The sequence below is a fragment of the Schistocerca cancellata genome, chromosome 8, assembly GCF_023864275.1.
Source record: "Schistocerca cancellata isolate TAMUIC-IGC-003103 chromosome 8, iqSchCanc2.1, whole genome shotgun sequence".
Taxonomy (NCBI): domain Eukaryota; kingdom Metazoa; phylum Arthropoda; class Insecta; order Orthoptera; family Acrididae; genus Schistocerca; species Schistocerca cancellata.
This window is the reverse complement of record NC_064633.1, coordinates 343,734,726-343,849,278: the sequence shown is the minus strand read 5'-3', so window position 1 is coordinate 343,849,278 and position 114,553 is coordinate 343,734,726. Positions and strand designations below refer to the sequence as shown.

At 41.4% G+C, this 114,553-nt stretch overlaps 1 protein-coding gene across 1 annotated transcript; it reads right to left on the bottom strand.

The window, feature by feature from the left end:
* Nucleotides 1-18,655: 18,655 nt before the first annotated feature.
* LOC126094668 (lipase 3-like) lies at nucleotides 18,656-100,670 on the bottom strand. The gene is made up of 8 exons (XM_049909178.1): nucleotides 100,533-100,670; nucleotides 66,843-67,038; nucleotides 59,177-59,291; nucleotides 48,760-49,006; nucleotides 35,065-35,223; nucleotides 29,054-29,138; nucleotides 26,283-26,425; nucleotides 18,656-18,872 (listed from the first exon to the last, which is right to left on the bottom strand). The coding sequence occupies exons 1-8, from the start codon at nucleotides 100,653-100,655 to the stop codon at nucleotides 18,720-18,722; spliced, it is 1,221 nt and encodes a 406-aa protein (XP_049765135.1). The 5' UTR covers nucleotides 100,656-100,670; the 3' UTR covers nucleotides 18,656-18,719.
* Between the last annotated feature and the right edge of the window lie 13,883 nt (nucleotides 100,671-114,553).

Sequence of the window (114,553 nt, the reverse complement as noted above, 5' to 3'; positions counted from 1 at the left end):
CCAGTCAACATTGTCAAAAGCTTTCTCTAAGTCTACAAATGCTAGAAACGTAGGTTTGCCTTTCCTTAATCTATTCTTTGTGCTTAGTGAATGGATAGTGAAGTGGTTTGTGATATACAGTTTATGTGTATATACGTACAGTAGCTGCTGACACACACAGTCAGTACACAGAATATCTCTTGCAAAATCTGCAGAACTGGCATTCTTGGGAAAAGAACTAATCCGTTTCCAACCTGTCATCTCGATCAGAAAATCTAGTCCAACAAATTCGTGAGAGCTTGTACAGAATGTGTATCAGTAGGTCAGAGGCACAAACCTTCAAATTATCTGAAACAAGCAATAAGCACGCTTTGTAAGGTTCTGTCTGGTTGATTGGCGAGACGACCAACTATATTTATCAACAGTACTGAAGTAGAAAAGACAACGGCCTTGCAGCAGTGGATACACTGGTTCCTGTCAGATCACTGAAGTTATGCACTGTCGGGTCGTGGCTGGCACTTGGATGGGTGACCATCCGGGCTGCCATGAACTGTTGCCAATATTTGGGGTGCATTCAGCCTTGTGATGCCAACTGAGGAGCTACTCGACCGAATAGTAGCGGCTCCGGTCAAAGAAAACCATCATAACGACTGGGAGAGCGGTGTGCTGACCACACGCCCCTCCTATCTGCATCCTCAGCTGAGGATGACAAGGCGGTCGGATGGTCCAGATGGACCACTTGTGGCCTGAAGACGGACTGCTCAGTGCAGAAGTAGAAACATTGTTTTCGTAACGTATGTGCAGGCGCAAGAATGACACCTCAACTCTAACACTTTTTGTCTTATGTTTGTTTTTACAAGGATCACTGTAAAATGGTCGAATGGACAAACATAATCTAGGAGTAAAATTATAATAAACTAGCGACGCGACCCGATTTCACAGATGTAGCCCTAAGTATTTAAAGCTTTAGTATCAAAATCCCTATAGCAGTTCCTCAGATTAGCCTTTGCTTCTTCTAATTCCTGCTTTTTCCCGGCCTTATCCCATATCTTCACGTGGTCGACATGTTATCTACTGGATTTAGTAATGTTGGTTGTAGAGGGTGGCCAGATGCCCCTTCTGCAACCATCTCTTATCCACAGAGACTTAATTAGTGCACCCCAGCTGTCTTCAAGCGATGTGACATCTGGTGACCAGTCCAGATGCGGGAAGCTGGCTAAAAACAACATCCATGCTATCCAGCACATCAGTCCTCGTCGTTAATCCACTGGACGAATTCGATCAGAGGCTATTATACCTCCCCAGATCCCGGAAGAGGGGTAGCCAACGAGTGCAGAAATATGGGCGAGTTGAGATTTGCCTTCATTTGTAGTTAGAACAACATGATGAGAGACTTTAATTCACCATAGTTTAACCAATTTACACGAAATATTTATAAATAAGTTATATACACAAACCTTTCTCATGAATCAGTAAACCGTATAAGAGTACCTACAGCTCTTCCTGAGATTGACCTTCCCATGCAGACGGAAATCCCGAAGGGGGACTTCGAACCGTTTACACAGGCTGACAAATAACACAGACTACAAGGTACTATTCACTACGGAAACAGAAATGTAAGAAACAATGCACTACCTCGATCTTGACCTCAAAATTAGAATCTAGTGTCAGACACAGCTTCAGCTACAGGCACACTAAGCACAAGGAATCAACACAGCATAAAACAATGGATGCTCAGCGAGACAGTACACAATCTACACAACACAGTTAAAATGAACACAGAAACAGAAGAGGTCGTGTTGTGCATTCATACAGCGTGGTCACTGCACATAAGACGCTGCCACCGCCTTCTCAAGCACCGTGTGCCAATGATCAAGTACCAGCAGCGCAACATACTTCAAAGTGGTTCCAGTGGGGGTGCCACAAGAGATGCAGCAGTCAAACTGATGGAGTCAACGTAGCCAATCAGGATGCAGCCTCACATGATTAAGTTGCGTCGTCGCAGCCCAGAAGGGATCTGCACCCTATATATTGCCCGCCGACTCGATCCCCCCCACCCCCCTGGTGTCCATCTTCCTCTCCATCCCTAGCCCGTTGCCGTGCCTTTACCACTGTGTCCCACCCTCTCTCCATCCCCACACCCTCCACCTCCTTACCCAATGCAACTTCAAGCACCTACCCCTCCTGGATGATGAACTTCGCCCTGATGTCTACCCCTCCTACCACCTCTAACCCCACCTTCCTCCTGCCTCCTCCTCAGGGCTCTCTCACCTCCCCCTTCCTTCTCCTGAGCGACTTTCACCCTCCTAGACCCCCTCCCTCTCCCATACTCCCCTTAAGTGTGTCTGCACTCTTTCCTGCCTTTTCTTCCCTCTTCATCTCCCACCCTGCCTGTCTCCTGCCTCTTGGGGCGACCCCTGTTCCCCTTTCTCCTCTTCCTCCCACCTCCCCATCCCCCCCCCCCTCTTTTTACCTCCTCTCCAACCTCCAGTCCTTCGGCAGGTCCCTACCAGTGTTTTTTTTAAATTCTTTGTGAGTGTTTCGTCGTTTCCAGTGGTTTTGTTTTTTAAATGTTACGCTCTGATTGAATTTTATACTGTGGCCGACTTTTACCTTGTGCTTGACCACAGTGATTTTAAGAGTGCAACGAATTGCCAGCTGTGTTCTTTTAACTTTATGTTGACTTTTGAATTGTCCCCCAACGTTTCCATATTAGTGTATATTTTAACTCCCATCATCTCCATTTACTGTATTTTTATGTCCCCCTTTTTATCCCCGTTTTTTATGTAAGAGTTCCCCTTGTATTTTTGGTGAACAGTGCTGCTGCCAGCCCTCTCCTGCCCATATGGGGCAGGGGAATGAAATTTCAATTAAGAAAAAAAAACCGCCCAGAAGGGGAATCATCTGGGGGGCCTCCTAGAGTACGGAGCAGGTCTCTCAGTCACAACACTGTTACTATGACAGTGTTTGTGGGAGATGGACTTTGGCTATGGACCTGGACATGAGTGATTACGCTGAGTTATGTTTCACCTTGTTTACAGAATAAATCTTCTAAGTTGTAATTAATTCCCAATTTCCATTTGGTTGTTTGCTCCTGGGACATAACAGAAGACAACAAAATTAACACAGTTCAGATGTACAAACACATAATGGCTAACATACAATGCACACACATACCAGAAAACTCAACACAAAATGGCACACAATATAATACCCCAACCAACTGACAGCCAATATTTGTAACATCGCCACAAAAACATAATATTAATATATCCTTCACGGTATACAGCAAAATGTGAATGAAATGAATAACTGTGACAGTAGTTCAAAATGGTTCAAATGGCTCAGAGCACTATGGGACTTAACATCTATGGTCATCAGTCCCCTAGAACTTAGAACTACTTAAACCTAACTAACCTAAGGACAGCACACAACACCCAGCCATCACGAGGTAGAGAAAATCCCTGACCCCGCCGGGAATCGAACCCGGGAACCCGGGCGTGGGAAGCGAGAACGCTACCGCACGACCACTAGTGAAAGTTAACTACAACAGATCAGGTGCATATGGATTAACATGTAATGGCTACAACCCTAAATTTAGAAGGGTGATGAAGAAGTTTTAATGAACTCGAAAGAACGTATGGTGGCACTAAAGAGTGAATTGGTCCACTCCACATACACAGAACATCTAATAAAAGAATAGCACCCCAGACTGGAATAAATAGAGAAATAGCACTCTTGTACCTTAACAGTAAAGGAAAAAAGTATGCTCACTCTACAAGAAGACTTGAAGACATGTGCGGAAAAAAGGGCTAACTCTCAAATATAGAAGCCTAGAGAGATAAGTGATGCCATCTATTGCTGGGAATGTGAACTGTCAAAATTGGTATTGGTGTCACCCCTAAGTAACATTTAAGGGTGAGACCAACGTAAATTTTGATAGTTCTGTTTCCCAACAATAGATGGCAACACTTATCTCTAAATATTTACATTTGAGGATTTGCCCATTTTTCTGCACATGTTTTCAATTTTTCATACAGAAGGCATTAAATAAAAATAAAAGTATGTTAAATCATAAAAAAACAATAACTAAAGACAATAACCTCAGTAATTGACAATCTATCTATACATACATAAATTAAAGCGCCCCTTTGCGGTTTCTATCTGTTCGTTAGGGCTTATCTCAGACACTATTCTGGGGTTTAGATACTATTTTCATTGACAAATATGGTGATCCACGAGGAAGGTTTCTGCATAAAAGTTACTAACGCTACACCAGCCAAGCAGTCTAGCATTTGATACTCAGTGTTATCTGTGCGAAGCTGGGTAGGACCATATCAATGAAGAGTACTTGTCAGAAAGGAAATGCAAAGACAGTCTGACAAACAGCGATTGGAATCGATTTGCAGTAAAAATAAAGATTTCTACTTGAGTTGCCAATGCTGACCCTCCTTTTGTTATTAATATTAGTGTGGTGGTCATGTTGCACGCAACTCCTGGTGGAGTCCCCATTCAGATTCAGTAAGTATTTCGTTTGTTCCTCGGTGATTCTAACTTATTTACAGGCTTTGTTATCTCTGCACAACTCTGTAACTCTCCAACAAATTAATAAATCTGGAAAGATATGATAGCTTGTTGTACATTCGCAAAATAAAGCGATAGTAAACCCCCTTTAGCGTCTGTATCATTCGCCATTATGTCTAATTTAAAGCAATAAGCTTATGATTGAAATTCATCCATTCAATTATTATGTATTCGGTAGATATTTTTCAGTTTTCTGCAGAAAATTTCATGTGGTCTTGAAAGGAGTATACTGGGCCGCACTTGTATGTGGCACCTATAAAAATACCTCCACTAACAGTTAATTAGTTCAAAAATTATCACATTGTGCACTCAGAGTATGATCTTTTTATTGTGCAACTAAAAGGTCTTTAATGTGGTAGGTATTGCTACATCAGTTGATTACAGGCACTGAAGAAAATTAACAATAATATCACTTATCTTGTATTTGGAATCCAATGACGATATCGCTCTCGCTTTGGCTCGTAATTAAAATTGTTGTCTAGGTAGCATGACTATTGCTGTTGGTGCGAAAGGCACTCGGATGCTAATTACACCGACTTGAAGAACTAACAAAGACAATCTTTCAGGATTAATTTAATGATTTATGTTTTTCATTGCAATGTGCTTCATACTATTTTAAACAATGGTCACTTGAAAATAATTCTTGATACTCACTTTTCACAAAAATTCACATTTATTAAACTTTTTATACTTTTGCATGTTCAAAACATTACTTCATCATACATTTTCACAGCCGTTACTGCTCTTAATAAAACTCACAACATTTTTCATTGTCCATAACTCAGACTCATCTTTTCATTTCCAACACAAAGCCAAGACTGTTCATATTCAGCACAAAAACTTGACTACTCTGTACGCTTCCACGCCAAGTCACAAACCAGCATCAAAGATAACAACAATAAGTACAAAGATATTCACACTAGATATTATATCGATTTCAACATCTCAAAATATCGACGTGCATACATATAAAACTGAAACCAAATTTGAATAGAGTGAAAAATGTGAGACATTACGTAGAAAAATATTCATTACTCTACAGTTTATAAAAATAGGGTTACACTGGAACAAGATAAGAATAAAAATAAAATGAAACTAGTATACTATAAACGATGAATGTCTCTGATAGGCTCGATAATGTGGATTGGTGACTGTGCGCGATCACAGAGCCAAAGTTACTGTACTGCTTTTTTGGAGTGCACTGGGTGCACAGTTGTAGGTAGCTGTCTGTGAGGGAAAGACTATGGAGTAGGCAATTTTTGTGGTGTACTGTGAGAAGCCATCAAGAGTTAGATTAATTTAGGTATGTCAATATTGTTGAACTTGGAAGCAGGAGTCTTCAGGCAAACTGGTAAGTTAAAGATTTAAATAATTATGATTTTTTGTTTTTGCCATCACGTTATTATAGATGAGTTGGGTGATATTTTGTAATTGTTGAGTAACCTCAGAATGTACGTAAACGATTTTGAGAAAAAGACTTGTTAGATATTTCATTTTTGTAAGGCCACTGAAAATAATTCCATAGAGCCCATTACAGACGTTGCCACATTACAAACCTCACATACGATTAAAAAACCCATCGTGAATACAGAGCAAAATTTTGCTGAGGAATTAACTATTACCCATATTAAGCAGCATAAAAAAATAGAGACCACGGGCAAACAAGGTGTGATATCTGCAACAGGTAAGTCCCATGCCGTTATTGAAACCAGCAGCGGTGCGGTCAACAATACCGTCGCACCGCACAGCGGCACGCCACAGTTTACTTCAAAGCAATGTAGCGCTACGCCGACCAAAACAAAACTCTGCTGCGCATATATCAAGCCCACTGCCGTCAAACCTACTTCCTTTTACTCACAAAGCCAAGCCGATTTAACAGCAGTGCACAGATCTTACGAATTTACTCGCCAAGTTATCAGCAGCAAATCAGCAGGCAATAAAACAACCACAGTTGAAAACCACCAGGGCCAAACTGTCAAACAGATTTATTTGAATACATCGATTTCCTAAAGTAATCATCTCAAAAATATTTTGCCAAGCCAAACGCAGAGCTGGACCACTTACATTGCGCTATGTAAATACGACATAGCAGATTCTGCCATCACATAAATAACGTTTTGTACAATTTTTCTGTGGGCAGCTCGTGGTCTCGCGGTAGCGTTCTCGCTTCCCGAGCACGGGGTCCCGGTTTTGATTCCCGGTGGGGTCAGGGAGTTTCACCTGCCTCGAGATGACTGAGTGTTGTTGTGTCGTCTTCATCATCACCAACATTCATACCCGTTACGGTTGGAGGAAGGCAATGGCAAATCACCTCCATTAGGATCTTGCCTAGTACGGTGATGTGAGTTTCCCACATCTTTCCTCTATGCACGTTCAAGGAGTATGGGACTTCAAGATTTTACTTTTCCGGACTGCGACGTTACACACGATTTTGACACTATTAGACTGAATTTGTCTATTTTTTACTTCTTTTGTAGCTATGCAACACCTGGATATATACTGGATATGCACTGAATTTCCATTTCCATCGTATAGCAATACTCAGAAGTACTGAAATACCAATAAGGTAAGTTCTAGCGCCAAGAATATGGATGCGATTATGAACGAAATTATATCCACGCTTATTTCAACACCAAGAATTTCAGAAGACACTTTTACGGCATTTATTCTACGAACTTTGTATGTAACCAGCCACGTTATTTACGATACTGGCATGCACCAATTTTGATGACGTAAATTATTACTTCAGTTCGACATCTTGTATTCTGAAGATATCACACTACTGCTATTAATATATTTTTCGCCTTTCAGTTTAATATAATATTTTTTCCTATTTTTCAGGAACTTGCTAATTGCCAAATTTGTTTTACAGAACTGCGTGTTAATATTGCCAGCTTTTACATATTGTTTCCATTTGAGTGTACATAATAATATGACACAACACACATTTTTTACCTGATGCATTTCCCATCCTTATATAATTCTCTTGCTTATACAATTCTATTGGTATCTTATTTTTACGTTTCCTTGATTATTCAGCATTTCATTAGGTGGCGACGTGCCCTGTAGGGAGAATCTTGCAGGTCAGTTCTCTTGCTGTTAAACTAGGCCTTGCACATTTTCTGTTTTCATACGCATGTGCCTGAAAACAACAACTGAAAAATACACCATTTATTTTGACATGTATCCAGCGGATCACATCCCTTGGGTGGTCTGACAGCTGCAAACTGTGACTCAATCATTTTTTTATGTAATAAGTATTTGTGTCCTTTTTGTATATATCATCTCTATATCTTATTTCCATTTATTTCTGATGATATGTTGTCTTTACTGCTTCCATGAAATGTGCCATTTTATGATGCTATGCTACTTCACTCTGCCATTATTACACACCGTAGGCAAGGTAGTATTACTACTGACATTTATGCTATTGTCTAATGTATTATCTTACATTTTTTGTTAGGTTAGTCATTCTTTGCACTTTATGATGTTGCCATGTATCATTTATCCGCAGTCTTGTACTCTAATTTGCTATGTCTCTTGTACTTGATGATGTCACTAGTTTAATTGCTTTCACCTATGTAGATTTAAGAAATCAATGTGCCCTGTAACTCATGTCCATTACACATACTTATCAATTTTATATATTTTGCAGAACCAATGTATCAAAGGCTCATTGTATTCAAACAAGACATTATGCTCATAATTAGAAGCACATGAAAGTGCAGGAAATGAACTACATAGAAAGCACGACATGAGAAGCTTATTGGCAATCAAACACCACTGATACTTCTCACACTGTTTCCCGGCAGGCCTTTTGTAAACATTTTCCGCTTAGTGTACTAGATCAATTAGGCAGAGTGCTTATAAAGATTGATTAAGGATATTTTTCTCTGCATTGTGTGTTTGGACATTTAATGAGCTGCACCACTTTTTTTTTTGTTGAAATAATGATGGAATATTGATGTTTTATAAGAGTTCATACCATGAGCTGCACTCCAATAATGAGGATTATATTGATATACTGATGTTTTTCTTTATGATATTCTATGATGTTATATGTATTTTGTGTGTGTTGTGTCCATTCTAGGAAAATCTCTCTTACCTTGTGCCAAATATTTGGACATATTTATGGAAGACTGTCACCGAGACATTATACCTAAAGAAATTTTTTTTAATCATTCCTTCAACAGTGTTTATGATACTGTCTTCTTATGTTGGCATGCATGACTGCCTTTATTTCCAGGTTAATAATCACATTTCCAGGTTCCACTATTTCTGCTGTTCACCCTCATGTTTGTACATTTATCTCTTGACTTCTTGTAATATGTTAAATTTGCCTAGTCATTAAGCTATATTGCACTTCGTACTCTTGTCTTTATGCTTACATATACTATAATCGCATTTTTTCTTTACTTTGGCCATAGCAGTTTTTGACTCAGGACAAATGACGATTGACTTTTAATTATTTTCTTTACAAATAAAGTGCACTGCTCTTCTCAATCATTCCCATATCCTTTCCTGTAGATATGCACATTGTTAGAGATATAGCTCATTTAATAGATAGTTCTATAACACCCCAACGGTGCTATACAATCTATAAATATTGTGTCCTTACCCACATGGTACCATACTTTCAATCTATGATTCTATTTATCTAATAGGTATTCATGCAGGCCATACAGAGCCATACTTTTATGTAATACTTCTATTTATGCACTTTGTTCCTGTAAAAAACCATGTCGATTTAAGTATTCTCATTATTAATTATGCATAGGCCTCTGAGGGCCATATCAAGTTATGGGTAAAGGATATTTTATGGTACTTTCTAAGCTTTGATATTTATGATATGTAAAACTATGCCACTTTGAGCCAGAAACATGTTTTCTCTCACATTTGCTATTAAGATAAGCATTTATCTCGTGTAAAACCAGGCCACTGTGAACCTCAAAGAACATTTTGACACTTTTTAGTTATTAAGGCTGAAATTATGTCTTTGTAAAAGTGGGCCACTTTGAGCTACAAATATGATGTCTGTAACATTTTATAGCCACTAAGATCAACATTTATGTATGTAGAAAGACCTCATGGCGCCTCTGATTGACTCTTTTTCCATTCGATTTAGTTATTAAGATTTGCATGAATTCTAAGTACAAGGTCATCTGGAACCATTCAATTCTTCATTGTCTTGTTACGTTTCTTATGCAATTATAGCGCAATATTGCATATACAAGGCCACTGAGAGCCAAAGTATAGTGTTATGAACCAGTGATGTTCTGCATCATGTAGGTTATTGTATGTCTAATTGGAAGCCTGGTGCCACACTTTTTGATGTTGTATTACTCATAGCTCACTTTCACTTTTGCCTGTTCACTCTGATGTAAAGTATTGTTGCTTCATCCAGTCTGTAATTTCATTAGGATACTGTTCTTATTCTGATCAGATAGATTACTCGAAGTTGACATTGGTAGAAATGGTCATGTTACACTACATTACCTTTGCTACCTTTTGTACCTTCCATTATCCAGCCTCCTACCTCAGTTCATGGTATTGGAGCAATTTACTACTGGTATTCATACTTCAACATAGAGATTATATATGTTGTTTGATCTCAGAAGAATCTCATGAAGAACAGTGATGATGATGGTCATCACTTTACTGATATTATTGTAGTCATCAACTACAGTTGTCAGCAATCTGTTGCTGAATACCTCTTGTGCCTCTGCACATGTCTTGAATACAATCCATATGGGTCACTATTAGTTGTTGAACCTGCACAAATAAAAATATGGACTTAATGATACAGTCACTTCAACATGCTCATAGGCTTCAGCCATGACTCTTCCTTTCCCTTGCCCAATCCTGTACCATTATGTTGGTGATTAGGATTGCATACTGATTCTGCTTTACATGATTTATTTACCAGCAACCTTCTTTATGAGACAATTTACTCAGATTATAACCAGATTATTATTTATACTTGTGCATCTAAGCGTTATCAATTTTTTCGAGTTTAATGATAATATAGAGTTATATAAATTAACCACACATTTTTGTACAAGGTACTTCAAATATGTGCCAAATTTGTTAAACCCCTCTGGAGGGTTGTCAAAGGAGTATGTGGCACCAAAATAAGATAAGAATATTAATAAATTAAATGAAACTTGTATACTATAAACGATGAATTTCTGTGATAGGCTCGATAATGTGGATTGCGATCATAGAGCCAAAGATACTGTACTGCTTTGTTGGAGTAAGAGAGCACTGGGCGCACAGTTGTAGGTAGCTGTCTGTGAGGGAAAGACAATGGAACAGGCAATTTTTGTGGTGTGCTGTGTGAAGCAGCCAAGAGATTGATTAATTTAGGTATGTCAATATTGTTGAACATGGAAGCATAAATCTTCAGGCAAATAAGTTAAAGATTTAAATAATTATGATTTTTTGTTTTTGCCAGCGCATTAGTATAAATGAGTTGGCTGATAATTTGTAATTGTTGAGTAACCCAGAATGAACGTAAATGGTTTTGACTAGTTTCATATTTCATTTTTATAATGCTTTTAAGATTCGTTAACAGAGGTTTACATTTATGTTGGATTAATGAAGTTAGATAATACCTGCTGTTTAAATCTCATCGTTTGTGAATCAGTTGTGAGTAATGTAGCTTCAGTTGTCAGATGTTTTTGAAAAGACAAACATAACTTGCAATATAGTTTTGCTAAAAAACTGAGTGTTAGTAATTCACAATAATCAATACTGCCTCTCAGTCCAGGGCATATAATATTTAAAGAAATTGAATTTTCTTAAATGTTCTCGTTTATCAGCCAAATGAATTTCATGTGAATTTCACGCTTTATGGCCAGTATTGCACACTGCTGAGCCTGTAATTAGCATATTCATATTTTTTGTATGAGAGATCAAAATATATCGCTTTACTCCGCTGCTGCTCTGGAGGTAAGATAGTTTAATTTATTTGTTAGGTGCACAGAGACCAAAGTTATCGGTTTTGAACAGGGCCAGATGGTTCACTGCCTAAGGGGCTGAATGTATTTTGCAGTGACTGTATTTCGTTATTGGTATTGAGAGTTGCATTGCCAAATCTATTTGTGTATAGTTTTGCTAACAATAATGTAGAGTAAGCACACCACTTGCAGTTGCAAAACGCAACACGACAATTCGAGTTCTGTATCCATTCCACAGATCAGACCTCATTCAACGTAATCGTAAAGTTTATTATATTCACCTTTTTTTAAAAAAGAAACTTACAATCTTTAAAGTCGAAGTGACTTCATCAGCAGCACTGTCATCGTTGTATTTACAGTCATTCAGTCAAACTGCAATATCTGCACATATCAACGAAGAGTACTTGTCATTAAGGCAGGTACAAAGCCAGTCTGCCAAGTAGCAATCGAAATCGATTTGTAGTAAAAATAAAGATTTCTACTTCAGTTACCAATGCTGACCCTTCTTTTGTTATTAATATTAGTGTGGTGGTCGTGGTGCACGCAACTCCTGGTGCAGTCCCCGTTCAGTAAGTATTTCGTTGTCTCCTCTGTGATTCTAACTTATTTACAGGCTTTATTATTTCAACACAACTCTATAACTCTCCAACAAATTAATAAATTTGGAAAGATATGATAGCTTATTATACATTAGCAGAATGAAGCGATAGTAAGCCCACTTTAACGTCTCTATCTTTTGCTATTATGTCCAATTTGAAGCAATAAGCTTATGGCTGACATTCGTCCATTCAATTATTATGTATTCGGTAGATTTTTTTCAGTTTTCCGCGGAAAATTTTATGTAATCTTTAAAGTGGAAGCGACTTCATCAGCAGCACCGTCATCGTTGTATTCACAGTCATTATTTTATTATATCAAATATTCTGGCTGGCAGTGAGCAAATGAAGGACTTTTGAAAAATGTTTCTACGATGAGAATAGAAGCTAGGATTTTTGGGCAGAGAGTCAGTGTCGTCGGAAGGGTGCTTGCCTCTAATGCCTAATGTTTTCCTAATAAAACATTTTACGAGATCTTTCGATGCTTGCACAAATTTTCCTCTGTGCCATCTGCTATGTTAAGAGACGAAATTTGATGAATAAGCAGGTAAAGCTTCTTTCATTTATACTTTCAGTGTTTTCAATAGTTTCTGTGTTACAAAATTTTCAGTCTGTCCTCGCAAATCCTTTCCAAGATATTATCAAATAGTTTTGTTTAAATAAGCATATTCTGTCATGTTTCAAATTCGGTGTGATTGGAATTCCCATCTTCTCTTTTATAACTGCCATGTACTATTTGATTTTTTTTTAGTTTTGCCTTCTTCATACCTAAATTACGTTTTTCTGTTTGCTATCTTTATGAAATGAATCCTACTTTTGTCTATGCCGACATGTTTGGCAATTACAAGATGCTGTGGTTGTTGCATAATTTAATCATGTATTGCCAGCCTATTCTTTAAAAAAAGTTCTCCTTTTTAATGAGCTTGTTTCTCAATGCTTTTACCTTCACAGCTCAGCCTCTTACTAGTTTAAAGGCGTCTGAAACTCTGAAGATGGTGAGGATTGTCATGTCCTGTACAATACCTTGACCGTTGATAACTTTCAGTCAATTTCATTTCGAGTTATATTTCGTCCTTGGCAGTCTCATATACTGTTTGTTTTTTCTTTGTTCTCCTGGAAGAATTGCTAAGAACAAACACGTTACTCTTGTCTCAAAATGACACTATTGCATGATTTCTGTCTTTTCTGGTACCATACAATTCTTCTCACTGGAGGATCATTCCTTACTTGTTTCCTATTCACATTAAAATCCCCAGTGTCATAATGTAGAATGTCAATAAACCTTTGTACATACCCTGAGAATGTAAGTAGGTTAGTGTGCAAACCTGAATAATCTCAAGGGAATATTTCTTGTTTATTTATAAAATAAGTCTTTGCAGCCTGTCTAATATATCCTCGATATCTGTAGTACTGTTTTCAGAAAGCTACATCTCAGTTTTATTTCATCTTTCTTCTGTAATAAAACGTGTGCCTGATTTTAATTCAGGCTGATTTATGTTTAAGTATTGCAATTTTGTTAAACATGCTATATCACATCTGGTCTTGTTTACCATTTCTTCCAACTACACTAACATCTGTCTTCAGAACCTAAAGTTTAGTAGTTTATTATCACCAGATAAAATGTGATAGGTTAAAGTAATCAATTCTGATCCCAATAATGATCGTCAAATGAGAACAATGGTAATGCTGTATTCCTGCTGATTAGTAGCTATCAATTTTTTGATTTTATATCTGGAGATAGATTTCTCCTAGGAAGCATACTACTATTTTTTCACTTAAGATATTTTATTATAAGAATTAAATGTCAGCTAACAGGGTAGTGTTCTTGTACATAGGGTACTTAGTTTATTGTGCACATAATAGATTGTATATATATAACAATGTGTTATAATCTGGAATGTGGCAGTAAGTTTAGAACATTATTTATGTTCTTAGTAAAGTATAGACAGGTATTGGTTATTTACTTCTCTGTGTTTTTTTAGTTTACCTTAATCTATGATACAAATTTAATAAATGTCACACAACTACACACAGATATTACCTTTTCAGAAGTTCTTTTATGGAACATTAAGCGTTATCAAACCATTATACCTGGGTGACTGGTCTTGTAATTCACATGAAAGTTGGTCAAGCATTTTTATATCCTGATATCTTTATCCTTTCTGTGTAAGGGTAATATTTAGTTTTAAAAAACTTAGGCAAATTTTTGAAATTTATGCTATGTTCAAATCTGTTTTCTTCACATTAAACTCATAAGGGAGTAAACGAACTGTGGGGCTTTTTGCAACCATGCCTAATTTTTAAATTGTTGCTTACATTAGGTTTGTCAATGGGCACCTCTCATTGCCCTTACAATGTATTTCTGCACAAAGGAGTGTGTGTGACAGTGGAATTACCTTCCAAAATTATGCCATATTACATTAACATACAGAAGTGTAGAACATATGCCTATTTTTTCATGTGTTTATCACAGAAAGCATCAACAATACATAAAACCAATTTTTTTCTGAATTTAGGCTTTGGGAAGATCTTTATTAACTGAAATAATTCAAGTTCTGATCAGTATGTATTCCCATAAATTTGGTATATCAGCTTTTCAGATTTCCCTTCCCTGTGTACTGTTGATGTTGATTGAAATGTTCTGCCTTGTTCTGACTTTTCTTCTGTTTTTAGAGATAGGACATTTACTGAAAACTAACCTGCCACTTCTCTCAATATTTACTTTGTTAGTCAATCTTCTTTGGGCTTGATTACAATGATAAATTCATTACAAAATATCACTGTTTCTGCTTTTTCAGTGGAAGAGGGAAGGTTATTTATACACACCGTGCACATAAGTGTTCACATCATTGAACTAATAGTAATTTGGCCCCACTCAGAAGAAGATTATTCATGAAAACTACTTAATATGGCCTTTTTATTTCTAGTATTTAAAAATAAAGCGAACCACTTACTCATTGTACCTTGGAGAACTATAAAATTTTCTTTTCTCTAAAAGAATATTGTGATTTATACAGTTGAATGCTTTAGAGAAATAAAAAAATCAGATTAAATTTTGTTGTTCAGATATTTTAATGACGAAGTATTTGCAGGCATGTTTAGCAGAGAGACCCTGCTTAATACAACTTGTTACCAACTAATAGTCTCATATTTGCAGTTGTGCTTATACATTACGTTCACCAAATATCTTGAAAGGGAATTGGCATATATCCTAACATGTTTCTTAAAGAATGACGCACCTAAGTTGTCTGGAAAGATTGCATTTGAAAGATGTACATTATACATATGAGTGACTCCATCTGTTGTGAAAGAGAATAAGCTTTTAATATGTTGCTTCAAATGCAATAAACCTGAATTTTTGATTTTAAAAGAGTTAATGCATTTTTCTGTTGTTGTTTTTTTCTGGAAGAAGTTGTAGTAACGCCAAACTGCATGAATGATTGTCGCAGTTATTCTCATATACAGTGACACGTTCTTTCTTTTGAGTCGAGTAGGTAACAGGTAAAATGGTTGCCACATGTGTTATCCTGTAACAGTTGATTATTGTCTTTATTTAGAAAACCAATTTGTTTCCCATTTTCTCTCATAACTGTTATCCACATTTTCCTGATTTTGTTTTAAGAAATATTAATTTCCGAAAATATGCAAAAATTTTGATTTTTTAAGCCTTTTGGTACTAAGGAACATTATCTCCTGTAGCGTGAAAGCAGTAGCTCATCTGTGATTGTAGTGAGCACTCGTACAATACCTTCTTCCTTGTACAAGACACTTAAATGCCTATTTTAATCCAAAACTGCTGATATAGATAGAAAGAAATATACTTATTAGAAATTATTAAATTTAGAATGTATATCCACTGCTGTCCCCAGCTCGTGGTCTCGCGGTAGCATTCTCGTTTCCCGAGCACGGGCTCTCGGGTTCGATTCCCGGTCAGGGATTTTCACTTGCCCCGAGACGACTTGGTGCTGTTGTGTCGTCTTCATCATCATCATTCATCCCCCATTATGGTCGGAGGAAGGCAATGGTAAACCACCTCCATTAGGACCTTGCCTAGTACGGGGGTGCGGGTCTCCCGCATCGTTCCCCTACGCTGTCAAGAAGCATGGGACTTCATTTCATTTCATTCATATCCACTACTGTGTATACTTGACTCGCACTGAAAATCTGCAGTTTCCTTCCAAAAGTGCCTTTCGTGACATCGTAAAATATTCTATTTTCCTAACGAAAGCTTGTATTTTGAGCTTTTGTGTTGTTTGTTATAGATAACTGTCAATGGTAGTCGTCCAGTAACCCATTTGAAACTAGAGAACATTGACTACATATCACTTGCAATAATGTTGTCTATCTGAGTGCTACAGCTCTGCACAGTTCATGTTGGGAATTTTAGAACTGACGTTGAATTGTAACTGTTGAGTAATATACCCGGAATTTACTGAGATTACTTCAAAAAGATAATACTGGAAACACCACAAATTATTATTTGCCTCGTTTTTTTCCCCATTAGGTTATATAAAGTGCAATAACTAGTAGTGAGATGTTCAATAACTCCATATGACATTTGTTGTTCTGTGCAAAAACTACCTGTGTCTATATTTTTTAATATATGATTATTTTTCACATATATGACGACTTCTTCTGCCTCCGTATTGGAAAGGATGAAAGATTACTGTTTGACGTGCTGTCGACATCGAGGTTATTAGAAACAGAACATAAGCCCGAACTGTTTCAATAATGGGAAAGGAAATCAGCCGTGCCCTTTAAAAAGAGCCGTAATTTGCCTGAATAGATTTAGGGAAATCATGAAAAACCTAAATTAGGATGGCCGCACACTGATCTGAACTATCGTCCTCCCAAATGCGAGTCCAGTGTGGTAACCACTGCGCCACCTCGCTAAGGTTCTCCATATTGCCCCTGCTAGAGAAAACTACTCATTTATAATCCTCAGTCTTTAACATTTTTATTCCTGTGTTTAAATACTACTCAGACAGGCACAATATCAGCTAGCAATCATTTCCTACTTCATTCCAGCAAGAAGTTTTTGATACATATACACTACTGGCCATTAAAATTGCTACACCAAGAAGAAATGCAGATAATGAACGGGTATTCATTGGACTAATATATTATACTATAAGTGACATGTGAGTACGTTTTCACGCAATTTGGGTGAATAGATCCTGAGAAATCAGTACCCAGAACAACCACCTCCGGCATTGATATGACTGGGCATTGAGTCAAACAGATTGCTTGGATGGCGTGTACAGGTACAGCTGCCCATGCAGCTTCAACACGATACCACAGTTCATCAAGAGTAGTGACTGGCGTATTGTGACGAGCCAGTTGCTCGGCCACTATTGACCAGACGTTTTCAATTGGTGAGAGATCTGGAGAATGCACTGTCCAGGGCAGCAGTCGAACATTTTGTGTATCCAGAAAGGCCCGTACAGGACCTGCAACATGCGGTCATGCATTATCCTGCTGAAATGTAGGGTTTCGCAGGAATCGAATGAAGGGTATAGCCACGGGTCGTAACACATCTGAAATGTAACGTCCACTGTTCAAAGCGCCGTCAATGCGAACAAGAGGTGACCGACACGTGTAACCAATGGCAACCCATACCATCACGCCAGGTGATACAGGAGTATGGCGATGACGAATACACGCTTCCAATGTGCGTTCACCGCGATGTCGCCAAACACGGATGCGACCATCATGATGCTGTAAACAGAACCTGGATTCATCCGAAAAAATGACGTTTTGCCATTCGTGCACCCAGGTTCGTCGTTGAGGGCACCATCGCAGGCGCTCCTGTCTGTGATGCAACGTCAAGGGTAACCGCAGCCATGGTCTCCGAGCTGATAGTCCATGCTGCTGCAAACGTCGTCTAATTATTCGTGCAGATGGTTATTGTCTTGCAAACGTCCCCATCTCTTGACTCGGGGATCGAGACGTGGCTGCACGATCCGTTACAGCCATGAGGATAAGATGCCTGTCATCACGACTGCTAGTGATACGAGGCCGTTGGGATCCAGCACGGCGTTCCGTATTACCCTCCTGAACCCACCGATTCCATATTCTGCTAACAGTCATTGGATCTCGACCAGCAAGAGCACAATGTCGCGATACAATAAACCGCAATCGCGATAGGCTACAATCCGACCTTTATCAAAGTCGGAATCGTGATGGTGCGCATTTCTTCTCCTTGCACGAGGCATCACAGCAACGTTTCACTAGCCAACGCCGGTCAACTGCTGTTTGTGTATGAGAAACCGGTTGGAAACTTTCCTCATGTCAGCACGTTGTTGGTGTCGCCACCGGCGCCAACCTTGTATGAATGCTCTGAAAAGCTAATCATTTCCATATCACAGCATCTTCTTCCTGTTGGTTAAATTTCGCGTCTGTAGCACATCATCTTCGTGGTGTAACAATTTTAATGGACAGTAGTGTAGAAGTGAACAAGGACAATATTACAGAAGAAATTTATTGGCAGAACTTCTTTATTCATAGTTTTCACATCAATTCATTGATTTATTACAGGAACGTTCTGAGATACTGTTTTTGTTTCTGGAGGCTACGCGTGTCTCACGACGACCGTACGACGTCACAGATACTGGTTCATTAGTGCGACGACCTTGTCGTAGACGAGCTCTTTGGCGTGAATCGCCCACATGAAGTCCAGGTGGCTGAACGAGTCCTCGGCCACGAGGAAGCGGCCTATACAATTGGGCAGCTCCTCGTACAGTCTGTCCACGTCCTGAAAACAGTCAGACAGGTCTCATCAGCTGCACAAACTTCGTATTCGACCAAAATTTCTCTGTTTTCTGACAATATTTCTTTGACTTACATTGTTAACATCTTCTAAGATTATGCGTTCTGTGTACCGTATGTATGATTTTCTTGTCTTTTGACAAAGCTGACAGCAGTTCTTTCATTATTTTATCTCATAAATTTCGTATTTAAAAAATTTAAATAAGTTAGATTTGAATATTATGTACTGGAACTAAAAACTGGTTTCTTTCCTGTAGTGAGCTAACCAACTTATTGTTATGGAGAAATACACTTTAACGTAGAATCAGAAATACTATGTGCGCCACTTTCACATCTACATTGCGTCGTCATAACTCAAAATTACGACATGTGTAAGAGGCAACGGATTCCTGAACCAAACCATGAACATCTGTCCTTTGATGTTATGACATCATTTTAATTTAACTGTTTTCACTTTCATTACTTAAATTACACAGGTAATAAGTCATTTGTTATACAAATTTGTTGGTGTGGCCAGTATCTGCATTAGCCATCTAATTATTCGTTTTATAACTTGAGAAGCATTTTTCATGCTGCCTATTTGTTTACGTCCCAGCACGTTTGCTTTTCACATTAGGTTATCTTCAGTGGATTTAATTTGGAATAATACAGTCTTGTTTTTATGTGCGATATTTATATGAGCGACAAATGAAAACAAATGAAAAACACCCACCACAACGGGACCATGGAATGGTTCCATTCAAAATTAGTCACCACACGCGTTATGAGATTTATCCCACTGGAAGACGATCAGTTCCTGTTTCATAGAACATATTTGGCCGCTGATGGATCTACAACCACACTTGCTCTTGCGCTTTCGCGTGCTACTAAAACCGACGTCCACACATGTGTTTGTTCAGGTCACCAAAGATGTGAAAACCACAAGGTGAAAGATCCAGTCTGTACAGAGGATGCTACTGTGTTTCCCAACCAAATCGCTCATTCATTGCTTTCCTGTCAGAAGGAATCTTCCTGTTCCACTATAACTCCTGCCTGCACACTGCCAATCAAATGAATACTACGCTTCAGCGATGTTGTTGGGAAACAATGTAGCGTCCTCCGTACAGCCAGGATCTCTCACCGTGTGATTTTCACATTTTTGGCGACCTGAAGGAAGACACGTGTGGAGGTAGGTTTCAGTGGTATGAAGGGTGTAAGAGGGCCGCAGTTGTCTATCCGCGCTCTACCAAAAGAGGAACTGATCGTCTCGTGTCCCAGTGGGCTGAATCTCTTAACACGTGTGGTGATTACATGGTCACGTTGTGATGCGTATTCGGTTTTCATTTTACTGCCCATTATGCAAAGAGTTCACGTCATAATTTTTACGTTAATGTATTACTAAGAGGGTAATCTCAAAAGTAAGGTTCAAAACATGGCTCTGAGCACTATGGGACTTAACTGCTGAGGTCATCAGTTCTCTAGAACTTAGAACTACTTAAACCTAACTAATCTAAGGACGTCACACACATCCATGCCCTAGGCAGGATTCGAACCTGCGACCGTAGCGGTCGCGCGGTTCCAGACTGTAGCGCCTAGAACCGCTCGGCCATCCGAGCCGGCCTCAAAAGTAAGGACTCCTATGCTTTTATAAGTACAGAACTCTGTGTGGCAGTTGGTCACGCTGTTATAAAGAGTGCTTCACACGCAATGTGTAAACATGCGCACGCCGCGCTGAGGCGCTCAATCTTGGCTTGGCAGCCGTTGAGAATGGAGCTCCCTTTGGATGTTACCGCCAAGTGCGAATTGCGCGTAGTTGTTCAGTTTTTGAACGTAAAGGGCAGTGCGCCGATTGAAATCCATTGCCAATTGAAGGAAGTGTATGGTGAGTCGTGCATGTTCGCAAGTACTGTAGAGAGTTTGCAGCTGGTCGGACCGAAATTCACGACGAACAAAGGAGCGGGAGATCGTCAATTTCTGGGGAGACAGTGTTGAAGATTGAGCAAAGCATGCGTGAAGATCGGCGGATCACCCTGGATGATCTCTGCACTTTGGTTCCTGAGGTTTCCCGAAGCACCGCTCACAGAATTTTAACGGAAACATTGAACTACCGGAAGGTGTGCGCAAGATGGGTGCCACGCGTGCTGACTGAGGACCACGTGCGGCAACAAGTTGATGCTTCCCGCACATTTCGTCACCGCCTTACAGCCGAACAGGACAACTTTCTGCACTCAATTCTCACGGGTGACGCAACCTGGGCATACCAGTTTACACCTGAGACCAAGCAACAATCAATGCAATGGCGGCATCCTTCTTCGCCAAAGTCGCGGAAATTCAAACAAACACAGACTGCCGGTAAAGTCATGACAACCGTTTTTGGGGTCGGAAAGGGGTATTGTTGGTCGACTTTATACCCACTGGGACCACAATTAACGCTGACAGGTACTGTGAGACTCTGAAAACACTCAAACGGGCAATTCAGAACCAGAGAAGAGGAATGTTGAGCAAGGGAGTACAAATTCTCCATGACAACGCACGCCCACACATCGCTCGGCAAACCGTTGCTCTCCTGTAACAGTTTCAGTGGAACATAATCACTCACCCACCCATTAGTCCTCACTTGGCGCCCAGTGACTATCACCTGTTCCCTAGATTAAAAGAACATTTGGCCGGAAAGCGATTCAGCTCCAACGACGAAGTGAAAGAAGAGGTTCATAACTTTCTGAATAGCATGGCGGCGAGCTGGTATGACATGGGCATACAAAAACTGCCTCAGCGTCTACAAAAACGCATCGACAGAAATGGTGATTATGAAGAAAAATAGCTAAATGTTCAAGCTGTAAACTGATGTAAACCATTGTAGAAATCAACAGGTCTACGTTATCATAAAAAATAGGAGACCTTACTTTTGGGATTACCCTCGTATTTATAGTTATTCGTTTTTACTGTCGAAATCTACGTTTCTTCTCAAACAGTCACAAGTATAGATTGGAGCAAGAAAAAGACATTTCAATTTATGAAGCGAATATAATTTATTTTCTTTTCCTGGGTAAAACTCATTAACATTATTATTGATTTCGGTGACTGTAACACTCAAAGCACTGCGTTAAAGAGCAAACTGTCCTCGTCAAGGACTGAGACAAGTGTTTTTGGCAGAGAAAGCCGCTATCAACTGACCTACGTTCCAGCAATAAATTTCAATGAATTAAGTTCCTGGTTGCAGGATTTGTGAAGTTGCGAGTATAACTACGCAGTACATATCCAGAACGAGGTGACAAATGAAAATTTGTACGTAGCCTGGGGTGAGAATATGAGTCTCCTGCTCGCTAGGATTTTGTGACTTCAGTCTGCATATATACAGCAGAGACGTTTGAGACTTGAAAGGTCTCTGGAACAATATAATTTCAATTGATTAATGCACCTTTCTTTGCATGGGTGTCAGGCGGGATCCTCCATTTCGTTCGATGCTGAGAGCTATACCAAAACCGTTTGAGAGTCTCTGCAATGCTGTTCGAGTTTACGGGGAGTACCTAGTGGGCTGAGGATCCGAAGTGAATTTGGATTGAGCAGGGAAGCTTGCTGTGCAGTTCTGCAAAGCCACTGTGCCAAGTTGGCGTAGTGGTTAGCGCATCTGCCTATTGAGTTATCCGGCACGGTAGCTCAGCGTGTTCGATCAGAGAGCTGGTTGCCCTGTGTAATAATAAAAAAAAAACTGAGTGGAAGGATCAACAAACTAACTTGAACGGATGTCATGTGACGTCCGCAACGACCAAACCCAACGATCAACAACGAAAAAGAAAAAAAGAGCAGGAGACCTGAGTTCGAATGCCGAACGTGGTACAAATTTTTATTCCTCGCTTTAATATTCATATGTACATAATAGATGTTTGAGACTTCAGTACATCTCAGGAACCATATAGTTTCATTTGATAACTGTGAAATTTATTTCATATTCCACCTGTTGCTGGAAGAAAGTCTTATTGGCTTCTTTGCTGCTCTATGTCTCATTAGCACCCTGGCATTTGAACTATGGAGAAGCAAAAAGTTGCGTTTTTATTTGCTCTGTTAGCACCGTATCTGACGAGGTCCAGTATTTTTATATCACTGGCAAGCGCTCGTTCAAATAAGGAGATCTATAATTAATCAAACAGTTACTCAGATCGTGTAACTCAAGATTCCTGTACACTGATATCTCAACGTTCCTAGTTGTGGAAAGGCAAGGAGACAGGTCCAGCACAAGACAAACGTAACAAGCCGTCTGTTTAGGAAGGTTATTCAATATTTGACAGAAATCGTATTTCAATGTCGTAGCAGCCACTGAAGACTCATGGAAATGACCAAAGCGCCGAGGTCGTATGTCGTTATAATCCGTGTTCGTTAAATAGAGAAGAAGGAAGAAGATGCATTTAAAATATTTTGTGCTTCAAACTAGCCTCAATTGGCCCAACACACTTCAGACGAACATATACTGCCGGTAGAAATGTAGAAGAGTTGTTAATAAAGGAAACATATTTACGGTATGAGCCAGTGATCATTATGAATATTGTACGAATAAAACCGTCTAGATTGCTAAATAAAATGTCTTTATTTATTAAGAAGTTCCAGTATCTTGTCCTAATTACGTTGTGTATAAATTATTGCTTTACTTTGGTAAAGTAGTGGATGCTCTATTAAGGGCATGTCTAGTTTGTGATGTTTTGTGGTGTCTGGGGGGGGGGGGGATTGTTCTTTCTCTACAATATGTTTTATTGGTTTAAATAACGCCTGGTTGCTTATATTTGTCTTGTCATTTAGCATGTGTTTCATTTGTATGGTTTCTTTTTGAATTTCAAAGGTTTAGGAAGTCTTTATTGTTGCTGCATCTGACTATTTTCACGTCGTTTTATATTGTGGTAGGGTGGTGGTTTTCTTGTCGGATGTGTTCTGTAAATTTAGAGTAGCTGGTGATGTATTTCTGTGCTCTTTTGTGATCCTAATATCTCATTTCATAAATTCTGCCTGTCTGTCTTAAGTAGAGAGTATCACAGCTACTGCATTGGAGTTGGTATATACCAAATTTTTATTACATAACAGTGCGATATACTTTTTATAGATATTTCTGTAGAGAGTTATTGCTTTGGTAAGCTATTTTTATTCCTTGAGGATGTTTCCAATTCTGTGTCAGTTTGTTTCCGTATGTGAGTGTGTACCAGCTTGTCTGTTGAGATTTTGTGTTGTTCCCTTGCTATATACCGGTGATGATGTTGATGTGTGTGTTGTGGTATATGTTATGGGTGTCTAGTTTTGTGTGGCGTTTTGTTATTTTATTTTCATGATTTTATGAATTTTATTATTGAGTTTTATTGCTAGAAATTTTTGTTACCCTTTAGTTTTTGCTATCTGAATAGTTATGTTTGTCAAGTGGTACTGTATTTAGTCTGTGGATCATATATCTCATGGTACATTCTTTTTAGGCCTGTAGGTGGTTACGTGATTGACATAATATTGTGTCTGTTGTGGTATTTTTCCTGTAAATGCTGAATGAGCATTGATTATTTTTCTTTGTCACGGATACATCTAGGAAATTGATTTGGCCTTCTTGTTCTGTCTGTAAGTTGAACTTTATGTTTTCGTTTAATGTGTTTGTCTTTGCATATAATTGTTCTATTTTATTTTCTGTTTCGTCTACCAAGCAGAGGATATCATCCATGTATCTCCACTAATGGAGTACATTTATTTTCCTGTTAGTATTTACTGGAAAATTCTTTTTCCCATTTTGTTAATGAAGAAGGGTAAAATTTTCGTGAGGAGATGGTGGAAAATATCGGGTTTACCAAGTGATGTAGAAGAGATTAGCATTCAAAAAGTACAGTGTGACTAATGAAACTGATTCCTTGATGGTAACGTACGTATTTATAAAGATTACTTCCTATTAAAAAATATAGCTCTGGTGTAAAATTACTCAGTGGAATGGTTAAGAAATGGTGGACCTATAACTCTGACTGCAAGTCATGTAAGCAGATAATTTTACTTGATCTCATATAGACAATCAAATTAACGGACCCAAATTGATAAAGAGAAAATCACTAATTATTTGTCGTTGCCAAACTCATGATGAATTGCACGTAAGCAAACAATGGAGTGGCAACATTACTTGAAAATCTTCTCACATCTGAAAGCAATCTTTACCAAATGATATTCCTAAAATTCAAAATCCTCTGGATCTGTGTTCTGCAAATTGTTTCCAGACAACTCAGTAGCATGGCCAACATCCGACTTCCCTTCTTACTTCTCACTGAATGTCGCTGGCAACGACACTGCTAATGACAACGGAAGATCACATTGCTTGTACTCAGAACGTTTGTGGCAAAACATATCGACCACTGAAGACTTCTCTTAGAAAGACATCCAAAGCAGAGACGTGAAATATGACATATCGAATGAAAAGAGAGCTCACATCACTTTCATTGAATATCAAAAACAAGCCACAAATCTTACACAGTAAAACAAAATGACTACAGCTGAAGTAGTGAGTGTACAAAATGCATACTATCAATAGCGAGAACGTTTCTAAAAATATTTAATTAGCATATAACAAAAATTTAAGTGTTAGTAAGTCTGAAGATGAAGTGGAACGTGGAAGATAAATTGTTCAAACAAAATGAGAATAGACGGTTTTGAAATATGGTGTTGCATATGGGTAGATCGAATAATTAATGAGGAAGTACTGATTGGAATTAGGGCAAAAAGAAATTTATAGCACAGTTTGACCAATATTATTGCTAGACTGACGAGACACATCCAGAGCATCAAGGGGTTGGGGTTGATTTAGGGGAAGAGACCAAACTACGAGGTCATCGGTCTCATCGGATTAGGGAAGGAAGTTGGCCGTGCCCTTTCAGAGGAACCATCTCGGCATTTGCCTGAAGCGATTTAGGGAAATCACGGAAAACCTAAACCAGGATGGCCAGACGCGGGATTGAACCGTCGTCCTCCCGAATGCGAGTCCAGTGTGCTAACCACTGCGCCACCTCGCTCGGTAGAGCATCAAGGAATCGTCTATTTGGTAAAGAGTGAAACAGAGGAAGGGAGGAGTGTGTGTGAGGGGAAGGAGAGTTAAAATAATAGAGAAAACAGTAAGCAAATTTAATTGGATGTAGGTTGCAGCAGCGATCCAAAAATGAAGTCACCTGGACAGACAGCACTAGTGTAAAGAACAGCATTAAATCAGTATTCAGACTGAAAATCGCTTCAACAACAAATGATTGAGACAACAGCACATCACCTCCGCTTGAACGTTGCATTAGAAAGCAGCATGCATTGTCAGCACTACTTATTAGTGACTCTTAAGTAAGACTGGGAAACTTGGAGAGTAGGTGGATATCCTGATAGTATTTTTCAGGATAGTATTGTAGATCTAATGCAAACATACATGTCTTACCTTGACACCGGCGCACCAATCGTTGTTACTGTAGTGCAGCACCACTTTGGCGGTGACCTTACTCAGATCGTAGTCCGGGGGTGAAATGCTGCCGTACTCTAGCGTATTGCCGATCATGCCATGATCGTACTGCCGAAAGTGTCCTGCAAGGAATACCATCTCCCATAAGAACAAGATAAGGTGCAACACTATGTGAAAATGGAGATGACCATAGTTTATTTTGATAGTATTTGCAAAGGGGGTAAGCTACTTACTAATACATTTCTTGACGCCTTTTGTTCATTGAAATACAAATAGCGGAAATGATAGATAGAGAGAGAAGTCGTGGAAAACAGGCCTGGTTGAATGGGTAGCATTCTCGTCTTTTCAACATAGGCCACGAATCTACCTTTTCAAATAATAGCATTTCAAACGATTTACAACAACCTTACTGCAACGAAGAGAATCGTGGAAACTTTATTGTTATGAAGAGGTGAACGTAATTCCAGTTTAAAAAATGTTTAAATGTGTGTGAAATCTTATGGGAGTTAACTGCTAAGGTCATCGGTCCCTAAGCTTACACACTACTTAACCTAAATTATCCTAAGGACAAACACACCCACCCATGCCCGAGGGAGGACTCGAACCTCCGCCGTAATTACAGTCTTGGGAATGACAATGAGTGGCTGGAACCGTAAATGAGTATAAAAAGCATAGCAAAGTTTTGTCTTGGGGAATTATGTACGTAACCACATAGCAACTCAAAACATCGAGAACTTCCCACAAGTTAATCTGTAACAATTAAAGGACTTTAGTCATGTAATTTAATGTTTGATTTATTAATTAGATTAGATTTATCAAAAATTTAGGACCGTATTTTATATGTTTAATTAGGTTGGATTGAGAAAGGAGAGCCTTCAATAACTTTCCCAGGTACAGGAGTCGCTGTCCTAAAGTTTCAGCTTGATAGCATTAGCCGTTAATTATTTGATTAAAATTCACAAGAAAACATCTAATGAGATGCGCTCGTTGCCCAGTTTCAAGGCAGCTACTTCGTTAAACGCTCCCCTCCACTATACACTGTGGGTGCCACATGAATGCCTTTGCGACGGTCGCTCTCTAGTCAGGGGCTGGCTACATGCATTGACGACATCGTCGCCAGAGTTAGTTAGTTACATGTTTCATAGATTATTTTGCACGATAGATCGTAATGATGTGTAACGAGTCATTTTACGTTCACATCGCATATTAATTTGTAAATACAGTTACAATCTGTACATTTTTAAGCTTTTTATTTTATATTTTATTACAGAAAGAAAAAAGATATACTGATGTCAGTTGGTAATTCCTACCCACGACCTTTTATACATGACAGTAATAGAAAATCTTCTGCAGAATAGAAGTTGTCAATGAGAAACTTTCTCAGTTTATGTTCAAATTTCGCTTTGCTGTCTGACAGACATTTTATGTCAGTGGCCAAGTGATCAAAAATTTTTGTTGCAGTACTGTGCATCCTTTTTTCTGCTAAAGACAAACTTAATGTGCAATAATGAATAAGTTTCCTTCTAGTATTCTGATTATGTACATCACTGTTCCTTTTGAACTGTAGTGAATTATTTACTATTGCACTTGTTAAACTTGGAGTGTTCACTGTTTCTATTTTTTTTTTCAGAGTTGAATACACCTTCTTCCTTGCTTGAACTATGTTCAGTTTTCGACAGGCTGTCCACTGGGCCATCTTACCACTAAATCTGAGGAGGGAGCGCTGGGGAGTTTCCGTTGTAAAGAAGAGATATACACGGCCGACGCCGATCCGTAAGAATACTAGAAAATGTGCAGCTGGTGGGAGCCGCAGTTGAGCAATCTCCGAGACGTTCCGGTCAAAGGCATGTTGTTGCATTGGGGATTTCAGATTGCAGTTCGAGAAGGATTCTGGATTTAGATTTTAATTTGTATCCCTTCAAAAGAATGATCGTTCAAGAATGGATCCCTGAAGACTACGCCACCCGCCGAAATCTGGGGAAATGCTTGCACAGATTCCTCCGGAGGCAGTTTTCTTTAATAGCTACAATCACATTTCCACGTCAGTGGAATTGTGAATAAACAAAATTTTCCCTACTGGGTTGAAAATGAACCACAAATTAAACTAACGGTGTAGCGTGCAGTATCACAGCGCGATACGCCCGTACTTCTTTGAGGAAGTTGAGTATAGGTGACGATGACCTCGTGTAGAGAGCCGTATACAGAGACTAATATTTCTATGATGTCTGGTCTCTTTGATGGATCATGTGGGGTGGCTTATGCGGTCACCAAACTTCAGCATTTGTGACTTCTTTCTCTGGGATCCTCAAGGTCATGTGTTTAATCGTCGCTCTCACGCTATACCAGAGCGGATCGTTGAATAAGTGGACCCCATAGAGTGTGGCATGTATGAACGAGCTGTTCAGAACTTTAGAGATCATCTCAAAAAGTGTATTGGTGCTAACGACCGCCACCTTGAGGTCATAATTTTGAACTCTGAATGAATATAAAACCATATCATCTACTAACTTCGAAAATAAAAACATCTTTTCTCTGTATTCCCCAATTTCTTTTTTATAACACCTCAAAACTGCTTAATTGGACCTGCCGTACTCTGCAGTACAGATTATTTTACAGTAAAGGGCAATCACGATGTCATTTACAAAACCGTGGGTTATTGTTTTTCGTTCATTTAGGGCTAATCAGGGTAAGTGTTCGTATGAACACGGGCAGTTACAAGAAGATCTTTGCTCCTCAAGCACAGTACTCACCACTCCGTATCTCCTGTCCGTAGTGGATGAGCTGTTTGCTGGAAGATCCCGCTGGAGTATGAGCCATGATCACTGGCAGCATGGTCTGCAACAACAATTGATGGCATCAATGTACTGTTCATGAAAACGTGAGAATATCTTCTGACAGTTTTATTTAGAATGAAATTACAATGAAATGAATACCCTTAGCTGCATACAGGCATTGATATAAGTCAACGGGGAGGACTGAAAATGTGTGGCCCGATCGGGACTCGAACCCGGGATCTCCTGCTTGCATGGCAGACGCTCTAACCATCTCTCTCTCTCTCTCTCTCTCTCTCTCTCTCTCTCTCTCTTTTTCTCGTTGCTGACGTCACATGACATCCGGTCAAGTTCGTTTCTTGAACACGCTGAGCTACCGTGCCAGGATCCATCTGAGCCACCGAGGACACAGAGGATAGTGCGGCGACTGCAGGGACTTAAGAAAACACGCCTCCCGTGAGACCCATATACGCAACTTATTGTCCCGCACTGTATTCATAGTGCCCTTGCCCATCATACTCATTACTGGCGGCTTTACTATGAAGATAGTATCTGTTCTTTCGGACATATCCGAAAGAACAGATACCATCTTCATATATAATCTACTTCTTTTCTTTGCAAATTTTAAACGGTTTCCTCCTATTACATACTTACGCTAGTCTGAAATAATTCATACAATATCAAATCCGTTTAATATCCGACTCAAAGCGTTACATTGTTGGCGATGCTGGTACAGCCGAACTGTACACATTATTGTATTTAGTTAGCCATTTTTAAACTTGCGGCGAGAACCAATCCATTTATCAACCTCTAACACTGCATTCGTAACGTATTAACATTTTCGTAATACCTCGCAAGCCATTGGACCCTGCACATTGAAGGGTACGTCGTACGTCACATCGTACGTCTTATGCGAGTCTATTGGTTCACTAGGAAGATAGCTAAAAAAAATACAGCTGAAGTATCAGTTGAAGGAATGGATATGTAACGGATCAGGAGAAAACGTGACGGTGTGCAGTAATATTGCTCATTCTCTTTATTTAACACTTCCTACACCCTATCGTGTCCGCAGCTCGTGATCTTGCGGTAGCGTTCTCGCTTCCCGCGCACGGGGTCCCTGGCTCGATTCCCGGCAGGGTCAGGGATTTTCCCTGCCTCGAGATGACTGGGTGTTGTTGTGTTGTCTTCATCATCATCGTTCATCCTCATTACGGTCGGAGGAAGGCAGTGGCAAACCACCTCCGCTAGGACCTTGCCCAGTACAGCTATGCGGGTCTCCTGCATCGTCCCCTACGCTCCTCGGACTATGGGACCTCATTATCATCAAACCCTATCGTAGTAAAACAGTCTCTCAATTTATTCCATGTAAAGTCCAACGCGACACACATGTCTCACCTAAAGTAGTTTCAATTAATAGGGGGAAATTACATTCTCTGACTATGGATTCCAGAAACAATCCAAGATCTATTGCATCAGTACGAGATATACAGGGTGATTCTGATTGACGGTTAGCGACTTAGATGACGCTGAGACAATTAATTTAATACAAACCACGTGAGGCCGCAGATGTCGAGAAATAACTCAAAAGTGGATGACAAATGTTGAACATGTGACATCACTTGATGTAACCGAGCTAAAGCTGTTCTTATTTTGAGTTTGTTTCCTTTTGTCCCTTCTTCCTTTGTTTATAGACTTTATTTAGTAAAGTAAACGTAAATCTTTTACAGGTAACGGCTCAGTTCGGAAGCTGATACTCATTTAATTGTTGCTCACTACGGTAGGTTTTTCTTGTACTGCGCTTTGCAATAAACCAATGGAGACAGCGAGACCGGTGAATAAAATAATGAATCTTACCTCGATGTGAACACATAATTACCTAACGCAATAAAAAAAATTCCCTGCCAGACGCAAGACTCGAACCCTGAGGCCCACACGGTAAGATCGCGCGCATAGACCCGGAGCCACATCGAATTGAATACTTCAATTGGGATCTGATGATCACGTACAACACAGGCCTATAGGCTCAACCACTGCGCGTGCGGCGAGGTACGTCATCTGGTGACGTCAGATGTTCAGCATTTGCCACCCATTTTTAGGGTATTTCGCTACATTTGCCGCCCCGTGTGTCATATTAAAGTACTTGTCTCAGCGTCATCTAAGTCACTTCTAGGGTTTTTAACGTTAGTCAGAATCGCCCTGCGCACTTAATCTACATGTGTGGATGATGATGTTAGCTTTTGTAACGCCTTATCTCGTTCGCGTATGTCTTTCACGGCTAACTATCTCATAATATTGCATATCCGTATTTTTAAAAATTTTTAGGAATTAGAGAATGACACAAATTATCCTAAATACTTACTGATCTAGAGATACCTATTTAGTGTGATGTGAAACGTGTCAGTATGTTTCCAAATGTAGTATATAAGGAGAAATCCAAAAGTTTCTGTTTGAGAGCGTTGCTGCAGCATATATGAAACATAGCGAGACTATGATGTGGGTCTATAAACATCGATGTGTAGGCAAGTGATGAGTGTGAGATTCGTGTCTTTCCGATGTGGCAACGTGAACTATGGCGACATTATTAACAAATGCATCCAAACAAAACTAACGCACTGCTATTCTTTTTTGGCTGCCGAAGGACAAACACCGGTCGACATCCACCAGAGAATGAAGAATGCCTGCCGAAATTTGTAAGGGAAATGATCAAATATTTTTGTGGTGAGATGCTTTGCTTATTTCTCTCCATGAGAAAGATTAAGTTGTGAGTAGTGAAAATAATTTTTGTTCCTAGTGTTATACAGTAACGGAAAAACATAATCAGAAAATAATTAACCTAGAGCAATGAAATTTTGCGAATGTATACAAATTTAAGTGATTAACATCACGAAATCACCGGTTAATGTAAGTGTGAGATAAGCCACTGAAAATGTGAAATACTGGTATATTAATAATCGGTGCTGAATGTTCAATACAAGCATGCAAACGAGCAATCATTGTGTTGTGCGGGTGCCAGATGTCAGTTTGTGGGATGGAGTTATATGTTTGTTGCACTTGTTAATACAGGGACGGTTTACGCTGTTTGTGGATAACGCTGGAGTTGAGGTCCGATGATGTACTCGATTGGACAGAGTTGATGAACGAGCAGGCCAAGGAAATATGTCGACACTTGTTGAACCTGTTGGGTATGCGAGCGACACCCTGTTGAAAAACACACCTGGAATGCCGTTCATGAGTGGCAGCACTACATGTCGAATCACCAGACTGATGTACAAATTTGTAGTAGGGGCGCGTTCGGTAACATGAGACTGCTTCTGTTATAAGAAATCGCACCGTCGACCATTATTCCAAGTGTAGGCCCAGTGAGTCCACCACGCAGACAAGTTGGATGTAGGCCCTGCACTGGCCTTCTGCTAACCAACACACGGCCATCACTGGCGCCGAGGCAGAACCAGCTGTCATCAGGGAACGCGACAGACCTCCACCCTGCCCTCCGATGAGCTCTCGCTTGACACCACTGAAGTCGCAAATGGCGATGGTCTGGGGCAGTGGAATGCACGCTCCAGGGTGTAGGCTCGGAGCAATCTTTGAAGTAACCGGTTTCTAAGAGTTCGTTATGTGACTGTGGTGCCAACTGCTGCTCAAATTGCTGCCACAGCCATTCGCTGAACACGACGGTCTTCCCCTTGGTAGTGCCACATGGCCGTCTCGAGCCCTGTGCTCTTGTGACCATACATTATCGCGACCACCGCTGCCAGCAAACATGTACAATAGCTACATTCCTGCCAACTCTTTGTGCAGTATCACAGAAGTAACATCCAGCTTCCCGTAGCCCTGTAACACGACCTCGTTCAGACTCAGCGAGGTGACTATAATGGCGCCTTGAACGCATTCTTGGCTAACGTCAACACACCACGTCCAGTCTCAAAGGTAACTAACGCTCACGAGCATTACGGCGGGTGAGGAACAGCTCGGTGACTTCCTAAGACACTTGAACAGTCTCCATGCCAACATAATATTTATCATGGAAGTAGAAAAGGACAAGAAATTGCCATTTCTAGATGTGCAACACCTGGAAAGTGTTCTCACGAGCAATGGGTACTCCACAAATTATATTAGAACTGTAACAGAGCCAAACTCTCGGAGAAGTAAGGAATCAGAAAAAGAAATGTCGGGTACGGCCTTTCTGCCATACATTCCCAGAGTGACGGACAGAATCGGCCGTATATTGCGCAAACATGGCGTAAAGACGATTTTCAAACCGACAAAGAAGATCAAAGAGTGTCTTAGATCGGCGAAGGAGAAAAGGGACCCATTTGCTATGTCGGGAATATACCGTATATCATCCACATGCGGAAAAGTTTATGTCGGAATGACTGTACGATCAATTAACACCAGGATCAAAGAGCATAAGTGACATTGCAGGTTGGGGCAGGTGGCGAAATCGGCCGTGGCAGAGACGCACTGAGTGAGCAGGCCACGTAATAAAATTCGCCGACACGGAAGTTCTGGCTGTAGAGAAGGACTATCACACGCGCTTGTTCAGAGAAGCTGTAGAAATACAAAAACACGCGAACAGTTTCATCAAGAAAGAGGAAAGCCTTAAGGTAAAAGGATCCTGGCTTCCCGTACTGCAGCGAACGACCGTCGCAGGTAGCAAGAGGAGAACCACACCGGAAATGACCGCGGAGAAGCCCTCGGACGTTGGCGCGCCAGGTACATATAGTCTGCGGCCGCGAGCTCGGCTCCAGTTCACCACCGGCAATGGAGGGTGAAGCTTTGACAATTCCAGCCACTCATGCTGGCGAAAAGTCAGTAAAATCATTAGATGAACGCCGGTCGAAGAACCCGAGACAGAAGCCAATAGGCAGTTTGTCAACAAGTGGCCACGAAAGCCTTAACAATTTTGTATTACGGCGGGTGTTTAAATCAGACTTCATTTGCATCCTCACAATGGCGCAACCAGTGCCACTCTCATGCGACTGGCGCAAAACTAGATTAGACATCATCTTTGAGATGTAGGAACACGACTACCAACTTCCGTGTACGCCACGGACCTCCTTCTTGGTGTTGCAATTTTTTTCCATCGGTGTATTTCTGAATTATACTATTATTTTTAAATGTTGACGATTTCTTTGCAAAAAAGTTCACAAGAGAGTAAATTCATTTTGAGACCATCGATTCTATGCCTAGCTTTTTAAAAGTTCCCTGCCTGTGATATGAGGACGGACAACAGACATTGTCCTTAACAGAATTTCTCTCCGTTAGTGTGTGGAACTAAGACAGTTATCCCGTAAGTCACTAATGAATGGAAGTGCAAACACAGGAATTTTGATCGTTCAGTTTTACGTATTTCCTCTGCCCCATGGTTTGCCATTACAGATATTATAATCCTGCTTAGAATTGAATTCTTCGAAGTAGGAGGTAATTTTCAATAATGAAACAATATTTTTCAAATATTTCATCGTGGGTAAATTTGTCTAACTTAATGTTCCTTTTTTTGAGAGTTGCAATTTTTTACCCACAATATTTTTGCTATAACCTAAAGGCATACACCTTATACAACTTTCCGACAGGTTCTTGATTAATGATTATCTGTTGTTTGGTTTTTAAATATCTAGGTATGCAAAATTAATTTTTGTTGTGCCGCATTAAGTAAGTGTGCATGCTATTACTATGTAGTTAAACATTTGTGGTCAGATCCCATTCCCAATTTGTTTTCATGGGCATAAATATTCTTATAAATTACAGCATAGCTTCGTAGACAAGGCTTTACCTAACAGTGCAATTGCACTGCAGATAGCTATTGAATTCGATCTGCAATAAACTGATTTAATATTTAGGTCTGATGCTGCCCTTCCTCCTATCTTGCAGTTGGGTATGACGTAGCCATTCCCAAAGTGCATACTGCAAAGTTTTCACGCATTAATACATGACTGACCTCGTTGTCACAGATAATATTGTTGAGGACAGGGTGTCACATTAGAACTCACCGTGTTCAACTCAGCCTCATTGTAGCCTCCAAGAAGGAAAATTACGTTGCTGCATATGTCCTGCGTGAAGGCTCCATCTTGGCACATTATATCTCCCACCAGCTGCATCAGCTCACTGTTCGGCAGAAACTCGTTCATGCCTATTAAGCCGGCGAGAAACTGCAATCAGAGAAGGTACGGGTAAGTGAGGCTTTTATGGTATTGTCTTTTAAATAGTCACTGTTAATAACTATAAATGAAATATCGTTATAATGCACTTCTAGAATACTCTATAAAAATGATGTTAACATAATACTGGTACTGGAATATTTGTGCAGATATTGACTCATTATGCAAGACACAACTGAAATACATGCAAGTGAGGCTTCTATAGTACTGCCTTTTAAATAGTCGTTTTTAATAGCCATAAATGAAATATCGTTTAATGAAAGCCTAGAATATTCTAGAAAAAATTATTTTAGAGTAATATCGGTGCTGGAATATTTGTGCAAATAATGACCCTTTGTGCAAGACACAACTGAAGTTTTAGGTGAAATTTTGAGGTGCCATGATAGTATGGTAAAATGAGTTTTGTAATAGCTATCAACCATTACCTTCAGGATATATTTTTCATGAACAGAATATTTTACAAATATATCGTCAGACTAGTATTTGGTAGATGTCAAAGTACACACAACTGAGGCTAACAGCTCGAGTGCTTATTCAATTTAGATTAATTTGTTGACACTCTCTATCTATACGCCCTCCTATGTATATATAAAGCAGCATGCAAGAATGTGTGTCCTGGATCCCGTCTCAAACTATTGGATCGATTTCACCAAAATTTTGCACGCAAACAACAGACCGCATAAGTATCAGTACTGTGGGGTTTTATAGCCTCCTAGCTCCAAAAACGTGATTTGCTATTGGCAAAAATATGGTTTTTCAGCCACTGCTACATAGTCTATCCTACATGACGAAGGTAAATAGACGCAGGCTGTCTTATCGACTTGCTTTCCAGACCAGCCTAAATGTCAGGAACAAGAAACAGTTTTCCAGCCGTCAGTGTCTATGGCTGCTCTGCACAACAGGCATGTTGTGCTGGAGCAGTATTAGCGTGTTTTATCGACCTGCCTTGCATGGCAGCCTGTACATTAGGGGGAAAGAAGGTATTCAAGGCCCAGAAATGCAGTTTTCCATGCTTTTTACCATCCTGTTTTGCAGGGCTACACATGCAGATGGGCACAGCTGGAAAGGTTAAGATGCATGGAGGAGAGATGAACAGAGAGAGGTGGCAGGCGGGTATGGATAGGGCAAGGGGGGGGGGCAGAAAGGGATGAATAGAGAGGAGGGGGAGATGCAGGAGGCTGATGGAAGCTGCAGTGGCGTAGTGGACAGATGTGAAAGGAAGAGAGAAACAGGGGGAGGAGGATGTGGACGGAGGAAGGGGTAGGAGGAAGATATGGTTGGAGAGAGGAGAGAGGGGCCAGAGGAGGTGGAGAAAGAGAGGGGGGAGGAGGAGTTGAAGAGACAGAGAAGGTACGGAGGACGAGATAGACGTATAGTTGATGAAGTGGACACAGAGGAGGGAGAAAGAGTAGCAGGTGCGTAATGTTCAAGTCAAATGCATAAGAGGACAAGCCGTGAGGCAGAGGCTCGTATATACGTACACGTTGAAATCGTGGTAAAAGCGTTTTAATAAACCTTCCAATCTGCAACTGAATGGCGGTTTACTGTTTCTACAAAAATGTTTAACGTAAGTTAATTGTTGCAGTAGCTGATCCTGGATCACCTGATTTTACAATAACGGGTCGCTCTGACTATGTAAGGGTAATGTATTATGAGTATTGCACCAAACGTCAATCTCCTGACTTTCACTACATTTTTTTGTCTCCAGAATGAGATTTTCACTCTGCAGCGGAGTGTGCGCTGATATGAAACTTCCTGGCAGATTAAAACTGTGTGCCCGACCGAGACTCGAACTCCCGAGTTCATTTTTTTGTGTTGGAACTTCCTGTATCCAACAACAACATCCGCAAATAGACTTCTGTAGCTTATGATGTTACATGTTAGATTGAAAATACTGTTTTCCTGATGACACACTTATTTATTCATTCATGCTGACATATATCCTGTTGTTGAAAAGACACTACGTTGAATCTACAGCATCTGATAAATGGCTGCTTTAACCTAAAGTTCAGCTGACCTGATGAATGATTTTTTTGTCAAAAGGTTTTTGTTTTATCAGATGTCAGTAAAAGTATAAAAGAATCCCTTCATCGGGCATTTTCGAGCTCTGTAAGCAATTGTCGCCCATGATACAGGCACTTTCATTTGCTTTGCTCGCTATCAGGGGCAGTCGTGGAATTCATCTCCACACGCACACACACACACACACACACACACACACACACACACGCATACACACACACTCTTATCACCAAATTAAAACTTGCCATCACTCCAACTTATAAAGTACGACAGATGAACTCCAACTAATAAAGTACCACAGATGACTAGATTTCAATATTAATAACAATAAAATATAATAATAATAACTTGTTTACATCAACAATAAGTATATTCCTTATGCTAACTTATAAGAAACTGCAATTCAAAGAAATGAAACATTTGAAGAAAACAACCATCCAAAAATTTGAGAAGTAAATGTGGTACGTAATTGATTTAAGAATTATATTGACAGCTTCATAATTCACTCAGTTTCAAATAGAAGTACGCATTCAACGTTATGAGTATTTCACTTTGCTCTACGACTGTGAACAAAAATTTGCAAACTGTGGCTGTGCAAGCGCGCAAATGAGGGAAATTCTGTATCTTCCGACAGTTCCCACCTATGCTAGGAAAGTTCTTCTTCTTCTTTGAATAAATATATGCTCGGATAGATAACAACTGGATGTCCCCCATATTTCTCAGTCGTGAGTATCCTCCTTCATTTGCTTGTAACTTCTTACTCTCTTCACATCTGTTAGAATTCCAAACCTTCTTCTTGCTCTCCCCCGTTTTCCTTCTATTTTTTCCCTCCTTGGTTCTCTGTAGTAAACAGTTTCTGCATAATATGTGCCTCATCAAAGATGTTTTCCTCTTCTGTGTCATCCTCACGAAGTTCCTCTCCTATCTTGCCCCACTCAGCGCCTCCTCATTCTGTTGATCCATTTCTCTTTCTCCATTCTCCTCCATAACGACATTAGAAACTTTCTAAATGTTTTTGTTCTTTCTGCAGCCATGTTTCAGAACAATGAGACACCAAACTCCACACAAAATATTTGGCTAATTTCTTCCTTAGTGTAATGTTATGCTTCTGGCCATCATCAAATCTTTCAGTCTTCTGAAAGCTCTCTTTTTCGTGGAGATTCTGCGTCTCACTCTCTCTGTACAACTCCTGCTGGAAGCTACTAGGTTTCCCAAATACTGAAACGACTGTAACTGTGCTAATACCATTTCATTTAGTGACATATTAATCGTGACGTCTTCTTTTGCAGTTCTCATCACCTTGATCTTGCCAATGTTCAGTTTCATTCCGAATTCTTTACCCACACTTGCAATATACTCCATCATTACTTGGAGCTCTTCCTCCGTTTCTGTTAGCACAGTCGTATCACCAGTGTACTTGATGGTCTTTATTCTTTCTTCTCCAATTACAAATGCTTTTGATTTTTCCAAGGCCTTTATTAATTAGCTTCCCAGCATATACACAATCCAGGCCCCAACGTCTATGTTCGGTGTCAACGTGCAACAACCGTTCACAGACGACAAAAAATGGTTCAAATGGTCTGAGCACTATGAGACTCAACTTCTGAGGTCATTAGTCCACTAGAACTTAGAACTACTTAAACCTAACTAACCTAAGGACATCACACACATCATGCCCGAGGCAGGATTCGAACCTGCGACCGTAGCGGTCGTGCAGTTCCAGACTGTAGCGCCTAGAACCGCTCGGCCACCCCTGCTGGCACAGACGACAGGTGGCAGCACTAGCAACTCTGGGGATGTGGCAAACAGTGCAGTCGTTTTCGTAAAACAAAAATGGAGCGATTTATCTGACGTCCAAAGGGGCGTGATCATTGGCTTTCGGGACAAGGGTGGAAGCATTTCCGAGACGGGTAAGTTTGTAAGCTATTCGCCTGCCGCCGTGGTTAAAGTGTACCGTGCATCGCAAAAGGCAGTGCTATCTAATGCCGATGCTGGGGCTATTATGGTGCATTAAGAGCCATAGCTGACAGGGGTGAATGATGGCTACGGAGATGTGTGTGGGCGAATAGACGTGCAACTGTTGAGCAACTGACCGCCCAGATGAACCAGAGGGCTACCAACAGTGTCACCACAACGACTAACCAGTGAACATTGATGTGTATGGGCCTCTGCAGCAGGCACATAGTTCATGCACCTATGCTAACTGATGTTAATCGGCTACGGAGGCTGGAATTTGCACGCAACTGGACGTCTACTGAGTGCCGACAGGTAGTCTTTCGAGATGAATCACGTCTTATACTCCCTCAGACTCTTGGCGTTTACAGCCCTGTAACGGTCGCCTGTGGGGCTCATGTCAGAGAAGGAAGCTTTATGGTCTGGGGAATGTTTTCGTGGGATTCAATGGGTGATCTCGTCATTCTGGAACCCACAATAGAGCAACAAAAGTATGCATCTATCCTTGGGGACAGTGTTCACCCCTACACGCATTTTGTATTTCCCTTGGCACAATGGCATTTAAACAGCAGAACAATTCATCATGCCACACAGCTCGCAGTGTACGTACATGGTTCAAACAGCACCAGAATGAGTTTACCACACTCCCCTGACCGTCAAACTCGCCGAATTAAAACCCAGTCGGGGATCTGTGGGACCACCTCTATCGGGCCGTTCTTGCAATGGATCCTCAGCCAAGACACCTACTACGGTAGTCGAGTTGGCATTGCTCCACATCCTTAATGGTACCTTCCAGAACTACGTTGACTCTCTTCCTGCATGTCTTGCACGTCTCGAACTACCACTTTCTGTCTCATATAGAGTTCCTTTATCAACCTTCCATCTTTTCAGTCTATACCAGTATCTTTCAGAATATTTAATGGCATATACCAGTCGATTCTAATTAATTAATTTAATTTGTGGTAAGATCTTATGGGACCAAATTGCTTAGGTCATCGGTCTCTAACCTTACACACTGCTTAATCGAATTTAAAATAACTTACGCAATCGACGACACACACACCCATGCCCGGAGGAGGACTCGAACCTCCGACGGGGGGGGGGGGGGGGGGGGAAGGGGAGAGAGCCGCGCGGACTGTCGGACGGTGACAAGACGCCATAGACCGGGCGGCCCCAGTCGATTCTGTCAGATGTTTTTTCTCAATCGACAAAATAAACATACATATCTCTGTTGATTTCCAAAAATCTTTATGCTATCATCCACAGACACCCTATTGCATCTCGTGGTCCTCTTCATTTTCTAAATCCTAAGAAATTTTCTCCGATGTCCTCCTCTATTTTCCTTTCTGTTTTTCTCAGCAGTATTCTGGTCACATTGCATATGAAATTAATTGTCTATAATTTTTACATTGATGGGGTTGTGTTCCTTTGGTTTGGTAACCATTATGCCTGTGTTATATATTCTATTGATCAGATTTGTAATTCTAGTTATGGCATCCTTTCCTAAGGCCTCCAGTGCCTCAGACTTTACTTGATCAGGGCTCATCGTTTTAGCTTTAGGTCCTGGATCACTTTCTCTGCCTCCCATTTATCTATTACAAGGTGAATGCCTGCCATTGCCCAGGTATGTACATTATTTCTATCTTCTGTTAGTCCATCTCCTCCTTCCCCCTCCCTCTGACCCTCTCCTCCTTCACCTCCTATCTGCCCATCTCCTTCACCCCCTCCCTCTCTGTCCACCTCCTCCACCCCTACTCTCAATCGATTTCCTCCTCCTGTCTCTCTCTGTCCATCCCCCTCTCCCTGTTCATCTCCTCCCCTTTCCTTTCTGTGTCGAATTCCTCCTCTTCTCTCTGTCTATTTCCTCCTCCTCCTTTTCTCTGTCCATTTCCTCCTCACCTCTGTCTGTTCATCTCCTTCTCCTCCCCCACTCTCTGTATATCTCTTGCTCCCATGTCTCTGTCCTTTCTCAGTCCATCTTCTTCTCTCCACTCTCTCTGACCATTTCCCTCCCCTATCTCTGTCCTTATCTTCCATCTCCTATTTGTTCCTATCGCCTTCCCTCTTGCTGTCTGTCCATCTCCTCCTCTCCCCTTCTCTCTCCACATTTTGACGCTCACCTCAGGTGGTGGTTCTTATCCCTACAGCACCTCTTTCCCAGACTGTAGCTAACATGTGTACCAAATTTTATTGAAAGCGTTCCGTTTTTTTACCTGTGGCTTTGCCCGCATACGCACATGCAAGATATACCGGGTGATACAGAATAACGGGAATGTCTGAAATGAGTAGTGGCAGCCATGGGCAGGTGGCAGCATTACAGGTTCGTGACAGCCAGTACACGGTCCGCCATTTCAGTAATCATGAATCAGTTCAACGGACAACAGCGTGCGTTAGCCATAAAAATATTTTATAAAAACAAAGATAGGTTGGCAGCAGCGCAGAAGAAGTTTCACGTCTTTATAATTTAGGACGTCGTGATGCCGTACCATCGAAACATGTGAAAAATGTTGGATTAGTATCATTGAAGAGACTGGATCTGCCCTCAAGAAGAAACCAACAGGACGATCAAGACGTGTGCGTTCTCCAGCGAACATTGATGTTGTACGCCAGTCTGTCTTACGGAGCCCACGGCGTTCAATTCGTAAGCAAGCAGCAGTGGTTGGAATGTCCCGGGAGAGTGTTCACAGAATTCTTCATCCCGATTTAAAATTTCATCCATATAAACTACAGATGGTGCAACAATTAAAGGACAGCGATTATCGGGCACGATTAGGATTCTGTCAACAAATAATAAGAAATTTAAACAATGACGATGAATTTCTAAACAAGTTGTAGATGTCAGATGAGGCACATTTTCATCTCACAGCTTATGTGAATAAACAGAACTACCGTTAGTGGGCAAACACAAATGCCAATGACGTTCATGAGCACCCTTTACACGCTAGTAAAGAGATAGTATGGTGTGGTGTTTCATCACATGGGATTATCGGACAGTAGTTTTTCGCAAATGAACGGGGAAACACAATGTCGATCGTTACGTGGAGGTGTTACGAACTTTCGTTACACCTGCATTGAACAACTTTACAAACGTTCAAGAAGCCTGGTTTCAACAGGACGGCGCGACGTCACACACTGCATAGCAATCAGTGGCATATGTGCGAGAATTGTTTGGCAACCGTGTGGTCTCACGATTCGGCAACATTCCCTGGCCCCCTAGATAGCCAGATTTGTGACTTTTTCTTTTGGGGCTGCCTCAAGAGCAAAGTCTACACGACTCGACCAAGAACTCTGGATGAGTTAAAACAGAGAATTCGGGATGCAATTCACAGTATCCCAGCTGAGATGTTGCAGCGGTCAATGAGGAATCTACACAACAGATTTCACGAATGTATTCGTACAGGAGGAGCCATCTAAAGGACGCAATTTTTAAAAAAAGACAAATGCCATCAATGTTTCGAAAGTGGCAAAGTTGTAATGTTTCAATTACTACGAATGCAATTTCTTTCCTCCGTCACTCCTTATTTTATTGAATTGTGGAATGTTCCCGTTTTTCTGTGTCACCCAGTATTTCACATACATGTAACACATTTTACACCTGTTTCTACACCTATTTCCCCTGTATGTCTAGCGAATTTCACTCTGTAGTTTCATTTTCAAGCGGTTCAATTTTATAACGTCACATCTCCTGAACTATATGCTGTACAATGACATAATTTTGTGGGTGCATCCAGTGCTATATATGACTACTGACTGCGAAATGTGTATTGAACAGAGTTCGTAGCAAAGACGTAATCAAGAAGAAATGCATTAAAACGCCATGCATGATGCTGCAGTGTTTCACGCTCTAAGTGTTTATCAAGTCATGCAGAAATAAATGATGTAAAATGATATGTTTTTCTAGGTGCATTCAGCAGCATATGTGAATTACTGTCTGTGACGTATGTTACGAATAGAGTAAAGAAGTAATAAATTAAAACGTCATATGATGCCACCGTTTTTCACGCGTCTCAGTATTTGTCGTCATATCTCCTAAACGATATTTCGTACGATGATATATTTTTGTAGTTACGTTCAGTAACATATGTGGGTACTGTGTGCGAAACTGGCCGCGAACAGAATTAGTAGCATCAAAGGAATAAAATTTAATTGTTTTGCAAGACGCTTCAGTTTTTCACGCTTCTTAGTATTTGACGTCATATCTCCTGAACTGTGTGTCGCATAATAATATAGATTTGTAAATAGATACAGCGGGAGATTTTACTGCATGGACAGCAAAAAAGTAGCAAGTGATACATTTGTTTTCTTTCATCATTTTGTGGGAGCATTCAGCGAGGAAAAGCTTCTTAAAGGTTTGAAGTTGTGTAACTTTCGTTGCAAGCTCTAAGTACTCCCATTTTCAAATACTGGATGATATGGGTCTTTGCATATCGTGGACTATACCACATCTTCACCCCCACCCCTACCCCTTCGAAAAGTGGGTAGTTCATACCCCCACAATGATACTTTCCAGACAGTAAGTGATATGTGTACCGACTTGGTTGAAATTGGTCCAGTGGTTTAGGAGGAGATGAGGAACATACATACACATTACATACATACATAAATACAGCCATTTTTTAAATTCGTGTGGATATTGGTCTCTGGTGATTTTCGTCACATTCTTGTTCATCCTCTAAGACTAATTCTTCACGATCAACCATAGAATCACTTATTTATCTTTCTGTTACATTTTTCTTACTGGGGGTCTTTCCCTTCCTGCCTTGCCTTCCTCAGCTTCCCGCGGTTTGGCGGTTCCACCTGTGGACTAACGATCTTTGTCGGATTTGTTGTACGGTCAGCTCGTGAATGTATGTCTTTTCCTAGCTGGAATGTTATCCGCAGGTGGTCATGCCATAGGACAATCCATGCGAACATGGGCTCACCCAAGCAACGGAAGAATATCCTATGTTATAGCTAGTAGTTTCTACAACTTCTTCCCTTTCTTGAGGTCCTCAGATTCCATGCCACTCTATAGGCTGAAAGTTAACTGAGAAATTTGGGACCTGATCTGCTTAAAAATATAAACACTATTACTAAAACGCTTTTTGGTGTGTACGTGTGTGTGTGTTTTATGCCCTCTTATCGTCCATATGACCTGTGTATGACAGACGGTACAGAGTTTAGTAAGGGCGCAGGACTACCAGTCTTAGAAAACTCAACCATTTCGCTACCATTGGGAATATGTGTTCCACGATAACACATCAGAGAACAAATAGGAATTTACTGCGTGTTGTTGCTATGTATCAGTGTACCAGTAATAAAGTGAAGGTTGCTAATGGTTTGGAGAATTCTTATAACAATTTCATACGCCTGTAGGTTACGCTGTCTTTAAATTTGATTGTTTATCCTCTTCACTGCGCCGTATAGTCGCATAGAATCAGTTCAAAACTGTAAATAGGCAACCCATTGAACAAATTTGCAAAGCAAAATGCTGTCATACCTTCCCAAACAATATGTGTCAATGAATTGCACGCGCATGTTGAGATTTGCCATGTCACAAATGGTGCTCACACTGAGCACCTGCAATAAGAGTTACAAACTTGTAGAAATGCTAAATCCAGTAATGTGTATCTGTTTTCTGTATGTCTTGTAGTTTTTATGCAGCCACCATCTGAAATCCAGAAGTATTTACTAATAATACTGTATTTCCCACCCCTCCCTGTGTTGGAAAACGAAACGACGGGAATTATTCTTTTCATATTCTTACTTCTGACTAGAGATTTAATTAAAATAACCATACATGAATGTCTTTTACTCCGAAAACGTTCTATTCTATCACGCTATAGAAATGACCTAGTGAATAATGTCGGAAGCTCTATGAGGATGTTTGTAGATGATGCTGTTACATGCAGAGAAGTCACAGCACTAGAGAGTTATAGCGAATGCAACAATAGCTGCAGAGAACCGATGTTTGGTGTAGGGACTGGCAGTTGACTTTCAGCGTAAACGAATGTAATATATCGCCATAAATAGGAGGAACGACCCGTTATTGTTTGATTATACAATAGGTGAACAATCACTGGAAGAAGTCAGATCCACTAAACACATGGGAGTGTGCATGTGGATCATTTTAAAGTGGAGCAACTCATGAAAAATAATCGTAAGGAAGGTTTTATTGGACAGTTTTTCCAAAACTAATCCGTAACCTTATTAAGAAACCATTATTCATATGAGGATACCCAATCCATTTAAACTATTAACGCTGCTTGACAGAACGCACACAATTAAATCTAACACCAATGATTGCAAATCTGTGTAGCACTACTTTCCTTTAATTTTATAAGTGATAGGTCATTATAGTGCTTTTCTGCCACTTGGGATGGCTTGTTGATTGTGAGAATGCACAAGAACTCCAACGGGAGCCTGGCACGCAGAAATAAAAATGTTCCTGCTGAAAAGCAGGATTCAGTTAGGTACATGAGAGGAACCAGGTGCTGTTTCTTCGACAGATGCGAGGACCCTGGAGGATCACCGTGTGAGCGGCACACCAAGGTTATCCAGCACGTTGTAAACTTTCATTGTGGCAGGAGTTTAAGGAATGCCTTTTAAAAAAGATAAGATATGTGAAGGGAAGAGAAAAACACGAGGCACTCTGCTTGGGACATACCTGTTGGGGACCGGAGGAAGCTGCAACTGCAGATATTTAAATTTTGAAGGAGACCCATGGCTGCCTCATGACAATTAATTTCGTAGTCGTGTTCGAGACTCGCAAGTGCGGACCTGCAGCTAAAGCACACATGTAGTGGGAGAGAAATTCTGTCTACTGCCGCACTCTAAGAGAGAACTGAGCACTTTCGTTAGGAGAACGGAAATTGTACTTATTGTAAACTTTTCGTTGATCGGAAATCGGAAAGTATATTGGTTTTGGCTGCCTAGATTCCGGTGCTGGCAGAAGCAGCTGCAATTTTTGGGGGAGAGGAGAAACTTCGTCTTAGGGTACGGTACATCTCTTCGTCCTAGATCTTCAGGAAGAGGTGGTTACATTTTGGTAGTGCAGAGGGAGATGTCTTCGCTTTAGAGCTAATGACAGATGTCACAGCTGAACATTGAGTTCTCAGCCACAGTTTTAGAAATCGTCTGCACCTGAGTGTCAGCAGAGTGGTAACCATGATCCACATCTCTTTACTTCTTGACGAGGGAAGCTATTTGTTTCATATCAGAGTTTCGTTTTTGTGAATTATTCCGTGCTGCCAGCTAGCTGCACTCAATTTGCACTAAGGCGAAAGAACTGATGCTTCTAATTACTTTTCTAGGTCTTTCTATTAGGCTATCAACTTATTCAGCACTCATTGGCGATTTCCGTGGACACAGGTTTTGTATCATTTTTATCTCAAATCCACCCATCTGTGCTATGGTCTTTCGTACATGTTTCTGCATCGTTGTTCCCTTTTCTAATTATTTTTATTGTTTATATATTGGCTAGAAACACAGTAATTCATCTAGCAATAAATAATATTGTTATAGTGACCTTTAATTTCATTTAGTAGTTTGATGAAAGCATTTATCAGTTTAACTATGTGAGTTGGGGTACTCAGCTCTGATGTTTAATTGGGCAATCCCTGTTTAATTTAGATATTTAATTAGTTACCCGTTGTGCGACTTCGCTTTTTCATTTCATATGATCTCATGGAGAATGACCTGTTCACTGCTTAGGTCTCCGGGTTCATATCTCGTACCGTTTCGAGCGTATGATAAATGTTCAACCGACACCTCACGAAGACAGAAGCCAAAATGTGATTCGTTGGAGGCTTCGCGACAGAAGGGGTAACTTACAAAACCCTAAAAAAATGGTTCAAATGGCTCTGAACACTATGGGACTTAACTTCTGAGGTCATCAGTCCCCTAGAACTTAGAACTACTTAAATCTAACTAACCTAAGGACATCACACACATCCATGCCCGAGGCAGGATTCGAACCTGCGACCGTAGCGGGCGCGCTGTTCCAGACTGTAGCGCCCAATAACCGCTCGGCCACTCCGGCCGGCAAAAAACCCTCGTTGGACTAATACTTGAGTACTGGTCCTCGGTCTGGGACCGTTAATCAGATTCGATTCATGGTGGATACACAGAAGAGCAGCGTGTTCCGCCACAGGTTTGTTCAGCAAGCTCGAAAGCGTCAGGATATACTCATCTAGCTCCAATGAAAGACATTGCAAGAGAAGCGTTGTGCGTCAGAATGTGATGAAAAGGTCACGAAGGTAAAATCAGAAGGATTAAAGCTTACACGGCGGCTTACCAATAATATTTTTTCCGAGCACCATTCGTGAATGGAATGGGAAAAGGGGGAGAGGGAGTGACAGTGATGCATTAAGTACCCTCTGCCCCACACCATAAGGTGGCATGCAGTGCATAATTATGGACGTAGATATAGATGTGGGGTGAAAAGAGGCGCTGTACCCCACTGGGTAAGAGTCTAACTCAGCTGACCATGAGTGTAGAATTCATGCACAAAACAATAAACTGTACGTACGTATGTGAAATTTGACGATTTGATCGAATGTGACCCTGCTGGCATCCGTGTAAGTAGCACAACTTTTGTGCACTGGCTGTCTTTCAGTTTTTAAGAGTTCTAGCACAACACTTATCATACGAATTACGACATTTATTCTTACGACACAGTGCTATGTTTATTCATTGCCATTTCCTGTTTTCTTTATCTTTCTACCTGGTCCTAGTGATCAAGGCAGATTATGAGATCCCTGCCAATCGTAAAGATCGGATCTTCCCAGCAATACCCCAGGGAAAGGGGAATAGAACATGGGATCCCAAAATGGAAATACTTGGTAAGGTATTTCCAGTTGCGGCATTTGTCTTCAGGAAAACTTCTCAAAAACCTCAGTTTGGACTGAAGGATTGGAGATGTTTTTCATTCTTATTTGGCGCAATGTATCGAAATATTTAACGTATGGAAGTCCATTGTTCACATGGACGCGGCAAGCAGCGATGATATAAGTAAGGCAAAAGCGTCACCATAGCCGCATCATTAAAGAAATTTATTTCATACGACTAGTTTTGGCACAACACTTACGCTATCTTCAAGTCCACTATAAACCAAAAGAGTGATTTCATTCCTCGGTCCATGAATCGTAGAACCCATAAAAGTGGCCAAGGAATGGAAGTGTTGCGCCGTTTGAAATAAATATCTTTGATGATACGACTGTGGTGTGCCTTTTCTCTAAAAATATTTAAGGCTAGTGTATGCATGCGTATCTGCTAATGTATCCTGCATAACACAGCTGCTTGATGTATGCCTGAGACAGCATGTGGTCTCAGTGATCGATCAATTACTCATACGTGACTATAGTATGACGCTACACAGCGAGAGTGAAACGGAATGTTTTCTTTCCCATCACTTAAGTTTCCTTGATTTTAATTTAGATAGATGTCTGCTTTTCGTCTGTTAGTGCTTGTCCTTAGGGAACCTAAGAATAATAGCTAATGATAATAAGTTGAAGGAAAAGATCTACCAATAGTCAGTAGTGTTCTGTTCAGACTGAGAGAAGGATGACTCACCTCTAGTTGGTCGACAAACAGCGATATGAACTGCAGCAACGGACTCGTCATGTGGTTCATGTAGGCGACTGGCGCCAGGCTGAACATGACGCGGATCTTGTCGTTGTATTCTGGGTGCAGGGAGGCCATCACGTAGAAGGAGGTGGTGCCTTGCGAGTGGCCGGCGTAGAATATGTCTGACTGGCCCGTCTCAGCGAGGACGTAGTCGATCATCGCCGGCAGATCGTAGTCGCCCATCTCGTGCCAGCTGCGTCACAAAGGAGGCAGTGCTGTGTGTAAACACGACTATATAAGAGTGCAACACGTAGCAAGCATTACTTGCCAGTATGACAGTGCCACCACGGAGACGACATGTAACGGGTGCGTGAAACGTTTTCATTCTCTCACAGAGTTGACACTAAAGCCAAAAAAAATTTAATGTTGTTATACCGGCATATGTCACTCAACAATGCAGTTCAGGTGTCAATTTCATCTAGAGAATAAGTCGTACTTATCACTTCTTCATCTACGAGTGTTTGTTAACGCGAAAACGGTGTATTTCCATTGTGGCTCGGTGCTCACATTAGACGGGTTGGGTAAAAATAAGGAAACACTAAAATACAATACTTTACCATGTCCAATACGATGTAGGAAAACCGTTGGATTTCAAAACAACTTCCAGTCTTATCAGAGTGGTACACAGGTCCTGAGTGGTTTTAAAGGAGATCTTCTGACATACTTCCTGCAAAATAGTGGCCAGTTCAGGTAACGATGATGTAGGTGGACAGTGATTACGCTATAAGACAAGTATCGAATGCCGAATTATTGATAAATAGTTGGAAAGAACAAGAAGGCGTATAAAGGATGAGAACTGCGGAGAACTGAAGTCCGGACGTATAGGGGGTGTTCAAAAATCTGAGGACTTAAAACCATAACATAATATCAAGCATAATACGGTGCGGTAAAACCAACGGTATTCAAAACAGCTTATAGTCCTCTCGGAATGGATGCACTACTGGCCATTAAAATTGCTACACCACGAAGATGACGTGCTACAGACGCGAAATTTAACCGACAGGAAGAAGATGCTGTGATATGCAAATCATTAGCTTTTCAGGGCATTCACACAAGGTTGGCGCCGGTGGCGACACCTACAACGTGCTGACATGAGGAAAGTTTCGACCCGATTTCTCAAATACAAACAGCAGTTGACCGGCGTTATCTGGTGAAATGTTGTTGTGATGCCTCGTGTAAGGAGGAGAAATGCGTCTGGCTTACGCAATCGTGGCGGCGCGCCAGCGGACGCGCACATCTAGAACACCCAGTGTGCGCGTCCGGGATAACGTTCCGCTGGCACTGTGAAAATACTCTAAGTCCAAGCTACTGCATATACTATATAAGCGAGCGAGAGCCGCGCAGAGGCTCATTCGCGCTGCTGCTGCTGCACAGGCAACTGCATTGAACGCCGCCACGATGCCTTACAGGAGAATTCGTCGTCGTTCTAAACAGACAGTTTATAAAACCGTCGAGAACATCGAGTTCGCCACAACATCTGGAGACAAGAAGAACCGCATACCAGTTAAGAGTGTTGCTGCTACTGCACTTGTCGACGGACCTTGTGTTTTCTGTGGTTGTAGACTTAATTTTAGTATTGACATTAATGATACATTCGATCATTCCGACTTTGATAAAGATCGGATTGTAGCCTATCGCGATTGCGGTTTATCGTATCGTGACATTGCTGCTCGCGTTGGTCGATATCCAATTACTGTTAGCAGAATATGGAATCGGTGGGTTCAGGAGGGTAATACCGAACGCCGTGCTGGATCCCAACGGCCTAGCATCACTAGCAGTCGAGATGGCAGGCATCTTATCCGCATGGCTGTAACGGATTGTGCAGCCACGTCTAGATCCCTGAGTCAACAGATGGGGACTTTTGCAAGACAACAACCATCTGCACGAACAGTTCGACGACGTTTGCAGCAGCATGAAGTATTAGCTCGGAGACTATGGCTGCGGTTACCCTCGACGCTGCATCAGAGACAGGAGCGCCTGCGATGGTGTACTCAACGACGAAACTGGGTACACTAATGGCAAAACGTCATTTTTTCGGATGAATCCAGGTTCTGTTTACAGCATCATGATGGTCGCATCCGTGTTTGGCGACATCGCGGTGAACGCACATTGGAAGCGTGTATTCGTCATCGCCATACTGGCGTATCACCCGGCGTGATGGTATGGGGTGCCATTGGTTACACGTGTCGGTCACCTCTTGTTCGCACTGACGGCACTTTGAACAGTGGACGTTACATTTCAGATGTGTTACGACCCGTGGCTCTACCCTTCATTCGATCCCTGCGAAACCCTACATTTCAGCAGGATAATGCACGACCGCATGTTACAGGTCCTGTACGGGCCTTTCTGGATACAGAAAATGTTCGACTGCTGCCCTGGCCAGCACATTCTCCAGCTATCTCACCAATTGAAAACGTCTGGTCAATGGTGGCCGAGCAACTGGCTTGTCACAATACGCCTGTCACTACTCTTGATGAACTGTCGTATCGTGTTGAAGCTTGCATGGGCAGCTGTACCTGTACACGCTATCCAAGCCCTGTTTGACTCAATGCCCAGGCGTATGAAGGCCGTTATTACGGCCGGAGGTGGTTGTTCTGGGTACTGATTTCTCAGGATCTATGTACCCAAATTGCGTGAAAATGTAATCACATGTCAGTTCTAGTATAATATATTTGTCCAATGAATACCCGTTTATCATCTGCATTTCTTCTTGGTGTAGCAATTTTAATGACCAGTAGTGTAAATACAGGTCCTGCAGAGTTTTTAAAGGGATCTTGTATCATTCTTCGTGCAAGATAGCGGCCAGTTCAAGTAACAATGATGTAGATGGATAGTGATCACGGACCCTTCTCTCCGAAGTAGACCACAAAGGCTCAATAATGTTGAGATCTGGCGGCTGTGTTGGCTAGGCCAGATGCGACAGTTCATACTGGTGCTCGCAAAACCAATCCTGGACGATGGGGCCTGTGTGAACAGGGGCTCTGTCTACTTGAAACACAGCATCATCTTCGTAGAACAAACACTGTACTATGGGATGGACCTGATAAGCGAAAATGATCACATAATCCTTGGCAGTGATGCAACCTTGCAGAGAGACAATGGAGATCATCGAATATCACGATATGGCTGCCCAAATCATCACCAAACCCCAGTCATGGTCATTCCTGGGACACAGACTCTACCAGAAGTTGGAAACAGTGTGAAACCACATTCGACCAAATGGGGTTCGTCCTTTGCCCTATAGTACTTGTGCCATGGTTTCGGTACCACGTTTTCTTGGTACGGAGGTTTGCATCAGTGATAAGTTGTTTTGGAATTCTATCTCAGTCCGCCTCCAGAGCGTAGCGGTAGCGTTTCCACGTACTACGCAAGGGGCCCGGGTTTGATTCCCGGCAGGGGCTGGGTGTTGTGTGTCATCATTGACCCACAAGTCGCCGGGGTGGCGTCAACTAAAAAGGACTTGCAATATGGCGGCCGAGCTCCCCCGCATGGGACCTCCCGGCCAACAATGCCATACGATCATTTCATTTTTTTATTGTTTTCGAATTCCATCTCTTCCTCTTATTCCCTGCTTATGGACCTCCCTTCGTGTTGTTTTGACGCTGACAAGTTTCGTTACTGCGATCCCGAGTTCTGCAGTGACTTTTGCAGTGTTGTCCACTTATTTTTCGTCACAGTCCTCTTCAATGACCGTCTGTTACGAACACTCAAGACTCAGTTATTTCCGTGTTGTGACATCACGAATGATGTTTCTCTGCTTTCCTTGTATGCGGTATGTATGCCTCTTGAAACACCATCCTGGTTCCGGAAGTACCCATTATACGAACACCGACAATTTTCCCACCTTCGAATTCACTTAGCTTCAACCTAATGCATTCAAAACTACATAAAACACTGTTTCATCAACTGCGACATAGTCGCGTATACAAACAGTGATCCAATACTGTCAAATGTTTTTTATTCCAGTCTTTGATCACAATATCAATTCATTAGGCGATGACCGGTTTCAGTCCGTAATGATCATCCTCAGGTCTACAATATACAAATGTGTACACCCAGTGAGCAGTGTGTTTTCCAACATAATACAGCAATACGTATCACATTATATACTATCTTACAACCAGGGAAATATACAGATAAAATATGGTAAAACGTACTTTTTACACCAGGTCCTAAAGTGACATACAAATATAATCATCACAGCATCGTCAAATAGATCTAAAATAAGGCGTAGAATAGGCCACATCGTTCTAGGCGCTACAGTCTGGAACCGCGCGACCGCTACGGTACCAGGTTCGAATCCTGCCGGGGCATGGATGTGTGTGATGTCCTTAGGTTAGTTAGGTTTGAGTAGCTCTAAGTTCTAGTAAATCGGAGAAAGACGAAGGTAATGAGAAGTAGTAGAAATGAGAACAGCGAGAAACTTAACATCAGGATTGATGGTCACGAAGTCAATGAAGTTAAGGAATTCTGCTACCTAGGCAGTAAAATAACCAATGACGGACGGAGCAAGGAGGACATCAAAAGCAGACTCGCTATGGCAAAAAGGCATTTCTGGCCAAGAGAAGTCTACTAGTATCAAATACCGGCCTTAATTTGAGGAAGAAATTTCTGAGGATGTACGTCTGGAGTACAACATTGTATGGTAGTGAAACATGGACTGTGGGAAAACCGGAACAGAAGAGAATCTAAGCATTTGAGATGTGGTGCAATAGACGAATGTTGAAAATTAGGTGGACTAATAAGGTAAGGAATGAGGAGGTTCTACGCAGAATCGGAGAGGAAAGGAATATGTGGAAAACACTGATAAGGAGAAGGGACAGGATGATAGGACATCTGCTAAGACATGAAGGAATGACTTCCATGGTACTAGAGGGAGCCGTAGAGGGCAAAAACTGTAGAGGAAGACAGAGATTGGAATACGCCAAGCAAATAATTGAGGACGTAGGTTGCAAGTGCTACACTGAGATGAAGAGGTTAGCACAGGAAAGGAATTCGTGGCGGGCCGCATCAAACCAGTCAGTAGACTGATGACAAAAAAAAAAGTTCTAGGGGACTGATGAGCCCAGATGTTAAGTCTCATAGTGCTCAGAGCCATTTGAACCATTTTTTAGGCAACATAGCCCACAGAGTCATTATTGCAACTGGTTACTGAAGTACAGTAGCTAACAGAAATCTGTTTGCCTACATCTTCCCTAGATGTCGCTACTGTGGGCTTCGATGTAGTCAACATTTATGCAAAGAAAAAAAAACCTGATAAAAACACATTAGGTAAAACACATGTAGCAGACTTTTAAAATTGATAACTATCATAGAAACCAATTGTGATACCGTGGGAGACATATCACGTTGTATGTAAAGCCCTCTAGTGGTTAAGTTCTTACGATCGGTGCGAGCCTAAGTAACATCCTGGCGGCGGACCCAACAGAGGGCCCTGATCACTGATATGTCTTTTTTCAGCTGTCATATAGACGTTATGTCTATCACAGGCAATTTATAGGTTGCTACAGACAATGTATTACGTATATTAATTGTTGACCGTAAATTCACCAAAAAAGGGTCGGTCCTATTCTCTTCATATATTTCCTTTTAATAGATAATTTTATATGGGTAACTGTATTCGCCTTTTAATGTATCACAATTGGTTTCTATGATAGTTATCAATTTTAAAAGTCTGCTACGTGTATTTTACCTAGTGTGTTTTTATCAAATTATGTTTTTTGCCTAAATGATGACTACATCCAAGCCCACAGTAGCGACATCTAGGGAGGATGTAGGCAAACAGATTTCTGGTAGCTACTGTACTTCAGTAGCCACTAGCAATAATGACTGTGTGGACTATGTGACCTATTCTACACCTTACTTTAGATCTATGTGACGATGTTGTGCTGATTATATTTATATGTTTTAGCGATGCCTTTATGGCGTTATCACTTTAGGACATGGTGTAAAAAAGGTACGTTTTAGGACATGGTGTAAAAAAGGTACGTTTTAGGACATGGTGTAAAAAAGGTACGTTTTACCGCATTTTATCTGTACATTTCCCTAGTTGTTCAAATGGTTCAAATGGTTCTGAGCACTATGGGACTTAACATCTGTGGTCATCAGTCCCCTAGAACTTAGAACTACTTAAACCTAACTAACCTAAGGACATCACACACATCCATGCCCGAGGCAGGATTCGAACCTGCGACCGTACCGCACGGCCACACCGGCCGGCGCCCTAGTTGTATGATAGTATATATTGTGATACGTATTGCCGTATTATGTTGAAAGACGCACTGCTCACTGGGTGTATATATTTTTATATTGTAGATCTGAAGATGGGCATTACGGACTGCAACCGGTAATCGTCTAAATAACTGATATTGTGATCAAAGAGTGGAATAGAAACATAAAACACTCTTCTAACGACGACTGACAGTTGAAATGTATTAAGAACATTGAACAACAGCTGTTCGTGATCAAATACAGGGTTGGCTTGCACCTACATTATCATCAAGCAAGCATTTCTCTTTATATTTGTCCAACTCGCTCGTTCCCATTACGACTGGGTGGGTAAGAAGGAAGGCAATTACATACCTCCTACAATAGTCATGCAAAGTGCTGTTTAAACTAACTTTCGGCGAACAAACGATTACCGTTATTGATACTCGACTGAAATAAATAACTAGCTACAATTTGCCAGCAGTTGCTGCATCTCTGGAAGAAAATTCGTTGTTTTGAAAGGTCTAAAGCTGAAATAATTTCTAAGCTCAGGAAGATTTACGAGGACCGGACTCCTAAATTTTCAACAGCTAAGAATGCTTATTTCAAACGTGGCCATATTTGCCTTGAAGATGATTCATAGAAGACGTCCCAAAATATCGAGAAGTTGCAACATATTATGTTAGGCTTTGGGGAATGGACGTGTGTAAAACACCTTTCACCAAACTCATATCAGATTAAGGTGTATGAAGAAAGAATTAACTTCGAGGAAACCTTGTGAAAGATGAGTAGAGCCTTGTTGATTAAATTCGGAAGTGAATTTCAGAATTTGGTCCGACATAAAAATACGACAACTGATTCTGCGCTCTAATTTGTTCGAGGAACTAAGAAGCAATCCAAACAGTGGGAGAAACCGGGTGCATTTCTACGAACGAGGTGAAGGCGAGGTCGTCTGCTGGTAACATTCCCTTCAGTGTTCTCCGAGGAGAAAAATAATTATTCCAATTGATTACATAACCAAGAAATTAAAAAAAAGGTGAAGGCAACTGGTGAATACTCAAGAAGACTTTTAAAACAGTTGGCTAATAACAGAACGTGAGAAATGCCTGAATTTCAAAAGGAAAAAATATCTAGACATCGCATTTTTTTTTCGAAAAATGGTGCTTTGGCAATGGGAAAACGAAGAGGTATGAAGTACGAATTGTTCGGAATATCTGTTCTGTTCGCTACGTTTGACGCCTTCGAACTTCCACGTGCTAAGAAGGTAATAAGATCAGTGCTCACCATCCCGTCAAGGGGGAGGTGATTAGAGGCGGAAGACTAGTCTGCATTGAGGAAGGATGCGGGAGGAAATTGGCCCTCAGATGAATTACCCTGGCATTTGTCTTAAGCGGTTTAGAGAAATCATATAGAACTTAAATCTGGATGTCCGCAGTCCTCACGAATACGATTACAGTGTCTTATCACTGCAGCAACCCGCTCGGTCATTGCCATGTGTTGTCACATCTACAGAAATTTGTGACTGGAAGCCGTTTTGTGTTCATTAGCTACAGAATGGCAACTGGAGATCAATATACTTACAGGAAAATATTTGGATGAAATGTATTGGCAGAAGTGGATTATATCGAAAAAAGCATATTTTTGACCTCAAAACAAGGTATATCATTGCAAAACCGAAAATTTTTCAGTTTCGTAGGAAGGCGAGAGTTTTATGAAACTTCCATAATTACATTAAGATGAAAAATCATTTAGATGCGACAGAACAATGGAATAAAATAAATTATATTAGTCGTAGTCAGAAAACCATGTCATGCTTCCAGAATGAAGTTTTCACTCTGTACTGGAGTGCGCGCTGATATGAAACTGCCTGGCAGAGTAAAACTGTGTGCGGGACCAAGCCTCGAACTCGGGACCTTTGCGTTTCGCGGGAAAGTGATCTGCCATGCCAGGAGAGCTTCTGTGAAGTCTGGAAGATAGTAGATGAGGTTCTGGCAGAATTCAAAGCTGTGAGGACAAGTCGCGAGTCGTGCGTGGTTAGCTCAGATGGTAGAGCATTTGCTCGCGAAAGGCAGAGGTCCCGAGTTCGAGTCTGGATCCGGCATACAGTTTTAATCTACGAGGGAGTTTCATGTCATGCTTCCTTATTACTGATTCTGACTTACCGTAAACACTTAAGTGTGGCAGTAAGAAGTGTAGACGTCTGGAAATCAATTAGAATTACAATTAAAAATGCAGTGGAAGCTGCAGGGGAGTACCATCATAATTTGCTGTAGTAGCTAGTGAGAAATCTCCTCCGAAATTACTACTGGAATCGTTCCGGCACACACAGGACGGCAAGAAGTGGGACTACCCAGGAAACGATTCAGTGTTCTTCACTTGACTACGGAACGAGATTTCAGCCAACACCTGATTTGGAAGACGAGAAGAAGTAATAGCCTTTTGGAATGAGATTTTGGTATGAAGCCTATTGCCACAGTAGATGAAGAGTGCTAATTTGTGGACTTGTGAAAATACCAGATTGACATAGCTTTCCAGAGAACAGAAGTCTTGGGAAGTGAGATTATTTCCTTCAGCAGTTGTTTTGCAAGAAACAAGATTGTTTGTCTCCATCAGACACTTAGTTTGTCAGTCGAGATTTGTCTGGGGCAGGGGTTTCCGCACACTAATTTATGGTAAGTAGATACAATCATGGAAACTGACAAAGTCTGCCATCGTTGCATTGGAAAGACATTTTTTTGCACTAATTTGTTCATCTACAGAACATGTTCATTCACTAACTTGGTTTACATTATGCAACGAGAAACGCATGTATACCTTCTTATGAAGAACGGAATGGAGCAACAAATGTATTTTGGTATCTAAAGGTGGGATTAGCTCTGAAATCCACCAAGAAAAGTGAAAAGCTATAGTTACTGTGGTATTTTTTATGGTTTACCGTCGGATCCTAAAAAGAAAACAATGTTCAGCAATCCGTTAGTACGCCGTCGTAACATGAGCCAAATTTTTCATCGAGATTCAACAACACAGGATTATCTCAAGATGAAGGTCAATTATTGCCTCAAGTAGAAGGACAAAAAGGTTCAAAACAGAAACCGGACGCGGTTAAAAAAGCTCTTTGTTGAAAAACTAAGGGCTTTTGGAAGCGACAGGTTCGTCCTCACAAGGATGTTTACGTTTATTTTTGTCATTGAATCATGTTGCGCTGAAAGAACTCAGCTGTTACTGGTTATGGTGAAAGTTTTTTCAAGTGATTGCGGCCTACAGAAAGAACCGATATTAGAAAAGCGACAATTTTACTTGTTGTCGGAATCGGATCTGATGATGAGCTAAAACAATAGAAACACCTTTATAAGATAACTACGGAGTACGTTTTCCGTTATTTACGCCAGTTTATGATACTGTTGACTGACTTTGGAAACGTTGATATTCTGTGCATTAATATGCAAAACTGAACACTTTCATGAAATTCGGCGCTTAAACACTGCAGGGCATTTACTCATAAGTATCAATATGTCGGTCACGTGCCTGATTGTTCACAAAATACATATACAGCAAGTTACAAACACGAAACAATTCCTATCAGACATATTACATTGTAAGTAAAATATTACGACAGAAAAGCCTTAATATTTCAATACATGAAATATATTTGTGTAACTATTAATTGTAACTAAAATAAGCATCCGATGAAAAACTGGTAGTCATGGTAGTAGCCACATGGCATCTATTTTATGGAAAAGCTGAACGATATTATATTGTGTGAGATTCCCTGTAGTAGCTAATGTGTCGTAATCACGAACTCTATAGTGTTGAGAAACAAGACGTAAGAGAGCTTTTGAAAAACCGCAATAATGATCGTTTACAAACAGAAAATCAGTTGAGTTAGACTGCTAACTGCAATACATGGGCCATATGTTTCAATGTCACTCTGCTTCGATCAATAAGATACATAATTCAAATTAATCGTTGTTTTTTTCTTCAAGGGCTAAACTTTCGTGGCAAGATAAAATGTGAAATCCCCCAGTGAATTCAATCACTTTTAGTACGGATTACCTACTGATTATGTTGACGACCTATAGCTAGACGTTGCCACCCTTACTGTCGCTGCTGCTGTTGGGAACGCATAGAAAATGGAGTGAATGCTGCTGCGACTCACCTGAACTGCCAGAAGCTGTCGTCGTCTGGGTTAATAGTCGTGTGGTTCCTGGAGTAGACGTTTCCCCGTGAATTTCCCATCCACACGTCGAAGCCAGCATCAGCCAGCACGTACGCTGCGGGAGTAGATAAATGTGTTTTACACAATCAGCTTGCACTACTATATGTTTGTAAGACTGTGATCTGTGAGATTCACATCTGCTTTTACTCGTAGTACTCCAACAGCAAGATTCTAATGCATCTATGAGACAGTCTACAACATTTTACTAGTGGCGATGTAAACCGCAATGTAATGTTAGATTAGATTATACACTGATGAAATTACTATAACTAAATGAGCCTAGTACTTAACATAACGTCCACGACACACCCAGGTAAATCCAGAAGGGCAAATATTTCACGAAATTGCTGCTCTAAACCAGTGAAGTGTAGAGAGTAATTAATATTTTATTGGTGATGGGTATAGCAGTGGTATAGCTGGTTTTATCATTGGAGTTTGTTATGGGACTTATGTTAGTGTTGGTGCTAGTATGGATATGGTAGTGGAGTTATTCGAGGGAACGTTGGTATTGGTGATGGGGTCGGTGCTGGTTGTGATATTATGGTGGTAATGTTGGTATTCATTGTGGTAATGGCGATGGTGATTTTGGTGTTCGAGGTGGAAGTTTGTTGATAGTGATGAAGGGTTGATGGTGGAGGTGGCGTTGTTGATGGCTATTGTGGTTATATAGTTGGTATTAGTGGAGTTGATGATGCTGGTGGTGGTGGTGGTGTTGCGCGTGTGAATGTGTACAGGACAAGTTTCTAGTACAGTTGTTGACCTTCCTGTCCTGCACAAACAAGATAGAACTCATCATTCCATTTATTACATGTTATTTGCACCATAGTTTTTCCGTAACGAGATGTAAATTTAATTACAGCCTCCTATGAGATAAAATAACTGCTTCATGATTCACATGATGCCCGAGTTTCTTATTTTCAGAGCTCCTAACTGAGCCTTAATGGTTTGTGTTGATGCTCATGAAACTAAAGTTGCCCTTATCTGCCTCAACAAAACTGTGTCTAAATCATCTGTTGCAGTTTGATTAGAACACGGCTGTGGCAAAGTAAACTTCTGCACGGGTGCCAGTATGTTCCACTCTTCGACTATTATAGCATTTCTCCGGAAGAGTCGTTCACTTCTCGCTGGTGTTATGGATGATTGTCGCTCATATTCTTACCAAATGGACCACTGTAACAGTTCTGAGGCTTCGACACACTTTATGTTAATCTGTTATGGAGATATTGTAATACCCATGGAATACATCGCCACAAAGGTTCTTACGACTAAGTTAAGAGTGCAGCTGCAACGCCATCAATATTAAGTAAAGATCTGCCTAGGCTGTGGAGGCTGAGCAAATGTTCCCAGATTCACAGGAAAGCAGACGTAGTAAGACAATATACGGAAGGTCTCGTTAACAGAATTATAGAGCGGAAACGTAAAAACAAAGTACGATGTCAAAACGTAAGAAAGCAGGGAAAAACAATGAAAGATTTACGTTACGATTCATTTTATTCGAAGGAATACAAATTATAACAGTTTCACGTCATTTTTAACGTCTGATATAAACAGTTTTGTACATAAAAATATAAAAATAAATATAAAACGAAAGTTTAGTTGAAGATGTAAGTTAATATTTCGTCCATGGAGGACTGCATCATGAGGACTACACTGTCGATAAATGGAAACAAAACTGTTTTCTTCGTCAATCATTTATTTTTATCACTATGCGTTTGCGTTTTTCACACGATCATATTCAACTGAAGAACTGTTTAATTATATAGCTGGCGTTAGTGGACAGCACACGCACCTTTCCGCAGCAGCAGACGAAGGGCAATATAGGTTATTCTGCTTCTATTGCTAACGATAAAAGAGGGTTTTTAGAAAAGCTACCTTTAAACTTAAAACAAGCATGAATTTGAGACGAAATTACTGTTAAGGGGCAGTACGGTCGTAGAAAGTCTGCATACTGGTATGTATTGTATGTCCTCACTTTACATTATGTTTACACTGCCAGTTTAAAGATATCGTACATTTACAGATATGCTTGTTTACATTGGATACAAAGATAAGCAAGCAGATGTATAACATGTACAACAACTCTGAAGTGACAGTGTAAACATAACGTACAGTGGAGAGAACTTACAAAAAGTATCAGTATGCAGTCTTTCTTATGACTCTGCTGCCCCTGTAACTGCAATTTGCTATCACAAATTCATGTTTTGAACTTGAAAAAGTCCTTCCTAAAAAAATCTACAGCAAAAGACGCAAAATTACTTACATTATCCGTGATCTTCTGCTGTGTACAGGCGTTTGTGCTCTTTACTAACACCAGCTACGCAACTAAGCAATTCTCTTCTTGGAAGGTAATGGTGCGAATCATCGAAAAGAGTAATGGTAAATAAATAAGTGACCAACGCAGAAAAATGTAAGTACCATGCTTCACTTCCAAGGAGAATGTGCACAGCCTTAGGTCACTTATAAAGAGTACGTATTGACATCATTTACACAATGGTAAATAAAATTTCCTCTACTTCACGTCAAGAAAATAGATTATCCTCTCTCTCTTCAGTAGTTAACGTGCTGGGCGACGAATATTTTGTACGATCGGATGATCATGCAGCTATACCCCAAAATTACACCATATTTTGTTTTATTGGTTTATTTAATTATGTTGCACAATACACAGTTACATTGTATTGGTTGGAACTTACGTCACATCGTGGCGATTCCTTCTGAGCATCAATCGCCACTTTGTTTGTTACAAACGGCTTTCCTTGAATTGAAGCTCAGTATTCTTCTTGATGTTTTAATCGTGCCTTTCCTTTTTTGACATAAAGCACTGGATACAAAAGATTCACATCGACAATCACCGAAATGCAGTAGAATGTACTACTGCTTGCTGGTTGTAGGAAACGAACAGGTTGTAACGTGTTTACCACCGACATCAGACGTGTTTGGCATATTCAGCTTTCCTATGTCACGGACAAAGTTACTAACACACTGGTAAAACCAGGTTTCCCTAGGAGCAGAACAGGGCTTTTTACGCCAGCAGGGACGCAAAATTCAAATACGCCGCGCATTTAAGCGTATCAGCTATTCAGTCCACACATGACGTCTGAGATGAGTATTTATCGTGTTGTTACTGTAACAGAACTGCCAATGTACTGTACAGTACTGATGGATCGCGTCGGGAAAAAGAAATGTCTGGGTTTACTGACGCGTGTTTACTGAGGCGTGGCTGGCTCGCGTCATGCCTTGTTTTTTATCATTGGTTTCAGTCCAGTTGTATCTTATTTTTTCTTCGGTTACCGCCATAACTTTGCTGTCATCTCTCCGTGACTGGCAGCAGCAGCATGTATCGATACTAGTACTGCTATACTATCTTTGGTGTCACGAATATATTTTCTGGGTGTGCTGTGTGTGGCAGTCGGTCGGTTGGGGCAGAGCAGCGAGGAAGTCTCTGTGGTGCGTAGTCAGGTCGGAGCCGGTGGCGGCGTGCATGCGCGTTTGAGGTTGTGAGGCGCTTCTTGCGAGGGTTACGAAGTTCGGCGTCCACCGACCCTGGACACTAAAGTTGAGTGCTCCCTTAACCTACTATCAAGCCTCAACTGCTATCACATCTCTTCGTTTGATCCTGGTTGCCACTTTCTGGAAGATTCCCTCTAGCAACAACGTGTGTTCATTGAAGTCGGCTTGAATTGCAGCCGTCTTCCTCTGTGGTGTTTAACTTAATTTAATTTATTCCTTCATTAATGAAGTGTACCCGCGATATCTTATGCCTTCTGGCCGTTGACGTAATTTTCGGCAGCGTATTTTACTCGTAGTGTCGATGCTGTCCAGCACGGCGTGTAGCTAGACAGCTGAGGTGTATTGGTAGTTTTGGGCGTTTATTCTGACTTGGATGGATTGGGCACCAGTGTCCAAAACGTCATGCTATTGACATCTTGTTGTCGTTTTGCTGTTTGGATGGAGCAGAACTGATCTTGTTGGGTGGTCCGTCGGCTGGCCCTCGGTTGGGTTGACTTCCGACTAAGAGGTTGTCGGTCTGGCTGCCTGTCTCACCTAAACGTGCGTTAGTGTTACTTCGCAGGCTTACCCTTGGAACCTTCTGAGCGCCGCTCCTTGTGTTTTACATAGTGATTTCCTTTTTAGTCTTAAGTACCCTGTGTGGCCTTCAGCCGAGTTTTAGTTTATTAAAATTGCAAGGTTTTTCTTCTTAGGCCTTAAGCCGTAAATTTGTTTCAAGTTGGTAAGTGGCCTTCAGCTGAGTTTTCAGCCTTTTCAAATCAAAAGTTGAAAAATTTTGTTTAGGCCTTAAGCCGTAAGAAATATTTTCTAGTTGGTATGTGGCCTTCAGCTGAGTTTTCCAGCTTAAATTAACAACTGCAAATTACTTTGTCTAGGCTTTAAGCTGTGAGATTGTTTGGGTTTCATATGTGGTCTTCAGCCGAGTTTTATGTGAAGCATTTTAGGATAAAGCCTCTAGCCTATTTTAGTTGAAGTTTAGAAGCTCTTCCCTTTAGGCCTTTAGCCGTAAAATTGTTTTCTGGGTGGTGTGTGGCCTTTAGCCGAGTTTTAATCTCTCTTAAATTAAAAATTCAAAATCCTTGTCTTGCCCTTAAGTGATAAGATTGCTATTCTTCAGTACGAGGCCTTCAGGCGAGTTTTACACGAAATGTTTTAAGGTTGAGGCCTTCAGCCTTTTCAAATTGAAAGCAGTTCTTCCTAGGCCGTACGCCGTTAAATTGCTTTGTTTATATGCGGCCTTCAGCCGATTTTTCAGCCCATTTAGATTAAACATTGAAATCTTTGTCTCGGCCTTAAGCCGCAACACTGTCCTTGATTAGTGTGTGGCCTTCAGCCGAGTTCTATGGGAAAATTTTTAGTTAAGGCTGTCAGCCTATTTATATTGAAGATAAAAATTTTTTTTCTAAAGAAGCGAAACCTCCAGAACAACTCCTGTACCTCAGTTCCTTGCTTAGGCCTTGTGCCTTGGATTTTCGATGTGGCCTTCAGGCGATCTAAATTAAATCAAAGGAGGTCTTTCGTTAAAACCTTGAAAGTTTGTGATCCTTGCTTGTGTGATTGTGTGTTTTAACAAATAAAGTTTACACGTTGAGTACAACTGACAGTAACTTATTTTGGGCCCTTTCCACAAACGTAACCTCATCCGTTCTGTCCTGCTAGCTCAGGGATTTAAAAAACAAATAACTGGCTATCAAGAAGGGGAATTATTCTCTTCCGACTTTTGCGAAACGCAGTTAAACAGTCAGCAATATGTTTCTGATCCGAGAGGACGAGGGTGTGTCGGACATACTGATTAATAATCACTTTCCCGACGCTGAAGAGAGGCTGAAACCATATTTTGTATTTATTCGTCATCAGTCCACGTCGCTTTTGAATTACATGGAAGAGCAGGCTACTAACAAGTAATTTAAGTAAAATGAAATTCTCTTAGCTTAGGCAACCGATTACATTTAAAAAATCATATTTTGCCCTTCATTTGTTCATTCATTGTTAATTGTTTTTATTGGAATCATTTATCGCTTCTGCTGGTAATATTTTCAAGTATACATTTTTATAACCCATTTTTCTAATATATTATAAAACAGCGTTGTCATCAAATTAGAAATATAGTATTATTGTCAATATCTAGGTAAATTATTATATTTTTATTACTAGCATTACTACAAATGACGTCTCAATTGACCAAGTCCCATGTACAGGTATCTACAGACACAGCGTCAGTTAACGGTTCATCTTCCTCCGCAATGAAATGCACTGTTAACTTTTTAGCGCACCTGGTAACTGTTTTGCATACGAACTGTACCTGAATTACAGCAATTACCTTAGCAGAACGCAGCGTACAACCTATTAGACTCGACCAGAGCCAATAGGACTGTCACGCTGACGTAAAGCGCTGGCCTGCTACGCACTGTGCTCTGTTGGAAAACACCTTCACTGTCTTGTCACGGACGAAGGTACAACGCACTAGCAGCACAAAATTCCAGCTGCTGGCAAAATCTGGCTTAAATCTAGTGGAAGTGTTCTGAAGTACAAGGAGTTTAGCCCACTCGATTGGCCGTGCGGTCTAACGCACAGCTCCCGGGCGGGAAGGCGCGCCTGGTCCCCGGCACGAATCCGCCCGGCGGATTTGTGTCGAGGTCCGGTGTACCGGCGTCTGTGGATGGTTTTTAGGCCGTTTTCCATCTGCCTCGGCGAATGTGGGCTGATTCCCCTTATTCTATCTCAGTTACACTATGTCGGCGAATCCTGCGCAAACAAGTTCTCCACGTACGCGTACACCACCATTACTCTACCACGTAAACATAGGGGTTACACTCTTTTGGGTTGAGACGTTCCCGGGGGGTCCACCGCGGGCCGAACCGCACAATAACCTGGGTTCGGTGTGGGGCGGCGGAGAGATGAAGTGGACTGCCATAGTCGTCGTGGGGTTGTGGACCACTGTGGCTGTGGTGGGGATGGAGCCTCTCCGTCGTTTCCTGGTCCCTGGTTAACTTACAACATACAACATACAAGGAGTTCGTAAGAGGTCCATGACTAAGGAATTTTTTGCTAGCGCACTCGAGTAGATGTAATTTCTATGGATTGCTCACGCGCTGCCTGCGATATGTAAGCTATAAGAGAATCTCAGACCAAAGAGCAGTGTTGACTGCAGTACGAACTGTGTAGCAGTAGTAGTAAGTAGTAGCGAGCAGTCTGATGTATCGTGTTGGCTGGGCCAGTCGTGGGGAGCGATGGCGGAGCCTGAGCGTTATAATATAAGGTAAAAGCAGCCTCGCGCATATGTAGTATTGTTATATCAAGTCCCATGTAAATGTTTAAAAAAATCTCTTAATAATAATCTTTTTTATAAAAATTGACTTTTGACAATCATTCATCTCAATTTAAAGAATTTACTAATTTCTCCAATCCATGGTCATCCGGATTATTGTAAAGAAAAATCAGTTTTTCCCTTTTATACATGACAAATCTATCGGCCAACATTGCACTGGGCTGTGCCAGAAAAATTTATTATAAGAGCAGATATATATGCGTTATCCGGCGACATTACTGAGGTAAGAATTCCCGATTTATTCAGTATGATCTTTCAGGGCCATGACGCAGCACTGCTGACGTCCACATTTACTAGTTTAAATTCACAGTCAATTATTGAAAGGTTATAAGTGAGCCACAATTTTATTGAGAGATTAGTCACATTGTATTATTGGTAGGTTTCGGAATTTATCTGTTGGTAGGTTACGCAGAATGTGAATTATATAATTATATTTTTACTGTTGGGAGGTTATTATATAATTTTTCTGTTGGGAGGTTACAAGTTTTATCTAGTACTTCGAACCAGTCTCAAGTTATTAGCCATGGCACACTCAGAATTTACAGGGCAACTATGAAAGTATCCAATTTTGTCGCTCTTAGCGTTTCCCATTTCGTCTTCAATTTCTGAAATACGTACCGACCACGGGAAGTTTATCGATTTCAGTTCCCATCGCTATCCAGTAGGATACCAAACGTACATGCTGTAACTAGGCCAACATTATCATTGTTTCTTCAACATTCTACACATACGCCAGTCCGAGGTGAGCTGATGGTCACCGCCACTTACCGAAGCCCTTGCCAGGACCCATGATGACCCAATCTGCGGAGCTGGCGAGCAGTCCGTGCATCACCAGGATGGGGAAGCCGGAGCCCCCGCTCGCCTTGGGGCTGGACGGCACGCGGAACATGCGCAGGATGTAGCCGTCCGCCGTCGTCACGAAGTGCTCTTCCACCGGGTAGCCGTACTTCCTCAGGAGCTGCGCCTGCACACGGACAAGTTCCAGGTAGTTCATACTCGTATGGCGGGTTAAAACTAAACGATTCGAGTCAGTTTCAGTCACGAAACTAAATCATTTTCAAAAAATCATTACTGTTATCACAATTTTGTAAGACCCTAATACTGATTCTATAAGTTATTAATACTTTTTCTTAATGCGATGGAGCTTACAGGTTCCTCACATAGTCCACCCACTACACAGGTATGTTGTGCATTGCCCCTACATCGCTGATGATAAAGTGAGACATATACGTAACAAATTCTAAGTATCTCAAGAAAATATCTTCTCCAAGTTGCAGGTAGTACACAGCAGTAACTACGTAAGGGCTACCACAGTGCTGTACACAGCACTATTATAGAGGGATATCGCTATTACCAGTATGTTCCAAAATTTTCTCGAATATTCTGCTAAGGAGGCTTACAACATATGCAGATGAAATTGTGGGGGATTACCAAGCCGGCTTTCGGAGGAACAGATCAACTATAGACCAAATATTCACCCTGCGTCAAATTTTGGAAAAGAAATGTGAATACAATAAACCAATTCATAATCTTTTCATAGATTTTACAAAAGCATATGATTCAGTATTGCAGTCAAAATTGTACAGATTTCTTTTGGAACTTGGAATACCAAAGAAGTATGTTAGACTTATAGAAGCGAGTTTGAAAAACACAAAAGGTAGAGTACGCGTGGGAATTTGTATTAAAGAACGGACTTAAGTAGGGAGATGCCCTGTCTCCGCTACTTTTTAATTTAGTCCTAGAATATATTGTACGAATGGCAGCAGATAATTCAGAGGGTGTGGAGTTAAATGGAAATATTAAGATATTAGGGTATGCAGATGATCTAAACATCATTAGCGATAGAAAAGAATCTGTAACAGCAAATGCGAATGCGTTAGTCAAGGCTAGTGAAGATGTAGGTCTAAGGATAAGTGAAGACAAAACTAAATACCTGATTACTACTAGAATGCCAACAGCAGTAGATCAGGAAATGTTAAGAGTTGGAGACATGCAGTTTGAAAAAGTGAACACATTTAAGTATCTAGGCGTGGACATCACTTCGAGAAATGAGATTGAATCCGAACTGAAGAGATTACGGGCGGGAAATGCGTGCTACTTCTCACTGAATAGATTACTTTCATCACGGATATTGTCTAGGAATTTAAAGATTAGAATATACAAAACTTTTATTCTACCAGTTATGCCGTATGGGTGTGAGACTTGGTCTCTCACTGTGCAAAATGAAAAGCAGTTTCGAGTATTTGTAAACAAAATTTTGAGGAACATTTTCGGGGCAAAAAGGGATGACATTAGTGGAGAGTGGCGAAAACTGGATAACGAAGAGGTTCACGAACTCTATTCAAGCCCTGACATAATCAGTATTATTAAACCACGTAGGCTGCGATGGGCGGGTCACGCAGCTCGAATGGATGAGGGCAGGGCAGCGCGCAGAGTACTGGTAGGGCACCTAGAAGGAAAACGTCCTGTGGGGAGACCGAGGCGTAGATGGGAGGACAATGTGAAGGTTGATATGAGGAGCCTAGGTATTGAAGGGGAATGGAAGGAAATAGCCCAAGACAGGGGAAGATGGCGAAAATACGTTGCTGCGGTAATGGACTCTCGAGTCCGGTATGACCAGTGAGTAAGTAAATAAGTATTACTATTAGTGGCTGTGGTCAGACGCAAACCATTAGCATCCTGAAGTCTTACAATTTCTACCAGTTCAGAAGTAAGAAGTGCAGCAATCAAGTGATTCACCAACAGTAATCGTAGCGCACATTTTAACTTGGTTGGTTTTAAATGGTGTTGCAGTGGGCAGGTGAAGCAAGTGGCGCAATGGAGAGAAGTTATTCAGGGAAAGTACATTTTGTATCAAGTGTCAACCACTGCTGTCAATAGTTAGCTTTCTTATCTGAGAAGAAGTTGAGTAGCACTAGCGATGCACCACGAATTCCTTCGTCATTGGTTCTCACACACACACACACACACACACACACACACACACACACACACACACACACACTAAATGTCATTAATATTTCATCATTTTAAAAATAAATGTGTTCCACGAAAAGTCTTTCGTTCTACAAATTTACGTTGGGTGCTTAAGTTGGTGATAATGTGTGTATGTGTGTGTGTGTGTGTGTGTGTGTGTGTGTGTGTGTGTGTGTGTGTGTCTGTAGTGAGTGAAGTGCTGTGAAACAATGTGTATGTAGTGTGTGCACTGACTGATATTGCGATGTGAGTGAACACTGTGGGATTACATTATTTAATAGGTTATTTGTGAAAAAAAGTATTGTTCACCAAGAGTAAATCTAATGATTGTCTCTAACTAGAAATCTGTAAATACATGTGTATACGAATTAGATTATTTCAAATTGGTCTAAACTTGTAAATACTTTGACATGTCATATATCCTTGTTAAAAGAGATCTACGGATGAATAAAGCTACTACTACTACTACTACTACTACTACTACTACTATATAGGGGTAGAAGGGCTAAAAACGTTGGCAAACTCACTCTCTCTCACTCACTCCTACTTCACTCGCGTTGATCCGGACAATCACTCCATATAACACGCCGCAGGTGCTACACCTAGGATGGAAACAGAAGTAAAACGATAGAGTAGCTAAAACAACGGCAGAGGGTCGTAGGGATATGAATTGGCGGACTAAAACAAACATGGGTGAGCGAGTCATCATGTTAACATATTAAGAACGTCTCCCTAAAATTTTTGGAAGCAAGTTGGACGGATCCCAACCTTAAAACTCTAACCACATTCGTTTCAGTGTCAGAATAGAGGGCAGATCCGTCGGCAAATCTGTAGCTACGTTCTGACACTAAAATAAAACACAGTCTAGTAAAATGTGGCGCACGGTGGTCTGTACTCCACAAGCACCACACACTGGGGAGTCCTCTCGCCGGAGCAGGAAGCATGCACTCAGACGACTGTGGTGTATGCGAGGACGAGTTAGGAGGACCTTATCCCGTCTTCGCGGCTGAAAGGAGCTACGCCACGGCGGCGTAGTGCGCTTTAATAGACGTAGCTTATTATTTGTCACTTCTAGCCACTCGTCTTCCAATCGATGCATGACTCTGTACCTCAACAGCAAAGTGATAGCATGCAGGAGGATGTCACTGAGGATCACGACACGCCTCCTCCGTGGCTGCCTCCGTCGGAGGTTCGAGTCCTCCCTCGGGCATGGGTGTGTGTGTTATCCTTAGCGTAAGTTAGTGTAAGTTAGATTAAGTAGTGTGTAAGCTTAGGGACCGATGACCTCAGCAGTTTGGTCCCATAAGATCTTACCACAAATTTCCAATTTTACACGCCTCCTTACTTGCTGCGTCCGCCGTTTCATTTCCCGCAACAACCGCTTTGTTATGAGGGACCAATACAGGGTGACAATTATTGAACTTTATGAAATAAAATCGTCATAGCTTGTGAACGGTATGCCCAGGGACGTTCTAACTGCACTGTTGGCTGTGGGGCGTGGTGGGAAAGTGTGGTTTGGTTTAGCAATGAAGCCCACTTTTATTTGGATGGGTTTGCCAATAAGCAAAATTGGCGCATTTGGGGGACTGAGAATCTGCACTTCACGATCGAGAAGTCTCTTCACCTTCAACGGGTAGCTGTGTGGTGTGCAGTGTCCAATCACGGAATAATCGGTGCGATACTCCTTGAATGCACGGTGACTACCGAACGGTACGTGGCGGTATTGGTAGACGATTTCACCTCCATTATCCAAAGTGACCCTGATTTCGCCAATATTCTGCGGATTTGAACACATGCGACTGCTTTTTGTGGGGCTGTGTTAAAGAGAAAGTGTACAGCAATAACCCCAAAACCATTGCTGAGCTGAAAACAGCCATTGAAAGGTGGCTACACTGAGTCACAGCGCCAGAGATTGCGCCAAAGAGTATTATTCCGCCGCCTCCACTGGCGCAGTAGTCGTTCAGAGAATGTCGAGGGCAGTAGTAGTTCAGAGGTTGCCGTGGGCAATGCTTGTTGAGAGGATGTCGAGAGCAGTACTAGTTGAGAGCATGTCGTGTGCAGTTATTGTTCTGTTGGGCGAGAGAGCAGATGGTGTTCGGTTGGTGTAATGTATATATTGAAGATGTTGCAATGATCACAGTGTATTTTTCGTCAATATATATATGGAGGTAACAAAAATTTATTTCAAATTTCCTAAATAACAATGCCTATTGGTCACAGGTTCAGTCAACAAAGCATCTGGCTCGTGTTCATGTATTAGGCTTGTAATTCTGGTTTCTATGTGCAATTATAGTATTTCTGGTTTTTCATTTAGTTCATTGTAAATGGTGTTTAAAGTTTCTTGTCGTATTGAGGAAGAACCGTGTCAGATACATGTACGTTGAGTCACAGTACCACACACAGAACAGTTACACTTGTGCTTTGTTTCGTAGCTTTTATAGTTGCGGGGGACTTAGTTGATGAATTGTGTTAACGGAAATTTCCCTTCATTCTTTATTGTTATTTTATGCAGTCAGATTGCGTACTGATGCTGCTCAGGGCCAACCGGTTACGAGACTTCGTAACCGGACACACAGCTACTAAAATTAAAATTATTGCATTTATTTTTAATAATTAAGCCCCCATGCACCATTCAGGAGGTCATCGACAGCATCGATATTCCGACACTTGAGCGCACCGTGCAGAATTTCGCTACTCGTCTGCGCCACATCATTAAAGTATGTGCACGCCGTAGTTTGTAAATAATTTACGTTTTTCTCATGTAGCTCAGCAACTGTCATCCCGTAAACGCGGCAGATCACTTGACTAATGCTGATACCTAACATGTAATGCGGAGCATTGTTGGAAGCGGCTTCCGTGACGTATGACGGGAACGCGAGATGCTCTGTCAGCAGCTGATTTTATGTGACCAATGACTGAACTGCTGCAGGCGACGCGTTTTGTAGCTCTGATTTTAAACTCGTGTGCTAACATACACACAAACTCGTAATGTGCATTGTATCCGAGAAAACAGAGGTCAACAACCTGCGGCAGAACTGTTAATCACACTTGATTTGATCACGGTGATTAAAGCTAACTTTTACGAGGAAACTCAAGGGGGAAAATTTCTGAGTGCTAAAAGTAAACTTTAATTTTCGGCTTCCACTGGTTATCTGAAACTATCCTCAACTGGCTACACGAGCTACCACGTTACCGACCGATGAGCTTTCCTGCTTACGAGTTATAGGCGATACATACATATTACGAACGAATAAAAAATGATAGGAATAAAAAGTAAGAACAAATAAAAGTCACTATGATTATGACAATGACTCGACGAACTATGAGAAATAAAAAAATACATTTAAACCATTTTGTTAAATAAAAACGAAAATACAAGTCATTTTGATAAGATCTAGAAATACAATATTTCAAAGCGTATAACGAGATCTAAAACCACGATCTCTTACACGTCAGGCACGCATTTTAACCTCCACATTATGTCTCCAACGTACGTTACATGCTTATATTTACGATTTTCCAGGACCAATCGCTACGATGATTTCCTGTACCCAAAAATGTCGGCCTAATGTACGACGCTTATCTAACGTTGTCCGATCTCTGTGATGATAATAATTTATGCGAAAGGAAACGTTAGTGTTTGGTTAGTGCTGTGTATGAAAGGTGTGTATTTCGTTAGCATCGTTGTGTGTGTGTTATCATGTCTGATGAAATGAGAAACAAAAGGGGCAAGCCCAGGAATCGGAATTCATGATTCCAAACACTTCAAGAAACAAAGCCGGACAAGAAATTGACAGTGAACTGCCGCAGTTTGATAATGGCGAACAGGTCTATCGTGACGTTGAACACTCTGACTGAATCAGAGCATTTTTTTAAGCGTCAACCAACAAGTAATTTTAATCAGACTATAGATGTGAAAAGTGTTCCTCTTGCTGTGTGTCATAAAAGAGTCTGGGCTCCTTGTTACAGTTACTGTAGAAAGTCGTGGAAAACTGTCCAACGACCAGTAGTTCTGTCAACTAGCCGATTTACTCAGACGAAGCATTAGAATGTTTGGTAAGGTAACTGCGATGTTTCAATCCTAAACGTAATATTAAAAGAAAAACAAGGATAAGTTCCTGAAATGCGATTGGTGACCCAAAAGTAATGGGAACTAATCAGTTGCAACGTTCACATTTCATAATATCTTTACAAAATTGCATCAACTTAATGGTTTTTTTGAAGTTCTTCGTTTAACTATTGAACTCCTGAATTATTTAATTTTTTCGCTAGTAATATTTAGTGACTGCTGTAGTAGGATGACCTTTATTTTAAGAGTAACATTGATCTTCACAGGTATTTTCAGCAGTCCATGAAGTCTGAAAGTATGTGATGCTCCAAGTGATATTTAATAAACCCAGTAAATAATCCGACTTCCGAGGAATGTAGAACAATTAACTTTGTACACCTCGAGAAGCTCTTATTGTAATATATCAGCTTAAAGGACTTCAGTGTAGACTGTTAGATCGAGAAAAAACGACGCAAAGCGTGAAGTGATGTACTGAAACGAGTTCACAGTAACAAGTACAGAAAGCTTCTGACCACAGTAAGGCAAACGTTCTCTCAGTCGTTTGCGCTTAAGTCTTACAACTTCGTAACTACACGTAGTTTGTATTCGAAACACCATACACGCTAGCATAAAATGTAGGATAGATACACCATATTCGCTAGCATAAACCGTAGGATAGAAATACTGAATGTTACGAGCGTTAACCACAAAAGTCTATTCAGAAGGCCTCACAGAAATTGCATATCCCTCGTAGGACAGTACACAGGGCGCTTCAAAAGCATCTTCAAATACACTCCTGGAAACTGAAATAAGAACACCGTGAATTCATTGTCCCAGGAAGGGGAAACTTTATTGACACATTCCTGGGGTCAGATACATCACATGATCACACTGACAGAACCACAGGCACATAGACACAGGCAACAGAGCATGCACAATGTCGGCACTAGTACAGTGTATATCCACCTTTCGCAGCAATGCAGGCTGCTATTCTCCCATGGAGACGATCGTAGAGATGCTGGATGTAGTCCTGTGGAACGGCTTGCCATGCCATTTCCACCTGGCGCCTCAGTTGGACCAGCGTTCGTGCTGGACGTGCAGACCGCGTAAGACGACGCTTCATCCAGTCCCAAACATGCTCAATGGGGGACAGATTCGGCGATCTTGCTGGCCAGGGTAGTTGACTTACACCTTCTAGAGCACGTTGGGTGGCACGGGATACATGCGGACGTGCATTGTCCTGTTGGAACAGCAAGTTCCCTTGCCGGTATAGGAATGGTAGAACGATGGGTTCGATGACGGTTTGGATGTACCGTGCACTATTCAGTGTCCCCTCGACGATCACCAGTGGTGTACGGCCAGTGTAGGAGATCGCTCCCCACACCATGATGCCGGGTGTTGGCCCTGTGTGCCTCGGTCGTATGCAGTCCTGATTGTGGCGCTCACCTGCACGGCGCCAAACACGCATACGACCATCATTGGCACCAAGGCAGAAGCGACTCCCATCGCTGAAGACGACACGTCTCCATTCGTCCCTCCATTCACGCCTGTCGCGACACCACTGGAGGCGGGCTGCACGATGTTGGGGCGTGAGCGGAAGACGGCCTAACGGTGTGCGGGACCGTAGCCCAGCTTCATGGAGACGGTTGCGAATGGTCCTCGCCGATACCCCAGGAGCAACAGTGTCCCTAATTTGCTGGGAAGTGGCGCTGCGGTCCCCTACGGCACTGCGTAGGATCCTACGGTCTTGGCGTGCATCCGTGCGTCGCTGCGGTCCGGTCCCAGGTCGACGGGCACGTGCACCTTCCGCCGACCACTGGCGACAACATCGATGTACTGTGGAGACCTCACGCCCCACGTGTTGAGCAATTCGGCGGTACGTCCACCCGGCCTCCCGCATGCCCACTATACGCCCTTGCTCAAAGTCCGTCAACTGCACATACGGTTCACGTCCACGCTGTCGCGGCATGCTACCAGTGTTAAAGACTGCGATGGAGCTCCGTATGCCACGGCAAACTGGCTGACACTGACGGCGGCGGTGCACAAATGCTGCGCAGCTAGCGCCATTCGACGGCAAACACCGCGGTTCCTGGTGTGTCCGCTGTGCCGTGCGTGTGATCATTGCTTGTACAGCCCTGTCGCAGTGTCCGGAGCAAGTATGGTGGGTCTGACACACCGGTGTCAATGTGTTCTTTTTTCCATTGCCAGGAGTGTATTTTAGGTTTAGCTTCAGTCACTGCCAGTCATTAAACCAGATAAATAAATAATGTTAGCATCTGCTCATCGAATCCACATGATGTACGTGACCAGGCAGAACGTGCTGCGAACACTGTGTGCAACGTGCCTGGTGAGTGATGGAACCATCTCTAATTTACTTTTTCGTGTCCGGAAACCAGGTCACAATCTTTGAGCCCATACAGGGCCACGTCCAGGGCTTCTTTCTTGTCCAGCCATAAACCGTCGGGGTTGCACCTTGAAGGGCAGTTTGGGGAGGCAAGCAGATGCTCCATACCCTGCACGGCGCCCAGTCACACTTATCATCCGTGGTTCCCAGACCCCACCTAATCTTATTTGTCTTCACCGGGACCACCCCTGTCATTATTCGGTTCAGTGTCCTCCATGTCTTCCAGTTTGTGATGAATCCGCTGGGCACTTCCTGTGCAGGTGGGTAATCAGATGGTGGTCCTTCTACACTCCTGGAAATGGAAAAAAGAACACATTGACACCGGTGTGTCAGACCCACCATACTTGCTCCGGACACTGCGAGAGGGCTGTACAAGCAATGATCACACGCACGGCACAGCGGACACACCAGGAACCGCGGTGTTGGCCGTCGAATGGCGCTAGCTGCGCAGCATTTGTGCACCGCCGCCGTCAGTGTCAGCCAGTTTGCCGTGGCATACGGAGCTCCATCGCAGTCTTTAACACTGGTAGCATGCCGCGACAGCGTGGACGTGAACCGTATGTGCAGTTGACGGACTTTGAGCAAGGGCGTATAGTGGGCATGCGGGAGGCCGGGTGGACGTACCGCCGAATTGCTCAACACGTGGGGCGTGAGGTCTCCACAGTACATCGATGTTGTCGCCAGTGGTCGGCGGAAGGTGCACGTGCCCGTCGACCTGGGACCGGACCGCAGCGACGCACGGATGCACGCCAAGACCGTAGGATCCTACGCAGTGCCGTAGGGGACCGCAGCGCCACTTCCCAGCAAATTAGGGACACTGTTGCTCCTGGGGTATCGGCGAGGACCATTCGCAACCGTCTCCATGAAGCTGGGCTACGGTCCCGCACACCGTTAGGCCGTCTTCCGCTCACGCCCCAACATCGTGCAGCCCGCCTCCAGTGGTGTCGCGACAGGTGTGAATGGAGGGACGAATGGAGACGTGTCGTCTTCAGCGATGGGAGTCGCTTCTGCCTTGGTGCCAATGATGGTCGTATGCGTGTTTGGCGCCGTGCAGGTGAGCGCCACAATCAGGACTGCATACGACCGAGGCACACAGGGCCAACACCCGGCATCATGGTGTGGGGAGCGATCTCCTACACTGGCCGTACACCACTGGTGATCGTCGAGGGGACACTGAATAGTGCACGGTACATCCAAACCGTCATCGAACCCATCGTTCTACCATTCCTAGACCGGCAAGGGAACTTGCTGTTCCAACAGGACAATGCACGTCCGCATGTATCCCGTGCCACCCAACGTGCTCTAGAAGGTGTAAGTCAACTACCCTGGCCAGCAAGATCTCCGGATCTGTCCCCCATTGAGCATGTTTGGGACTGGATGAAGCGTCGTCTCACGCGGTCTGCACGTCCAGCACGAACGCTGGTCCAACTGAGGCGCCAGGTGGAAATGGCATGGCAAGCCGTTCCACAGGACTACATCCAGCATCTCTACGATCGTCTCCATGGGAGAATAGCAGCCTGCATTGCTGCGAAAGGTGGATATACACTGTACTAGTGCCGACATTGTGCATGCTCTGTTGCCTGTGTCTATGTGCCTGTGGTTCTGTCAGTGTGATCATGTGATGTATCTGACCCCAGGAATGTGTCAATAAAGTTTCCCCTTCCTGGGACAATGAATTCACGGTGTTCTTATTTCAATTTCCAGGAGTGTATTATAAAGGAACCATCAGAAACTTACGTTTCGCAGAGAAGACAGTTACTGTTAGAAAGCACATTGGCATTCTGAGGATTGATCTGGTACCAAAATTAGTTGACGGTCAATATGATTTTGTTGATTAATTTCTTTTTTTACATTTTGCATTCGGTGAACCGTGCGCGGCTCTCGTTTATCACATTTATTGTTTGTCATCTTCAATCACGGTGCTGCCGCCTCGTTTTCTTATTCCATTTACTGGCGTCACTAACTTCCTGCCTTACTTGCCCGTGAGCGGCAGCAGCAGCGCGTATCGATAAGTGCACTGTCATACCATCGCTGGAGTGACCGACAGTATTTCCGGGTCGTCGTGTGTCTGGCAGTCAGTTGGAGACGGACCAGCAGTGCAGTCGGGGACGCAGCAGCAGTGAAGTCTGGGACGGAGCGCCGGTGAGGCGCCGACAGCCAGTGCTCGCCGACCGCTGTCGACACACTTGTACTGTCCTACGGAGGGAGATTGGAGGGGGACGACCGTTGGTTGGTCGTTCGGCTGGTCGTCTCATCGGCCGACGTATATTTGGTCCTTCATCGTTTTCGGGCCTGAGCAGTCGGTCGGTTGGCATGTAGCAGCGAGGAATGTCTTCGTGGCGCGTATTTTTTGCCCGGGGCCGGTGCCGGCGTTCACGCGCGGTTAGAGTGTGAGGGGCTGTTCCCATTGCTACGATTTCCATGGCTCACCGATACCGGACACGAAAGTTAAGTTATCCTGTCCTTTTGTCCGTTGACTGTTTGTCAGTTGGGTTGCCGTCGGATTGAAAATTGTTGGGCCGACTGCCTGTCTCACCTAAGCGAGCGTTAGTGTCTGAATTCCAGGCCGACCCTCGAACATCTGAGCGCCCTTGGGTGTACTGCCCTTTTTTTTATTTGTTCTTGTTGTTTGTAGTTGTATGAATTCTAGCCGATTTAAAAAAAATTAAGGTTGTTTTGCCCTTAAGGCGTAAGATTCGTTAGGCCTTCAGCCTAATTTAAAGAATTGTTTCACGTAAGACCTTTGGCATTTTAAAGATTTTAATGTTGTTGAATTTTAAGTGTTGGGCCTTCAGCCGATTTTGAGTTCGAGTTGTTTTGCTCTTAAGGCCTTTCACGTAAGGTCTTTGGAATTAAAAAAAATTAATGTATGGAGTTTTAAGTATTAGGCCTTCAGCCGATTTGAATTTAACTTGTTTGCTCTCGAAGTGTCTGATTCTTGGGGCCTTCAGCCTAACTAAAGTACTGTTTTAGGATAAGGCTTTGCCTTTTAAATTTCTGTTTTGATTGAGTTTTGCCTAATTAAGAACTGTTTTACGTAAGACCTTGTTTTTTTAAAAAAACAAAAATTTAATGTTGTTTAGCCTTAGGTGTTGGGCTTTCAGCCGATTTTGAATTCAAATTATTTGCTCTGAAAATCTCAGATTCATTGGGCCTTCAGCCTAAATAAAGAACTGTTGTAAGATAAGGCTTGCCTTTTAAATTTCTGATTATACTTGCGTTTTAAGTTATTGACCTTCAGCCATTTTTAAATTAAAGTGGCTTTCAGCCGGTAATTAAGTCCTAAAGATTAAAGCTGTGTGTTAAAAAAATTTTTTTTAGGCTCTTGTAATGTTTGATCAAATAATAAAGTTGTATGTTCGAGTGTAACTGACAGCCCCTTATTTTGGCCCCTTTCCGCAATTTAAGCTACCTGGCCTGTCCTGCAGATTAAGTGGGGCGTCTCATTCGGCAAACTACTTTTCCAGTCACTATCGCAGAACAATTGCATCTGATGATATTTCACTAGAACGGATTGTAGAAATTAGTTGGCAGTCAGGTACAATGTCTGCAGTGAGACTCAGATCACCAGTAAAGTTGCAACGTAATACAAATTCTTTACTTCCCATGCATTTGATCTTAAAATATTAGAATTTCCCATCTGAGGGTGTGTTAATGACAGGGTTTCCTAAGATGCTGGTAAAGTTATTGACAATCTCGTCGCTGAAATCAGCAGAACAACTATCTCTGACGAAGAAAACGTCTCTTATGAAAGGAGTTAGAATACAGAGTACATGACACACGTTCCACGTGAGGTACACATATTGTTGTGAACTGAACTGGCGCGTTAGATCAGGAACTAGAATTCATTTGTAAACAAAAAAAGTCAACAAAAGCATTTACAGTCTGTAGTGTAACTTACGATTCTTTCTGTTCCTATTACGACCCTGACACGTTGAATCACAGAGTTTACTTGTTAGTAGGTTTACTGAAATATGCATTGATAATTATTGTTAATTTCTCGCCCGCTGTTTAGAAATTGTTTGCATTAATAATCTGGGGCATCTTAATCTATTGTTCATTCTACTGCCATGCACCTCTTGCACACAACTACTACTCTTCACAAAAGTCGTACAAACGGTTTACGTTGTTTGAAAGTTCATATGTTTTATTTACATTTGTCCCTAAACAAATTCAAGGAGAACTTTTCAGATGCACTCGTCGATATACACTTTGCTTCGCGACATATACGAGATGACCGCTCACACGTCCGAGCATAGGGACTCTCAGTACAGATTCTGCCCCTACATCTGCATGATTGCTCTGGAATTCACGCTTAGGTGCTTAGCAAAGGGTTCATAGAACCACTTTCAGACTATTTCTGTACCGTTTCACTCTCGAACATGCAACTGGGATAAATGGACCCCTACATCTTATTGTACGCGTTCTGATTACTCTTATTTTATCACGATGGTCATTTCTCGCTGTATAGGTGGGCATCAACACAATATTTTGGCTTTCGGAGGAGAAAGTTCGTAACTGATATATAACGAAAATCTGTCGCCGCAACAAGAAAAAGCATTGTTTCAACGATTGGATCTCTCCCCTCATCACATCTACAGCTCTCTCTCCCCTATTTCGCGACAATACAAAACAAGCCGTCTTTCTGAGAAGTTTTTCGATACCCTCCGTCAACAACATCTGGTAAGGACTTCATACATCGTAACAGTACAACAGAAGGGGACGAACGAGCGTAATGTAGGTTCCATCTTCTACACATTCTGTCAACAAACCGCAGTTTTTGGTTAGTCTTCTCACAACATTTTCTACAGTATGGTTTGGATTTAAACCATTCTTTACTGTAATTCCTAGGTATTTAGTTGAATCCACAGCCTTTAAAATTCTGTGATTATTTGTACAACCGAAGCTAATGGAATTGTTTTAATAATCGAATGGACGACCTCACGCTTTCTATTGTTCAGGGTCAACCGATATATTTTGCATCACACACATCTTGTTTAAATCATTTTGTAGTTCGTTTTGATTTTCTGATGACTTAACGAGACCATAAAATACGACGTTATCTGTAAATCTGAGGCCTACTCAAATGGCTACATTGTTTATAGAGATTAAGAACGGTAGAGAGATTATAAGGCTTCCTTTGGGAATTCGGTTTTACTACGGTTTTACTAGATGACTTGCCGTCAATTACTAGGAATCTTTATTACAGGAAATCGAAAATCTAATCGCACTATCGACCGACGCAATGCTTCATGGGCACGCAATTTGATCAGAAGCCGCATGCAAGAAACAGTGCCAAAAACCTTCTATAAATCTATAAATATGAAGAAACCTCGTATCTTCTTTCGTAAACACTAATAATAATAATAATAATAATAATAATAATAATAATGTCATTCGGCACAACGGGTGTGAATAAAGAGCCACTCATGTTTCGCAAGAACGTTATTTTCTGAATTTGTGCTGGTTACGTTTCAATAGATCGTTTCCTCCGAAGTATTTCATAATACTGGAATTCAACATATGCTCCATAATCCTGATACACATCGATGTCAATGATATGAGTCTACAATTCACCAGGTTTCTTCTATTTTCTTTCTTGTGTGCTGATGTGTCCTGTGCAACTTTCCAACTATTAGGTGCTAGCACGGAACTTTTGTAGAGCGAGCAGCTTTGCATATGATTGCTAAAATGGAACTGTTTAATGTGTGCACTCTGAAAGGAATCCAATTGGTAGACTATCTGGATCGGTAAGTTTGTCTTTATTAAGTGATTTAAGCTTATTTGCTTCTTCCAAATTACTTACGTTGGCAGCTGTTCTTGCTTCTAAGTCTGGAATATTTACTGAATATTCCTTGGTAACAAGATTTCAAAAAACCATGTTTGGTAACACCACTTTAGTGGCACTGTTTTCGATAACATTGCCTTTGCTATATAACGTATCATTTAAGATTTTGTACTTTGCTCTGCTGCTTTATCTCTGCCTTGTAGTCGTGCGCTCCATGGCAGTTATATTAAGAGATGAATAGGACGTTTTTATATAATTCTTAGCCATTTTCTGGTTTCATAAATTGATAAAAGTGACTGCAGATGCAGAAAAAGCTCACATTTCCCCCAATTTCTCATCGCTCTTTGCGATCCTGATCGCTGGTACGCTTACGATCCTGATTCCCACTTCTTGGTTACGCTATCTGAATTAACTGCTTTCCAGTTCAGGCAATGTAATTGTTATGTGCATATAAAATGGAGTAAAAGAAATTTCCTAGTATCTGCATTTGTGATTTAACAAACTACCATTGAGATATTTAAACTAAAAAGCCACAAACATTTCGACCTTTTCATTTACGCATGTTTAATAATGTGACTGGAGCGGCGTTGAGTTAGTGTAATGACATTAATAAGATTACAGTGATTATATGAGCTGATTTAATTTCCTGTTTGTAACGTTCTCTAGTCTAACACGGTACTGGGTACATCAGTTTGCTTTTATAGACGAGTTTCGGAAGTGAGAAGTGCTGTTAATGAAACGGGTGATTTGTTGTAAGGCTCAGCGAATCGATCCGCGGGGAGCCGAGCGTGTGCTCCCTCTGACAGTACTTTAGGGATGGAGGGCGCCAGGTGAAACGACCTCGCCGAGTCAAGCAAAACGTCGCTTTGCAAAGCAGTGAGCTGGCTATGGTGCAGTACAGTATGGGTAGTACGGGCCTACTGTGGATGGCTTAGACGAAAAAGATTCATTCTGGTGGATGGTAATCTGTCAGTGCATACCAGGCACAAGGATCATGTTAAGAGAAATATTTCAGCTGATAAACATCTCCTATCTTTCCAAAAAACATGGCAAAACTGTTCTGATCTACTAAAGATTCGTTTGTTGCTGCGAAGTCAGCGACTAACCTCGTGGGCAGTTTTTTAGCATTTCTCAGGACGTCAAGAGTTTGTGAGAGCAGTAATTGGTGTGATGGAAGTGACATCAGGAGAATGTAACTGCTGCAAACTGTTTAGAGAAGAGGGGAGGAAATTCAGTTCATTGACATGTTGATGTTTCGCATTTTCTGACGGGATGTTAAAGTAACAATTACACCATTGGCGGGTTGTAGTAGCTTTTGAGAGCACTGGTAGTCGCTTTTTTGACGGCAGGTGAAAAAGAGCAAGTAACTTTTTACGGACTTGAAAAGTAAGGACATCTCAGAGATTGCAGGTTAACAGATTGATACTGTGCAAGTTGTGCTTTCAACTGGAGGGGCTATCTGGGGTCCACTCTTAGAGTCCTCATCTGACCAATCATAGTGCCACAATTCATGGAAGTGAGGTGTGGTGCATGCACTCTGTTCGTATGTAGTTAGGCTGCGATACATTTCACAGAGTCAGATGCGACATTACGAGGGTTAGTCAAATGAAAACCTTAAATTTGTAATAACAAATCGAAATTTCGCGCCCTTATCCTGTAAGTTGGTAAACGTGCTACAAACAGCGTGCAGAATGGCCTGCAGGTGGCAGCATAGTGCAGATGCACAGATACCGTCGCAGTATCAGTATAAAGATGGCCGCCCCACTTGCGATTTGCACCAGGGAAGAACAGCGTTCTGTTATTCGGTTTTTGCGTAGTGAAGGTGTGAAAACTAGTGAAATTCATCGACTAATGAAGGTTCCGTATGGTGATGCATGTTTGTCACAGCAGCAAGTGTACGAATGGAGGAGGAAGTTCGCAAATGGTGTGATTTCAGTGGAGGATGCTCCTCGTCCAGGCCAGGCACAACGAGTCGTGACTCCGCAGAACATTGCAGCAGTTGAAGCCATAGTGAAGGAAAACTGCCGAGTACCACTGAATGACATTGCAGCATGTTTACTTATTAGTCATGGGTCAGCACACCACATTGTGCATGATGTTCTCCAGTTTCACGAAGTGTCTGCAAGATGGGTGCCACGGCAGCTGACTCCTGAAATGAGAGAACGACGTGTTGATGCTTACGAAGAACTTCTTCGGCGCTTTGAATGAGAAGGTGATGGCTTCCCTGCAAGAATCGTTACTGGGGACGAAACCTGGGATCACTTCCACCAACCGGAAACGAAGAGAGCGAGCAAGGAATGGCACCATTTCTCATCACCAAAACCAAAGAAGTTTCAAACAGAACCATCAGCAGGGAAGGTTATACTGACTCTCTTTTGGGAGGAAAATGGCGTCATTTTGGAGCATTACATCCCTAGAGGGACCACTGTCACCAGTACATCTCCTAAAAAAATCGTCTGCGGCCTGCAATCAAATCAAAGCCAAGTGGACTGCTGTCATCAGGTGTCCTTTTGCAACATGACAATGCAAGTCCCCACACTGCCCGTACAACAGTTGCAACAATCTCAGACCTGCATTTTGAGTGTCTTCCTCATCCACCGTACTCACCAGACCTTGCCCCAAGTGATTTCCATATGTTTGAACCACTCAAAGACGCAATGGGAGGAAACAAGTTCCGTTCTGATGAAGAGGTACGCCACGCGGTGCATGAGTGGTTGCGCGAACTACCAAAAGAATTTTTTTCTAAAGGAATTTATGCACTTTGTAAGAGCTGGAGGATTTGCATTGAGCGTGGGGGAGATTATGTTGAAAAGTGATACAGATTTATACCACTTCTGCACAATAAATAATATTTAAAAAAATATTTAAGGTTTTCATTTGGCTCACCCTCGTAATAAGCAACTCGACTACAATGAATAAATTTGCCAACTGGTGGTCTTAGTTTTGCAATTCTCAACAGAAAGTATGTCAAAGAGTCTCAAGTGTGTACCTGTTTTACAGTTAATTCTGATTCAGTTAAATCCACTTACACACGCAGGGATCTGCAAAGTCAGAGCACTGAATGCCTTTTACCTTGATGAAATCTGAGAGAATTAAAATAATTAAGTTTATAACATGTGATGCATCAAGTTTCTGTCTGGTGTGGGTCAGTCTTCTTTCGAACTTTACTGATCTTTTCTGTAAGCGACAGGACCTACACTTTGGAGACGAATTTTTGCCAAAGATTAACTTTAATTTCACCTGTAATAATTACGAAAATCATATTCATTAAAAAATATTTCCAGTAGACAGGACAAGCATTACCCCGTTATAGAATGAAGGCATTGACTGTTTTTTGCCGCTGTTATACTAGACTAGAACCTTTTTCGATATTGTACCGGATTTCGAGATTTGAAACTATACGCAATTTTGCCTGGCTAATATTTGTGTTACACATTTTCCTCTCACGAAAACATTTCATAAATATGCTTTAGTGATGCAGAATGTTTCCTGACACCTGGTTCGCACTTACTCCGAAAAACTGATTGCAGTTATAAAACATGTCCATTGTTTCAGTTTACAACTTGACTGAAATAACTGCTAGCATTAACACTTTTTAAGCACAAGTGACATTAATGTGTGATTGTATCCTGTGTGTTTCAGTTCTGAAAAGTATTGACTTACAGCTGGCTTTACAGTGTTATCGGCTCCAACTCAATACGATTCAATTTTTCGAAATTGTTCGAAGGAGTGGAACTGATGCATTGGTAAACCTACGTTTGTATCATCTTTGGTTTTTTTCACGAAGAAATATGCTATTAAATTTTCACTTCATAGTTCAACAAGTATCTTCAAGTATCTGGTTTGTATTACTCGCCATCATCAATTACATGCCTGCTTTGCAAATGGGATCACTAAGAATTATTTTAAAATGAGAGACGTGTTATCTCGCACTGAGGAATGAGCACAGTCAACTAAAAATCCATACTATTTTGATAAAAAAATAAATAAAATAAAACAATTTCCAAGTTCCGATTGTTGCACGTATCTTTCATCTACAAAACTGAAAATATCATTATGTCACTTGTAGAACTGTGTAAATGTGAGAGAATTAATTAAATTTCTATTTGAATTGCCACTAATAAGGACACAAATGAGAGCAAATCAACACATTGAATTACTATTTACGTGTTGTCGGTTTTCTTGCTATGATTAACAGTTTTATTTATTTGATGTTGCTGAGCAACAATCATACAATAATTTTTAAGTGAATACACCATCTTTTGACGGTATTGTCAATACAGTAAAATGGCGGCGTGTTCATTTAAAAAAATAAAAAGTAACAATTTATATGTTGTTAAATGGAACCGTTAAGTCTTATAAATTCCCATAAAATAATTTATTTTGCCAAGACTGACACTACTTAATATAAATACTCACAACAATTTTTTCGAAATATTAACCACCATATTCAGGTATGACAAAAATCGACAAATATTGTATAAGCACTAGTTACATGCATACGGAAGATTATGAAAAAAATGGTCCAAACAGAGGATGTAATCTTGGGAGCGTTGAGCGTTCTACACAGTGTCATTTAAAAACTTTGCCACGTTCCTAGATACGAGTAGACGTCATAGGTCAGTACAAGGTCGGTCATGTGTAATCACTCGATGATAAGAGCGTTATCTGCTTTGCCCGAACTATATCCGCACGATAAACATCTGAGCGCCTACAACGGTCTCAGCAGTTGCAGCGTCCCGTTAAACTGTGTATTGAAGGCACATAGCAGATGTCCAGTAGCATGGGATCTGTTTGCGGCTGTATGTAGGTAGATAGATTCGTTCATCGTGGAGTCAACATAGTTCCAAAATGACACTCTTTGACTTTTTGCTAGAGGGAAGGTGGCAGCCAGTGCAGTCGTAGAAACATCTTGGAAAGAGACTAGCTTGATCGTGGTGATGGGGTGCTGATCTGGTGAGGCATCACGATGATTAGAGGGATAGTGTAAATGACGCGACGTATAAAGATCAGCTATTTCCACAAAATATAACGCTGCAGTTGACACAGCCCTGCTCTACATGTACCATACTGCAGGGTCACATCGAGATGCTCTAGTAGATCAATTTTATGCCTGTGAAACTATTTTTCACTTGCCCGGCGAATCCTCCGGATCTTAATGCTATCACGTATGTCTGAAATGCAATTGGGAGACTAAACTCACTTTCGCAGACGTCTCTAAAGACTCTTCAGACTTCCGTTAAGTTCTTACTGAGGAATGTAACAGGCATTTATAATCTTACTGAACCATGTCATTAATCGAGAACAATCCTCATCACTGCCAGTGATGCAACCTGCACACAGCGATAGACGAATACTTTGCGGGTCCCACGCCACATGCTCTGACCGTTCCCTACCCTTGTAACTGGCAACGCTGGTCTCAATGCCAGAATCACCTACTACTACTATTTCTGACTCTCTACAGAAAAATTTATGTGCTGTGCAGAACTAACATTGTCACTTGTTAACGCAACATGTACATTTTAAACAACTTTTTATTCGGTCGCTTTCTTGTCTTTCTGTCGGTATTTTCGGTAGAAATTTTGCAGTTGATTTGAAACTCATTTCCTGATGAGATGGAGAATTGAAATTTTAAACATAGCTCAGAACTGGCTGAGAATGCAATTTTAACTCGCTTTATTGACGGTTTTATCGGTAGGGATGATGGTGGTGAAAAAGGTTGGTAACACTTGAAATATCGGCTGCCCTGTGTGGCTTGCATGTTGTGATGATAGTATCGAAATGCGTTCCGAGCGGTGTTTGAAAGGATGGGCATCGCTGTGAGCAGGGGGAACAGCAGGTGGACAGGGAGAGGGGGAGGAGGAGATGTGTGCTCCATTAGTGACATACAAACATCCAGGCGAAGCCATGGATAAAATACTAGTGTAATATATATATATATATATATATATATAATTATTATTATTCACGTTTGGGCCCTACTGGACCACGCGAAGTACAATCACGGGGCATTCAGTTATTTTCTTTTAGACTTTCTCTCTGCCCAAATTGTTTTCATTCTCTCGGAATGAGCTCTTTTCCTTTCATCAGACCATGTGGTTCCAGTTTTCTTTGGTTTTTCAGCTTGACCAACTACCCAGTCATGAATTTTTTGCCTAAATAATTTTCTGTCTTGAATTTCATCTTGTTTTATATCTGCCTCTTTCATGTCCTCTTTTATAGCAGCAATCCATTTTATTGTCTCAAATTTAGCTTTACTTCGATTTTCGTAGAATTCCACTACTTGTTTAGTTAGTCTGGTAGCATCCATTCTTTTAGTATGCCCATAAAATTTTAATCTGCGTTTTTTCATATCCGAATATATGCTGGTGTATTGTTGAATTTCACTATTTGCTCTTAGCCTGTATGTTCCTTCTTCAGTATATTTTGGACCTAGAATTTTTCTGATTACTTTTCTTTCTCTTTTTTGGATTTCTTGAATGTCCTTTTTTCTGTTTAAAATTAGCGTTTCAGCCCCATAAAGGCACTCTGGTTTTATGACCGTGTTGTAATGTCTCAATTTAGAGTACCTCGAGAGACATTTTTTGTTGTAGATGTCTTTTGTAAGTCTAAAAGCTGTCTCCATCTTTTGACAACGAATTTCATTTCCAATTTTTTCTAGACCAGTCTCTGAGATTGTTTCACCTAAATATTTGAATTGCGAAACTCTTTTGATTTTTCCGTACTTAATTTCCAAAAGTTTGGGTGCCAGTTTGTTGCTAGTCATATACTGTGTTTTTTCAAATGAGATTTGGAGACCTACTCTTTCTGCTGTTTCTTTAAGAATTTCTATTTGTTTCTGAGCAATTTGGATGTCCTGCGTTAGAATAACCAAGTCGTCTGCAAAGGCCAAACAGTCTATTCGAATATTTGTTCGTCCTAATTTCACTGGTTGGTCAATTTTGAACTCCAATTTTCGTTCGCGCCACTCTTGTATTACTTTTTCTAGAACGCAGTTAAATAGCAACGGAGAGAGTCCATCACCTTGCCTCACGCCTGTTTTTATTTCAAAGGGTTCTGAAATTTCTCCTCTGAACTTTACTTTTGATTTTGTACCAGTTAGCGTGTCTCTGATAATTGCCGTGGTTTTAGGATCCAGGCCTTGTTCTTTCACAATTTGGAAAAGAGATTCACGATCCACTGAGTCATAAGCCTTTCTAAAATCTACAAAGGTACAAACTAGTTTTTTATTGTAAATTTTTTGATGTCTGAGAATTAGTTTGAGGACTAAAATCTGTTCTGGGCAAGATCTATTTGGCCTGAAACCTGCTTGATATTCGCCAATTTTCCATTCAAGTTGTTGTTGTGCTCGGTTCAGAAGACATTGAGAGAGGATTTTGTATGTGACTGGAAGAAGAGAAATTCCTCTGTAATTATTAACATCAGTTTTGTCTCCCTTCTTATGAAGTGGGTGAATCAAGGCGGTTTTCCATTCATCAGGAATTTTTTCAGTTTGCCAAATGTTTTGCATGATTGAAGTAATTTCTTTAACGGTTTTTGGACCAGCTGCCTTTAAAAGTTCTGCAACAATTCCATCTTCACCAGATGCTTTGTTGTTTTTCAACCTATGAATTTCTTTAATGATTTCCTCTTCATTTGGTGCAAGTGAAACTGGATTGCATTGTTGGGAAATTTTTGGTGGAAATCTTTCTGTGGGCTCGGGGCAATTTAGAAGATTCTTAAAATATTTAGAAAGTTCTTTGCAATTTTCTTGGTTGTTAAGAGCCAACTGTCCATTTTCCTTCTTGAAGCAAAGATTCTGGGGTTGGTACCCCTTTATTTTGGTTTTAAAAGTTTTATAAAAATTTCTGGTATTGTATTTCTGAAAATCTTCTTCAATTTTTAAGAGTTGACTATTCTCATATTGTCTTTTTGTTTGTCTAATTAGTTTTGAAGTGTCTTTTCTAGTTGTCAGGAATGTATCATGTGTCTTCTGTCTTGTTGCTATTCCATGCTTTAAATGTCTCTTGTCTGGCTTTGATTGCATGATCACAGTTTTCATTCCACCAAGCATGTTTCTTGTGTTTTCGTAAAGGAATTTGATCTTGAGCTGTTTTGATAATCTTGTGTTTGAGTTGTTCCCAATTTTGTGCACTTGTTTTGTCAAATTCGTCTGCTAATAATGATTGTTGGATTTTACTGGTGTCAAATTTGGGGATTAATGGTGTCCGTTTGTTGAAATTTTGGGGTTTTAGCTTTAGTTTCACACGGGTTAAGTAATGGTCTGAGTCAATATTGGCGCCTTTACGAACTTGAACATTTAAAATTTCTTTGTGACATGGATACGAGATTGCAATATGGTCAATTTGGAATTCACCTATGTCCTTGTTAGGTGATCGCCATGTCTTTTGTTTTGAAGGTTTTTTCTTAAAATGACTTGACATAATTTTGAGATTGAAATTTCTGCAAAATTCTACCAGCCTCTTTCCATTTTGATTGGTCCATTTATGTGCATGGAATTCACCGACCGTTTTTCTAAATTTTCTCTCTTTCCCTAACTGTGCATTAAAATCACCCATTAAAATCTTTACATAATTTTGAGGAATTTTGGAGACTGTATTCTCTAACACTTCCCATGACTTATTTACTTTTTCTGGATTATATATATATATATATATATATATATATATATATATATATATATATATATATATAAACTATTTCCATAAAAGTATTATCCTCTCCGTCTGAACAGGTCTCGTAAGACCCAACGGCAGACATGTGGTCAGCACACTACTTTCCCAGCCGTTCTCAGTTTCGTGACTGGAACCGCTACGTCTCATTAAAGTACCTCCTCAATTTGCCTCACAAGGGTTGAGTGCACCAGACTTACCAACAACTCTTAGCAGACCCATACGATCACCCATCGACGTGTTAGACAAGAACAACAACATTGAACTTCGGTGGTCTGACGGGAACTGGTGTTAGCACTGCAGCAAGGCAGTTGAGAAATAAAAAATATACAGTCATCAAAACGTTTAAAAACCACTGAGAAATTTCACATACTTAAGACTAAAAAGCGGAAAGTAATTATTTAAATGAAAATAAATTTTTAATGTAACATTTTTTGATTGGACTTAAAAGTGTAAAATAATTACTCCTAGCCCCATACAGACAGTTCTGAAAATTGGTGATTGTGAAATTTTAATAGTTATAAAAATGTTTGTAAGATTTGTAACGAAAAATATGGGGCACAAGCAGTAGATAAGTGGTGAACCGTTCACGCTTCAGTTGTGTATTGCATGTGCCCCACGTTTTTCGTAATAATTCTTGCAAGCATTATCATACCTATTAAAAATTCATAGTTACTAATTTTCAGAACTGTCTGTATGGTGTTAGAAATCTGTATGGGGATAGCAGAAATTATTTTATACATTTTAATCCGATTTAAAAACGTATTATATTAAAACAGATTTTTATTTAAATAATGATTTTACTTTATAGCGCTCGGAATGAACACTGCAGCGATTAAATTCCTTCGCTATACCTAAACTGACACGAAAATCAACGCTAAGTCTTCTATGCACACATAAAAACACGTGCTACAGACAAACGCATCAGAATGACGCTTCTAGCCGGGGTGTCACGTGGTATGTGCTGCCCTTTGCCCGCTGTATATCGCCGACTCTTACTTGCACACCACTATAACAGCTGTTATCGTTGTTACTTTCTTTAATGAGGTGTAATGACGCACGTAGGGCTGACGCTGGTAGTTGCAGATATTCTTTAATTTATTGTTCAAGCTAAGCTAATTTTATTGAAACTAGTCGTCACTTTTGTTCGTTAAATAATGAAACAAGGCCAGTGGTTTCTTCTGAGACAAATACTGTCATCTGTCCTGTTACTTTGTTTTAAAAATATGTCTTTACTTTCAAAAATATCGTATGTAAATGTTTGAGCCATTATTTATTGCTTGCGCCTTAGCTTATTCTGTCACACTTCCGGCATCCTTTTGATCTTGCTTTAAATTTTAGGTACCAGTGTATTTCAGCGTCTACACGAACTACGACAGTTAAGCTCGAAATTTAGTTTGCGTCTGACCACTTTAAAATTGGATTTTAATTACGTGCAGCACAGAATCAAATACCTTATTACGTTGTGAACTTTACCACAGACTGTATTTCGTGTAAAGGAGGAGATACTCTTGATACTGCACTTGGAGGGAACTACATTTTGTTGGAAACCTGAAAGAGTGTATAGTGCTGTGTCTCTAGAAGATCTCACCGTTTAATTTTAATGGCCATGGTGTTTCAGAAAGTCGTGCTTGATGACAACGTTGACCATAGTCTCAAACGTGGACCAAATGGTTAAAAAAACGCACCACCTCATTTCATCCGCATTATCCGGCAGTCAGATCTGCCAAGTAGCGTGCTGCATTTTTACAAAAGAAGTGATACGGAAGATATATATATATGTTACATTTTTTATATCAAGGAATACCTATTGTGAACTACTGACACTGCCGAAATGTTACAGAGTGTGAAATTAGAACTTACGCAAACACTTTACTGTGGCTCTTAATTGAAGGAAACAAATACAGCTGAAAACGTTATGCTTAAGAATAATCAGTTTGAGAAGACGTGAATAGTTCGATCTAACAAGGGCCCATCAGACCCGTTAACCTCAGATTTTGATGAGTCTTAGGTATGTTGTGGAGCGACGTGTCGGGCGAGTAGCGGATTTTCATGTGACAACCCCCAGCTTTCCAGATAAAAGATATTGAAGTTTTATGCGCACCTTCTATACCTGCAACGTTACAGGCGCTAACGTTTCTGGGCACCACGCTGACGGTGGGTTCAAACGCTTCCCGTGTTCCTCCATCTTTTCTCAATTTCATTGTTCAAGATATCATTAAACAGTACATGTCACGAAAAATTATTCAAAATCAGTTATTTGCCGTAGTAATTTTATTAATAAATCAATTATTAAAGACCTTTTTTTTTGAAACATGTATTCCGTCTATGGTTGGTAGTTAAAATTCCAAATGTTTGGATAACTTCAAAGGTTTCTCAACGGTGGATGAGGTCTTAGCAGTTGCGAAAGGATTTCAGACACAAACGAAAGTATTCATCCATAATTTTAATCTCGATTATGTAATTAACATCGATCAAACTGGCTGGCAGTACAAATCGACGTACAACACAGTAGTGGAAATCGGTATAAAGGCAAGAATTCTACGAAAGCAATTTACAACGTCTGAAACAACGTGTATAGGATTTGCTATGGAAGTAGTAGGTACGTGCAAGACATAAACTGTCATGAGGGAATTATATAGTTTCTTTCATAACATGACGTACAAAATAATAGCTTCGGATATGCTGTATGGAAAATGGTATAAAGACATTCAGTGAACTGTTGTACAGGGTGGTGCAAATAAAAATCGTCCGGAGGAGTGCACGCGATTGGTTGTGAATGTATGCATATAACCACACACTGTGACGCGCACACGTTACGCCCGCCACGTGATGCACACTGGTTAAGGACGCAGTGTGGGCTGTGTGTATCAGTGGAACAGTGCAAAGGGAAGGATGGTATTCACATTGGAGCAGTGAGCGTTCGTTGTGGAAAGTTACGTGATAAAAAGTCGTGGAAACGGTATGGTCTGTTGTTTGCTGAGAAATTTAAAGGTGCGAAAATGCCAGCAAAGAGTCCTGTGCAAAGCTTAGTCCGAAAATGGTGTCCGACAGTATCTGTTTTGAACAAGTCAAAAAAACAATCCGAAACGTGCCCGTACACCAGAAAATTTGGCTGCAGTTCACTAGTAAATGCTTCAGTGTCATACCAAATCCTGTCGCAAGAGACCGGCATATCACGTCGATCATGTAGACGAGTACTCCTTTTGGACCTGCAAAGATTCCCTATCGAGTGCCTGTTGTTGAAGCAATAAAACCGGTAGATGCTTCCAGCTCCTCCAGTTCTGTGAGTGGCTGTTCACAGAGATAACAATGAATGGCTTGGACATGGATCTGTGCTTCATGTCTGATGAAATCTGGTTTCCCCTGAGTGGTGATGTCAACTCATAGAATTACAGTTCTGGGCAGTTGAGAATCCGCATAACTTCCACGGAACGCCATTGCAGGATCAGAAAGTTAGAGTTTGGTGTGCAGTGTCTGCACGCCGCATTGTTGGTCCCATCTGTCCTCACCATAAGCTGACTTCAACGCGATACATTGCCAACACTTTGAAACTATATTTGCCAGCATTGACGGAAGAGTAAGACACCACAGTTACTTCTAAGAGGATGGACAACTGCCCATACAGCCGGCCGAACCTTGGAGCAGATTCACGCAACCTTTATGCCTGACAAAGTAGTTAGCAGGGGTCAGTCTGGTCGCTGCCCTAGCTGACCATACAGGTCACTTGATCTGTCAGCGTGCGAACACTTTGTGTGGGGAACCCTCAAGACTAAGGTGTATCGCAACGACCCTCATAGTCTTCAAGAAGTGCAGCAGAATATTTCGGATAAGACTGCAACAATTCCCGCAGTCCAACTTCTATCCGCCTTCAGTAACTTGCTGACCAGGACCGAAAAATGCCAAGAGATTAATGTTGGTCCCTTTCAATATCTGCTACAGTCAGGTTAGCACTGTATTTCCTTTCTTCTGCTGTGTTTCTTTGTATCCTGGAGCTCTGTTCTCCGGTTCACTTTTATCTGTTCCGTCCTGTATTATTGCATTGTTTGTACTTCTTCCAACCTCCGTTCTTCCTAATTACCTCAAAAATTCTCTTTGGCACTGATTTTGGTGGGGTTTGTAGTTCTTGCAGTGAAATTGTCGCCCACTCTTCTCCTATCACTTTTTTTCATCTCAAACATAGCCTTAAATTGCCTTCCATTTTAATAAACCCTCCATGGCAGTATTCTCCGAAGGCTTACCATGGTGTTCAAATCCGGGCTACGTTCAGGCCAGGGCAATACATCGATATTTTTATTTTCAAACCATTTTTTGGTTGTTTCAGAAACATACACAGATGCATTATCTTCTTGAAACATCAGGCTTTCATCCCATAGGTCCTGATGTATTCTAATCAGTTCTGCCTCTAGTGTCTCAGTACACATATGAGAGTTCATTGTAGTGTTCAGCCAGGTAATGCGTGGTTTATTTTTACCGCTGAAGGATGCCAAAATCATAACTCTTCCACCACCAACATTTTTGCTCATTCTTATCTGCTCTCATTCTTATCTTTTCTCATATCGTGCCAATGATGTTGAAATCCGTCCAGCCTATCTACGCTGAACTTCTTCTCATCACTCAAGATCACTATATTCCATCTGAAGTGCACGACATATGTTTTCCAGCGAACTCCAATCCATCTTGTTTATGCTTGGGTGTTAGAGAAGGTTTCTCAGGTCACTTCCTGAAAGTGTCTCGGTGGTGGAGAACTTGACCATTAGAGGTGACATATAGCTTTGCATTGGTCATTCTATTGATAAGGTAAAAGCAGCTAACCTTCATTGTGTGTTGTGTTAATGTACAATTCTTGAAGTATTTGTATTTATATGTGCAGAGAGTATCGCTTCATCAGCTTCAAGACTTTTCCGTTGAGTGGCGAATTCTAGATCGTCTGCGTAAATGTACTTCCTCGACTATGTTTCAGAGAGATGACACCACGCCCGGGTTCCCGGGTTCGATTCCCGGCGGGGTCAAGGATTTTCTCTGCCTCGTGATGACTGGGTGGTATGTGATGTCCTTAGGTTAGTTAGGTTTAAGTAGTTCTAAGTTCTAGGGGACTGATGACCATAGATGTTAAGTCCCATAGTGCTCAGAGCCATTTGAACCATTTTTAGAGAGATGACAACAGATTTCTGCAGTCGTTTCTTGAGTGTTCGAGATACGGCATGTGAGAAAACTCGTCGTAGGTGTCTAGCGATTACTGGGAATTGTAAATAGCAGTAAGTTGAGAGGAATAACGGTTTGTGGTCCTTGCTTTCCCCAAAAATAGCCGTTTCCATACGTCAGGATATTATCTACTTCGCCCTCATTTACCCTTCTTGCCATACCAAGCGCTCAATCTAACTAAATTATCAGTCACTGTATTTGAATGGTTCAAGTAATTGGTGCGATTTGACGATTAGAGAATCCTATTTCGTTGTACGCACCGATTTTTGCTTTTTCATCACATGATAACAGTTTTCCACGTAGTATCGTCACAATCGTGGTTTATGTACACAACAATCTCTGTTACTAATGGTGTCTGTTTCCTGCCTGTGGTGCAGCCACTTACGCACACATTAACACCGCAGAGACGACTGCCCTTTTACCGAGTTCCACCCTCCACCACCTGAATCGTTGATGTCTTGTTATACGCTGTACTACTGACATCAAATGCGATACCATTTCACGGCATTTGTCGGTATACTGGATCTCAGACCATTGTATACACACTGTGCACAAGTATTCCAACAGACAATGTAATTTTCCTACAAATATCCCTGCCTTTATACCGATTTCCATTACTGTAGATCCCTCGCGGAACAATGAGTGAAATCAAATTTGAACAAGATTAGTCGTTCCTTCACAGCACAGTATACTATAACTGCGTCAGGAAAGATATTTCCTTACGTTTTCTTGTGGATGCAAGAATCATCCGTGAAATTTGGTCATTTATTCAGAAAAGGATTGACGGATTGTCTCATAAATAAGGAAAAAAGTGTTAGTGACCTGCACGAGATCAGGGAAGTGGCCAGCACGAGATCAGGGAAGTGTATGAAAGTCCTGCACGGGAAGCTTTTAAAATCTATAATTCTTCCGCAAATGGAACGAAGAGTTATATTATTGATTCGTGGGGTGGGCAGACCGATCAGCCTTTTTACGATCAGATCTTTGTAAATGAAAGGCAAACGAGCAAGCTTGATCGTAAAAATTTCCCACCCAAATCTACTCTACTTTGCGCATCCTGCGAAATAAGTTCTACAGTCATATCAAAATTTTCATGAAAAAATTCACAATACTACCGACTTGCTGATGATTAATAAAGAAGAGAGAAGATTCCATAAAAATTTATTCTTTAATACTGCATCAATTTGCGGAGCATCTTTCGCAGGAATGACACATGGTTCCCATCGAAGCTGTTCGAAGAAAGAACAGTCTTTTTTGGATTTAAACGAGCAGTGTTTTCTGGTATCGCTTCTGAAAAACTCGTGTGCCTGCAAGGCAACAGATTTCACTGAACGTGCGTGGTGCTCTACGAATTTGCGTTTCGGTTGGTTCTGCGACGAATACTATCAGAAATTCTGTTATAGCGCAGCAAGTGATAAGGAGTAAAACGATTATGAAATCTAGTCTGTAACAAACTGAATAGACATTTATAGAATGTTAGCTGAAATGGATTTATTGATTTATTACTGGAATTCCTAGGGTGAAAATGACTATTTTTGAATAATTTTGCGTGACGCGTATTATTTGATGATACCCTTTACGGTGAAATTGAAAAAAAAAGAGTACAGTGACGTAATTTGAACCCATTCCACCAGCGCGGCAGGCATGGATCTTATCCCATGCGCTACACTCGGTCGGTCGAAAGGTATTTAAAGTTACTGGTATAGGAGGAACACTTGAAGTCTGAACATCGGTTTTCTCGGAAATTAGGGGCCATCGCATGAAAAGCTGCTAGGCAGGTACTCTGCACAGCTCCCTCAACAACGTACTGAAGACACACCAAAATATGTGATTAATGGGTCTGGTGGTCACCTTGTAAGAGACGGGGTGATATCATTCTTTAGATGTCAAAAAGTAAGTAGTTCGTAATGCAAGAAGTGACGGCACAAATTATCACTATTTCATCATCTATGCAATCAGTTACACTTATCACAACCGTTAGTCCTTGACGCTTTGCTCCGATAAAGTACAGCATATCGCATAACTACGATGTCATCGGCAATCCATATCTTATCTATGATGTGAAACAACTTCAGTGCAGCGTTTAAAACGTCATTTGGTAGTATATTAACATAGCATAAGGCAAATCAAAAGATTTCTGAACCACCCGCTTATTTTCCCTTACGGTGACACGCATCAGTTTATGATTATCAGCGTCAACAGTTCATGTCTCACTGCCGTAAGTAAAAACTGGCAATACACACTGATTGCAAGCTTTATTTTTCCAGACACAGTGAAAGCGTGGTTTTGGGAATTCTATTTAGCCTACCAAAACAGTCCAGACCGTTGTCTCTTTTTCGTTAGTTCTTTATAAGGATTCGAAAGATTACTTCAGAACTGCTGAGAATCGTTTTGACGACGTATAACTTTGAGGTTCGCCGATGACATTGTAATTTTGTCAGAGACAGCGAAGGACTTAGAAGAGCAGTTGAACGGAATGGACAGTGTCTTGAAAGGAGGATATAAGATGAACATCAACAAAAGCAAAACGAGGATAATGGAATGTAGTCGAATTAAATCAGGTGATGCTGAGGGAATTAGATTAGGAAATGAGACACTTAAAGTAGTAAAGGAGTTTTGCTATTTGGGGAGCAAAATAACTGATGATGGTCGAAGTAGAGAGGATATAAAATGTAGACTGGCAATGGCAAGGAAAGCGTTGTGGAAGAAGAGGAATTTGTTAACATCAAGTATAGGTTTAAGTGTCAGGAAGTGGTTTCTGAAACTATTTGTATGGAGTGTAGCCATGTATGGAACTGAAACGTGGATGATAAATAGTTTGGACAAGAAGAGAATAGAAGGTTTCGAATTGTGGTGCTACAGAAGAATGCTGAAGATTAGATGGGTAGATCACGTAACTAATGAGGAGGTATTGAATAGGATTGGGGAGAAGAGGAGTTTGTGGCACAACATGACAAAAGAAGGGATCGGTTGGTAGGACATGTTCTGAGGCACCAAGGTATCACCAATTTAGTATTGGAGGGCAGCGTGGAGAGCAAGAGATGAATACACCAAGCAGATTCAGAAGGGTGTAGGTTGCAGTAGGTACTGGGAGATGAAGAAGCTTGCACAGGATAGAGTAGCATGGAGACCTGCATCAAACCAGTCTCGGGACTGAAGACCAGAACAACAACAACGTCCGTTCCTGATTCCACTTTAAGTTCTGCTTTTCTCACTATGCTGAGAATCAAATGGAAACAGTGGCAATGGCGTGTGCATTATTCAGCATAGTGCCATTCATTCAGTGCACTGTTCCTCTAGAGCTATTAATAAAGACTTTACTGAAATACGCTGTCCAGTCACATTAATGTGATAACCTGTCAAAAGGCTGTACATCACTTATTGCAGCGTGGACTGCTGCGAGACGTGCTGGAAGAGAGTCAGTGAGGTTCTTGAGGGTACAGACAGTGATTTGGAGCAATGCCGACTCCAGTGCTGTGGCCAGCTGCACTGGATTTCTCGGTTGAGGATCAATCGCACGAGCAACTCGATCGCGGTGGTCACACAGATTCTCAATTAGGTTTAAATCCGGGGGGTTTTGTGGCCGGAAGATTACAATAAGCTCGTCTTGGTCCTCTTCGAACCACCCTGTGGTAGATGCTTTCGTGAACATGGTCCACAAAGATAGAGGCATTCTTGTGTTGCTCCATTATACGTTCCAGATTAACGTAATTACCCGGGGAATGCTATGAAAACATTCCCCAGACCATAACACTCTCTCCTCGGGCCTGGACTCTTTGCTTTCAGACGTTTCACACCATCCGCGCCAACATCTGTCTGCTGGAGCACAAAACGTGATTCGCGCTATTCGTCCACGAGACTCAGAAGGCCATAGACACGTTTTCCCAGGTAGATGCCGTACTTCTTGACTTCCGCAAGGCGTTCGATGCAGTTCCCCACATCGTTTAATGAACAAGGTAAGAGCATATGGACTATCAGACGAATTGTGTAATTGGATTGAAGAGTTCCTATGTAACAGAACGCAGCATGTCATTCTCAACGGAGAGAAGTCTTCCGAAGTAAGTGTGATTTCAGGTGTGCCACAGGGGAGTGTCATAGGACCGTTGCTATTCAGAATATACGTAAATGTGGATAACATCGGAAGTTCACTGAGGCTTTTTGCGGATGATGCTGTGGTATATTGAGAGGTTGTAACAATGGAAAATTGTACTGAATGAAGGAGGATCTGCAACGAATTGACGCATGGTGCAGGAAATGGCAATTGAATCTCAATGTAGACAAGTGTAATGTGCTGCGAATACGTAGAAAGATAGATCCCTTATCATTTAGCTACAAGATAGCAGATCAGCAACTGGAATCAGTTAATTCTATAAATTATCTGGGAGGACGCATTAGGAGTGATTTAAAATGGAATGATCATATAAAGTTGATCGTCGGTAAAGCAGATGCCAGACATAGATTCATTGGAAAAATCCTAAGGAAATACAATCCGAAAACAGAGGAAGTAGGTTACAGTACACTTGTTCGCCCACTGCTTGAATATTGCTCACCAGTGTGGGATCCGTACCAGTTAGGGTTGATAGAAGAGATAGAGAACAACCAACGGAGAGCAACGCGCTTCGTTACAGGATCATTCTGCTGGAGAGACGCTCAGTAGCTCGGTACGGGCTTTTGTTGAAGTTTCGAGAACATACCTTCACTGAGGAGTCAAGCAGTTTATTGCTCCGTCGAAGTATATCTCGCGAAGAGACCATGAGGATAAAATCAGAGAGATTAGAGCCCACACAGAGGCATACCGACAATCCTTCTTTCCACGAACAATATGAGACTGGAATAGTAGGGAGAACCGATAGAGGTACTCAAGGTACCCTCCGCCACACACCGTCAGGTGGCTTGCGGAGTATGGATGTAGATGTAGATGTAGATTTATTAGTATGCGCCATTTCCACTGCTAGTGCTTCCACCAGCTTTGTGAGGGAGGTTATAGCACATTGGCTTCAAACATATGCGGCGGCCTCATTAATGTGACTGTACTATGTGATATATTGTGCGAAAGTAGTGAGTTTCTTAAACGTCATGTGAACAAGACATTCAACAAAATATGAATGAACAGCAACACGTTATTAACATTATTCAGTGTAGCATGTTTTGATGGCTAGCGAAACTTGTTCTTTTTGTTTTGGTTGCTGTATTCCTTATGATAAAAAACGATCATGAGCACGACCGAATAAAAGAGGATCAGTAACGTTAGGAAAGAGATAGGAAATCTGTACTTGCGTGAAGCCAAATATCGTACATGTGGCGAAGTCTGGAAGGGACCTCTATGCACCAGAAGTCGAGAAATGGTTGCGAATCATGGACTTACTGTGTCCAAGTCTTCGTCCTCGTTATGGGCGAGAGGTACACCCGCAGCGGGTGCCGCCGTGGTTGCGCCGATCACCACCAGCAGCAGCACCAGCGCCTGAGGAAGAGCTCCGCCGGCCATCATCGCTATCTAGTGAGTGCCTGCACCAGCTCAAGGCGTTCCCCCATTAAATACTCATCGTCTTATCTGGCGCTGCATCACGAGTCTATACTATTTAGATTTACATTTATCTCGTCACATATGCACAGAGAATGATTCACATCACAGTTTCGAAACCTCGTGGGGAAAAACAATCTTTCATGGACTGCTCTGATAAAAGGAGATAAACATGAAAGGAAATACATTTACACGGTTAATGGTTTGATAAGGAAGAAAGAGATGTATCTAAATGTAAACACTTCATATTATTGCAAAGTTCGACGTGAAAATCTTTATGCTTCTTAAATTAGCACTTTCATTTTTTCGTTTTAACTGATATGTCTGCTCCTTAGCAGAATGTGCACGTGCAGTGATCGCCTTGAGAGATTTAAATTACCTGGGATACCGGTAGCAGAGTCAACATATACGAAGGAGGTAGCTTAGAAAACTCTCTTTCAGCCGACTCGTGAGTCTTGGACACCAGGAGAGACGTCTACAGACGTTAAAGTAACCTCGGGCGTGCCACAGGGGAGTATTAAGGGACCATTGCTTTCCACAATATATATAAATGACCTAGTAGATAGAGTCGGAAGTTCCATGCGGCTTTTCGCGGATGATGCTGTAGTATACAGAGGAGTTGCTGCATTAGAAAATTGCAGCGAAATGCAGGAAGATCTGCAGCGGATAGGCACTTGGTGCAGGGAATGGCAACTAACCCTTAACATAGACAAATGTAATGTATTGCGAATACATAGAAAGAAGGATACTTTATTGTATGATTATATGATAGCGGAACAAACTCTGGTAGCAGTTACTTCAATAAAATATCTGGGAGTATGCGAACGGAACGATTTGAAGTGGAATGATCATATAAAATTTATTGTTGGTAAGGCGGGTGCCAGGTTGAGATTCATTGGGAGAGTCCTTAGAAAATGTAGTCCATCAACAAAGGAGGTGGCTTAAAAAACACTCGTTCGACCTATACTTGAGTATTGCTCATCAGTGTGAGATCCGTACCAGGTCGGGTTGACAGAGGAGATAGGGAAGATCCAAAGAAGAGCGGCGCGTTTCCTCACAGGGTTGTTTGGTAAGCGTGATAGCGTTACGGAGATGTTTAGCAAACTCAAGTGGTAGACTCTGCAAGAGAGGCGCTCGCATCGCGGTGTAGCTTGCTGTCCAGGTTTCGAGAGGGTGCGTTTCTAGATGAGGTATCGAATATATTGCTTCCCCCTACTAATATCTCCCGAGAAAATCACGAATGAAAAATTAGAGAGATTCTAGCGCGCACGGAGACTTTCCGGCAGTTGTTCTTCCCGCGAACCATGGAACAGGAAAGGGAGGTAATGACAGTGGCACGTAAAGTGCCCTCCGCCACACACCGTTGGATGGTTTGCGGAGTATAAATGTAGATGTAGATATAGATGTAAAGGATTGATACCGGAAATATTGGAAGCCAGACGCGAAAAAACTGCACAAAAAGTATCTTACTTTATCTTTCTTCATTCTCTCTCTACCTCCCCCCCCCTCCCACACCTTTTTCATTTCACCTCTTGTTCCTCACCCCTTTACGTCCAGTTCACTATTAATTCTACTAAGTCGCAGCCACTGTTCAATCATATTTGCCCCCCCCCCCCTCCACTCCCGCCCCCTCTCCCACTACTCACCGTTTAGATCTTCAACTCCATTACTACTCCTTCATTTGTCTTACACATACACTCCTGGAAATTGAAATAAGAACACCGTGAATTCATTGTCCCAGGAAGGGGAAACTTTATTGACACATTCCTGGGGTCAGATACATCACATGATCACACTGACAGAACCACAGGCACATAGACACAGGCAACAGAGCATGCACAATGTCGGCACTAGTACAGTGTATATCCACCTTTCGCAGCAATGCAGGCTGCTATTCTCCCATGGAGACGATCGTAGAGATGCTGGATGTAGTCCTGTGGAACGGCTTGCCATGCCATTTCCACCTGGCGCCTCAGTTGGACCAGCGTTCGTGCTGGACGTGCAGACCGCGTGAGACGACGCTTCATCCAGTCCCAAACATGCTCAATGGGGGACAGATCCGGAGATCTTGCTGGCCAGGGTAGTTGACTTACACCTTCTAGAGCACGTTGGGTGGCACGGGATACATGCGGACGTGCATTGTCCTGTTGGAACAGCAAGTTCCCTTGCCGATCTAGGAATGGTAGAACGATGGGTTCGATGAGGGTTTGGATGTACCATGCACTATTCAGTGTCCCCTCGACGATCACCAGTGGTGTACGGCCAGTGTAGGAGATCGCTCCCCACACCATGATGCCGGGTGTTGGCCCTGTGTGCCTCGGTCGTATGCAGTCCTGATTGTGGCGCTCACCTGCACGGCGCCAAACACGCATACGACCATCATTGGCACCAAGGCAGAAGCGACTCTCATCGCTGAAGACGACACGTCTCCATTCGTCCCTCCATTCACGCCTGTCGCGACAGCACTGGAGGCGGGCTGCACGATGTTGGGGCGTGAGCGGAAGACGGCCTAACGGTGTGCGGGACCGTAGCCCAGCTTCATGGAGACGGTTGCGAATGGTCCTCGCCGATACCCCAGGAGCAACAGTGTCCCTAATTTGCTGGGGAGTGGCGGTGTGGTCCCCTACGGCACTTCGTAGGATCCTACGGTCTTGGCGTGCATCCGTGCGTCGCTGCGGTCCGGTCCCAGGTCGACGGGCACGTGCACCTTCCGCCGACCACTGGCGACAACATCGATGTACTGTGGAGACCTCACGCCCCACGTGTTGAGCAATTCGGCGGTACGTCCACCCGGCCTCCCGCATGCCCACTATCGCCCTCGCTCAAAGTCCGTCAACTGCACATACGGTTCACGTCCACGCTGTCGCGGCATGCTACCAGTGTTAAAGACTGCGATGGAGCTCCGTATGCCACGGCAAACTGGCTGACACTGACGGCGGCGGTGCACAAATGCTGCGCAGCTAGCGCCATTCGACGGCCAACACCGTGGTTCCTGGTGTGTCCGCTGTGCCGTGCGTGTGATCATTGCTTGTACAGCCCTCTCGCAGTGTCCGGAGCAAGTATGGTGGGTCTGACACACCGGTGTCAATGTGTTTTTTTTTCCATTTCCAGGAGTGTATAAATACATAATAACACAATTAAACACCATAACATACATATGACGAATCGCAGAGGAAGAGAACAACTTTGGATCAAGCGGAAAAGTAGCAGTTAGTATTGGTACTTCAATATGCTGTGTCCCACATCAAGAAATTGATGGTTCTTCAAACCAATGTGGCTTTAATCCAAAATCAACAGTTCGAAACGAAGGAATACCTCTAAAGCGTGCAAGCAGATGACGTCTCCTCATGAGCGAAAACATAACACACCGTAAGTAAAATCAAAATCTTTTGTAAAAAACTGTTTCTCGATTTAGAAACTAAGGCAAAAAAATAGAGATTCGGATTCGCCATCGTCAAACGACAATCCACCGTCCGAGCAATGCTGGTACAACGGACTCCTCCACCAAGTAACACGTACGCCAGAAGAACAGACATTTAGAGAATGGAGGACAACAGTCCAGTCTGTTCTCATCGTGGCCACCCTGGACACTTTGTGCGTTACTCCACAGAAAGAAGTAGACTATTACGCTCCAAAGTGTCAGCCATCAGAACAGTCCTATTCACGAAAGTCAACTGCGGACGATTATAGTTAACTTGTGGTCTGAAGCGCATCATCGTAATCTGGACTCAACGATCGCAAGGCCGAAACGACAATGGATGGAACTGTTCCCGTTTCAGTTGGACGATGCAGAGTATGACTGTGCAAAACTTCTCATCACCAGGACTGAAGAAATAGGACAGCTGGCTCCCTTGCGGACCGTGGACGCTCAGGAGAAGGAACTTACAGCGCTTAAGTACCAAGAACCAATCAGTGACATACAGACCGGGAGGTCAGGCCTGGATTTTCACGCCTGTGCGGAAAGTAGGGCTAGCGGAAAAGTTTCTGAAGCGCTACTTTGGGTCGTACCATATCCTTTTATCTCTACATCTACATACATACACGGCAAGCCACTCGCAAATGTAGCGAAGGAAAATCGACTGTCAATAGGTCTCCGCATGAGCCCTAGATTCTCGTTTGTTATGTTCGTCGTCTTTACTTTGGTGGCAGCACGATCTTTCTGTTTCAAATGCTGGTTCATTAAATTTTCTGAGTTGTTTTTCTCTAAGTGAACGTCGCTTTCCTGCCAGGGATTCCCATTTCAGTTCCCGAAACATCTCCGTAATACTTGCGCGTTGTTCGAACGTATCGGTAACAAATATAGGAGCCCATCTCTGAATTGCTTCATGTCTTCCTTTGATCCGACTTCGTGCCAATCTCAAACACTCGAACAGTACTCAAGAACAGATCGCACTAGCGTCCTATATGCGAACTCTTTTACACATGAACCTCACCTTCCCAAAATTTTCCCAATAAGCCGAGGTCGACCATTCACCTTCCCTACCAAAATCCTCACATGATCGTTTCATTTCATAGTACTATCAAACGTTGCCGCCAGATATTTATACAACGAGACTGTGTCAAGGAGGACACTACTAATGCTGTGTCCGAACATCGCAGGTTTGTTTTTCCTACTCGTCTGCATTAACTTACATTTTTTTTTGCATTTAGAGCTAACCGCCATTCATCACACGAACTAGGTATTTTGTCAAAGTCACCTTGCATCCCCCTACAATCACCCAACTTCGACATCTTCCCGTCCACCACAGCAGCATCAGCAAATAACAGCAGATAACTGCCCATCCTGTCCGCCAGATCATTTATGTATATAGAAAATAATAACAGTCCTGTCATAAAATTCGTAGGGCACTCCTGATGATATCCTTATCTCTGATGAATACCCACCGTCGAGAACAACGTACAGAGTTTTATTACTTATGAAGATTTCGAGCACTCATTATCCCATCTGGTCGTATTTTCTTTAACAGCCTACAGTGAGGCACCGTGTCAAACGCTTTCCGAAAATCTAGAAATCTAGAACTATACAAGGTGATTTTTTACTAACATTTAAAAAGCACAGAGGTGACTTAGATGACGCTGAATCAAGTAATTTAATGTAAGATATACGGGGCCGCAAACGACGGCAAATACCCCAAAATTGGAGACAAATGCTGAACACGTGACCCTCAGCGGGTGCGAACCTAGATGTACGTGCAGCCGTTGGGTTTGTAAATCCTACTTTCGCTGGGAGGGGACAATGCTACACATTGCTTCTCTAAGTTACTCTCTTCTCGTAAATGTAAATCGATTCATAGTAGTATTGTGTTACTATTACTGCGAGCACTATTATATCACACCGAATAATACAAGAACGAAAACGCAGTAGTCTAGCGGAGCTAAGTGAAGTTATGCCTCCACCGGCGAGGGTCAGATCGTCGAGTCCAACTGCTGAATGTGTGCTGAGGTACGTCAACTAGTGACGTCACATGTTCAAGATCTGTCATCCACTTTTCGGGTATTTCCCGTCATTTGCGACCCCTTTTGCCTTATACTAAATTACTTGTCTCAGAGTCATTTACGTTTCTTCAGCGGTTTTCAAACGTTAATAAGAATCGTTCTGTATGATATGAACGTAGATCTCCATCGGTGGTTGATTGGTTGGGTTGGGTTTGGTTGGTTGGTTCGTTTGGGGTATAAAGAGAGCAAACTAGAGGGTCATCGGTCCCTTTCTCTACATGCAAACAAGGCTCAGAAAATGGCTCTGTGCACTATGCGACTTAACTTCTGAGGTCATCAGTCGCCTAGAACTTACAACTAATTAAACCTAACTAACCTAAGGACATCACACACATCCATGCCCGAGGCAGGATTCGAACCTGCGACCGTAGCGGTCACGCGGTTCCAGACTGCAGCGCCTAGAACCGCACCGCCACACCGGCCGGCCAAGGCTCAGATTAAAATAATTCCCAAAAGGAGTCGGGAAAGGGAAAAGGGCGGAAAACCAACGGGGAACCACACAGTTAGAGAAAATGAAAAAGTTTACCAAAAGGGGAAAACGTACACTAAAAGGAAAAGTAGTGGAAGGTATTAAAATAATATAGCAGATTATCGAGCTTCTCTGATCACAAGAATAAAAAAGGATGAGTCAGCTACTCTGTAACACACTAAAATCTCCAGCTTAAAAGAGAAGGCGAGATGAACACACGTAGGGACAAGAAGAACACTAAGGCAAAAAAAAAAAAAAAAAAGAAGAAGAAGAAGAAGAAGAAAGAGTGTGGTAGACTTAATATGGAGGGAGGCTGGGGGCCTGGGAGAGAAGGCCACACGCTCACCCTTAGTTTGTGTGATAAAAAACCCCTTTACGAATGAAACGTAAAAAAAAGAAATATATATATATATATATATAACTCCGCCATTGCCGGTCCCAAGCCCGGATCCTCATCTTACAAGTGATGAGGGAGGAAGAGGGGGAGGAGTAACAACCTCTTAAAAAAACCTGGGTCCATCTGGCTCCGGATGGTAGCACCCTGTGAGGGCCCCTGCCTAGGGTTACGGGTGAAAACCGGTCAACGGTCTCATAGGCGGATGAGGAATTTTTAACTCCCAACGGCTGAGAGAGCGGAGGAACCAAAAATCTATAACTGCAAGCGTCTGTACCCAGATTGGGCGGCTTGTGGGCAGCGTCTGTTCCTCATGTTAGAGGCGGCTGTTTCAAGAAAACCTTCTAACGCTAACAACGTTAGTCGTATTCCTGGTAGGTTACGCAAGTAATCTCCCCAACTTTGAAGAATTTCAACTGTTACAATCTTAACGCATGATGGAAATGTCTTTCAATAACGAAACTACCCCAGGTGGCCAATCCACCGTCGGCAACGACGCAAGCAGACCCATGGATTCTGGGGAGTCTGCAACACCATACAAATCCAACAAGATTAAACCCAGAAAAATCTTCAACATAGCAACTCTCAACGTAAACTCCCTTCTCAAAGTGGGAAAACTTAAGCACCTTACAGACCAGTTACACACGGAAGACATACAAATTGTGGCGCTACAAGAAACTCGCTTCACTGATGAAAACACATTTGAATCAAACAAATTCAGAATATTTAAAGGAAAACCTGGAAAAATTGTAATGAAGAAATGCCCTCAGCTTGGCACAGCTTTTGCTGTAAACACAAAAATTCTGAACTCTGTCGAACATTTTTGGTCAACATCATCGAGAACATCTTTCCTCACTTTTCGATGTGCAAATAAAAAATACACATTAATCAATGTTCACGCTCCCACAAATGACAAAAATAATGCTAAAAATAGGGAAGAAACAGATGAATTCTGGGAAAACCTTAAGGATCATATATCAGAAATCCCAGAAAACAATGCAAAAATACTTCTAGGAGATTTTAACGCTCAAATTGGAAAAGAAAAGAAATTCCGCGATATTGTCGGCAACTTTCCCGCACACAAACGAACCAACAAAAATGGAGAAAGGTTAATTATGCTCTGTAAGCAGTTTAAACTCAAGCTAATGTCAACAAGTTTTAAAGATCTTCCCAGAAAACAAAAAACCTGGGTATCTCCGATAAAGAGTATCGGAGAATTTCAAATAGATCACGTTGCCATCTCCTCCAAATGTGAAAAAGAAATATTGAACACACGTGTCCGAAAATCTCTAAACCTCGACTCCGATCACTATCTCACGAAAATAAAAACTAAACTGATCCCACAAAACAAACAGAAAAGCAGAAACGGTGAATATAAAAACAGAAATAAAATAAATTTTGATCTTACAACCCTGAGAAATTACAATCTTAAGCCCAACTCTAACCTCAAGGATTTTCAGAAAAAACTAAAGACATTCTCCCCTTCACAAAACCTCCAAGAATTTCAGAACAACTTGATTGAGGCAACAGAAACAACCTTTCCACAAAAGAGCAAACCGAGACACCCGTGGTGGGACAGTAACTGTAATGAAGTTCTGCATGAAAGACTTAAAGCCTGAAAAAAGTGGAACTCACATAAAACTGAAAACAACTTTGATGAATTTAAGCAAGCCAGAAAGAATGCCTCGAATACTATTCGCAACACCAAGAGACAATATGAAAAACAACAACTGGAGTCAATCGAAGAGAATTTCAAGAAATGCAACACGGCAGCTTGGTACAAAACATTCAACCAGAAACTCCGAGGATACCAGTCCCCTTGCCTAAACCTTATGAGAAATAATAAGACTCTCGCCACCAACAATACAGAAAACTGTGAAATCCTGGCTGAATATTTTGAGAAACTCCTAAACTGCCAAACACCCATCCAGACTCTCAGTTTTACGCAACCAGAAACATTACCAACACACTCAACACCTCCGACACGAGAGGAAATCACAAACATAATCAAAAATCTCAAAAACAGGAAAGCATGTGGAGAAGACACAATTACAGCAGAAATGCTCAGGCTTGGGGGAGAAACATCAGTAGAAGCACTACACAAAGAACTTGAACAAGTATGGGAAACCAAGAAAATCCCAAGTCACTGGAAAACTGCCCTAATTCACCCTTTGTTTAAAAAAGTGACAAAAGGGATGTTAACAACTATCGTGGAATATCGCTTCTCCCAGTCCCATACAAAATTCTATCAAAAGCCCTGCTCAATCGTGTATCACCAATTATAGAGGGAAAACTTGGAGAATATCAAGCAGGCTTCAGACCAGGAAGATCCTGCGCCGAACAAATTTTTAACCTCAAAACAACAATGAACTATTTATCTACAAGGAGCAAGAAATATTTCATAACATTCATTGATTTCAAAAAAGCTTATGACTCAATCGATAGGGACACACTCATCAAAACACTTCGAGAATATGAAATAGATGAAACAACAATCACCATAATCAAAGAAACATTAACAAATTCAACATCAAAAGTAAAATTCCAAGGAGAAATTTCACGGTATTTCGAGGTCAAAACCGGCGTCAGACAAGGAGATGCGCTGTCCCCGGTACTCTTCAACTGTGTTCTGGATAAAGTCATAGCAGAATGGAGAAAACTCACGCAAAAACATGGAGTTGAGAAAGTCCAAATTGGAGGGAAGTGCTACAAAGCCATTGAAACCAACTGTTTTGCCTTCGCTGACGATCTCGCCTGTTTAGCTTATACACAAAAAGACACAATAAAACAAATAGAATTACTTAAAGAAACTGCTGAAAAAGCAGGCTTGCAAATTTCATTTGAAAAGACAGAAATCATTACAAATATCAAAAATCCACCAAAGAAAATAACTACGAAATACGGGAAAATACAGGTATCTAAACATTTTAAATATCTTGGTGAACTAATTCAGCCTGTGGCAAAAGGTCATCCAGCCTGCAGGGCTAGAATACAAAAACTAGAGACAGCAACTCACTACTGCAGACAAATGTATTAAAAAAAATGTATGTCCAAAAACATTAAACTCAGACACTACCAGACTGTCATTAGACCGCAGATACTATATGCATCAGAAACACTGGCAAATTTTACATACGCAGAACAGATAGAAAATCGTGAAAGAAGAATTGTGAGGACAATTCTTGGACACAGGAAAATAACAGATGATCAAGGCAAGCCTGTATACAGACTAAAAAGCAACAAAGAAGTGTATACGAAGTGCAGCAAAATTACAGACGAAATTAGAAAAAGAAGATGCTCCTTTTATGCTCACATCATGAGGATGAACCCGAATAGGCTTACAAAACAAATATTTTCGTACATTGCAAATCTAAAAAATAAAAATTTATGGTTTATCAACACAGAAAGAGATCTAAAAGAAATGGACAGAGATCAGGAAACAATATTTAACAGAAACCTTTTTAGAAAAAAACTGAATTCATTCACGGGTTTCGGTGTGAAAATTAAGAAGACTTGTGGAACTAAATGGTCTGAAGAGAGAAAAGCCGCCTTCAGCACAAAAATGAAAGAAGTGTGGACTGAGAGAAAGAAGACTTCCCAGAAGCGCAAGAAATAACTGTTTTCACGGTCTTTAACGGCCAAATTTGTATAATATATATATAATATATATATATATATATATATATATATATATATATATATATATATATATATATCTCAGCCATTGAGGTATTCTTACCCAACACCAGAGGCAGGGTGCTGGGAAGGTTGAAAGTCCTCCACAAAGCGCCTAAAATTGGGCATTCCAACAAGATGTGGACGACAGTCATGTGGGAGCCACAGCGACACCTAGGAGGGTCCTCGCGACGGAGCAGGTGACCAGGTGTTATCCAAGTATGGCCGATGTGGAGCTGGCAAAGGACAACGGAGACCCTGCGAGTGACTTGTATGGCTGAACACCATACATTTGTTATCTCCTTGATAACACGTAGTTTATTTGGTGTACTGAGGGTGCGCCATTGAGTATCCCAGATCACGAAAACCTTGCAGCGGAAGACCAATCGAAATCAGTCTCCGGTAGGCAATCTTCAGAGTTGATTTACTGGCAGCCTGTTTGTCCAGACGGTCAGCAAGCTCATTGCCCGCAATCCTGACATATCCTGCGGTTCAAATGAGTCACAGAACGGCCACTGTTGCCGAGGGCATAAAGAGACAACTGGATAATCAGTACCAAAGGATGACGAGGGAAGCAATGGCCGAGAGTTTGTAGGCTGCTTAAGGAGTCAGTTCGTAGGATATCGTTCAACAAAAGGGCAAGCTGTTTCGCATACGCGATTCTTTCTAAATCCATCTTGATTTGTGGGACAGAAAATTGCCTCAAGAAAATTTATTATATGAGAACCTAGAATATGTTCACGAAATCTACAGCATACCACGTTAATGATATAGATCCACTCTTTTACCTTCCTTGTACCCAGGAGTCACGTGCGCTTTTTTCTATTCGCTTGAGACTTTTAGCTGGGTGAAAGATTCGCCGTAAATGCGAGCTCAGTAAGGGGCCATTGCTGTAGAGTATCCTCTGTAAAACCGAGTCTGGTATTCCGTCCATACTTGATGACTTACTTGTTTTCAACTCTTTCTGTTGCTTCTCAACGCCAAAGATTCTATTTCTGTGTCCTGCAAACGAAGTCAGTGTGACGGTCAAACTATCGTATCTGTGTGATTCTCCTGCGTGAATGATTTTTTAAAATGCTTTCCTTTTGCTGTCTTTTACGTCCTAACCAGAACGATCAATAACTGACCGGATAGAAGCTTTTGACACACTTAGCGAGTTTATGTAGGACAAGAATTTTCTTTGGTTCTCAACAAGATCGTTGGCTAAGGTATGACGGTTTTAGATGTGTGGTTCATGCAGCTATACTTTTACATACGCGCAAATTTCTACTAACTTTCGCCTGTCGACATTTGCACGTCCTTTTTTCACCCAAGAGTGCAACGATCTCTGGTTCCTCGGTATTTTCCGAGTTTTCTCAAAACCACTGTGTGTCTTTTCCATCCTCATTCCACTTAGTCGGTACATACTTCTCCAGAGCGCGATTTACGGTCAGTTGAAACTGTGCCAATTCATCTACGTCCCTCCCACTGCAACTAAATTACTTCTTACCATTGTCTAAGTAGGATGCTAGCAACTGCTTGTCAGCTGTTTCTAGCGTTAATGCTCTCGTAGCCTTTTTGATGGATTAATTGTCTTTAGTATCCATCGTCGCTGTGATGTCATCGTGGTCACTGATTCTCTCTACTGACATTGTCGATGACGTCAGGTCTGTTTGTAGATATAAATCCTGAAACATTTCCACTGCGTGTGAGTTGTCGAACTAGCTGCTCAAGACAGATTTCGGAAAACGTATTCATAACTACATCACAAGATTATCTGTCCGTATCACCTGCAGTGATCTATACTCGGTAGGGTGCCGTGCATGAATTACATCACATGAATTCCATGATCTTTTGGAGCTCTCTGACACCGATCTTCTCACCAGAAGGTCACACATGAGTGTTAACTCCACCACCTCCCTTTCTTCGTCTGATGTGATGTCACATATTTTGTAATTTTAAATTTATAAGTCAATAAATTAAAATAGCACTTCCAAAATTATTTACATATTTCTACACAAAATCTTTATTTCATAAAAACAAAAATACATCAAACATGTTAGAAAATTTACGAAACATGACAAATCAAACGAACGATACAATATTTAATAATCTTGTCTCCATAGACTTTGAACCTATTTCTTTAGATTATTTAAGAGTGGCGTAGCAGTCACTACGTTTTAGATTTAGATAATGTGAGGAACATTCGATGTGTCCACGTCTTCTTCATCCAACGAAATAGCATCGTCATCGTTTATCAAACAAAGTATTTGGCCTGGAATGTCTAGCTGCTATTTTTTGTGGAAGTATCTTCGTGTTGAGCAAAATCTCTTGTTGGCTCTTATACGACTACATTTGTTGGTTGGTGGCTTTCTATGATGAAAGAAGATAGACCACAGATGTCACACGATCTTTTAAATAAGTATGCTGATGACGCTCGGATATCCACAGACGGCTGTAGTGACAGCGGAGCAAGTTTACCTTCGGAGTCATCATTTCCTACGGGTATATACAGCCTGAAGTCTGTTTAATAAAAACAGCCCCACTCGTAATAATCACCACAGGCTAGATCGTCGCACACCGCAACATACGACAATGTCGCATTTTACAATTTGTAAAAAAATTGTGATTCATGTACGTGATTTGTGTACCATGTAGCATCATTTTTTAGTGTCCTAGTCTCTGCGATATCCAGTCTGGTATCTGTTGGCACATGTGTTCGTCAATCACAGGGAAATCATCAACAAACGATTGGCTCCATATATTAGTCGACACGATGCCTGCTGCGCTCACGGAGTTCCGTTTTTCTAGCTCCGAGTCAGTAATTCGATCACTAGAATCAAGGTTGAACTGAAATCGTCAAATTTTAATACAATACCAGAAGTTCGCGACTAAGAGGCACCATTCACCGCTTGTAAGTCGTCCACAGTTTCGCAGCAACTTGTAACTTCAGTACGACGTCGAACATCAGCAGTGCCGCTAGAAAATGCAGCCTCCTTTATGATTTGAAATAAACCTCACTGATTTGCTCCCGCTCTTGGCTGACCAACAGTATTTAGAATTTTAAGAGCTGGTGCTAAGCCGGAAATACTTTCAGAAATTTCTACAATTTTTTGTTTTTTAAAATCACAATTTTTTGTCTTTCCGCTGCTTTGATTTTTCTCGTCAATATGTTTTTCCCTGTTTAATGTTTTCCTTATTTTTTTTATCTGTTGCCATGCCAGCATCGCGTGGTAGGAGCAAGCTACTGAGCTCAGATTTTAGGACTACAATTTTATTCCTAGAAGTTTTATGACTACACGTTAATTTAGGCATCGTTTGAAGTAACTGACTTCCACTTGACTGCATACTAATATCTTTAGAGTCCTCTGGAAAGTCTTGCTTGTTTTCTTCCTGCAATTAAAAGTAAACACGTAAAATGTTGAATACGGGCATTTCACACAAAATGTGTACTAAATTGACCTGAAGAAACTAGCTACTCGGTAGCGGAAACAGCACTGAAATCGACCCTGTACTTTCCGGGACTGCCTCGGACAGACGGACGGAAAGATGCGGTTGCCGACTTTGCTTTGTAATAAGTAATAAATAACAACTGAATATAACTGAGTGGGTTGTTCCGAGTATCAGTTTGCCACGGAACACTACAAATATTTTTAGCGGGGAGAACAAAATTTTAAAATAATGTAAAATTCGAATTTACTTTCACGCCCATTGGCTCTAGCTGTTTTGGTGATTTTGACGACGAAGGAATGTTTGAAAAATGAAAGCTGCAAGTGGTGCTCTCTTTTTCGTCAATTTAATTTGCGATTTTTTAATTTACCGAAATAAATAAACAGTTAAACATAGACGAAC

Coding starts and splice junctions, on each gene's coding strand:
- LOC126094668 (XM_049909178.1), bottom strand. CDS start 100,655: ATGATGGCCGGCGGAGCTCTTCCTCAGGCGCTGGTGCTGCTGCTGGTG. Junction 67,039..100,532: donor AGGACGAAGACTTGGACACA/GTAAGTCCATGA, acceptor GTCCGTGTGCAG/GCGCAGCTCCTGAGGAAGTA. Junction 26,426..29,053: donor CGGACAGGAGATACGGAGTG/GTGAGTACTGTG, acceptor TATTCCTTGCAG/GACACTTTCGGCAGTACGAT.